The sequence below is a fragment of the Schistocerca serialis genome, chromosome 2 (genome assembly GCF_023864345.2).
Source record: "Schistocerca serialis cubense isolate TAMUIC-IGC-003099 chromosome 2, iqSchSeri2.2, whole genome shotgun sequence".
In the NCBI taxonomy this organism is placed as follows: domain Eukaryota; kingdom Metazoa; phylum Arthropoda; class Insecta; order Orthoptera; family Acrididae; genus Schistocerca; species Schistocerca serialis.
In genome coordinates this window covers 790,950,896-791,072,791 of record NC_064639.1, presented here as the reverse complement: position 1 = coordinate 791,072,791, position 121,896 = coordinate 790,950,896, and the positions used below count along the sequence as shown (strand labels likewise).

General features: G+C 40.7%; 2 protein-coding genes across 6 annotated transcripts; both read right to left on the bottom strand.

Annotated features, from left to right (window-relative positions):
* Window positions 1-589: 589 nt before the first annotated feature.
* Window positions 590-98,611, bottom strand: LOC126458029 (lysophosphatidylserine lipase ABHD12). Of its 5 annotated transcripts, none has more exons than XM_050094814.1 (11): window positions 98,385-98,610; window positions 82,702-82,778; window positions 77,811-77,968; window positions 60,603-60,721; window positions 49,481-49,586; window positions 34,588-34,784; window positions 28,444-28,576; window positions 28,190-28,307; window positions 27,937-28,098; window positions 24,686-24,813; window positions 590-779 (listed from the first exon to the last, which is right to left on the bottom strand). In XM_050094814.1, the coding sequence occupies exons 3-11, from the start codon at window positions 77,873-77,875 to the stop codon at window positions 749-751; spliced, it is 1,059 nt and encodes a 352-aa protein (XP_049950771.1). In that variant the 5' UTR covers window positions 77,876-77,968; window positions 82,702-82,778; window positions 98,385-98,610; the 3' UTR covers window positions 590-748. The 5 variants fall into 5 exon arrangements, with proteins under 5 accessions (XP_049950771.1, XP_049950772.1, XP_049950774.1 ...); XM_050094815.1 differs by having other exon boundaries at window positions 98,454-98,529; XM_050094816.1 differs by lacking the exon at window positions 590-779 and adding an exon at window positions 18,501-18,534 and having other exon boundaries at window positions 98,385-98,611.
* Window positions 98,612-113,551: 14,940 nt separating this feature from the next.
* Window positions 113,552-116,462, bottom strand: LOC126456422 (cuticle protein 18.6-like). The gene is made up of 2 exons (XM_050092174.1): window positions 116,451-116,462; window positions 113,552-114,208 (listed from the first exon to the last, which is right to left on the bottom strand). The coding sequence occupies exons 1-2, from the start codon at window positions 116,460-116,462 to the stop codon at window positions 113,642-113,644; spliced, it is 579 nt and encodes a 192-aa protein (XP_049948131.1). The 3' UTR covers window positions 113,552-113,641.
* Between the last annotated feature and the right edge of the window lie 5,434 nt (window positions 116,463-121,896).

The following is a 121,896-nucleotide window of genomic DNA, read 5'->3' as shown; positions in this document are numbered from 1 at the left end:
GTGAGCTTGGTCCGCTACGCCTATAATAGGCCATTTGTTCCTTTCAAAAAATAGTTTCATTAATTATACAAAACACATAATGCTTTGGGTTGACATTTTCCCATTCACCACAGTCTGCATACTTTCATCATGATACCTACTCAATTACTCCGCAGATATACATAAATGTTTTAAGCTGTCCTCCTTTACAACTAAGGCCAATAAATTATCTAATCACTAGATAAATATTTGAATAATCACCCACATAATTTAACACCACATTCATTTGACACACACACCAATGTTTAAATGGTAGTTAATTATCGCAACTAACCACTGGTCCAAAATCAGCAAATGAGCAACATCTATTTCATTTTCTCTCTGTGATACAGTCTTACAAGAGCATTAATACTCTTACCACAAACTAAATAGATCATGTAAGCAGAGCCTTACACAGACTACATTCTTCAATGTTTCTGATAACTTTATACTTGTTCAATTAATAGGCCTGAAATATTAGTAGTAGTTAATAACTTCCACTACTAACCACTGAATTTAAAATATCTCAACCTTTTGTAAAGTTCTGATAAAATATACTCAAGTGAAAGAATTTTATAGAAACTTGTTGATTTTATTTACAAAAAAACTGACAGCACAAAAAGGTAGGTAGTAACAACAAATGACACTAAAATACTGCCCCTCACATGTAAACTCCAGAGAATACAAGAATGCAGTACTTACAAGGCACCTCTGTGTTTGAAAGATTACTTTAACTTTTCAAGATACTGCCAAGAAATTTTCTGAAAACAAAATATTATTAATAAGCACAATATAAACAAAATAAAAGACATAATAATCAAAGAACACATAATGTATTTGTAGATAAACTGGGATTTGATGAACACTAGGGGACAAAAATGCACTCTTATTAATAACGAAACTTAATACCCCCATTAAGAAATGGCAGAACAGAGGAACAATAGGTAGATTGGAAAACAGCTCACAAAAACTACTGGGCTATGAGCAGTAAGGTAATAAAGAAGAAGTTACATTAAATCCTTTTAAATGAAGACTAAACAAGAGGAACCCTACATTATACAATGTCAATCTTTAGTCATCTACTCCTCCTCCCCACTCCTGCTCCCTGGATGTAGGGTGTGTCTTCGGTCTAGTTTGATGCGGCTCATCATGATGTCCTCTCTGACAGTCTCTTCATCTCACAATAGCACTTGCACCAAATATCTTCAATTATTTGTCTTCTCATACACCGTTTGCTCTGTGGTACTACAAAAGTTTTTCTCTGATGTTTCAAAATCTGTACTATTATTCTGTCCCTTCTTCTAATTAAACATTCCACACATTCCCTCCTCACTGATTCTGTATAGAACCTCCTTATTTCTTATCTCACTTTCTTACCATGCCACACAATTTTCAACATCCTGCTTTAACTCATCTCAAACACTTTGATTCGCTTCTTTTCCAATTTTCCCACTGTCCACAATTCACTTTCATACAATACTTATTTTGTTTAAGATGGTGCATATGAAATTCTTCTGAATAACTCGTGATATGTCACCAGTGTCATAGATTCTACACAATAAACTAAATAACTGTTTGGTTGCTACTTCTCCCAGATATTTTAGTAATCACATAGGAATGTTACATATTCTTCCTGCCTTGGATTGTAAGTCTTTCAGACCACTTCCAGACTCCAACTGCAATAATGTATCCCATATGTCCTGGGAATCAAAACCTATTACACCTGCATGCACTCCCTTACGGTATGCTTTATACTCATCCATTTGATAGGTGTCATATTTATCTATGGGACTGTGTGGGCAATGTTGTTCCAAAAGTTGTATACACATATGGGGGAGGGGGGGTGGGGCTATCTTCCAGGAAAAGGAGAACTGACAATAATGTGACACCATAAAAGAAGCTGTTGATGGCAAACGAACTGGTTCGACATTCTCTAATCACTGGATTATCATAGTTTGTCACACAATTACTTTTTTATGGCAATGATAATCCAGTCTAGAAAGAAGTAGAAAATTGTCACTTTATCACTAATAGCAAAATGTACACTGCCAACTGAGCACACAATGGAAAAAAAGTCTTTGTCCTGTGTGAATTGCACAGTGCTGTGATAGTAAATATACAATAAGGAATATTTACCTCCTGTCACAAGAGAATATTCTGATAAGATGTAATAGTATTAGTAAACCTTTAGAAGACATTAATAACATGAAATAATCACAAACCATGTAAATAATTTAGTTCTGTTTTCTGCTCACATCAGTAGGACCATTGTGTTAGCTTCTTGGCTGTTGGTGCTAATTACAAATCTAATTTTTACAATAATTCTATGTCAACTCCATATAACCCTAACTTTTAAACCAAGACCCCAAGAAAGAAATGAAAAAGAAAAATCATGGAAAACTAAATAATGTACTAACAGCCAAACCTACAGATGTCAGACACTCAAATAGGTACCAATCGTATGCCAGTAGAGTATCAACCAAACTCCTATTCACTTAGTCCTACATTCTGTCATCCAGCAGGAAGGGCAAAGGGTGTAAATTTTAATTAAAAGTAATACCAGAACTATGGAGCATATCAAAAGCATTACTGTGGGTAACTAACAACTGCTGCTTCTGTGGGGAAGTTGGTAAAGCGTTAGACCCTCATACCAAGAGTCCCGCATTCGAACTCCGACGACACCAATTTTTTTTTTTAGTGTATTGTTTGTGAAATTGTTACATGGGACAATGTGTTAACGATGCGTAAAAGGGCTGTTTGGAGATTACAGCAATATTGCCTTGGCAATCTGCTTTTGCTTTGTTTCTTTGAAAATAGTAAACCTATTGAGTACATTCGTAGTTTCACAGAATATACAATCAGAACACAAAAGTAAAGAAACAATTGCACCACACGTGCAGTAGCAATAGTAATATTAATAATTAACAATAAACAAAATGATAAGATCAATAATAATGTTCAACTAATGAAGCGAAAGCAGACTGCCAAAACAACATTGTTACAAACTCTGAAAAGTCCTTTCACATGTCAGGTAAATGTTCTCCCATGCAATATAATAGTTTCATGCGTAAACAGTTTAAACAACTGTCGTCAGCGGGTTTTGAACACTCTACCTTCTCACTCACACGAGATCTACAATACAAACACTCACATATACACTTTTCCTGTGCTCCATAGTTCTGGTGACACTTTTAATTACCATTTATGCATGTTCTACTGGATGACAGCACACAGCACGAACTAAATCGGTGGTTTAGTACATTCTCTATCGAGATACAATGTTTGGTACCGATCTGAGAGTCTCACATCTGGAGGTTTGAGTGTAAGCAACACCTCAAACAAAATAGTAACTGGGCTTTGAAAGACACTAAAATACACTCTGTATTACTGAACAGCTATCCTGGCCGTACTTCATAAACCAAGTTGAAGGTTGCTTAACTAACAGCTTACAGGGGCAACAAAAATTTGATTTTCCGTATTTTGCATAATTATTGACTGGGTTTAAAAATTTAAAATTCTGTCACACATGAAGAGTTTTAATTTATGTTAAATATTTAACAAAATAAGTCAAGCATTGCAGTTAGAATTTGTGTGTATGTTTTGACAAAGCATAACTCATCACGCACAAATACCTAGACTATAATCATCCAGTATTTGCAAATTTGAGCACATAGTGGCTTGCAACGAACTTTACGCACAATTTCATACCTCAATCAGGATGTTTCTTGTGAACACTCAATCTCCCTCCTCCCCCTGACAAAATGAAGTTTATGGTTTACTACATTTTTGCTAGTCATGCAGTAAAACTGCCCGCATCAGGCATGACATTTCGAATTACTTCTTTACTACTAATTCTATTCACAAAACATTTTTGCAGACATCATCCACATATACCACTGACTCTACCTCCAAAATTATATAACTACAGGATACACAGTTCAGAAGATATAACATATTAAACATTTATATGTGTGAAAAACGAGCTTTTGCTTAAAACAGGGCACAAATTACCCAGACCACACTCATCCAGTATTTGATCATGAGAGCACTTAGTGACATCCAACAAACTTTAAACAAAATTTCTAAGCTTTTCTAAACTTTTTCTCATTTACATGCTTAATGTTAAATAACTCACTGGTAAAGTAATGAGGAGTTAAAACAGTTATAGGCATTGGAGTTGATTGGGGATTAACTCTTTTCGAAAACTGACTTGGTCAAAGCCTACCTTAAGGTTACACTGGATGAGGCTTTGAAAGAGTTGCCTTGTGGGTAACACACTGTTTGGCCTCTATCGGTATCAATGACTAATGTTTAGGGTTACTAATGCACCTGCCATATTTCAACTTTCTGCTTAACCGGTCTGACAGTTGTGCCTCACTGCACTATCTATCTTAAGAACATCGTTATGACAGGTGCTACCATGGAGGATCACCTATGTAACGTCCATTCTTTGTTTACTGTTCTATACTCCGTAGGTCTCAAATGTAATTTCTAGACTTCCTTTGTTTATTTGGGTCATGAAAATTCCTAGCATGGAGTAGACCCCATGGAAAAACCTGTCACTGACATTACAGCATTTCCCTCTCCATCTAATCCACAAGAACTTCGGGCATTCCTTTACAAAGTGGAGCATTATCACAAGCTCATTCCCAGGATGGCTACTACTATCTACTACTTGTATCTGTAGCTTCAGAAAAGTGCTCCTGTTTTCGGCCTGCAGCCTCTGAGCATGCTTTTGTGCAGCTTTAAGGATAGTCTTTGCTCTGTGCCGCATCTTGCAAACATTTCAATCTGGCAAACACCTGGTCCTGGCTACGGACATGCCCAAGTACAAGGTGGGAGAAGTTCTGGTCCACTACCATTCAGATGTCAGAGAACAACCTACTGTCTTTGTATCAGAAACAATTCTCTTGGCTCAGCAACTGTATTCTCAGATGGAAAAAGAAGCTGTTGTCTATCCCTTAAAAATTTTCATGTGCCCCTGTATGGTGCAAAATTTTATTTAATTACCGACCATAAGCCCTGGGTTTCCCTGTTTAGCCCTTCAGCGTCCTTATCGGACAAAGTCACTCATTTTATTCAGCGTTGGGCTATGTTCTTGTCCGATACAATTACGAGAAACATTTTCGTCCTATGTTTCAACAGGCACATGCAGATGCTCTTAGCACAGCTCCCCATTGGCCATAACCTCTTGTTCAACCAGGAGGAACTGCTTTGTTTTCAACTGGATACAGAGGTGAGCACATGGTGGATGGCTTCCCCATCACCAGTTCCCATATTGTCTCCGCTGTGGTGGCAGATTCAGTGCTCTGGCAGCTTGTACATATGATAGAACACAGGTGGCCTGATGGCCCAGCACACTGAGCATCAAACCCCCTGTAGAATTTTTATGCATTGTGCCGTTACCTCTCATTTTGGATGGCATTGTTCTCTTGTCAATGAAAGAGTTTACTACCTGTGTTATGGTTCCAGTGGCTCTGTGGCATGAGGTACTCTGCTTATAATCTTAGGAACTCTGGGGGCTCTCACACACAAAACTGTTGGTGCACCGCCAAGATTTTTGGCCAGGCATCGATCTTGATGTGGAACACATTGCCATGGCTTGCAATAAGCATTTGTGTCAGCAGGCAACATCGCCCACTGTTTCTCGCAAAGAGTCCACGCTGCATTCACTGGTCCCTTTTTTCTTTTTCCTTGACACTTCCTGGTTATTTGAAATTGATGCTTTTTTCTGTTTTTCTTATTTCAGTCATGTCCATCTATGACAGCAGGTGTGACTGTTAGGACCCTGTCGAAGATATTCTCCATAAAAGGCTTGCCCAGCATCCTGGTTTTGGACAATGGCCCTCAGTTCATGGCACAGTCTCTCCAGAACTTCTCTACACACAATGGAATTTGCCATGTCACAGCGTTTCCCTTCTATCCAGTCAAACAGCAAGGCAGAACAACTTCGAACAATTAAGACACAAATGTGCACGATGTAGAAGATTTCATGGCTGAGGAGCCTCTCACATTTCTTTGAAGCAAGCACTTACAGAACAACTCTTAACTGGGGCCAAGAGTCCCACTGAGCTCCTGCACGGCCATCAGGCATGGACACTGCTCAACATCTTGCTGCTGGGCAGGTGTCTCCAGCTGCTCTGGTTTTATCAATGTTCACGCCCTGTACACCTGTCTGGCCCAGGATGTTTGGATGGTGTCCTCAATGGATTCTGGCAGTTGTCCACAGACAGTGCAGTTACCATGCCTTCATGGTCCACACTGAAGATCAACTTGCTGAATACCACCAGAACCAGTCACTTCCCAGGATGGGTAGACGACCCCTTCCTGTGGCCGTGGGCCTGACATCTCACTCTTTGTCGGCACTGGCCACTCTAGGGGTCGAGCAGGCCATGTCATGGCCGACTACCCAAGTGGTTTGGACTTAATCAGCACCAATGGCAGATTTGCTTCCTGTGGCCAGTGCTAGTGTCTCTCATTGTGCTGAGTAGGTGCCACAGTCAGTTGGGATGGAAGACAGCTCTCCATCACCAGAGCCTCTGCCCTCCAGTTCACCATAATTGCTGCCAGTGCTGGTGCCCCTTGGTGTGCACTCTGACGTCCAAGTGGGTCCTGCCCTCCTATCATTGGTCCTGTCCACCATTCGCCCCCGAGTCTATGAGTGGTGGAGGTGCCCTTGTCTCACTCACCTCTGTCTATTATGTATCGGTCTGGGCAGACTGGGTTCTTGGGCCGCTGGCTGCTGCTGCCACCCCCCCCCCCCCCCCCCCCCCCCCCCCCACACACACACACACACACACACACACACAGCCATGGATGTGTCTTCAATCGCAGCACTGTGGATGGTGGCATCTGGTCTCCCCCCCCCCCCCCCCCCACACACACACACACACACACACAGCCATGGATGTGTCTTCAATCGCAGCACTGTGGATGGTGGCATCTGGTCTCTCCCCCTCACTGTTAGGAATAAACAGTGTAGCGGCCAGTGGCCTACCGATTGTCATGCCTATCACCCACAGCAAATGCAGGTCAGGCCACCAGGGCAAGCACAGGGTGCACAGAAATTCGAACAGCACACCCACATTTACCCTTGGCAGTTGCCAAGGACAGCCCAGACTCCGACCACCATCATGCACAGCACTACATCAGCAACATCTGACACGGATAGCGTCTTTACAAGACATTGCACGGGCCTCCAGGCCATCAGTTATTAAATGTATTCGAGACATGTAAACTAGTTTCATTGTACTCTTGTGGATGCCACCATGTGACCCACTAAATTGTATCTTTTTTATGGTCATGTGTTTCCTCGTGTTCCTACTTTTAATCATCATATTAATTCTGTAATTTACTTTAATTTTTCGTCCATTTAATTTTTTTAGTTTTTAATTATTTTCAGGTATTGATTTCATACATTTTGTTTTTGTCCATGTTATTGCAGTTATCCAAGACTCTTCTATTACCAATTTTCACTTGATTTATAAAACCTTTCATCATTTAAATTTCCTCTGCATTATTTTGTCCATGGTGTGAGAAAAAAACTATGTTTTAAGTCTCTGAATGGAAATTAGCACCCAAACAATGTCCATCTTGTAATGAAGGAAAAAATGTCAGCATGGCCCAAGCAATATATAGATCATTTCATCTCTTGTCTTTTAACCAACAGGTTGGTATTATCAATCTTTTATATATTATTATACATAAATAAATATTATTAAAGTCATATAGAGAAAGATTCCAAATGAAAAAGGAATAAATTGAAGAAAAAAAATGAGAGAAAAAAATGTTTAAAATGGTATGGTGAAGGGTTAGGGAAACAAATGTTTGAAATAATTAATTGAATAAAAATGATGATTGCAGCCATTTCAACAAAGGCATAAAAAAAAAGGAGGAGGAAGAAAAAGATCGCAGTTGACAGGATTCAAAACCACAACTGCCAGCACACCAGTAAAGTAATTTAACCAATAGTCTATGGGGATGATTTGAATAAGTGTTGCATTCAAGGCTCTAATGCGGAGGTTTTCAAACTGTGTGTCATGGCTCTCAGGGATGTCACGACCTTACAGTAGGAGTTTCATAAAAATGATAATCTGATATTATTTGCTTTCTGAGTGAATGAACAGTGTGTAAATTAATAATGATATGTAGTGGGCTGACAAACAGTGTAGTTACTATGGCAGTTTGGTAGATGTCAGTTTAATCATATTATGAGATTCATCTGTTTTTATTACGTAACAATTGATTTTAAGGCTAGTTTTGTTGAATGTTTATCATTTTTAACGATCATTTGTCTTCTGTCAGCATGGACAAATTTTTAAATGTTAGTACAAAACATGATACTTAAGTATAACATAAAATTATAAAGACATGAATAGTCAAACACGCAGGAAGCATGACAGCAGTTACTTTAATTTCAGTTTTACAAGTGCTACTGTTGGAAATAATGTATCACAATAGTGTGTCATTTGTTTCAAAGTCCTACTTACTCAAAACATGCTGCCTAATAAAGTGAAACAACATTTGGAGTAAAACCACACAGTTTGGTAAACAAAACAAAAGAATATTTTTCCCACAAACTAAAAAAACACTTTCCACTAAGAGAGCTACAATTCCTTCAAGTGCTCTTCTTCCATCTTAAAGTTGCCTACCATGTAGCAAAGACCAAGAAACCTTACACCACAATGACAGACCATATTTTACCAGCTGCTCTGTACATCGTATCTATTATGACAGGTGAGTCGGCTGTCAAGCAATGGGGACATGTGCCCTTGTTGGACAATGGGATTAGTCTTCAAATACTCTATATGGCTGATGACAATAATGACCAGTTGACTGGAAAAAAAATCAAAGGTAATAGTGACTTTGCTTTTCAATTGGATGAGGCAACAGAAAATCACAAAGATGCACATCTAATTTGTTACATGGGGTTTATACATGGCAACAGATTTAATAAAGATCTTGTTTTGTGCAACAAAATAACTCTTGAAACCAAAACAATAAATTTCTTTGAGATACTATATTATTTCATGGAAGAAAACAAAATTAAGTGGAAAAATTTTGTAGGTATGTGTGCTGATGGAGGTCATAGTATGGGAGGTCATTAAACCAGATTGTAAGCTCTGATTAGTAAAGAAACTCCTTGTGCTATATGGAAACACTGTTTTATTCACAGAGAAGTACTGGTATCAAAAAGCATGCACCTTGTCCTTCATAAGGTTCTTCAATCAGTGATCAAAATAGTAACTTCATTAAAGGTTGGCCACTTAATTTGAGATGTTTTCAACAAAAATGCCTTGATATGGGGACTTAGCATATGTTCCCAATTTATTACAGTAACTTTCTCTGGCTTTCAAATGAGAATGTCTTGAAAAGGATGTATGCAACTCAGGAATGGACTTTCATCTTGACTTGTTGAAGAGAAACATTTGAGTTCTGCAAAATTCATACACAGTGACTGTTCTGAAGCTGGGGTATCTTTGTGACATCTTTGAAAAACTCAGTTCACTGGATGTATCCCTTGAACGTAACAACACTGACACCTTTCAGACAGAAATTATTATTTTGGAAGAAAAATTCTGATGATAAAGATACACTTCACATTTTTCCTGCTCTTAACATGGTTTTAAAAGAAACTGACTTTCAGCTGAGCGAGTAACTATGGTCTACATTTGTGGATCATTTAAATGAGCTCAACAGTTTCAAAATTAATTTCCACAAGTAGTTCACCAACACAACTGGATCAAAGATACTTTTCAGCCCAGAACTTCCATCAAAACTTATAACTGAAGAGCAAGAGCAATTTAACTGGTATTTCTTCATGCTCTAGATTGAAATTGAAGTTCATATTCTTATCACAGCTTGAGTTTCAGAGATTGTTGAAGCTGGAGTATCCACACGTCAATAATATGGCTCTGAGTTTTTACACCTTTAGCAACATCCTACTTCTGCGAGGTAGGTTTTTCAGCATTGGAGGCATCAATATACGGTGTCCCACTCAGACTTCCCTGCTTTCAAAGATTCAGGGGAAAAATATAAAATTGCACCACACAGTGGAGCATCTCAAAGAATTTATTTATTTACCATCAATACACCTCTACATGTGAACCATTTGTAGCACGAAGAGTACTGAGACTAATTCAATTTCTTGCCAAGTTCTTTGTAATATTTCCTCTGTTATTGTTGCAATCACATTAGTTTTAGGATGTTGCAATGTAGGAACATTGTCTACTTTGATCGCATACACATAGTCCTTCATGAATCCCTAAATGAAGAAATCAAGCCGCATAATGTCAGATGAATGTGGTGGCCAGGCAATGGGTTGTCCGCATCCAAACCAATGATTGGGAAATTTCCTATCCAGGAACTTGCAAACAGCCATTGACCAATACAGCAGAGCTCCATCTTGTTGAAAAATGATGTTGGGTTGCGAGTCTTGTATCAGAGGGTACACAAACTGATCCAACATGTCTAGATATACTGACCCATTTAATGTTTGTGCCGCAAAGAAGAACGGTCCAACAATCCTGTTGTGCATTAGCCCACACCAGACGTTTAGTTTAGGGCTATCAGGAACATGTTCAATGACAATGTGCGGATTTTGCGAACCCCAAATCTAAACATTACACCTATTAAACCTTCCTGATACATGAAAGGTTGCCTCATCTGAGAATAAACATCTTTCCAGGAAGCTGGCATGCATATCAATACGCTGCAGCATATCCACAGCAAATTGTTGTTGGTGTTGTTTGTCGTTTGGCGTCAGATGTTGCAGAATTTGCACTTTGTAAGCACACACATGACGACGCTGGTGAACTACACGATGCAATGTTGATCAAGGTACATCAAGTTGCCTAGATGCTTGATGAATTGACTTACGTGGGCTTCTGAGAAACGTTTGTGTGGCGTCCACCACTGTCTCTTCTGTAACTCCGTAACATGCACCGCCAGAATGTTTTAGAACACTTCCTATTGCCAGAAACTTCCTATACCATTCCTTAATTGTTTTCACATCAGGTGGATCACATTCATACATACAACGATAATTTCTTTGCACAGTAATCAGCGATTTTGTTTCTGCAAACAACACTACTGCTTGCCAAGTGCTGCTGTGGAGTCACCATTTTCACTTCATGTGACCATGCTGCACTCTGGTGACGATACTTGGCACTTCTGATGTGGGAATATAAATTCTTTGAGATGCTCTACAATGTGGTGCATTTTTCATTGTTGTATCTACTGTGGTTTTTCTCTCCCGGGTCCTTGAAATGAGGAAGGTTTGAGTGGGACACCCTGTATAAAATACAGATTGCAAATGAATAGAGAGACAGAGATGAGAGTCACAATTTCCAATCATGTGCTAAGGTTTGAAGAACTGATGATGATTAAGCAAGTTCATCCTTCCCAATGATTTTGTTGTAAGTATAAGATGTAATCACATTAAAAATTGATTAAAGCATGTTATAATAATAGCTAATACAGGAATAACCACTCTTTTTTTTCATTCAGATCAAGGCAACTGTGAACATACAAAGTTCAAAAAACATTGCTTTAGTGGGTCACTTATTTGTTTTCTCTGCGAAGATGAGTAACCATGCCACATTTACAATTTTCTCTCTCTCCAGTTTAATTTTATAGCTCTGTTAGTCCCATTTGGTACAGCTGCCATGACCCACAACTGGTCACACAAGTGATCTGTAAACTATCTGCTTTGTAGACTGACTGCACTTTCCCAGCATTCTACATGACAGCCTATATGATTATTCCATTTCGTATCCCTATGAAGTGTTACACCCAGGTAATTGTATCTGTTGGCTGATTGAAACGGTGCCTCATTGATATTTTAGTCATAGGATTCCACATTTTTTTTCCATTTTGTGAAGCGCACAATTTTATGTTTTTGAATATTTAAAGCAAGCTGCCAATCATTGCACCACTTTGAAATCTTCTCAAGATCTGACTGAGTATCTATCCAGCTTCTTTCAAAAGTCTGATGTTAATATTGTCTGCAAGGTCATTGATATAAAACATGAACGGCAAGTGGCCCAACACTTCCCAGGGGCACACCTGAAGTTACTTCTACATCTGACGATGACTCTCCATCCTATATAACATCCTGTGTCTTCCTTACCAAAAAGTCCTCAATCCAGTCACAAATGTCACTTGATATGCCATTTGACTGTACTTTTGACAGTAAGCACAGGTGTAGAAATAAGTCCAATGCTCTTCAGAAATCAAGAAATACTGCACCTACCTGTCTGCCTTGATCCAAAGCCTTCAGTATGTCAAGTGAAGAAAGTGTGAGTTGGGTTTCATGTGATCAATGTTTTCAGAATATATACTGGTTGCAATCCCATTATGTTTGAGCTCACAATATGTTCTAAATTTTTACAATAAATCAATTTCAATGATATTGGATGGTAGTTTTGTGCATCACTTCTACTACCCTTCTAGTAGACGGGAGTGACCTGTGCTTTTTTTCCACGAACTGTGCATCGCTCAGAGGATCTATGATAGATTAAAGTTAGAAGAGGGGCTAACTTGGCCACAAATTCAGTACTGAGCTTGACTGGGAGTCCACTGAGTCCTGGAGCTTTGTTCAGTTTCAATGATTTCAGCTTTTTCTCAACACCACTTACACTAACACTAATTTCATTCATCTTTTCAGTGGCATGAGAATTACATTGAGGCAACTCTCCTACATTTTCCTTTGTAGAGGAACATTTGAAAATAGGGTTAAGGATTTCATCTATTGCTTTGCTACGCTCAATTTCAGTTCCTGTCTCATTCGCCAGGGACTGGACATTAACTTTCGTGCCACTAACAGCTTTTACTTACAATAAGATCTTTTTGGGTTTTGTGGAAGATCATTTGACAGTATTCTGCTGTGGTAGTCATTGAAGGCTTCAAGCATTGCTGTCTTTACAGCAGAACACGTTTCATTCACCATCTCTCTATCTACAGCCCTATGCTTTGTTTTACACCTATTATGCAGTAGTCTGTCTCTCAAGTAGTTTCTTTACAGTGACTGCGTACCATGGAGAGCCGCTCCCATTACGAACTGTTCTGCTGGATACATATGTTTCCACCCACATGGTACATTATTCTTTTAAACATGGGTCATAGTTCTTCAACATGCTCCTGCCCTGTGCTGGAATTTCCAAGTTTCTTAATGAGATATGACACTACTGATTTTTGTATTTAGTTTAGTGAACATATATATCTTTCCTCTTGCTTCTTGTACTTTGGTGATCATTGTTGCTGCAACTGTATCATGTTCACTGAAATCGGTTTCAATGTGGGCGTCATCTAAGAGTTCAGATCTATTTGTTGCCATTAGATCCTGTGTACTTCTATGAGTGGGGTCCCAACCTATCTGTTCTAGGTAGCTTTCAGAGAAAGCCTTTAGTAATGTTTCACAGGATGTCTTATCACACCCTCCACTAATAAAACTATAATTTTCCCAACTGATTGTTGGATGACTAAAATCTTCACCGAGGACTACAGTAGGCATGGGGAACATGCATACAAGTGAACTGAGTGCCCCCTTAAAGTTTTTGGTTACATCAGGAGACAAGCCTAGTGGGTGACAGAAGGATCTAATTATCATTTTATGCACATCCCTGATACCGAGTCTTGCCCCAGTCTCACATGTTTCAATTTCTATCTCGATGGATTTGGGTTTCTTGTCTACTATGACAAACACGCCACCTCCATTTTCCATTCGCCTATCCTTTCGATATAAACTTAAATTTTCCCCATAAATCTCACTGCTATGAATTTCAGGTTTTACTGAACAACCTGTATGAAATTTACTATTTAAATCGAAGGTGGAGAGGGGAAAAAGGAAAGGAAAAGGGAAAGGAAAATCAAAAGCAAAAGGAAATGAAAGGAACTACAGATGTCAGCTGCATGACTTGATGCGAAATGAGCAGTAACGAGTGAAAATGTATGCTGAACCAGGATTTGTACCCAGGGCCTCCTGCTTACTAGGTATTTCTGTTAACCAGTGCACCACCCAGCACCATGTTTATCATAAGTGTGCACACTACCTCTGCAATCCTGGGTTTGAATCAATGTCTGATAAACATTTTCTTCACTCATCGCTGATGATTACAAATCAACTCCTAATGCAGCTGACATCAGAAGTCCCGTCCCGTCCCTTCTTCCCTTAGCTTCCCTTCACCTTCTATTTACATAACATGTATGACAGCTGCAGAATCCACACCATGTCTGATCTTCTGGACTTGTTCAGAAGGATGGACACCAGGCATTCATGTAATGTATGAAATTTGATGGCTGTATAAGGATTGTAAGCAGAAGTATCTAATCCAGAATGAGATTTTCACTCTGCAGCGGAGTGTGCGCTGATATGAAACTTCCTGGCAGATTAAAACTGTGTGCCGGACCGAGACTCGAACTCGGGACATTTGCCTTTCACGGGCAAGTGCTCTACCATCTGAGCTACCAAAGCACGACTCATGCCCCATCCTCACAGCTTTACTTCTGCCAGTACCTCGTCTCCTACCTTCCAAACTTTACTGAAGCTCTCCTGCGAACCTCGCAGAACTAGCACTCCTAAAAGAAAGGATGGTAGAGCACTTGCCCGCGAAAGGCAAAGGTCCCGAGTTCGAGTCTCGGTCCACCACACAGTTTTAATCTGCCAGGAAGTTTCAAAAGTATCTAATATCTTTAAGTAAGCTCACCAAAGCAACAAAAAATGTGTATTTACATTTTGGTGTTTCATTTTGTAAAAAAAAGGAACACTGCTTGTTATTACATAGAATATGACATGGGAAACGGATAATCCACAAAATATTTTTTTCCAAAGTAATCCTCAAAGCAAAGGATATCACATGAAGAAATTAAATTTGCGGGATTATCATTCCTGCACGGAATTTTTCTTGCTGTAGCGGAAATTTTATGTCAGTTTTCTTTCAGTCATCTTACAAAATCAGTTAGTGCTCGAACATCAGTAAAAATAACTTCTCAGTTTTTAATGTCTTCAGCATTATTATTCTTTTAACAAAATAATGATTTGTTTATAAACCAAGGGAAAAATGGTCACAGCCATGGTTCATTACTAAGCAAGTGGCAACAACAAATGTCATAGGTTGCGGGATATTTGCTTATGCTAAACTAAAATTTTAAGTAATTGAACTTATAAAATAAATTGTCTCAACCAAAAGCAGTTCAAAATACACAGTTAAAATGATAACAAAACTTCTGATTTTTAAATTTTTAGAAAACAATCTACAGTTAAATTAATTTAAAACAACAATGTCTTTTCCTAAAAAGGTACACATGGAGGCATTGGAATCGCTGTGGGCGTTGGAAGAAGCCTTGTACACACTTCTCTTCACTGATGACAAGGATACCAAGTACATGCTTCCAAAGCTCAAAGACTAGTATGAAAGATTGGGCTTCAGAGCAAGAACGAGGAAAACTGAATACACGAAGATTGGCAACAATACCCTAGAGGATTTGGACGTGGGAGCCATTACAATCAGGGGAAAGTCTTTTAAGTATCCGGGGAATATAATGGTTCCAAACAGAAGTGAAGATGATATAAATAATAAAGTAGGGCAGAGCAAAAGTCGCACAACTGAAATCAGTCCTCTGGAATAACAAAATAATGAAGGAGGGAACAGGCGCTATATTGTTTCATAAAATTTAGCAGAACTGGCAGATGTCTGCAACTTGCTGCTACAATATTTCAGTGCAGCGTCTTCTGGTTGGTTGGTTTGGTTGGTCTGGGGGAGGAGGTCCAAACAGCGAGGTCATCGGTCCCATCAGTTTAAGATAGGATGGCAAAGGAAGTCTGCTATGTCCTTTCAAAGGAACCATCCTGGAATTTGCCTGAACCAATTTAGGGAAATCACTTAAAACCTAAATCATGACAGCTGGACATGGGTTTGAAGCGTTGTCCTCCAGAATGCGAGTCCAGTGTGCTAACCACTGCGCCACCTTGCTTGGTGAGTCTTCTGGCCACCGGCAAGTGAATACTATGGAAATGCACTGAGCTCATGTATTTACGACCAGCGGCACATGCATGGTGTATATGCTGCTTGAGCACATGCAGTTGTGCTGCAAGTCTGTGCACTGCACTGCGTGCCCTTCACAGTGAAAGTTCACCTCATCAACATCAAATGAATTGCCTTTGTACCGTAAAATCACAAAATTATGCCAGCTATGCATAGCATGAAATTTCTCTGTGAAAAGATTCCACGTAGAATTTAACTGGAGTGCCAAAAGTTTGACATAGAGGCCACAATTTTTGTTTCACTGCATTTCATCAAATGACCTGTGGAAATACAGCGTTCAGTGAAAGCAGACTTACTGGTTTGAGGAAGGCAAGTATGCTGCTGATTTTCTATAATGTGATCCTGCACTGCGTGCATTGTTTGCCCAATGTAAGGTTTGCCACATTCACATGGAATCCAGTAAACACTTGCCTTGCGCAACTCTTAAGTCACCTTTAACAGATCCCAACAGTGTTGAAATTTTCCAAGGATGAAAGTTTGCTTTAACTTTATGTCTTTTTAATATTCTGCCTATTTTTTGCTGAAATATTTCCAATATATGGCAGATAAACAGTCTGTCGTTTTTATGTCTTTAGTGCTCTCCATACTTGCTGAGATGAGTATCTATTGCTCAGGAACACAGTTTATAGGTAGTCCAGTTCTGTTTGCATATTATTGACATCCGAGATGGTATGGGTTCAGTGGATTAAGGTCTTTACAACACCCACTGTTTGTGCTGAATGGTGCTAATTAGCAGCTAGCAAATACAGTCTGTGTGAGTGGATTTTCGGAATACCAAATGTCCCATTACTCTTATATCGCACCAACATACTTAAAAATGGCAGCAAACAACTGTCTTTTTTTCCATCTTCATAATAAATATTATTTTTTCATGTATGGAGTACAGATGTTGGAGGAACCCTTGGAGACAGAGTAAAACCATGAGACTGAACTGTAGAAGTGTCACCAACTTATCACCAAAATAATGTTGGTTATAAAATAGGTGAGGGAAGCACTCACTCCTTAGACTCTTCCATACGATTAGCCACCACAGGAGATGAAAGCATTCTCATTCTGACACCATCCCATTGTTAAAAAAAAGTCCTTGTTAAACAACAACTATGTCAAGAAGAGAATATGCTCCAACAAAGCTGTAATGTCAGCCTCAAACCTACTGCCAATGAGATATGTCAAGTCCACCAGAAGTGCATTTGTAAGAAGTGAAACGACCTCAAAACTGACCAATAAGTCACTGCTTTCCAGTTTAAGTGACTTGAGTCTGATGAAATCACTATAATTTCTGATATGATATGGGCATTTGGCTACCAAAGGATTTGAGTACAGATGCCAGGTGTCTGGCCATACCATACGTTGCTGCTCCAATATTGCTTACTATAGGACATAAAAGCACACTTTCTTTGTAGGCCTTGGGCAGTCCACACAGCATAGCTGGAAATGAACTATTTGGTCTCAGACTCTTGAAGGCTTCCATTGGCAGAGAGCTGTTAAGACAGAAGTTCTGCTGTTTTTCCCATCACTCTATTACTAGGACCCTTATCCGTTTTGCGATACATTTAGTCACACAATAAAACATTGACCTTATTAATATAGTCCTCCTGTGGCATGAGCACATTAGCATTACCTTGACATGGGGAAATTAAAATGTGTTTCTTTCAGTGGCTTGTTCTTTGTTTCTCTTCCGCGTGTTCCTACAAATATTTCCATAAAGTTCCATTTGGCCTACAATTGCTCTACTTTCATGAGGGGCCTCTCAAGTGGTGGAAGTTTAATTATAATTACTCTTATAATGACAACTTTTTATTATTTTCCTAGACATCTACAGCTATACTCTGCAACCCATCTCACTGTGAGCAGTGGACAGTACTTTTAAGTACTACTACATATTTCCACCTGTCCCTGTTCCATCTGTGAATGCTGCGAGGGAGAACAACTGCACCTGTTCAAATTTCTCTGGTTTTCCCTTCATATTCATTTTTCTTAATGTATAAGTATAAGTGACAAAAAGAATATTATAAAAAAGATACATTGCTGCTCATAATAAAGGTGACACTATGAGTTGCACACAAGCATGATGAAAAGTCGTAATGCCTGCTACATTTGGCTGCTCTGACCAAACTGATGAAGCCGCCAAAAATAGCTGTTATGTGTGTGTCTGATGTGCTTGCTTGCGTGAATGTGTGTGCATTCTCCTTTCTGAAGGAGGCTTTGGTTGAAAGCTCAAACGTGTAACAGCTTTTTGTCGCTTCTGTCTGCAACTCAATGTGTCGTCTTTATGGAGAGTAGCAATCTATTATATTCATAATACTGCTGATATCCCAACCTGGACTTTCCATTGTTTGGGAGAAGTGATGTGTTGTTTGAATCTTCCATGATGCGTAATACTGCTCTTGTTGAGTCACTCCCTGGTGTTTGATCAACACCTCCATGGTATTCTCATGATGGGGTCATTCCATGTCAACTCACACACATTTCCCTAATGAACATTGGTAAAGGTTAACATTCCTCAAAGCAATACTGGCCTACATATACGGTAGTCATTTGTTTGACTATGCACGACTTTGTGCAGAGTGAGTGTAAACTTCTGGCAACTTTGAACTGTTGTATGTCAGGCAATGTTTGTTGAAGGGAATGAAATTTGTACAGCTTTACTTGTTTTGTTACGAATAATAATAGGAAGAATTTTACAAGTGATATTCAGCCAGAAAATTTTAGGCAAAATCGTCCAAAAAATTTGTTCCCAAAAACAAGTGTCAAAGTTTGGTTTCTTATATCATGAGGACTAAAGGTGAACGTGAAATTTGGCATGTAGTACCCTACCAACACAAGTTCTCAATCATAAAGTTTCATTTATGTACCACTTTCCAATTCTGAATAAATTACATGCAAAGTCGAAGACTTTGCAAAAAGGTAAAAAATATGGTATTTTAGATCTGATTTTGCAAAAAAACTGTGTTCTATAAAACTCTCCAAACTGGGCTCATGGTTTGAATTGCAAAACAAAGTGTACTTGATTACCCAACATGAGTTTACAATGCTAGATAATTTGAACCAAATTTGGGCACATAAAATCGTGGTATGAATAAAAGATAAACTTTGGATTCTTATATCCTGTGGAGGCAACACATGCTGAACATGAAACTTAATAAACATTAGCTCGATAGCACAAGGATGTGGAATACAAAATTTCATTCACATACTATTTTCCAGTAATTCAATTTTGTCATATATAGACATGGTTGGAGACCGTGGCTATTACATAAAATAAATTGTTGATAGCGTACAGCAACCAGCCTTAAATTGGTTATGGGTTACGTTATTCCAAACGTATCATTACCGGCTTCGGGTTTTTTCGTTCACGACATACAGTATATTACAAGTCTACAGACGATACCATGCTAACGTTTGGTTTACAGTAACTATTGTTACATGCCTGAAAAAACTGTTCAATGATGAATTGTACATAAATAAATTCGAAACCAGTAACAGTACTTTTTGAATAAAGTAACCCAAAACCAATTTGTGGCTGTTTGCAATACACCATCAACAATTTATCTACAAATTTGTCAAAAAGGCAAATAAGGTATATTTGACACTTCTTTTACAAATAGTTTTCTATTCAGCTTCAAAACCAGTCTCATTTGAAATAATGTGTTTTAATCCTGACCCCCCCCCCTCCCCCCACTAACAGTGGATTTAATTTCCAACATGAGCTAACAATACTACATAAATTGAGGCAAAGTAACCAGAAAAATTGTGCTGAAAATAAAGTTGTAACTTTGGCTTCTTATATCTCATTGACTAAAGACATGATAAACATGGAACTTCGGATACAGCAACTTAGCAATATAAGGTTTTCCAATATAAAATATTATTCATGTACTGCTTCCCAAATTTCTAGAAAATCAGTTCATACACAATTTCTGTAAAAACTACAAAATCAGCCCATACTCGATAATCAAACACACCTCGTTTTGCGGTTCAAACCATGGTCTTCCTAATGAGCCCAGTTTATAGCGTTTTTACAGGACAGAGTTTGTTGCAAACTCAAGTAAAAAATAATGCATTTTTGACGTTTTTACAAAATCTTCAATTTTCAACTTAATTTATTCAGAATTGGAGAGTAGTAGATAAATGAAACTTTACATTTGAGAACTTATGTTGTTTACATACCAAGTTCTCATACCATTAGTCTCCATGATATACGAAGCCAAAATGACATATTTTAGGTGCCAGTTTTTTCGGGCGATTTTGCCTAAAATTTTCTGGCTGGATACCACTAGTAAAATCCTTTTCATCATCATCATCATCATCATCATCATCATTATGAGAATGCATAAAGTTGTACAAGATCACAAAATTTCATTTCTTTCGACTGTTGCCAGAGATATACAACTCAAAGTTGCCAGAAACTGACACTCGCTCTGTGCAAAGTCACACATAGAATCAAACAAATGACTATATCTTTGCCAGCCATGTAGGGAAAGAGGTGCTACTGATTTAACAGGTATTTTATTCTTGTCATCACCAGATGAGGTAGTCAGCTCTATATCATTTATTGACTTATACATCATATGTCTTGAATGAGAATGATGTCTTTTCCTTGGAGGCATGTTGGCATTCAATGGAGTTGCCTGTGCAGCACCCAGATCCAGACCACTCCAAAGACACGATTGCACTCACCTTATATAGCCACTCTGGGCTCAGAAAAATTCACGACAGGGTGCAGCGCCTACCCTGTATGCGGATGGTAGGATCTCTAGTAGCCCACGTATGGGTGAGGGCTGCAATCAGTTAAGGTCGCACACAAAAAATTGATATATGACTCATGCCTCTTTATCCAGTGGAGCGTACAACACAGAGCATCCCAGAGTGCCCCAGAGAGCTTGGTTCAAGATGCTGGAACTGGCGGTCATTTGTGCGTGAGGTGTGCTTGTGTGTGTGAATGATGTGTGCCTCTCTTTTACTGATGAAGGCTGTGGCCGAAAGCTTTATGTTAAGTGTCTTTAAATTGTGCCTGTCTGCAACTTGACATGTCTTCTTACGGTAAGTAGTAATCTGTCTTTCCCTACACTGCTGATATTCCTACCTGGAGTTTCCATTGTTTGATATATCTTGGCTAGTAATGCTTTGATGAATGATAAATTTGAAAATGTTCATTGGGGACCTGTGTGCATGTTTACATAAAATTTCAATGAAATTTGTAATGGTCAAGCAGGAAAATTTTCCAAAATTAGTTGATTTGACATGGAATGACCCGATTACTAAATGAAGCTGCGATAGAAATTCTTAGTCCCTCTACAATAATAACTGTTTCCTCCATTAATCTTAACTTCTTAGAGAGCCCCACTGAGGAGGAATACTTAAGAATCAGTTGAATAAGGAGTTGTTAAGTTCAAATGACTTCTACCACCCCTCTAATATGCCTAAACTAAGAACACATAACTTCTCTGCTTGGTAATGCTGCAGTGAATCACACTGTTAGAATATCTAGCATCCCTGTAGAAAGATGTATCTGTTCACCATGTTGCCAAAAATAACGAACGTCACCAACTTGGACCCAAAATTTGGGAAGCCAAGCTCTGCCTGTTACAAGCCAGGACAAAGTGAGGAGTGAGAGAGAAGTAACACCTCTTTAAAAAAACCTTGGTCCAACTGGCCCACCTGGTAGTACCATGTGATGGCCCCTACCAGGAGCGACAGGTGAAGATGGTCAGTGGTTCTTAAGGCACAGGAGGACAAAGTCCCAGCTGTGGACAAGGCGGAGAAACTATCTTCATCCAGCAGCATCTGTACCTCAGTGAGGCAGCTGCAAAAAGGCAACTGTTCTCCAGAGGAGCTGCTTGTCCCTGCTACTTGGCAGCAAGTATAAAATGCCTCTAGCATAACATCAAATGAGCATGTCTGCTCGAATATTGGGTATGAATGCTACGGCATACCCTACAAGCGACTCACATTCCCATCAGCTGGGAAACATGAGAAATGGATAAGAGCTGGATGATCTGGGCTAAAGAAGTTAGTTCATCTATGAATTGCTACTGTCAACATTGGCACCATGTCTGGAAGGAGCCAGGCATTAGCTGAAACCTTGAAAAACCGGCACATTAATACTGCATGTATGCACGAAAAGAAATGGAAATAGGCGAAGGTCCAGGAGATCGGCGATGGATTCAAACTGTACCATAACAGCACAAACAGCATTCGTAATGGCGTAGGCATTGTGACTAGCAATAAGTATCAGGACAGAGTCACAAAAGTATACAGAATCTCCGACTGACTCAGGAGTGTAAAATTCGCATCTGGCACATCTACAGTTCGAACCGAGTTCGAACTGTGTCCTGCTAGGTGCCTCAAGCCGGATGCTCTTATGAAGAGAAGGATGAATTTTTGACAGCATTAGATACACATCTACAAACTATTGACCCCGAACAATATCTGATAATAGTTGATCGTGCAGAATCAGCAAAAAATGGATATGACCAATGTCATGGTGGAAATGGATATGGCACTGTCAGTGAGGCTGGGATACTGATTCTGGATTTTGTCCGAGCACATGAGCTTGTGGTGTCCAACACATTCTTCAAGAAGGGACATGCACATCTGATAACCTACACAAGTGGTGTGCACGACATTCAAATTGATTATCTACTTACAAGAAGGACACAACCTGAAGCTGGTAACTGACATAAAAGTCATCTCCTCAGAATAAATTGCTTCCAGCATTGGTCTCTCTTGATGGACCTCAAGTTGAATATCCACAACCGAAATCATCCCCAAATCATTAGAGTGCAGGGAGTCAAATGGTGGCGTATGTCAGAATGCGTAGCTCAGCTCACCACTGCTCTTAAGGCCATTGATATGGATACAGACCAGGCAGTATTAAGCATATGGGACAGCATTACTAGCCAAGCCCACTGTGCAGTGAACAACATTCTTGGCAGGATGAAAACAGGCAAACAAGCAATCAATAACGAAGTCTGGTGGTGAAATGAAAACGTTCAAACAGCTGTGAGGAAGAAGAAGAAGGTGTTCTAAGTATGGTTCCAGTCCCACACAAATGAAAATCTGCAACATTCCAAGACACAAAAATTGACTGCCGAGAGAGCAATTGCGGCAGCCACATTATTTTACTATCATGTGTATGATGAACTGGATGCACCAGAGGAAGTAAATAAATTTATCAACTCACCAAAGCACACCATCGAGCCACCCAGGACATTGGTCATGTCAAACATAAAGAACGAAGACCATCAACTCCTTCGAGACCCTCTCAGCATTCTCCACAGATAAAGTGACTACTTGTCCAAAAATTTTTGCTATCCTCCAATACTAAGTGCTGATATGGATGCTGGACCTGTGCTACCAATTAGGATGTCAAGCAAGCAGTCAAAAAGATGAAGAATGGGAAGGCTACTGGCCCTGATGAATCGCAGCTAATGTATGGAAGATCCTTGGCCACAAAGGTGCCACAATTCTTACTACCCTCTTCAACAGAATCACTGGTGAGGATATAGTCCCAGGACAACTAGTGTCACACCGACAATCTGGTAGCAAAAAGGTGATGTGACAGAATGCTCACAGTATTGACTAATTCAACTGCTTTGTCACATGATGAAGATCTTTGAGTGTGTTATAGATTCTAGGCTCAGTGCAACTGTTTCTATCACCCCAAATCAATGGAGGTTTATCAAAGGAAGTGGAACCACATATGCCATCCATACCGCTTTGTTACTTATTGAGACACAACTTGAGAAGACCAAGGATACTCACATGTAATTCCTAGGTCTGGAAAGGTCTTCAACCATGTCCCACATCAGCTTATTTGGCATGCATTACAATCTCTCAATGTCCCTGAAGCCTATGTCCAATGGGTCCAACTGCTTTATCAAAATGTCTCCAGCAATGTCCGATATATGCAGTGGGAACATCACCCCCTTTCACTATCCATGTCAGAGTACATCAAGGTTCAGCACTGTCACCTCTAGTTTTTACCCTCTGTACATACATTGTGACACACGACCTACAGTACCCCACCCTTGGTCACTTCTACATGTTGACGATGTTTTACTGGCAAGCGAACACCATTAAGATCTCCAGGAACAGACGCAGCAATGGAATCAATGACTAGGCAAATTTGGCCTCCGTCTGAATATGCAGAAGACAGAATGCATGGAGTGTGGTATTCAGACTGACGAGATCATCAAAGTCAGTGGAGAGGACCTGAAGAAAGTGGAGCAATTGATTTGACAATGCAACAAACGTCAACGTTCGACAGCGACTTTGAGTTGCACTCATCTCAGACGAACTATGGAAAAGCAGGTTAAGATGGTACATGGACGCTTCGTGCGCAGTGAAGCAGACTTGGTGGCAAGAGCAACTACACACCTGGACACAAATGGCAGACAGCCTAGTGGTACACCCGAGACACGGATGGGCCGTATCAAGAGGAATATGGAGTTCTTCAGTGCCAACTATGAAGATGCCGTTGACAGACCCAAATGGAGACAGAGGTGTCAGCAAGTGGACCTTGCTAGTGCAGGTTAACACTATGAAGAAGAATTACCAAAAATATATCCCCCCCCCCCCCCCCAGGATTCACACATTACAAAGTATTTTTAAATACTTACTGAATAATGTCAGGCAATTCAGGAGCTCTACAAATATACTTGTGTCCATATCGGTACTTATCTTCAAATATCACAAATTCAACAGAAGCAGCATCTTTGGGCCGTGTTTGTTCAAGACTTTTGTAGAGCTGAAATAAATTTAAAACGAAGTTTTATTATTGCTATCTGCTTCCTGCAATGTATTTTTTTTTCAGAAGTGATTCATTCTAGTTTAGATTGGTCCAGCAGTTATTGAGAAATGACCACAGTATTTCACAGTAATAGCATAATTCATTAGTCACAATTCTTCACAAACTATTTTAATTATGAAAGTGTAAACAAGATGCAATAGGTGAAAAATAAACCTACAACTAAATAGCAAATGAAACCATATGGTTCCAGAAATCTTTTCAAGTCTCAAACATCTATGATGTATACGTGTAAATCGGGGAATACCAAGTGGCAAGAGGCATGAACAGGAATCTGCATTTGCATTTGCATTTGCATTTGCATTTGTGCAAAGCCACTGTGCCAGAGTGGTGTAGTGCTTAGCGCATTTGCTAGTGAGCAGGAGACATGGGTTCGAATCCTGGACTTGGTGCAAATTTTCATTTGTCACTTCAGTCTGCAAATATAGTACAACTAAACACATCTTTCCCATCAAGGATAAAATGAACTTACAGTTATAAAAAGAGGTTACCTTCAGTCTCACTGCATTATCTGTATTACTAAACTAGCTATATAACCAAGGAATATTCACTTGCCTTAGAAATTCGTTACTTATGAAATTATATAATTTAGCAATTTATATAGATTTTTGTGAAGAATGTTAAATATACCATTCACAACAAAGTAATCGGTGATGGACCACAACTCTGCAGGACAATGGTGGTTATGTCCTTATTGAAGGAATCCCTCTAGTGTTGCCTTACGAGATTTATTGTAAAACCATATAAATGCTAAACCAAGAAAAGCCAGAATGGGAGTTTATATGTACAACTTCCAATAACTAACTTAGTTTTATGCCGTTCCTGGATTGGGCGATGAAGAGCATAGTCATTTTATGTTTCACATCTTCATGAAATTGTATTGGATTTGATGCAAGCTTCTTTTAAAAGTTTTCAATAAGCATTTACTGCTAACTTAGTAATTCTGGTTTGGCTGGATCCTTTACCATAGAATAACAGTTATACATAAGATTTCTACCAAGCAACACAAAAATATGTACAGTCATGAAGTACACACAGGAACCAATTCCACTTAACATGATGATGAAATAATTTAAGTAGGATAGAATACCGGAAGTGCAGAGAAAGTCGAGGAAAAGAAGCCATCGATGATTCAAGAAATATTTGAGCTTTAGTTAGGAATTAAAATAAGGTGAAGTTCCAACAGGCTGAATCAGAATGGATGAAAAAGAAGATATTGAGAAAGGTATGATTATATGAAATATCCACACAACATATAGGGGTATTAAACATAAATTCAGAAAAGTAAAAATAACAAGCAGACTGACGTAAGCAAATAAAGCTCTCTACATTAATATAATTATACTGGTTTCAGATATTCATACATAAATGAGGAATAAGTTTCTAAAATTGTGCATCTGGAGCATAGCATAATATGGAAGTGAAATGTGGACCATTGGAAATCAGGAGAACAATAAACTGTAGTCATTTGAAATGTGTTGGTACAGAAATAATGTAAAAAATTAAGTGGACAAATATAGATAAGTACAAAATGAAAAATTACTAGTAAAAATATCCTAGGAAATAAAGCTATGAAAAACTGTTAGTAGAAGAATGGACAGGTTAATGGGATGTATGCTATAGCATACAATAATAGTTTGGTGCTGGGAGGAGTAAAAGTGGAAAATATAATGTGTAGACAAGGATTAGAAATGGAATAAAAAATGGAGGATGTTGATTTTATTGTTTCGCCTTTTCTGAGCTGGGTTAATTGCTGCTACTTATTTATTATTTAATTTTCTAAAACTTCTGCTTCTGTTAAGGCAAGAGCTATGTCTGTAAGTTTCCGCCAGTACAGGCAACTTAAAATGAAATGAGAATTTTGATGCAATCGTCTGATGCTTCCAACATATGGCTACTTATGCATTTTTATTAGTTTATGCAGTGTGAAATAACTTACACTACCATTGCACCAATACTGGAAAATCCAGGATGGAAAATTGGCAATATTATGAAAAGGACAGTTGCTACTCACCGTATAGCAGAGATGCTGGGTCGCAGATAGGCACAACAAAAACACTGTCAGACGAAGCTTTCAGGCAAACAGACCTTCATCAGAAGTGTGTACACACACACGCACGCGCGCACACACACGCACACACACACACACACACACACACACACACACACACACACACACACACACACACAATCTGACCTTGACAGCGACAGACAGTGATCACTGTGTGTGTGTGTGTGTGTGTGTGTGTGTGTGTGTGTGTGTGTGTGTGTGTAATTCATATGAGGGCCTGTTTGGCTGAAAGCTTTGTTTGACAGTCTTTTTGTTGTGCTTGTATGTGACTTGGCATCTCCACTGAACGGTAAGTAGCAACTATCCATTCCATGATATTGTAATTGCAACAATAAAACTGTCACCATGTGATGCAACTTTTCTGATACAACAATGTTTTAAATGTACACTGTCTGGAAAAAGAAGAAGAAGAAGAATCGCCCAGAAGGGGAGGAGGAAACTAAATGCACCAGCTGGACAGGTAGTCTGAACTAGTTGTACTTGAAAGGAAGTAATCTCAACACAGACGAGGTAGAAGAAATCAAGAAGTATTAATGCATTCCTGAAATATTTCATTATTAGACCTACAATTACACCAAAACTTTTACATTGCAACGTGGTTTTGATGCACTATTCATGTTTTCTCCAAGAAAACCAATCTCCATATGGTACAAAAAAGGAAAAAAAACTGAGATTGAGTAGTGACGAGCAGCCTGTGACATTTAAGTGTGTGTCACATTCTATTAATATGAGATGTTATGGAAAACCAATCCCATGGAAAATCTAAAGAAAGGTTTAACATCAACAAATGCTTCACTTTACTTTTAATAATAAATGTTTGAATGACTGAGTGACAAGTAACACATTCCATTCGAAAAATTTTATCAGAACATGTAACTACTGCTATTGGCTAGAAACATGGTAAATCACAAATGAGACAATATTATGATTAAGGCACATTTTCTGATTCCTAGTATACATTATTGTAATTAAGATATGACATACGTACTAACCCTTTGGCCCAGAATGAAGGGAACAACGACATCATCCTGGGCATGCAGAATGAGAATAGGGCAATGAACATTCACCAAGTGCTTATCCGAAGCAAACAACAGATCGTTTTGCTCTATTGGATCAATGAAAAAGAAATCAAACCATGGTAACTGGTTGAAAAGCTGAAACAGAGATTCTTATTTAAGCAAAATATATGGAAGGGCTTCAAATATGAAACTGTAATCAATAATTGATGTAAATCTGTAATTTTACCCTTGCAAATGGATGTTCCTTTATTTCATCTCTCAAATTATTGAAAGGAGATTCCAGGATAAGTCCAGATGGACTCTTTCCTTCTTGTGCCAACAGATCTAACACATGTGATGACACTCTAAAACAAAAATGGGAGACATTTCTTACAAATAAGCACTGGCATCTTACCATTACGTCCTATGATTAAGGCATAATAGCATTTCTTTTTAAATCTATAGTTTCATAATAAAAATAACATATTATGAAGTAGTTACCCTGTTCCTAAAGAATGACCCCACACAAACAATGGAGATCCTTTGGCATGCTCCTCCACCCATCTGTACATAAATTTTCCATCGGACACAACACCTGTCTCCGATGGTGACACAGGACTTGAATCAGCATAACCTGTGTATCACAATAAGCGTGACGGTAAACAACATCTGAATGACACAGAATGTGACACAAAAATATGTTGTGATGAAATAGGAAGGATCTTTCCAAATAATTCACATCAAGGCTACCATTCTTTTTTCATTTAGAGAGAACTTTATGTCACTGACAGAGTGCTGCGTATTACAATATAACACTCCAGCTGAGATAATGTTAACTCACTTTGTAGAAAATAGCGCAATGTAGTCCCATAAATTCAAGTGATGTTTGCTGTTGTAAAAGAATTCATCTGATAACACACTTGCTGGCTTCAAAGATACGGAGAGTCTGAAGGGGAATAACAACGCATAGGTAAGGTCATGAATTTTATGTGCTCAATTTACAACTATTTTCAGTTGAAGCGTAAAAGCAAATTGTAAGTGTCGTGAAAACAATGCCTTGGACATTTAACCATCATATGGCTGAGAATTAGAGAGAGAGAGAGAGAGAGAGAGAGAGAGAATGCGCACACGGGACAAGAGGAGGAACTGTGGCGGAAGGAGGCAGTACGTGATCTGTTGTGTTGATGGTGTGGTCCTAGTCCTAAATCTGGTTTGATATAGCTTTCAATGCACTTCTATCATAGCCCTACTACAAACAGCAAATACGCATTATTGTGGCCAAGAGAGACACGAAGCCCACACCTACCACAGTAGTACAAGTTTATATGCCAACTAGCTATGCAGATGACGAAGAGATTCATGAAATGTATGATGAGATACAAGAAAAAAAAAGAAAAAATATATTGCGATAGTGAAGGGATACGAAAATTTAATAGTCACTGGTGAGTGGAATTCGATAGTAGGAAAAGGAAGAGAAGGAAACGTAGTAGGTGAATATGGAATGGGTGTAAGAAATGAAAGAGGAAGCTGCATGGTAGAATTTTGCACAGAGCACAACTTAATCATAGCTAACACTTGGTTCAAGAATCATAAAAAAAGGTTGTATACATGGAAGAATCCTGGAGATACTAGAAAGTATCAGACAGATTAAATAATGGGAAGACAGAGATTTGGGAACTAGGTTTTAAACTGTATGACATTTCCAGTGGCAGATGTGGACTCTGACCACAAGCTATTGGTTATGAACTGTAGATTAAAACTGAAGAAACTGCAAAGAAGTGGGAATTTAAGGAGATGGGACCTGGATAAACTGACTAAACCAGAGGTTGTACAGAGTTTCAGGGAGAGTATTAGCAAACGATTGACAAGAATGGGGGAAAGAAATACAGTAGAAGAATAATGTGTAGCTATGAAAGATGAAATAGTTAAGGCAGCAGAGGATCAAGTAGGTAAAAAGATGGGGGCTAGTAGGAATCCTTGGGTAACAGAAGATATATTGAATTTAATTGATGAAAGGAGAAGATATAAAAATGCAGTAAATGAAGCAGGCAAAAAGGAATACAAACGTCTCAAAAATGAGATCAACAGGAAGTGCAAAATGGCTAAGCAGTGACGGATAGAGGACAAAGTAAGGATGCAGAGGTGTATATCACTACGGGTAAGATAGATACTGCCTACAGGAAAATTAAAGGGGCATTTGGAGAAGAGAGAACCACTTGTATGAACATCAAGAGCTCAGATGGAAACCCAGTTCTAAGCAAAGAAGGGAAAGCAGAAAGGTGGGAGGAGTATATAGAGGGTCTATACAAGGGTGATGTACTTGAGGACAATATTATGGAAATGGAAGAGGATGTAGATGAAGAGGAAATGGGAGATATCATACTGGGTGAAGAGTTTGACAGAGCACTAAAAGACCTAAGTCAAAACTAGGCCCTGGCAGTAGACAACATTCCATTAGAACTACTGATAGCCTTGAGAGAGTCAGCCCTGACAAAACTCTACCATCTGGTGAGCAAGATGTATGAGACAGGTGAAACACACTCAGACTTCAAGAAGAATATAATAATTCCAATACCAAAGAAAGCAGGTGTTGATATATGTGAAAATTACCAAACTATCAGTTTAATAAGCCAGGGCTGCAAAATACTAACATGAATTCTTTACAGACAAATGGAAGAACTGGTAGAGCCCAACTTTGGAGAAAATCAGTTTGGATTCCGTAGAAATGTTGGAACACGTGAGGCAAAACTGATCCTACGACTTGTCTTAGAAGATAGATTAAGGAAAGTAAACCTATGTTTGTAACAGTTGTACACTCAGAGAAAGCTTTTGATAATGTTGACTAGAAGGGAGATGGAGAGCAAAAAAAGAGAGGACCAGAGAATGTGGAACGACTTGTGGGTGCGCAACAGACAGCAACATACCACGAGGGTGAGGGGAGGCAATTTGCGAGGATGTAATAGGAACTGGGGAGTGCAAATAGTTGGGTGGAAGGTGTGGTGGTAGTATATTACTGTATTTTGAGGCCAGGATGGCTTTGGGAGTGCAGAATGTGTTTTAAGGATAGCTCCCATCTGCACAGTTCAGGAAAGCTGGTGGTGGAGGGGAGGATCCAGATAGTGCATGTTGTGAAGCAGCCATTGAAATCAAGCTTGTTCTGTTCAATTGCATGTTGTGTCACAAGGTGGTCCACTTCACTTTTGGCCAGTCTGGCAATGGCCATTCTTCCTGGTGGATAGATGGTTGGTATCATGCCAATATAAGAAGCTGAGCACTGACTGGAGAGAGTTGGTATATAACATGGTTGCTTTCACAGGTGGCCTGGCCTCTGACGGGGTAGGATAAGCCTATGACAGGACTGGATTAGAAAGTGCTGGTTGGGTGGATTGGGCAGGCCTCGCACCTGGCTGTTCCACAGGGATACGATCCCTGTGGCAAGGGGTTGGGATTGAGAGTGGCACTGGGATGGACTAGGATGTTGCGGAGGTTGTGTGGGAACAAAACACCACTCTAGGAAGGGAGGGAAGTATCTTGGGTAGGAAGCCTTAATTTCAAGGCACAATCGTAGATAATCAAAGCCCTGATAAAGGATGAGGTTCAGTAGTCCCAGACCAAAGTGATATTGGGTGATGAAGGGAATGCTGCTTTGTAGCTGGTTCTTAGGGGTGGTGGGAGTACTGGAGGGGTCTATGGGGATATGGCAAGAAAACCTTTTTGCGGACTAGGTCTGAGGGACAGTGCCTGCCCGTGAAGGTCTTTGGAAGGCTTCAGCATACTGGGCAAAGGAGCTCCTGTCACTGCAGATATGTTACCCCTGGGTGGTCAGTACGTACGGAATGCATTTTTTTGGTGTGGAAGGGATGGCACATGTCGAAATGCAGGTACTGTTGGCGGATTTAACATGGACAGAGGTGTGTATGGAGCCATCAGAAGCATGTGGATGTCCAGGAAGGTGGCAATGGGCGACGAGGTCCAAGTAAAGTGGATGGAAGAGGTGGTGTTAAGCTTGTGTGGGAATGAGGATCGGGCACCTTGGCCCTGAGTCAAGATAATGATGAGATCATCAAGAAATTTGAAACAGAGCAGGAATTTGGGAGGCTAAGAAGGTCTCCTCTATGCATCCTGTAAACAGGTTGGCTCAGAAGGGTGCCATGTGGGTGCCTATAGCCCTGCTGCAGATTTGTTTGTGTACCTCCCCTTCAAATGGAGTGTAAGTTGTGTGTTAGCATATAGTTGGCATAAGAGGAATGAGATAATGGATCTGGAGTCTGAATTACATTGGGAGACATAGTGTTCAATAATGGCAAGACCTTGTTCATGAAAAATGTGTGTCTAGGAAAACGGTGACGACAATTACGATTACAGATCCAGGAGGCAAATGTGTGGCGATTGTGGTGAGTCGGTGAAGGTAGTGGTTGGTATCTTTGATGTGAGAGGCTAGATTTTGGGCAAGAAGTTGGAAGTGTTGGTCGATGAGGGCTGAAATTCTTTCAGGGGGTGATCCTTGTCACCCTCCAGGAATGCTTTACCTTCAGCTTGATCTCACCATCCTTCCCCAGGTCCCTTCCTAAGAACATCAGCCTTTCAGAAAAAGACAGGACAACCATACACAACCTCAAAACAGATCCTGACCTAATCAACTTATCTGCAAAATAAGGTTCCACCACTGTCGTCATAAATTGTGGTGACTACCTGGCGGAAGGCCTCCGCCAACTGTGACTTCACCATTTAGAACCTCTGCCATTGTGATCCCATCCTAGAAGCCCAATATAACCTCTAATCCCTACTTAAAACCTTAGGCCCTTCCCAGAACCTCTCCCCTGAATCCATTTTCCTCTCCTCACCCCTATGACACACCGCACACCCACCATCTACATGCTCTCTAAAAACCACAAACCCACCAGTTCTGGATGCCCCATTGCAGCTGGTTATTGTGCTCCTAATGACTACCAACCAGCTGCCCACCAGGATGGATGGCCACCACTAAACTATGACCAACAGCAAAGTGGATCACCCAGTGGCACAACATTTAGCTGAGTGTAACATGCTTGATTCCAATAGCTGCTTCACAACCCAGCTGTATCCTCTACTCCATCACCAGTTTTTTTGAACTGTGCACATGGAAGTTATCCTTACAAGACATTCTCCACTCCCAAAATCATCCCAGCCTCCCCCTACAGTAACCTACTGTCCCCACACCCTTGACCCAACTGTTTCCACCTCCTCTATCCTGCCACCACCTCATAATTTGCCTTACATCACCCTCATTGTGTGCTGCTCTCTGCTTGTGCACTCAGCAGACTTTTTCCCTTCACTGCTCCTTTCTTTTCCACTCTTCATTTTGACCCTTCTCCCTCATCCACAGCCTCCTGACACTGCTCTTGGCAGCCCTGTCTTGTCACCTCTCATCCCTGCAAACTCTGCCAGGGAGGGCTGATTCCTCTTCCCCTGCCTATACCCTGCTATCCCCTCCATTTTCCCTCCCTACCCCACTCGAAAGTGTTGCACTTATTCATGTAAGTTTCATACAAAATTTGTGTTCAGCATTGTTCCTATACTGTTCAGCAATGCTTATATTACAGCAAGTTAATGACTGTCCCCCGAAGCAGGTGTGGTGTGCAACAGACACAACATTTCTCTCTACCCATCTCTCTCTCTCAAGTTTCTGAAATGAATTTCCACCCTGCAGTGGAACGTGCATTGATTTGAACTTCCCAGAAGATTAAAATTGTATGCTGGACCAAGACTCAAATCCAAGTCCTTTGCCTTTTGTGGGCAATTGCATCACCATCTGAGTTATCCAAGCAGGATTCACAACTCGCCCTCACATCTTTATTTCACCAGTATCTCTTGTCCTACCATCCAAATTTCAGCCTGGAAGCAATCCCCTATGCAAGGCTGTTCCATCAAGAGTGCCTGCCAGCAGGCAACTGGGCACCCACAGGCGCAAGAGGGCAGGGGCAGGCAAACGGCTAACACACAGGAAGTCATGCAGCCAGGATGCAGCTGCCCATGGGCAGGTGAGGGATGTCTGTGAGTGCCTGCACTGTATGGGGCAACACTGGAACACATCCTAGGCTATGATTAAGCCATTCCTCTGCATTATCATTTCTTCTAAGAGTTGTAGTCCCATAAGGTGTGCAGCAGAACTTCTGCTAAGGTTGGAGAGGCTGGTGGAAGCAAAGCTATGAGGGTGAGTCATGCTCGGCAAGCTCAGTCGGCAGAGTACTATCCAGCAAAAAGCAAAGTTCCGATTTGTATCCCAGTCCAGCACACAGTCTTCATCTGGTAGGAAGTTTAAGCTTTTATATTGTTTTAGAATGAACTACTTAATCCATCTCATTGTGCAAACAAACAATTGAAACATGGAATCTGGACCACAGCTGAACTTTGCATTATTTCACACACACTGTTTCAGAATAGAGAAAACACAAACTGCGTCAGGAAACAAATCCTAAAACAGTACTTCAGATAATGGCCAAACTATAAAAAAAGTTCATTTCCAGTGATTCTAATAAGCCACTGCAAGGGAAGAATTAATTGTATAAACTATTTAAATAAATAAGTGGTATAATTGTAAAATCTTTTGTTGCATTAACTTAAGTCATTAAGATCTGTAAATAAAATCTACTTAACAATACTTACTTCTGTAGTCAAAACTAATAACATGATAATTAAGGTTCCTCAGCATCTTGTACAGCTCAACACGATGTGGACTTGCTCTAGATCCAGAATTTCCATGCATGTACAGTATGATTGGCTCACCACGTGTCAGTGACTTCTCAAAAAACTCGTCATCAGCAGTTTTTGATTCATTGATGAGAGATTTGGGTAATGTATGCCTGAAAAAGAGACCAAACGTTCTATAAACTGCTGGCAGTGACTTATTATTACTGCTAAGGAAATTGAATTTTGTCTGTTGATACTTCTTGTTACTAACATCACTATGTATGTAACTTGCCCTTCTTCCTCCACAAAAGTAAGTTCATTTCAAGATGGTATGGAAAGAAATGGAGCATTAGTGATGATCAGTCTTTGCATGACTGTGTATGGTACCAATACATTCCAAAAAGTCATGCGGAAAAAAAAAAAAAAAAAAGTTTTTAAGTGGGTCTTATCTCAGGTTCCATTGATCACAGAGATAAGAGGACAAGTGTTTTGTATAGCCCTTGGCCTAGCGACCATTTCTATTCCTATCAGAAGAAAGAAATGTAGCTATATTACAACATAGAGTCAAAATTTAAACATTACACACTTTTTCCAGTCCAAGCAAATTGGTTGATTCCTTTGCATTAGTTGTGGTCTAGGGTGGGCCTTAGGTGGCTTCTGAAAGCACCATTTGCTTATGGCCTGTTCCTGAAAACACACTGAGAAATCATGATTTTTGGACACCGAAAGTACAGACTGTGGGGATGACCACTTATATAATTTTTATTCATGGCGTACTGTTGAAATTTCTTTAGATGATGTTCTCATGGAACCTTGAAACATTTTTTGGTATGATCATCTGGTGTTGAGATCCACAAGTTAAAAGATAAGAGTACAGCATGCACGTAAAATATGAATGTAATATCTGGTCTGAGTTTAAATGTAGTTTCAACTGACATAGTGAATACACTGCAAGCGTTTAGGGGCCACTGGAAGGGTTCTGAGGTCACCACACTATGTTTTTAATCGCTATTTTTTCCATCAATAAAACTTTGTCTCTGTATAATGGACAATTCACGTCTATACAGGCTGTCTCGAACTGGAAATTATTCAATGATGTCACCTGGTGGTGTAAGCACTGTACAAAAAATTATTTTGTCATACAACATTCTTTGTACTTCAACATTAAACATGGTGTTTTTGGTAAGCTGTAGGATAGCCTAAAAATGCTATGCATTTTTATGTACAGTAGTGTAAGAAGGACTTGTAATGGGTGGGAGACGATTCTGTGTTAATCTTATATCATGCATACTTATCTGTTGTTTGTATGTGTCAAAAGTATGTAAATGAATGTAAGTATATAAATAAACTGTCAAAACTTTATGGCCTAGACAATTCATTTAACAAGTATAAACAACTAACCCTCCTGCAAGATGATGATTATGATGTTTTGGTTTGTGGGGCACTCAACTGCACAGTCATCATTCCCCTTACACATTCCCAATCTATACACAGGCCAATTTTGCCATATTCATGAATGAAAACTGAATGATGATGACAACACAAACGATCCGTACCCGGGCAGTAAAAATCCCCAACCTGGCTGGGAATCAAACACGGGACCTCTTGATCCAAAGGTAGCATAGGGAAAAGAAGCAAACCAGCTGAAAAAGGCTCCTGCTGGAGCACAAAAAAGGCAAATATGCTTTTCTTTGGAAAAAAAAAAAACCTGACAAAAGTGAGAGAGACTGATGATGGAAGAGAGAGGAAGTGGTGTGACGTGGTGTGTGTGTGTGTGTGTGTGTGTGTGTGTGTGTGTGTGTGTGTGAGAGAGAGAGAGAGAGAGAGAGAGAGAGAGAGAGAGAGAGAGAGAGAGAGAGGGGGGGGGGGGGGGGGAGGATGATGGTGGGACAGACGAAGTCTTGGCTATGATAATGCATTCACTTTGCTGCTCATATTAGCTGACCCGCATTCCTATTTTCTTATTCATTGACCCTATTTCATTTTGTAATTATAACTCTGTACTCACCAAACCAGTAGTCCTGTTCATCCTGCCACCAAATTCACTAATTCTCACTATATCTAACTTCAACCTACACATTTCCCTTCCAAAGTTTTCTAATCTTCCTGCCCGATTAAGGGATCTAACATTCCATATCCAACCCCTACAGTGCCAGCTTTGTTTTTCCTGATGATGAAAGCCTCCTGAATAGGCCCCACCCAGAGATCCAAATGGGGAGCTATTTTACCTCCTGACTATTTTACCCAAGAGCTTGCCATGATCATTTAACAGTGCAGAAAAGCTATATGTACACAGGAAAAATAACAGCTGTACTTTCCCCTTGCTTTCAACTACTTGCAATACCAACACGGCAAGGCCATAATGTTTTATGTTCCAAGGTCAGATCAGTCCAATCACCCAGGCTTTTGTCCCAGCAATTACTGAAAAGGCTGCTCCCCTCTACAGGAAACACCCATTTGTCTGGCCTCTGCTATCATTGTACCTATGGTACAATAATCTGTATCGCTGAGGCATGCAAGCCACCCCATCACGGCAAGGTCCATGGTTCACGAGGGAATAAAAAATATTTAACACTAATTTTAAATAAGTGTGATGTAAGCTAAAGTCCAAGAAATTCAATTAAAAAAACCTATTTACCAAAAACCTCAATGCTACAGAAATTTCCATCTCGTCCAAAGGTCTCACTTTCAGTCCTACATCCGAGTTTTAGCATGCTGGACTCATCACAGACCTACTCTGCTTCTCCTGATCCCTACAGTGGAAACACTTCTTTGCTACCAATCCCTCCAACAAAAACCAAACTAATCCAACATTGAACCTTGCTTCTCCCAGTCTATACCACCATCCATCCATCCAGAAGCCTCCCCCTCTCCTTCTAACCACCCCAATTAGGTTCCAAGAATTCCTTACTTCCACAAGTCACTTCTCAAGAACACAAACCTCACAACAAAAGAACAGCCTGATTTAATGAGCCTCGCTGCAGACAATGGCTCCACCAGTGCCTTGACGAATCGTGCCGACATCTCAGAAGTCCTATACGACCTCCAACTCTTATTTAAACACTTAGGCCTGCCCCAAATCCCCCCTCCCCCTAATCCAAATCTGTCCCCCCCCCCCCCCCTGTTACTGTGTTTTCATTGAAAGAATTTATGTTACTATCTAACATCTCCAAAAAAATTGCTTGTAGCCTAGCCTCTCATATTGTGGTATGAACCACTTTCCCTCACTGACTCTCGACCATCACCACTCAATTACCATGTAGATCCCTGATCCCTGCTTGTTATTGTTGACGCCACTGCCCTATACACCAACATCCCTTATGCCCGTGGTCTTGCTGCTACTGACCACCACCTCTCCCAAAGTCCACCAGATTCCGAACCCACAACTTCATTCCTTATACATCCACACACACTACTATTTCTCTTTCAGGAGAAGATATATAAACAACTCATTGGCATGGTCATGGGTGCCGCATGGCACCACCTTATGCTAATCTGTTTACGGGCCATCTAAAGGGAGTCATCCTAGCCTCCCAAAACCCCAAACACCTTCAGGTTCATTGTGACATTTTCATGATCTGGATCCAGGGCAAAGGCCCCCTATCCTCATTCCTCCAGTGTTAAACACCTTCTGTCCCATTCACTTCACCTGGTCCTCCTAAGCCCAATGTGCAACTTTCCTCAATGATGACCTTCACCTTCTGATGATTCCATCCATACCTCTGTTCACATCAAGCCCTCTAACTATCAACAATACCTGCAATTTCAGAGCTATCATCCCTTGCATACCAAAAAGTCACTCCCATATAGTCTGAGGCCTTCAGAAAAGCACTATATACCAAACATAGTCTGCAAACAGTTTTTCAGTACCATATTCTCACACAACCCTAATCCTCCCACCAACCCTTAGAACCTAGCTGCAAAGGAGCACCCCCCTCATCACTGAATATCATCCTGGATTGGAGTAACTTAATAACAACCTTTTCCAGGGCTTTGAATTTCTATTGTAATACCCGGAAATGAGAGACAGCCTACCTAGAATACTTGCCAGCTCTCCTGAAGTGGTATTCTGCCATCCACCAACCTACACAATATCCTTCTCTATCCCTATGCTGCTCTCATCTCCTTGACATAGGGATCATATCCCTGTTGAAGATTTAGATGCAAGACCTGGCCAATCCACACACCCAGCAGTCTCCTCTAGTCCTGTCACAGGCTTATCCTATCCCATTACATGGAGTGCCACTTGTGATAGCAGCCACACTATACACTAGCTCTGCTGCAATATATGTGATGTGTTACGACAGAAAAAGGAACCTGTGACCACTGGAGGAAGTGCCACAAGTTCATACAAAATCGTAACACAACACACACACACATATGTAATACCAACTAATGTAAATCCACCCGATGATGGAGGTTTAAACCTTCGAAACGCGTCGTGGAAAAAATAAAACGGTGACTGGTAACAGTAAACTTGTTGTTTCATTTAATGTCAGTAACAGTCACGGTAAAGCCTAACCTAAAAATGTTCGCATTTAAACATGAACAATAAATGTTCAAAAATGTCTCTGCCAAGTTCAATGCATTTAGCTGCATGTGTATGAACACATTTTGTTGCTCGTTTCAATTTCACATGGTTGTTCTTAATTTTGTTTACTGCATTCATAATGTGAGCAGGTAATTCCTCAAATGTATTGAATTTGTCCTCATTAACTACGTCTTTCATCCATCCCCATACACAAAAATCCATGGGTGTTAAATCAGGTGATCTGGGTGGCCACAGATGTGTAGCACCACAATCAATCCATTTCTAGGAAAAACGTTTATTTAAATGTGTAGCAACCGCATTGGTGAAATGTGGAGGCACATCACCATGTTGAAAATAGATTTGCAATTGTGTAGCAAGTGAAACATCTTCGAGCAAGTGTGCTTGAAGAAACTGTAAGTACTTCTCACCAGTTAGACGTCCTGGGAAAATGAATGGTCCAATGAAACGTGCGCTGATTATACCACACCACAAATTTATGCTACATCACTGCTGGAAATTGCGTTGCACTGTTGCATGTGGGTTTTTTTCAAGACCATTTGCACTCGTTATGTAAATTGTTATACCACCTCGAGTAAACTGTGCCTCATCAGCAAATAAAATGTATTTGCGTAACTGCTGACTATTATTTAACCAGGTGCACAACTCTAAGCGAAGGGCAGGACCTCCCGGATGTAAATGATGCACTTTTTGTTTATGGTAAGGATACATATTATTGTACTTCAGTGTACCCCATACCTTAGATTGTGAAATGCCTAATCGTTGAGAGATACGTCATGTATTGGTACCCGTACTACATTGAACAGCATCCATAATATCCTCATCATTGTTCTCATCATGAATCAAGTGCTCCTACTGATTATAAATGCTATGTAGAAAACCTGACTCCCGTACCATTCAAAATACTCCACTAATGGTTCGTGCATGCGGAACCCTCCGAGTTGGATAACGTATGCGATATTTGTTAACTGCGGCCATAGCATTACCACCACATTTGCCATAAATAAACACCATATCGACATATTCCCCTGTCGTAAATTTGAAAGGCATCCCTATTTCATAAATAATCTACAAACTACAACAGTTACTATATGGTTTCACTTAAATACACTGTTGTTGTCATATTCTTTCACTGAACAATACAGAAAACTAACTTGTTTCAAGGTTATGAAATGACTGAAACAACTCACTAACTGTTGTCAATAATGACGTAAATGTTTCTACATTTTTAATGGAAAGCAAACAAATTTACTTGTATAATAATCCTTGCTTCTCTGGATGTTCTGGAAAACCACTGCAGAAACACACTCTCTCTCTCTCTCTCTCTCTCTCTCTCTCTCTCTCTCTTTTTTTAAATTTTATTGTGGTGTGGCATTTTTCAGCCAGCACAATTCTTTTTAGTTTGGTAGAATCATGGCGCCAGTGCTGTTTTCCTTTTGCTATTTCTTCGCATTCACAAGTCCAGCGTGTGCCTGCACAAAAAGAGGCTGTCTGATGATCTATTGCCACAAGGCTTTAAGAATGAAATGGGAATGACATTCGACATTGCAAGGTGAGAAACAACTTATTTTTAATTTGATGGGGATTGAATTAAAAAGAACACACACATTCAGAAAAACACTCCAGTTCCCCAAACTCGCTTACATTAAAGAAAATGCAAGGTTTGAAGAATTCATTGTGGCAGTGAAGGAATTACAAGGATAGTGTCATAAATGTTTTGAGGACATTGGCAGTGTTAAATCTGTTTTGTAGCTATTTTTGAGATCTTTCGCTGTTTCCCTTAAATGTGCCCCGTGCATGTGTGAAACACTTTGTTGCGTGATTATGAAACTAAATGTCATGATTACGTGGCAGCTTGAGTGCAAAAATCTGTGAAATTGCCTTTGTCTGTCCGTATGCCAACAGTTTGTGCTGGATAAGAATTATGTCTTCATTGCACCAAAAATAATTAAATAATACTAAAAATTTGTTTTGTTTGTTGTCTGTATTGCTGAGAAATTTGAATTATAAAGCCAAGTCGTATTATCCAGTGTAACAAAACTGTCATTTACAAGGACCATTCAATAAGTAAAGCAACACTCTTTTTTTCTGTGCCAGTTTTGATTGAAAAATGCAGAATTTGTTGTGGAATATTCCTGTTTCAGTCCCTGTAGTTCTGTGAAGTTCCAATTGGTGGCATATGTAACAGTGATTTTATAGAAGTACAGAACTGTCATTGAGTTTCTTTTGGCAGAAAACTGGAGCATCACAGATATACATAGGTGATTGTAGAATGTGTATGGAGACCTGGCTGTGAACAGAAGCATGGTGAATCATTGGGCAAGGCATTTGTCATCATCGCAACAAGGTCACGTGAACTTGTCTGATCTCTGTGTGCTGGCTGGCCATGCACAGCTGTGACTCCTGCAATTTTGGAATATGTGGACACTATCATTTGGGTGACCGGTGGATCACAAACAAACACCTCGTTACTCAGCTGGATGTCTGTTGGTAGTGCTCACATACTCTTCCACCAGTTGGGCTACTCAAGTATGTGCACCTGCTGCGTTCTTTGCCGCCTAACGGAAGATCGTAAATAGTATTCTGGAACCACAAAGAGCAGTCGAAGGACCCTCTGTACAGAATTGCCTGTGCATTATGAGGCTGATTGTGACAATTTTTTGTTGAACATCATTGCAGGTGATGAAATGTGGGTTCATCACTTCAAACAGGAAACAAAATGGCAATCCATGGTGTGGTGTCACACCACAAAAAAAAATATCATGGTGAATCTTACACCTTCCGACTTCCATCCTTTTGTAGCCAAAAGAGTGGGGACTAATATGGTATATTGGAATCCTGAATAAAACCAATGTGTATTCAGAAAAAAAGTGTTGCATTACTTATTCGACACCCCTCACAAGGGCAAAGCAATTGTAGCTTCCCCTCGTTCCATAGAACAAGCGAGAAGACCATTTTGAAAAAGAGTAACAAGAAAGGACTGCAAGGATTCACTTTCTCATTTCTGGTCATGTTTCTCTGACATTTTCAATGATTAGACTGTGCGTTTTATAAAATCGCAGTTATATTTTTCCTATAAATACATACTTCCTCTTATAAACTTTTAAGAAGACAAAAGTTTTTATCACCTACCAAGTACCATCACATCTGCATACAGTATCTGCTGGAAGGGTGTACTTCAGTTCTTGCTCATGCCAGCAGGCAGTAGAAGTTGTTACCGTGGTCATATGAATAATGTTGTGTATAAGGTCCAGGGAAGTACTTTTTTATTATGGGACCAGAGGATAGGAAATGGTTGAGGGATTTATACTGTATTTCTTGCCATGAGAGCCATGTGTTTGCCCAATTGAAAACTAAAACTTACTTTCTACATAAATAATATTGTACAAAGAAATGTCTACAGTGATAGGAAATACTGAATACTAGGTACTCATTATTGTCTTTACATATATCTTGGCTTATAACAAGTAATGTTTTTACTATTCAGTGTTCTTTATTATATTTGACAAATTGGATGTATTTATCCAGAATGAGATTAACACTCTGGAGCGGAGTGTGCACTGATATGAAACTTCCTGGCAGATTAAAACTGTGTGCCAGACTGAGACTCGAACTCAGGACCATTGCCTTTCGCAGGTAAGCGCTCACCATCTGAGCTATCCAAGCACGACTCTTGCCCCGCCCTCACAGTATTATGAGACAAGGTACTGGCGGAAGTAAAGCTGTGAGGATGGGGCGTGTGTCGTGCTTGGATAGCTCAGATGGTAAGCACTTGACCGCGAAAGGCAAAGGTCCCGAGTTCGAGTCTTGGTCCTGCACACTGTTTTAATCTGCCTGGATGTATTTATGTTTCGGTCACTTCATGTCACTTAAAACGGTTCAGTTAAGATACTTTGAGCTGCATTGTTCTCACGGTCAGTCTTCATGTTGCGCTGTGCCAGAATTGCCACGTAAGAGTGTCCATCTCTCTAGCCCTGATAAAATATTCAGGTGTGACCCCAACCCAGTACAAGAGGAAATATAGGGAAAAAATGCAATAAATTGCTAATAATTCATGGAGAGGTGCAATAGGTCTAACCTCTCAGAAGATAAGATTCTTTGAAACACTGTGTGAGCATTTCTGGAAATGATCAGCACTCGTGTATCTGATCGCATTGTTAAAACAGCTTTCCAACACTGTAATATTATAATGATCCCATGGACCTTCTTGAGTTAAGCTCATAAATAATTATAGAGATCAACAACACACCACAAATGAGTATATTGTACATATTACCATGAATGAAAATTATACTTGACAGTCATACTCTACTATGCAATAATGACCCCTCTTAACTAGTTTCTCAGGTAATAACAACATTGCACTTGGCATTAAACTATTTCTGTTAATTAATCCCAGGTCTTAATTACAGCACTTACACATTCCAAAATGTATAAAAGTTCTGTAATTAACTATTTTTATAAAACAGACGACATCTCAGGCCAAAGATGTATTGATACTGTGGAAATATGCACATTGGTTTATAAGTCTCAACAAAAATATTTTTTAACTGTAACTCCGATGTTACCTTTCAAGAAAAATGAGTTTTGTGATGACTTCATGCTATCAAAGTTGCTAAATTTCAGGCAAAATCTTTTACTAGCCGTAACTTCATAACTGAACATTTGCGGACCTATGTTTCTTTCGTTTTACTTGTAGAATAACATATTAAAATATTTGCAGATATCCGTGAATAACCCTGTATATGTTCTAGAAAAACCTGTACTGTAATCAGCTGTACAAGTCTTCACACAGTCAGCTACGGTCTTGTGGAAAGAAGCAGTTAGCCACTATTGAGGAGCTGAAGAATACGTGAGTTTGAGTCGTAGATGATTGTTGTGTTACTGCACGTAGGTCGAGACACGTTTACATGTGTCGCAATTGATACTTTGTTAGAAGAATTTGGTACTGATTATCAAAGACAGTTGAAGGTTTTTCATGAATTTTGTTCAAAACGTTTCAGAAGCTCATATTGATTGGATTTAGATTTTTAAATGCAAGTTAGATAATGCAAAACAATATTACAGCACAGTTAGCAGAACAATTTGGCTTGTTTTATTTGGAAGGAGTTCTTTGTAATTTTATTTTGTACTTTAACTGTGGTCAAGCGATCTTCGAGTGACAGGCTTAGTGTAGCATTGTCGGCATGCTGTGTTAGTTCGAAGATTAGTATTTGTGCATTGTAGGTACAACCATAGAGATTTTAATGTCCATAATTCTGTCTGATGGGGACCGGTTTTGTTGCCTGTGACAGTCCATTGTACATGCCAAAAGACTGGGGTATTGCGTATAGTTTGGAAATTTAGGGATAAGCACATGCAAAGGTAGTTGAGCATTAGCTATTTGTGTAGATTTGTGGAGGATAGTGTTACTGCGAGGTTGTAACTTGCGGCACACTGTTGAGTATTTAGTAACTGAGTGTCATTCAAGTTTTTCTTGGTTACAGGATCAAGCACAAGAAAAAACGGACTGAAAGTGAACTGTGATTACCAGTGTATTTAGCCCATTCTCACTGTTAGTACGACAATTATAGAGATTCCTTGCCCTAGATGAACCATTTGGAGATGGAAAATCCAACTGATACCATTATTCTAGTAATAAGTTATGAGTCACATTCAGTAAGATTTGTAGTGGGTATGTGTATCTGAAGTGGTTGAGTTTTTTAATCAGCTGGAAAGTGGTAGCCACGTCACGAGGTTTTATTGTGTGTGTGTGTGTGTGTGTGTGTGTGTGTGTGTGTGTGTGTGTTGTTCATTATGGGGATTAGATTTGTGGTCACTCGCTCACATCAATATTTGACCATGTAAAGATCTGAATCATTTTAAAGAGCTAAAATAAACTGGTTTGTTAAAATTAAAACAAAGTCCCTGTATTCTCATTTTATCCATTATTCCACATAAAGTGAAGGAGAATAATCCAATTTTGAACTTCAAAAAGTGGAAAAAGTGTTGAAAGTTTAGAGATATGACTTACAACAAGTAGAGCAAGCATGTTGAAGTCAGTGATATAATATAAATAAATGTTGAGTCTTTAAAAAGAAAGCAAGAAGTATTTTTATAGGTGAGGGTAGTTCTGTCATGTCAACAATTCTGTTGTGAGAATGATTGTTAAGTTTGCTGTTGGTATGATGAACAGCTTTGGCAATGCCCAGGTGTCACTCAATAAATAACTACTTCAGCAATAGTGAAACATTTCTAACCAATCAACTTATCCAATGTTACTGGTTCATGCATGGGCATACTGGCTGTATCTAGATAAGCTTCCAACTGCAATATAAAACTACTGGTTTATGCTGAAATGTGTACCGTTGTCCTTCGAAGAGCAGTTTGACTTGATCACTCTATGTTGTAATTACGACAACAGATGGCACTCCTGTAGAAACTACTGATAACTCAATGCCCAAACTATAATCAACTGCTATCCGACACAGCATATTAATGATTTTGTAATGAACAAATATAGAAGGTTGGTTGGTGATTAAGGGGCTAAGCAGTGAGGTCGTTCGTCCCTTGCTCAAGGGGGAATTTGTCTGGAGTTAGTGACGTCAACAGAAATTTAAAGGAATCGTAAAAGTATGCAGGACTGGTAAAATTGAGGCATTGAAAGCATTACTGATGCCAGAGCTGATGTACATCGATCAGAACAGACAAAGCACCTCTCAGGGCTCATCTGTGGTGAGAAAAACCAGATCTGCATCGGACCCCCTTCCCCCACCCACCAACCCTACTATGGGCAAAGACAGTCACAGAGTAAAGAATTCCTTTTAGCTGGGAGAAGGTTAAAAACGTAATGGGTACTAGTTTGAACTGACAATAATGAGACGAAGTGAGCTAATGTAACTTCTACTGTTTGAAAGACAACTGAATCACATTTTGCATACTGTCATTATGTTATTTGCTATAATCTGTATACTTTTCCATTTCTTTTGTCAAATAATTTAAACAGTACCTCATTGCATATTTTTAGTATTACAACACATACTTTACTTGCCACTTTCAAAATGTCTTACATTATTCTTAGTAATTACGTACACAAATCTGTACACCACTTTTTTAATATCAGTCTTAGAATTCTCACAATTTTTTAAATTTATGCTTATGATACACAGCAATTTTTATTTCGCAAAAATGTACATAAATTGACAGTAATTCACTTTGAAAAACTTTGTACCACAGGAAGTTGTTACAGTATGTACAAAATATGCAGTGAATTTCACCTTTTTGTCTGCAATGCTTCAGCAGAAAGTGTTCATTGAACAATGAAAAATGAAAGTTGCAAGCAATGCAGAAAAAAATTATTAACATTTATGCCAGAACCAAGCACCTTAGTGCTGGCCATATCTGTACATTTGGTCTTTGTGGTCTTCATGCAGCTCTTTTCTTCTAATCTGATCTTCTGGTTTGCCTTTTTGCCAATATCTTCCACTGACATTTCAGAACAACCAATATGCACATCATCAATCCTCTTCAGCAGGTTTCCTGTACAGCAACCTGCATCAAAGCCTCATCTCATAAGGATCCTGATTCTTCCAGTTATCATCATTGAACACCAGGCAAGCATCATACGAGGAAGTTTTAACAACAGAGCATCAGAAAAATGTTGTCTTTATGCATCTTAATTTGATTTCATTTGATAATCCGGTGTAATCATCAGACTACCAACCTTACAAGCAGTTTGCAGAGCACATTGATGATCCTAAGTGTTTATTAGCTGTCAATGGATGTTGGGTTTTTGTCTGGCTTAATGATTGAGTAGATGGTACTATCTCTCCACAGCGAAAGAGAAACACCTTCAAGTCAAATATAGTCAAAGACATTGAGTAGATGGAGTCTCAGTAACACTCCTATCTTGTACCATCTGATTACGAATTTAACCAGGTCATGGGGCTATATTGTGACAAGACAAGAGCCTGAAGCAGTCCTCAGTCAGTGAAATGTTCATTATATAATTCAGGGTGGGGTGAAAGATAGAGAGACGTCTTCAACTTACGCATTTGAATGGTAGCTGGATAAGAATAGGATTCTGACACTATTGCAAAGTGGGCTGCATCAGTACGAATGCCACACTGAAGGAAGAGACTCAGAACAGCTATGATATTTGGTGGCCGAAAGGATTATGGAGCTTGGCCCACACTTGGGATGAAGAAACATAGGCTCCTTAGGAAGAGACACCATGCTCCCAGCATTCCTTCTTACTGCATTTAATTAGACAGTGAGAATTAGTGCAAAGCCTCACTTCCGGCACTTACACATTAAGCAAAGGGGTGTGCAGGGATGCCAACTGCATTTCGCTCCAACACACCATTGGTGCGAAATTACCAATGTTCCGGAATTATTTGAACAGACCTCCTATATGGAAACCAAGGAGTCTCAATGATAGTCTCAACAGCGTTTTCAAAGCAATCTGCAAGTTTAAACAATCTAAAAGGGTACACGAGTTGTGGCAGGTCTTGAGCATGACAAATATCCACAGCAGATTTTGCATACAGTAATATGGTTTTGGCCACATCATTCAAATAGTTGCTAAAAATTTAAGCCTGCAGAGTAAGACTAAAGTAAATGCTTTTGAACAGATTATAAGTCACTATTGCAGAAGGCACACCACTGGCATGGTCTCATCTTCAGCCATCTGTCACTCTCTTCAGCCATCTGTCACTCTCACGATGAACACATTTGTAACTGTTACAGCAGCTGTGTTAAACAATTTGTCAACTAACAAAACCAACTTCTGGTAATTTTCAGTCGAAAGTGATCATTCTGGCAAATGAACTGATGCGGACACAAGTATGAGGTATATGTAGCCATGCCTCCAAGAAAAACTTTTGTACATTCTCAAAAGTGAGACATTTTTGAATCACTTATCACTCACTTTTGGTCTTCGTGAGAGACTGGACGAAGCAATGGTATGTCAGCGGGACAGTTAAACTGTATTGTGCAGTTCACAACAGACGTCAAGTATGTATAATGTGCTAGCAGACAGAAACTACTGTACCAATGTTATCACAAAGTAACTTGATATTGAAGCTTTCACTCTTGCATAGTGTTGAGACAATGAACTGAATGTGTTCCTTAAGGAAACATGAGGCTCACTGCACAGGCATCTCCTGATGCCACATTTCAATATTACGTTTTACTGGAGTGTTTCAGTTGTGCAAGCATCCCCTTTTGTGACAGCAGTTTCTCACTGGTGTGTTATCTCATTGCTCCACACTTAGTTACATCAAGACGTAAGTCACTAAGCTGGCAGTCTGCACCCAGAATACAAAAAATACTGCAACAACTTTGTACATAAGTGTGGTGCATGCCAACACAACAAGATGAACAGTCTGTTGCAATCCCATTTGGTACTTTCACTTCTCTGCATCAAAAAGTGATTTAAGCATGTCCATATTGACATAAGGAGCTCAATACTATCATGAAGACGGCTGATACTGAAGGTAAAATCTTCTAGAAGAGTAGGCCCCACTCATCATATTCCCCCACAAACTTCAGAATTCAATGTTTTGCCAAAATATACAATACTGAAGTTTGAGCAGGAAAATGATTTGGCCTAATCTCCCAAAAGATTTTACCCTCAATGACAATGACCACAAAAGATTTCAGATTGAGATATACGAGTATATACTGCATCAGAGGTTTGCACGTTGGGCCAAAGTGTTCCCCAAATAAGATGTAACAGCTGTCACTGTTAAAAAAAATTTCTTTCACATGTGGCTGGATCATTCCAGCATTTCAATTTGCATTAAAATCAACCAGAGCAAGGAACTAAAATTATATCTACTTAAAGCATTTGCAATTCTACTTAGTATAAATCATACACAGACACCTTGTTACCACTGAGCAGCATAAAGATTATTATAGTAGAGCGGTTGTTTCATAGATCAAATGGTTCAAATGGCTCTGAGCACTATGGGACTTAACAGCTGTGGTCATCAGTCCCCTAGAACTTAGAACTACTTAAACCTAACTAACCTAAGGACATCACACACATCCATGCCCGAGGCAGGATTCGAACCTGCGACCGTAGCAGTCGCACGGTTCCGGACTGCGCGCCTAGAACCGCGAGACCACCGCGGCCGGCGTTTCATAGATCATTCACCTAATAATTTGATAGTAAGTTGCAATTTAACAGCCACTATGCAGCATTCCAAAAAATTCACACTAACAAAATCAGTGTGTCAATGAAGGCTGCAGCCCATTGTTCATACATAAAATTAATGTTAGTTACAAACTAATTACTAAATTACTTACTTAGATATAAAAATAATAAGGATTACTTACCATACTCCAAGCTGAACATCCTCTGTTGTCTTAACATAAAAATTTCTGGTTCCATCAAGACCATACTTCTTTGGCACATTGAAGTCAGGATTCCTTGGCCACCTCACTGAAAATAAAAATAAGCCTACAGCATTTTCATAACATGTATTAACAAATTTTTTGTGGAGGATAAATATGGTAAGGGAAGAAACCAACTGCTTACCACACAAAGGAAGAGTTGAACACCAGACAGACACACACACTTAGAAAATGATTATTACTGTAGCTGCACAACCTCCCCCTCCCCCCCCCCCTCCCCCCCCCTCTCTCTCTCTCTGTCTCTCTCTCTCTCTCTAACCAATTAACTAACGAAATAAGTAACTCAATCACACACTTACACCTACACTGTGGCCTGACCGGACAACTTTACATGTGCACTGAAGTATTCTGCAGCATATAAGGTTTCTTACCATTCCCTACCAAATGGAAGAAACTATCTGTTACTACTATTTTTGCTTTTTCTTTTTTATTGTCACTGATTAGAATCCTCTGACCAATAACACAATTTAATGTTCCAGTGACACCGAGATGAAACACCAACTCAGTTGAAGGTGGTTTCGTCTCACTGAGATGGAACACCACCTCACCCACCTCAATATGTGAAGTAATGAGCTGTTGTCTGTTGAATGAATAGTTCATCTAAAGAGAATCATAAAATATCTAAATTAGGGGGACCAGAGACAGATTTGAGCCCTATGCATCTCTGATTTACAACCACTGCCATAACGATATGTTACATCCATTGGTCTCTGCAGCTTTCACTTTTCCCTAGCATTAGAAGTTTAACAATTACAAAGATGTTACTCAAATATTTAAAATTTTCTGTTATATACACAAACAAGCAAAATATGAAATATGCCTTCTATGTCTTTAAAAAAAAACGGACATTTCCAAAACAATTTACTCACTTAATGTGAAGGACATATTCGACTTTAATCTATGGGACCTCCGCAACATATCCAAATAATGCTCCCGAAATAGTGGGCACACCTTGTTTCATTGAGTAACTTTATTCCCAGAGTGTCTTCAGTGAATTGTGATATAGTTACTACTATCTTCTACACAACTGATTGTTGGAACATTAACACCGCGCGACTGCAACGTGTACCTATGAAGTATGAATCCATACAGTAGATGGAATTGTAGGTAAACTCTCTCCGCAACTTACTGTCACAACCTATATAAAACATTTCCTCTCAACAGAAAATACTAGACATCCCTTGAATTTAAAGGAGTAACAATGTTTAACGAATAGAAAACCACCCACTTCTTCCTGCACATAATTGGTACACACATTTAATTAACATCCCCACACTTTGACCACAAATAGAATAGGAGAAATTTGATACTGAGATATGATGATAAATAGCCTCGTCCATTCTCTCAGAATTAATTTAAATTTTTCATGTATTTGTACTACGGCAGAAAATTAAAAAAATCCTCTTGTATACAAAGAGACATGATTTTTCATATAAATAGTCACACAGTGCGGAAAAACGAAACTGGCATTCTACAGGTTCGATTGTGAAATGTTACATACCTTAATCACAATGGTAGGTTAGAAAATTTAAAAAGGGAAATGAATAGATTGAAATTAGGTAGAGTGGGAGATAGTGAAGCTCAGTGGCAGGAGGAACAGGATTTCCAGTCAGATGCGCACAGCAATATAAATAAAAAAATCAAATAGTCATAATTAATCAGTCTAATAATGTATAAGAAAATAGGAATGGAGGTAAGCTACTACAAACAGCATAGTGAATGCATTATCATAGTCAAGATGCACACAAAGCCTACATGCACAACAGTAGTAGAAGTTTGTATGCCAACTAAACCACAGAAATTATGGAGGTACTTCAGGGAGAGGAAAATTTGTGGTGGGTGACTGAAATTCGCTAGTACGAAGAGGAAGAGAAGGAAAAATATAGTAGGAGAATATGAACTGGGGGACTGGAATAAAAGCGGAAGCTGTCTGCTACAATTCTGTGCAAAACATAATTTAATCATCACTAGCACTTGGCATAGGAATCATGAAAGAAGGCTAGGTACCTGGAGTTACCTGAAAGATCACATTTTATTTGTTTTGAACACTAGATTAAAATTGAATAATTGCAAAAAGGTAGGACATTAAGGAGGTAGAATCTGATTAACTTGAAAGAACCAGATAGGAATATCAACAATTTAAGAAAAGACAGATTGCTACTTACCATAAAGAAGACACATTAAGTTACAGGCAGTCATGGAAGTGTGTCAATGGTGCACGTGTGCTACTTAATGTGTCTTCTTTATGGTAAGTAGCATTCTGTCTTTTCCTACATTATTGGAAGACTAGAGGTTGTTGAGAGTTTCAGAGGGAGCAGGAATACAGTACAAGTCAAATAGGTAGCTTTGAGAGAGAAAATAGTGATGAGAGCAGAGGGTCAAATACGTGAAAAGTTAAGGTTTAACAGAAATCCTTGAATGTCACAGGAGCTACTGAATTTAACTGATAAAGGAGAATTTTTAAAAATGCAACAAATGAAACAGGCAAAAGGGAATACAAACATGTAAAAACTGACAGGAAGTGCAGACTGTGGAGAGGACAAGTGCACAGATTTAGAAGCATATTTCACTACTGCAGGAAAATTAAAGAGGCCTTTGGAGAAAAGAGAAGGAGGCTTATGAATATCAAGAGCTCAGACAGAAAGCAGTGAGGGGAAACCAGGAAGGTGTAAGGAATATATAGAGAGACTATAAAAGGAAAATGAACTTCCTTGAAATATTACAGAAAGGCAAGAGGACATAGATGAAGATGAGATGGGAGATACAATACTGTGAAAAGAATTTGTTGGAGCACTGAAAGACTGAAGATGAAACAAAGCCCCTGCAGCAGACAACATTCCCTTAAACTACTGATATCCTTGGGAGAGCCAGCCATGAACAAACTATTCCATCCGGTGTGCAAGATGTATGAGACAGGGGAAATACTGTCAGAATTCATGAAGAATTTAAAAAAAAGGTGTTGACAGATGTGAATATTACCAAACTACCAATTTAATAAGTCATGGTTGTAAAATACTGACAAATTATTTGTAAAAGAACGGTGAAACTGGTAGAAGCCTACCTCTGAGTAGATCAATTTGGGCTCCAGAAAAATGTAGGAGTACATGAGGCAATACTGACCCTACGACTTATCTTAGAAGATAGGTTAAGAAAAGGTAAACTTACGTTTACAGCATTTGTAGACTTACATAAGGCTTTCAACAGTGTTGACTGGAATATTCTCTTTGAAATTCTTAAAATAGCAGGAATAAATTACAGAGAGCAAAATATTATTTACAACAAACCAGACAGTATCTATAAGAGTTGAAGGGCATGAAAGGGAAGCAATGGTTGAGAAGGGAGTGCGACAGGTTTGTAGCCTATCCCCGATGTTATTCAATCTGGAGAGTAAGCAGTAAAGAAAACCAAAGAAAAATTTGGAAAAATTTAAGTTCGGGGAGAAGGAATAAAAACTGATGTTTGCTGATGATGTAATTCTATCATCACTATAAAGGACACGTAAGAGCAGTTGACCGGAATGGACAATATCATGAAAGGAGGCTAAAAAACTAATAAGTACAGAAGTAAAACACGAGTAGTGGAATGAAGTCAAATTAAATCAAGTGATGCTGAAGCAATCAGATTCAGAAATGCGACACTAGAAGTAGTAAATGAGTTTTGCCACTTGGGCATTAAAATAATGGACAATGGCTGAAATACTGAAGATATAAAATTTAAAACAGTAATAGAAGTGTTTCTGAAGATGAAAAATTTGTTAATATCAGATATAAATTTAAGTGTTAAAAAGCCCTTTCTGAAGCTATCTGTCTGATGTGTAGCCTGGTATGGAACTGAAACAGTGGCAATAAGCTGTTTATACAAAACGAGAGTATTAGCTTTTGAAATATGGTGCTACAGAGGAATTCTGAAGGTTAAATGGGTACTCTGTGGAACTAATGAGAAGGTGCTGAGCAGAATTGGTGAAGAAGAAATTTGTGGCACAATTTGACTAAAAAAGTATGGGATCAGTTTGTACGAAAAAGAGTGAGACACCAAAGAATCATCATGTTCGGGGACCGCAAAGGAATACCAAGAGATTAATACAGTAAGCAAGTTTAATTGGATGTAGGTTGCAGTAGTTATTATGAGATGAGGAGGGTTGCACAGGATAGATTAGGAAGGAAGCTGAATGCAACGTCTTCAGACTGAAAACCATAATGCCAAGGTAACATATCTTCAGTGGTAAATAATATGAGGGGGAAAAAAAAAAAAAAAAAAAAAATCACAAATTTTGAATACAGCAGTTAATATTTGATTACTGTACTCTTTTGAATGACAGTTTCTGCAGCGTCAATGAGAACTATGAGCTAATAAGTAATATACATAGGTAAACAGGTTAGCACACACAGAAGATAATAAGCAAAACATGCAAAAGACTACAAGCAGATCATCAACAAACATACCTAAAAGTCACAAGATACCTTTTACAGACTTAACTCAGATGTATCTCCAATTCTTTTATGTGACTGTTTGACTGCCTCTATTCCTCCTATTTCTTTAAAGATGCATGGGCTATCTACAATAATATTATGAAAAATGTCAGACTGCTTCTCACCAAAAGGTGGTGATGTTGAGTCACCAACAGACTATGAAAAGACTGCTAAACATTTAAGCTTTCAGATGAAACAGACCTCCTTCAGAAATAGAGAACACCCCCCACCCCCCACCCCCCCAACACACACACACACACACACACACACACACACACACACACACACACCCACCATTGTGGCCCGACTGATTTAAGATGAACATATTTAAAATAAATCCGTAACTTTTTCTAACAACTACAATTGTTCATTTTGTGGTAAGAGAGAAAATTCTGCTGCCATCTGCAGTGCACCCCAGTGCTGCCAATTTCACCTAGTACATAATGTTTACAACCCATACCAAAAAATGAAATGTCAACTTCCATAGGGAATATGGTATAAAAACTGCTTCATCCTTACCTCTAACCATATCACAATTTATCACAAGCTAGGTCACAACAGCAGGCTTTATTTATGGAAAACATTTATATGGGAATGTATGAAGATGATACTATTAAAATATGTTTAGTTTTTAAAATCACCATTTGGCATCAATTTCTTACAACCATTAGGCAGTATGTTGTTATATGGTTTATTCTTGTTTAAACAATGAACTGGAGTGGCTGCTCCTACCTGTTAATGTATACCTTGACTGGTTCCACACCCCTTACAGCCCCCCTCCATGTCGGGATGCTAACAATATAATGCAACAGTGAGGACTTTAAGTCTACTGGGAAACATGTAAAAGCAATGATAATGGTATGAGGAATGGGGGAAGAAAGCTGGAAATCAAAGTTGCACTGCAGACTACTCTGGCATCAAATTTTGAGATATTTTTTACGTATAGATATACAGGGTGAGTCACATAAGACTTAACACCATTTTTATTCCATGTGCAATTCCAGATATTGAAATGAGGCTTTTAGCAAATGATAGTACAATGAGGGGCACACACTTCTATTATGTGACAACGAGTCTTAACTCTTGTATCGATCGAGATATTGAAGAAGTATGAAAGATTCATACGTATTTGTAATGGTCTCTGAAAGCACTTGAAAAGAAGAGTACAGTGATGTAATACTTGTAATTATGAGGATGAAACTTTTTGCAACAGAATCCCAGAAATGTTCAAAAATTGAAAGGAAATTTGACTGAAATTGACTCTTGTGTTGTAATTACACTCACGTCAAGTTACACTGTTGTATATGGAGCCATTTGACTGTATTTTCCTCCACTGCTTCAACTTTCCTTGCATGCAGTCATGTAAAACAATGAGCGGGGGTTAGACACACTACTTTTATATAACAAATGTCAAAGAAATGCTGCTGAAGTGATATAGCATTGTAGGGATGTCTTTCCTTATTGTCACTGTCCATTGCACCAGTAGGTTCTGTCAAATCTTTTGATCTCGTTTTTCAAAACATGATGGAGTCATGAGGTTGTGTTCTGATAGCAATTCCCAATTATACTCATGAGATATAGCAATTACATTGTTTTGCTTTGTAAACAGCTACTTGAATTTTGTGATATTTTGATGTTTCATGTAAAATTCACAGCAAACTCTCTTCTTTCAAGAAGTGCCTTCTTATTATTTCCATTTGTACTTTTGCTGCAAGGATAAGAATACACTATAAAAATTTTAAACATTTTTCTGACATTTGTAAATGCTTTTAAACTAGCGATACTCATTTACAGCAGAGTGTCTTTTTATTAATACATTACAAATTGTGACTTCCCTTGTCTGTCTTTTGCCAGCCTCAGATAGTTTCTTCCGCATGCAAAATATGAAAATTCATAACCATGGCTAGTGAAAGGAAGACAAGACTGGCAACTTCCACTTATACAAATAACTTCACTGGAACTGATCGATAAATGCTGCCTTCTGAAATCCCATCTCTACATTATGTACTATTCTATGATACGGGCTTCTTTTCAGAGAACAGAGTGGAGGGAATGTCAGAAATTAACCAGCAGCCACTCTTACAAAGGATATTGATCCAAAAGTGCTAAAAAAGTGGGGACTACCGAAGAGTTGTTTTGTGCTGCCAATATTAAATTCCAGGGTTACAGTCCTCACGGACTGAAAACTGGGAAAAGACCAAAAACATATCACTTGGCAGAGGAAAGTTGGAAGTGACGGAGGCTTTCATAGCAACATTGGACAAACTCTTTGACGTCCTCAATTTCGAGTGTGAGATTAAGCTATGTTCAGAATATGAGGGTCCATGTCCAGATGGTGCTGGCTGTAACCAAGAGGTATACATCTGCTTCTGTTCTATGGATATGAAGATCCCTGTCCAAGAAGTAGTATTTATTGAAGGTCAAAGAGAGAAGGTTAGATCTGCTGGATAGCATGGAATTTATTATCAGATCTACCTGAGCACAAGAGACAAATTAAAAAGCAGCTATCTGAACACAGAAGGCAAATTAAAAAGCAGAAGAGGCAAGAAGAGGAATTAAGATAAAATTCTGAATACAAGCAGATAATACAAGGAAGAGTTAATATTACAACCAAATTAAATTCTTTTCTCAGGAGAAGATGAGGAGACAACTGATGTTAAGGGTGAGGATTCTGAAGATCTTTTGCAGATACTAAGTGGCATTTCTGATGTACCTTCTCCTTCAAGTACAAGCTATTATATTATACTACATTATATTGTATTATATTATATTACAATTGTGGAGTGCTACGTTGCAAAGTATTGGTTATGGTGTCTGTCTAGGTGCTACAGCTGCAATCACAACAGCTTCATCTTTGGTTGCTGGACTAATTACTGAAGGAGACTTGTTATTGATCACAATAAATTGAAAAAGGGCTGAGGAAAATGTCGTGAAATTGCTCCAGGAAGAATTTCATGCTCGATGCAGGACAGGCAAGACTGAATGTATCTTCTTTCATGTATGCCGAGATCCCACTAAAGTTCTGTTACAAAAAGATAACTCATGTCATCATCAGTTTCCAAGTATTGTGAAAGATGAGCATTACACTATTTGCAGTGAACCAGGGAATTATAACACTGGCAGGAAAGAAGGAATAGTGTACTGGGTTGAGACAAAGCTGACTCGTAAACTCATCTGGTTGGTTTGGGCTCTTCATACTAATGTGCTACCTTTGCACACATTTAATAAACAGTTGGATGGGAAAACGTAGTGCAACAAGTGGAGTGATAAGACTGGCGACATCCTTGACAGTGCAGCAAAACTTGAAAACAATGCTTCATTTGTCAGGATATCCTTTCTAGAGCCTTTCGTTCAGTGAGTGACATTGTTGTATTAGATCTCTCTACAGATCTGACTCATAGTTACTAGATAACTCAGACTCTAAAGACTGGTGCACTTCCAACTGATCTGGCATTATTAGAAATTTTTCTGATAAGCCACTGTCGGTGGTTAAAAACTGTGTAAACAATTTGTCGCATGGCCTTAAAGGCAGCAATTTGAAGATGTCACAACTGCTTGTGGAATACATTGTTGGCATTTACGATTCATGGTGGTTTACAAACAAATCTAAATTCTCTTGGGTGGAAGGACCACGTCATATTCTTTATCAACTGAAGCTACTAAAATCCCAGAAGAAAATGGTAGCAGATTTTTTTTTTTTTTTTTTTTTTTTTTGCCAACAACCCAATGTTCATCATGCTTCACAATTACTTAAATGGTGCTTTCGGCTCAAATTTGGCAGGTCGCTTGTGTACAACCTAAAATGAAGGAATCTAAGATATTTTGGGTCAACACCCCCTCGTTTTTGAGAAAATCACCCCTAAAGGTTATGACAAGCAAACAACTCAAAATTGGCGGGATCGATAGATAATTGTAAGTAGAGCATTTTTCATCATCAGGTATGGGGTCTGAAATGGGGGTAAGAAACTTTTACAACTACCGCTTCTGTACCGACAAGCAAAACGCTTTCCACCGGCAGCGCCGATAGCGCAATGGCAAAGGTAACTGGCTCGGAATGGGAGAACCCGGGTTCAAATCTTGAAGAAATCTAGTGGATGTTATTCTTTCCATTTTTATTTTTCCATATCTCAATTGATAGGGATAGGAGGATTAATAAGGTAAGTAAATCAATAAGGAATGATAATAATAATAATAATAATAATGTAGGCAAACTAATTTCCCAAACGTCGTGAGTTAGTAAAGTACTAAACTGTTAAGCCTTGTCGCATGAAAACAACTCCGAGAAAGAGTGCTGCGAATTCCTCATGAGGGATCACAGATAGCCAACTGCACGACGCTTGTTTACAGCAAGGTACGGGACAGAATGCACGCGCGGAGAGTTACGTTGTCCCGGTTGCCTCTTCATCATATCATAGTTGTGAATCTGGAAGAGTGAAGGTGTCCAGCACGAGCTTTAAAGAAGTCAATTGGAAAGAGTGTTTTCCGTCATTAGGCTGCCATGAACCTCGCAGATACATGTAGTGATTTTTCCATTGTTAATGCGCCGAATGAAATATGTTTTGTGAATGAATATAGTGTCCTTCCGTAAGTAACATATGACAAGTACTGTCTATAGTTTGTGGTAATTAGCTAGTCTGTTTATGCTGTAGTAACTAGTTATTGTTTGTTGTGTCATATCTTTCGAGATTCGAACCCAGGTTCTTCGAGTCCCAGCCAGTTACCTGGGCCGGTGCATTATCAGCGCTGTCGCCAAATAGCATTTATCATGTGGGTACAGAAGCGGCAGTTATAAAAGTTTCTTTCCTCGATTTCTGGAAAATTTTGCGTTTGCGGACCCCATACCCGATGATGAAAAATGCTCTGTTTACAATTATCTATCGATCCCTCCAATTTTCAGTCGATTGCTCTTCACAACCTTTAGGGGCGATTTTCTCAAAAACATGGCGGTGTTGACCCAAAATAACTTAGATTCCTTCGTTTTAGGTTGTACACAAGCGACCTGCCAAATTTGAGCCGAATCCATTGGCTGTGTCTGAGGCCTTCCCCTTGTAAGAGACGCATCTGTTCAGCCTAGGAAAATACCTGCAGTAAATCCAAATACAACTTCACTTTATGAAGTGATAGACTGGTCAGAAAAAGTACATGAACTTCCACTTGTAAACGTAAACTATCATAAATAAGAAAGTTTGTTCAAGAGCCAATTCAATTCCGAAGCGGCCACGTCACGGACAGTCGATAGATAGGTGTGTGAAACAAGTAACAGAGGCTCCTGGCAAAGCGTATACTCATGAGAAGCGAGGATACATTACCAGTCAGGAAGCAAGCTGAAGAATGATGTCTAGGAATTAATCAAAGCAAGATTTGATGATTGACTGAAGCTTTTTACATTTTTTACAAAGTGTTTTCAGTGTTTGATGACAAAGACAGAACACAAAGAAAATTATTTGAGTTCATTAAACCACTTTTTGAGCAAATTTTTGGAGAGTTTACATAAATTTACACCCTTTTGCTGGAAATTTAAATATAAATTATAATCACGTGCAAATTTACCAAGCTAACTATTTATTAATAAAGAAAAATCTTTAAGATTAGGATATTATGCATCAAAAGGCACATTTTTGGACCCGCTCATTCACAAAAATCACAGAATTTTATTTTGCCATCTAGAATGACATGCCCTGTCACACCAGTCACTTGCACAGATTAGTAGATCACTAGTGCGAACAGGTAACTTGAACATCAACGGGCCAGTGTCTTTATTACTTTTTTCAAATCTAAGAAAGTTAATACAGTAGTTTTTTTTCTGTTAATAGGGCTGTTTACCATTATGAAGAATGAATGACCGACATTTGTTTGGGTTTTGACAGGTAAGCAGCATATAAAAACGCATGGAAAACTGCCTGATCTAACTATATTTATTATCACAGGAATCAGGAAACGTATACACATTTGACCCAGCTGTCCCAGGCTTCATCTGATGCACCAGAAGATAACATATGCCATAGATCCATACACAAAAAAATCATAGGTGACCCTGTATCTATGTTGTATAGAAAACAATGTTTTATCTTAGAAGCATAGGCCGGTCTTGTCACATATGACGGAGCCTGGCATGAGAACTCTGCCTGGAGGTATTTACACCACAATAGCTAACTCTGGGCACATTACTTTCGAATTTTAATACATTTCTCAGATTTGCAAAAGGTTTCAATGTCAGCAATGTCAGTATTAACAGGCACTACATCACTGTAACAGTCTCTCCAAAAGCTACTGAAAAGAGTTATGAAAAGTATACGGTTTCACTTTGGGAGGGGGGAGGGGGGGGGAGAAGGGAGGGGGGGGGGCAAATACTTGTTTCAATGACTAAATTGATACCACAGTTCAGAGCATTGTCACTCAGGATACTATCAATAGCAGAAAAAGAAAACCTTGTTTCGATATCTGGAATTGTTTACGAAATAACAGGGGTGTCATGTCTTAGACGACTCACCATGTATGTTCAAATGGCATGAAAATTTGAAGTATAAAACCATAAGCTGTATATAGGATACGCCATATAAAAAAAATATACATACCAAAATTAAGGAATATCATTGTCCTCTGTAAAGCATACGTGTATCTGAAGACGAATGGTACAACAATGTATATAAAAAGCAATACTGCTAGAAATATCTTCAGTGTCGTCAAGACAATTCTGAAAAAAAAGAGAAAAACAAATATAACAGACAAAATTTAACTTTAAAAAAATATTCAGACAAAGAAAGTTCTGATGATACTACTATTACATTTTCTTTCTTTTGGTTTTTCTTTTTTTCCCCCGTTCTTATCTTCTGCCTACAATGTAATAACAAAATCCAGTAGCAGTGAAACAACTAAAGTATGCATTTATTATGCCACACTGTCCTCACTTGACTTTATGCTACATATCCAATATAACAGTATCTTTTAATGTAATTTTATCCATGCTGGATCTTGTGAACTCTGCAGCCTTTCACAAAGTATTTGCCTCATATGAAAGTCAGTGTACAGCTTTAGTTACCGTGCTGCAAAGCTTGATTAATGAGTAGATCTTAATTGTACAGGCAACCGTAAACACAAAAGGAGTTGCATGAGTATTCTAACTAGTAAAAATGCTCTGCTAGTTTGTAGCTTTACAGATGGCAGGGTAGACAATCAAACAAACACAATGGTGCTTATGTCATTACCAACTCTCAACGAATGCCCCAGGTACGTTTTTGGTGCAACAGTGGCCCGTAAACTGTTTATCACAGCAAACAAGATGACAGCATTTCACTTCAGGTCTGTTGTTGATTATTACATGGTGTCCAGTGAAGCAGTCCCTGATTTCAAAATTAAATATTTCGAATACTAAGATCAAAAGACAAGAACAACGAATGGTATGTTCACTGTGAATGCTATAAGAATTTTATATGTACTTTTTGAAATAGTTCCAAAAGCTGTAACGCATTGGGCTGCACAGTGTGCAGCTCATACAGTATTAGTGGGCATAAATGAATTCATCCTCTGCAAGCAGCCTTCACAGCCACTTCAAATTTTTTCAAAACGTCCATCACTCATAGTATAGAGGTGCAACAAATGAGCAAGAAATTTGCCATCAAGTCCTGTAGTGTCTCACAAGGGGAAGGCCTCAGACACGGCCAACCGATTCGGGTCAAATTTGGCAGGTGTACAACCAAACACAAAGGACTAAGATATTTTGGGTCAACACCCCCGCAATTTTGAGAAAATCACCCCTAAAGGTTATGACAAGCAACTATCTCAAAATTTAAGGGATCGATAGATAATTGTAAATAGAGCATTTTTCATCATCAGGTATGGGGTCCATAAACACAAATTTTTCCAGAAATCGAGGAAAGAAACTTTTACAACTGCCGCTTCTGTACCCACATGGTATACACTTTTCGCCGAAAGCGCAGCGGCCAAGGTAACTGGCTGGGAATCGGAAAACCTGGGTTCGAATGTCTAAGAAACCTAGCTGATGTTATTCTTTTCATTTGTATTTTTCCATATTTCAATTGATAGGGATAGGTGGTTTAATATGGTAAGTAAATCAATAAGGAATGATAATAATAAGGTAGGCAAACTAATTTCCCAAATGCCGTGAGTTAGTAAAGTATTAAACTTTTAAGCCTTGTCACATGAAAACAACTCTGAGTAAGAGTGCTGCAAATTCCTCATGAGGGATCACAGATAGCCAACCACGCGACGCATGGGAAAGAATGCACACTGGGAGAGTTATGTTGTCCTGGTTGCCTCTTCGTCATATCATAGTTGTGAACCTGGAAGAGTGAAGGTGTCCAGCACGAGCCTTATAGAAGTCAATCGGAAAGACTTGTTTTCCGTCATTAGGCTGCTGCGAACCTCGCAGATACACGTAGTGATTTTTCCATCGCTAATGCGCCAAATGAAATACGTATTGTGAATTAATACAGTGTTCTTCCGTAAGTAACATATGACGAGTACTGTATGTAGTTTGTAGTAATTAGCTCATCTGTTTATGCCGTAGTAACTAGTTATTGTTCGTTGTGTCATATCCTTCAGGTGCATAATCTGAATAATGGAGAATGTACACCCTACGACTAGCGCTGTAATATATAGTTGGGTGCCTGTCACAGATGATGGCAAGTGCGAAGTTACCGATGCTGTGTTTTGGTTTGTAAAAGTGTTGCAAGACAGATGCAATTATCAATGCACTACCGGAAGCAGGGAGTTCTATTTCTCAGCATTCCAGATTGATAGGAGCAGCTATCGTTGAACAATTTTTGGAGCTGACGTACGAAATGAGTTTTGCTGATACTGAAGTTCTATACCATGAAAATGGAACAGGAAGTGATTCAGTGGAAGATATCCCAACTAGTTAATTGCAAAATGGTCATAACACTTTGGAAATCTCCACGTCACTGGGAATATGTGCTTCATCTGTTCCCGATGAGTATTACAAACCAGTTACTAAACAATTGAACTACGGCACTATATCCCTTGAAGTAAAAGTAAAGGTGGTAACACTAGCCAGGAATCATCCAAATTGGAATACAAAAACTGCAAAAGAATGGAGCAACAACAGCCCTGAAAAGGAAGGACTTGAAATTGTGGGAAAGTGATATGGTTAAAGGACGGACAAGATACGACAAATACCAGGTGATAAATAAATGGACATACGACCGATTTGTCGAATCTCGTTGTCGTAACGAGAATGTAACAGCGAGAATACTTCAGGAGTGGGCTGCAGGTACAGCACTTCAATATACGGCCAACAAGGATTTTGCATTTGCTGCATCATTATCTTGGGTAAGAAATTTTAAATCGGAGTATAAAATTCGTCAACAGCATGTCACTAAATATGTCTCTCATAAGGAGGTACAAATATAGAAGATATACAGAAAGTGGCAGCTCTTTTCAGCACGCAAACAGCGTCACTTATGACCGGTTTTAATCATGGTTACGTGATCAACACCAATCAAACAGGATGCGAGTATTGGGTGAACATTCAGCGCACATTATCGCATAAGGGGCAAAAATGAACCCTTTTCACAGTTGGTAGTAAAAACAAACTAACACATTCGTACATGGTGCAACATCCCATCACAGCCTCTGGAAAAGTGTTGCCTAAGGTTTTCCTGTGTTTATAAGAAATGAATGTTACATCTGGTACTCGGGTTATAGAAGAGGTCAATCGTTTAACTGACTCATTGAAAAAAGTTTACATTACCTGCTTCAAATCCGAGAAGCTGAGAATGTGATTTACAAAACATTTCTTGAGAATGTTTTAAAACCATACGTTTCTGATAAGTTTTGTCTAATATTGGATTCCTGGAGCGGACAAATTAATACAACAATATATGACATAATGTTTATAGATGGGGAGGGTCAGCCGACGTGCACAGTGAAAGTAATACCACCAAACTGCACACCTGTGTGCCAGCCGTGTGATGTTTATTTCTATTGCCATGTTAAAAACTTTATTTCCAGGCTTCAGAATTGCAGTGCGCTTCTGGAAATCCAGCGGGAATTGCACAACCACACGGATGCAATAACTATTCACAGCATAATTCATAACCAACTTTCAGCAGATCAGTTGGAAGTGCACCAGTCTTTAGAGTCTGAGTTATCTAGTGGTACGCATCAAAATTAATTCCCAAAAAAGACATATTTTTAAATGTAAAACAAGTTTGTTTTCCGCCGACTCTTCGGAAGGAACAGTGTAGCTGTCGATAGATTGCATTCATTAGATGTTATTGGTGCCGTGAGTATATTTATTTCAAATATTTATATGACAAGTACCATCCATCTAGTTGTTCAAAGAAAAGTGAGAACACGTAACAGTGACTGGAAGAGCCATTGTAAAGTGAGCTGGAGTAACATTTTAGTTGTTTACTATCGCAAGAGGTTTGAGAAATTTATTTGCCTACCTTATTATTATCATCATTCCTTATTGAATTACTTACCTTATTAACCATCCTATCCGTATCAATTGAGATATGGAAAAACACAAATAAAAAGAACATCATCCGCTAGGTTTCTTCAAGATTTGACCCGAGTTCTCTGATTATAAGCCAGTTACCTTGGCCATCGTGCTGAAGGTGCCGTCGGCGAAAAGCATTCACCATGCGGGTACAGAAGTGACAGTTGTAAAAGTTTCTTTCCTCGATTTCTGGGAAAGAATGCATTTTCGGACCCCTTGCCCGATGATGAAAAATGCTCTATTTACAACTATGTATCAATCCCACCAATTTTGAGTCAATTGCTCATCATAAACTTTAGGGGTGATTTTCTCAATCGTGGGAGTGTTGACCCAAAATATCTTAGATTCCTTCATTTTAGGTTGTACACGAGTGACCAGCCAAATCTGAGTCAAATCGGTTGGTCATGTCTGAGGCCTTCCCCTTGTCAGTGAAAATGGACTCAGATGCCACACAAATCGCCAATTCAAGCTCGTCCAATGTAGGTGAATGGTTCCAGTAGACTGTTGTCTTTCAATGTGCTCCACAAAAAGTATTCACATGGGGGTCAGATCGGGTGAATATGGAGGTCAGCCCATCCTTGTACCAGTAAATTTCCAATAATCGAATGCAATGACTATTCCCAAAGTATTCATCAAGGAAGCAAAATACCTGTTCGGTGCAATCTGGTCTGACCTAATCTTGCATAAACCAATCAATGCCCAGTTGGTCCTTCAACACTAGCTATGTGGTGACAAACTGTACCAAAACTGAAATGTAATACACATTAGTGATCATTTCTCACATGAAAAAAAGGGGCCAATAATGCCTCTGCAGCATACCACAGTCATAACAGTGACTTGGGGAGAACACAGTGGTTTCGTTTCACCCAAATGGGGATTTCTTTTTTTTTTTGGTAGGGTTTAAGGGCGCTCAACTGCTGAGGTCATTAGCGCCCAGTCACTGGTGTTAGAGCACAAGGAACCTGCTAAAACTCAAGGGGATGGGGGGACATCAAAAGGACCTGACAAAGATGCAGATGAAATAAGTAAAAAGGTTAAATGTCTTTGGTCAAGCCAGTTAAAGTTATAAAACGCAGAAGACGAGCAGCTGCTCGAGCGTCGTCAGCTAAAACATCCGGTAAGGTAGATGGCAGGGACAGGACAACACGAAATTGACTAAAACGGGGACACGACAATAAAACATGGCGCACCGTTAATGCCTGACCACAAGGGCACTGCGGGGCTGGGTCACCAGAGAGCAGGTAGCGGTGGCTAAACCGGCAATGCCCAATCCGCAACCTGGTCAGAAGGACCTCCTCGCGCCGAGATGGTCGGGAGGAAGTTGTCCAAGCAGTTGGGAGCGGTTTTACTGCCTGGAGCTTGTTTCCTTGGAGGGATGACCAAGCATCCCACCACAAGGACACAAGACTCTTACATACATCCCCACAAACGTCAGATGACGGGACACAATGGGAGGCTGGCCGAGGCTGGAGGACTGCAGCCTTGGCTGCAGCATCCGCAGCCTCATTCCCAGGCACTCCTACATGTCCGGGGACCCACAGAAAGCTGACAGAACCGCCATTATCAGCGAAACAATGGAGGGACTGCTGTATTCGTTGAATCAAGGGATGGACCGGATAGGGAGCCCCAAGGGTCTGAAGAGCACTGAGTGAGTCAGTGCAGAGGACATACGATGAATGGCGGTGGCGGCGGGCATACTGAATGGCCTGATGGAGAGCAAAAAGCTCGGCCGTAAAGCTGGAACATTGGTCAAGGAGCCGGTATTTAAAGGTGGCGGTCCCGACGACAAAGGCACAGCCGACACCATCGTCAGTTTTGGAGCCATCGGTGTAAATAAAGGTGTGACCAGCAAGTCGAGCACGAAGTTCGACAAACCGTGAGCAATACACTGCAGCCGGAGTACCCTCCTTCGGGAGTGAGCTGAGGTCGAGATAAATACGAACCGGAGCCTGGAGCCAAGGTGGTGTCGGGCTCTCACCCTCTCTGAAGGTGGTAGGGAGGGCAAAATCCAATTGTCGAAGCAGGCGACGGAAGCGGACTCCGGGGGGCAGCAGGGCAGACACATATAACCCGTACTGACGGTCGAGAGAATCGGCGAAGAAGGACTTGTAAGAGGGGTGTTCGGGCATAGACAACAGCCGGCAGGCATACCGACACAGCAGTATGTCGCGCCGGTAGGTCAACGGTAACTCGGCAGCTTCAGCGTAAAGACTCTCGACAGGACTAGTGTAGAAGGCTCCGGTCGCAAGACGTATCCCCCGATGGTGGATGGAGTTGAGCCGGGGTAAGAGGGATGGCCGAGCGGACGAGTAGACGAAGCTCCCATAATCCAGCTTCGATCGGACTATGGACCGATACAAGCGAAGCAGGACAGTGCGATCCGCTCCCCAAGATGAACCGCTAAGAACTCTGAGGACATTAAGGGAACGTGTACAACGGGCCGCCAAATAAGAGACATGTGGAGACCAACACAGTTTCCGGTCCAACGTGAGCCCTAGAATCTTAGTTGTGTCCACGAATGGGAGAACAACGGGACCGAGATGTAAGGATGGCGGAAGGAACGCTTTATATCGCCAAAAGTTGATACAAACCGTCTTCTCTTCAGAGAACCGGAAGCCATTTGCCACGCTCCATGAGTAGAGGCTGTCTAGACAACGCTGGAGGCAGCGCTCCAGGAGGCATGTTCTCTGGGCACTGCAGTAGATCGCGAAGTCATCGACAAAGAGAGAGCCTGAGACATTAGGTGGAATGCAATCCATAATTGGATTGATCGCGATGGCAAAAAGGGCTACGCTCAAGACGGAGCCCTGAGGCACTCCGTTCTCCTGGAGGAAGACGTCGGACAATACGGAACCCACACGTACCCTAAACTTTCGATCCGTTAAAAAGGAATCAATAAAAAGGGGCAGACGACCACGTAGGCCCCACTTGTGCATAGTGCGGAGGATACCTCCTCTCCAACAGGTATCATAAGCCTTCTCCAAGTCGAAGAACACGGCTACCGTTTGGCGCCTTCGCAAAAAGTTGTTCATGATGAATGTCGACAAGGTCACAAGGTGGTCAACAGCGGAGCGGCGGCGACGAAAGCCGCATTGGACATTAGTAAGTAGTCGTCGAGATTCAAGAATCCAAACTAACCGAGCATTAACCATGCGCTCCATCACCTTACAGACACAGCTTGTAAGAGAAATGGGGCGGTAACTAGAAGGAAGGTGTCTATCCTTCCCGGGTTTGGGTATAGGAACAACAACGGCGTCACGCCAACGCATGGGGACCTGACCTTCGATCCAGACGCGATTGTAGGTACGAAGAAGGAAGCTTTTGCCCGCCGGAGAAAGGTGTGCCAGCATCTGAACGTGAATGGCATCTGGCCCCGGAGCAGAGGACCGGGACAGTGCAAGCGCACGTTCGAGTTCCCGCATAGTAAAGGGGGCATTGTAAGTCTCCAGATTCAGCGAGTGGAAGGAAGGTCGCCGAGCCTCGTCTGCCTCTTTCCTGGGAAGGAAGGCAGGATGGTAATGGGCGGAGCTTGAAACCTCCGCGAAAAAGCGGCCAAAGGCGTTGGAGACAGCCACAGGATCAACAAGGACCTCATTACCTGAGGTCAGGCCAGGTACTGAGGAGTGGGCCTTAATGCCCGACAGCCGGCGCAGGCTACCCCAAACAACGGAAGAGGGAGTAAAACTGGTAAAGGAGCTCGTGAAAGAGGCCCAGCAAGCTTTTTTGCTGTCTTTGATGACTCTACGGCATTGCGCTCGGACTCGTTTGTATTCAATACAATTCGCCAACGTAGGATGGCGGCGAAAGGTGTGTAAAGCACGTCGTCGAGCACGGATAGCGTCCCTACAAGCCTCGTTCCACCAGGGGACGGAAACGCGACGTGAAGAAGAAGTAGTACGAGGTATGGAACGTTCGGCAGCATTGATAATGACAGCCGTGAGGTATTCGACCTGACTGTCACAACTGGAAAAATCGCGGTCCGGAAAGGTCGCCAGGGAGGAGTAAAGTCCCCAGTCAGCTTTCAGTATGTTCCAGCGCGAAGGACATGGGGATGGGGTGTGGTGCAGGAGACGAACGACACAGGGGAAGTGGTCGCTCGAATAGGTGTCAGAAAGGACATACCACTCGAACCGACGGGCAAGAGTGGTAGAACAGATCGAGAGGTCCAAGTGGGAGTAGGTATGAGTAGAGTCCGAGAGGAAAGTCGGGGCGCCGGTATTGAGGCAGACAAGATTGAGATGGTTGAAGACATCCGCCAAGAGTGAGCCTCTTTGACAGGATGCAGGAGAGCCCCAAAGGGGATGATGGGCATTGAAGTCGCCAAACAATAAGAACGGCGGGGGAAGCTGATCGATCAGGTGCATCATGTCAGCCCGACTAACAGCAGATGACGGTGGAGTGTAGACGGTACAAACTGAAAAAGTAAAAGCAGAAAGAGTAATGCGGATAGCTATTGCTTGGAGTGGGGTGGTCAATGGGATGGGATAGTAATAGACATCGTCCCGAACGAGCAACATGACCCCACCATGAGCTGGGATACCGTCCACAGGGCGAGGTCATACCGCTCCGAGGTATAGTGGGAAAAGGCAATACGGTCAGTCGGGCGCAACTTGGTTTCCTGGAGACCAAGGACGAGCGGACAGTGCAGGCGGAGGAGCAGTTGTAATTCCTCCCGATTAGATCGAATACCTCTTATGTTCCAATGAAACAACGCCATCGCTAGTCAAAAAGTTGGTGGAACGAGACGGGGGATGAGCTGGTCACCTCGATGGCCGCGCAGGGCCAGGTTGCGAGGCAACAACGCTACAACTGACGGCAGGCGGATCCGGTTCCATCGACTCGTCGCCAGCTGCGGCCACTGTCCCTGATTGTGTAGGAGGGGCCGCATCATTTGCCGACAAAAGGCCGGCGGAACGCCTGGCAGCAGAGCGTCCCGGCGAAACTGAGGACGGCCGGGAGCAGCGACTCACGGATGAAGCGTCAGATGAAACGCGCCGGGGTGGAGAGGGGGATAGAGATTTCTTCTTGGAGGCCTTCTTGGAAGGCCGAGGAGGCACAGGGATGGTGGGCTGGACCCGAAGAAGGTCCTCACGCACGGGGTCCGTTTTGGAACACCGGACCTCGGAAGCTGGGGTCCGGAACGTTTCCCCGATGGACGCCTGAGAAGAGGATCGCTTCTCAGGTGGCGTGGGGGGAGGAGGAGGAGGAAGGGTGGCCCCTGGGGCAGGGGGGGTGGGGGCCGCGGGGGAGGAGGAGTTGGAAGGGAGGGATTTGGGAGGCGGAGGCAGAGCCCCCTGACGGGCAGAGGAGGCGGAGGGGGGACAGGATAGAGGTGAGGATACAGCGGAAGGAGTGGACACAACTGAGGCAAACGAAGTGGCCAGTGACACGGGATGAAGGCGGTCATACTTCTTCCTGGCCTCAGAATAAGAGAGCCGATCCAAAGTTTTGATTTCTTGTATCTTTTTCTCCTTTTGATAGGCGGGGCAGTCTGGGGACCTAGACGAGTGGACGCCAGGACAATTAGGGCACCGAGGTGGTGGGGTGCAAGTATGTTCCTCACGAAGAGGACGTCCACAGTCGCCACAAAGGGGCTCAGCCTCACACCGGGACGACATGTGCCCAAAGTGCAAACACCGAAAGCAGCGCATAGGAGGTGGGACGTAGGGTCGCACGTCGCACCGGTAGCACATCACCTTTACCTTCTCCGGGAGAACGTCCCCCTCGAAGGCGAGGATAAAGGCCCCGGTGTCGATGCGACGGTCTTTGGGGCCGCGCTGGACTCGCCGGACGAAATGCACGCCGCGGCGCTCCAGGTTGGCCCTGAGCTCCTCATCAGATTGTAGCAGGAGGTCACGATGAAAAATAACCCCCTGCGTCCTATTGAGTGCCAGATGTGGGACAATGGAGACTGGGATGTCCCCTAGGCGGTCGCACGCCTGGAGTGCCGCCGATTGTGTGGCAGAGGTGGTCTTGATAAGAACGGACCCTGATCGCATCTTGCTGAGAGCCTCGATTTCCCCGAAGACGTCCTCAATGTGTTGAACAAAGAACATGGGCTTGGAGGTGGCGAACGTCCCCCCATCTGTTCGAGAACAGACCAAATAGCGGGGGAAGTACTTCGCCCCAAGCCGGCGGGCCTGTCCCTCCTCCCATGGAGTGGCCAAGGGGGAAAGGGCAGGAGAACCAGAACTAGAAACGGTACCTTTTCTTTTGGAAGACTCGGCCGCAGAGCGACCTGATACGTGTTGACGTTTCATGTGCGAAACGTCCGCCCCGATACCACCCACTCCGACCAGGGGCTCTCCCCACGGGCGCCACCCAGCCGCAGCAAGGGCCACCTGGCAGGATGACCATTGCCGGGAGTCCTGATGCCCCAAGGAGACGGGCATCTACTCCTTGGCCAACGTGGGGAGGGTGCAGCTCAGGTATCGGCAGTACGATCCCTGTGTTGTCAGGGGGCTACAACCTAGAGGGTACATGACGACCCCACCACAACGGGCTGGCTACCGTGCTGGATTTCTGGTGCCATGGAAAGTCCATCATGATCGCTGGTGCAGATGGAGATGCACTATGGGCGTAACTTGGACAACCCATCAGGCGTTTAGGCCCAATTTGAGGAATAATGGGTATGGTGACAATGCCGGTGCAATGCTGAGTGCCAAGGTCTTAGTGCACTTAGGACCAGTGGTACACCATGTAAGGTGTCCTTCCCCAAAAGGCTCGTACTTCTGTAGAATTTTGAAAAATGGAGGTCAAACCCCAAGGGGGACCATCACATTAAGGCCAAAACATTTGAGACTCCTTTTAGTCGCCTCTTACGACAGGCAGGAATACCGCGGGCCTATTCTTACCCCCGAACCCGCAGGGGGGAAATGGGGATTTCTGAAACCCCAAAATCACCAGTTTTGTTTACTTGCAACTCCATTCAGGTACATCAAAGCCTTCATTATCAATCATTGTAAGAATATCGTTTGCAAAGCCAGCCCTCTATAACACAGCTTATACAGACTGGACCTGGTAGCTTTGGATTTTGAACAGAAACATGAGCCAGCTCCATCCCAGTATTTTCTGTGTGGTGGAATGCTTCAAATAGTCTCTGCTGCAATTCTTCAGATGGATTTCCCTGAATTTTGTTGAATATTGAAATTCCAGAAACTGTAGCAGTGTTTTCTGGAGTAACTACAGTTTTGTCTGGGGCCAACATTCTCAGCCAGATTATTAGCAACACCATCTGTTGGTTGAAATTTGACAAAGAGCTGACGAATGATTTTCACCCTGGGTGACTTTTGTAACATTACATGGTGTCTGAATACTGCACCTTGTTGCTGTAGGACTTTGTTCTAACTTGTGGTATTCCAGCACCAAAAACACATTGTTCAATGGAACACATGATTTCAACCTCTTCCTGCAGTACACTAACCTCCTTTCATGTTTTAATGGTGGAACTGACTGCTCCCAGCTGTGGTACACTTATTTATAGGCACTATACATTGTGATTACAGTGCCAGTGCTTTTCAAACTATTTCAAAACTTCTGTATAAAATTCTTACAGCTTTCACAATAAATAGTACATTCATTGCACTTGTCTGTCTGTCTATCTCAGTTATTGAGACATTTAATTTTGAAATCAAAGACTCCTTCACTCGACACCTTATATGTCAACAGATGTTGAAATAATGATGATCACACCAGATGACAAGGTAAGACCATCAGAGGCCTTAGACAGCAATCATTAGGATGTTAGTAATGAACATAAGAGAAGTGAAGGAGAGAAAATGAGCAGTAAACCAAGATTGGTAAATAAGAGTATGGCCACTAAAAGAAGCAGAAACGAAGAAACACTATCAGAGGAAAATATAATTAAAATCCCACTGGGTGAGCTGCAAAATGCCAAAAAAGAATGGAGAAGATTTCAGAACACACTGGTAGAAGTGACAGACAAGGTGTGGGGAAGATCCAGTCATAGAAGGAGATACAATGAGCACTTTGGCAGAATTATGAAGTTAAAGGATTAGGTTTGAGGAATAGGAAGAAGGCAATTGGAGTATAGTTTCCCACAAAGGACATCAGAAGCAAGCAGAGAATATTAAGTAGAAAAGAGGGAGGTACAAAAAGTTGTCGTACAGGAAAAGAGAAAGTGGATGAAAAAATATACATGTGGAACATGATAGTAAAGGTAATAAGCAATTACTGTATGTTACAATAAAGGAATTGGAGAAGAGGGATGGCAGAGTATGTTAAAATGGTTGAGGAAGATGGGAATGAGGGAGGAAAGGAGGACGACCTAAAAGAACTGTGGAGATCATATTTTGATGATTTGCTGAAACCAAACGGAATAGAGGAGGCAAACTGTACAGCATTATGGCAGCTGTTTGGAAGGAAACAAAAACTCCTGAAAACTTGAAGAAGGGAACAATTATATGAATAACTGTATCCGTTTTGAAGAAAGTAAGTTGGAAGGACAGAAAAACCTGAAGGGGCATTACCCTGATGCGCCAATGTGCAAAATTTATGAGAATATTCTGGAAAGATCAAGCCAAAAAATAGTGTAACAGCAGCTGAGATGAGAGAAGTATAGCTTCTGTGATGATGATCCACAACAGGTCTCATATTTGCAGTGAGACAGCTGCACGAACACAACTATGAGTTGAGACACATCTACTAACGGCCTTCCTGGATTAAGAGAAAGCATAGAACACTGTATCCAGTAACAAAGTCTGGGAGGCACTAAGACGGAAATTTGTAGAGAAGCAGACTGTACTGAGAACAAAAGAAATGTACCATGGAAGTGTAAGTTGTTTGAGAGTGGGAGGAAGAGAACAGAAAAGTTGTCTGAAACAAAAAAAGTGCACTATACTTTCCATAGTGGTGAGGGATAACATAATGACAAGCGGCAAGAGAATGCAGGACAGGTGATGGTGTGGGGGATGATTTGATGGTGTGGGGGAACAGTGATCAAAAGGTACAGAAGAAATTAGGTCACCAACACACAGCCATCACTGACACAGAGGCAGAGCTTTCATCAGAAAGCACAGCACACCTCCATCCTGCTCTCCAAGAGTTCTCATTTGATAACACTGAATTTGCAAATGGGGGTTGTTTGGGGTCAGTAGAATGCATGGTACAGGGCATCTGGCTCAGAGCTGTCCATGAAGCAACTGATTTATGGCAGTTCATTGTGTCCCTGTAGTGCCAAATGCTACTCAAATAGCTGATGCAGATGTAATACGATGCACCAGAGCCATACGTCGAACATGATGGTCTTTCCTCTCAGTAGTGTTATGTGCCTTCCACAACTCTGTCTTCTTGCAACCCTACATTCTCGTGACCACCGCTGCCAGCAATTGAGTACAGTGGCTACATTCCTGCTAAGTCTTTCTGCAATATCACTGAAGGAACATCCAGCTTCTCATAGCCCTATTACATGATCTCGTACAAATTCAGTGAGGTTCTGATAATGACATCTTTGTTGCCTTAAAGGTATTCTTGACTAACCAACTCACTACGTCCAATTTCATTGGTAACTAACGCTCACAGCACTACAAGTGTGCGACCGGTGTGTAATTTGAATGCCAAGAGATCATCTTTCAGATGTAGAAACACACCTACCAACTTTCAATTATGTTGCACAGCTCCTCCTTGGTGTTGTAATCCTCCTCCCCCCCCCCCCCCCCCCCACCGATTACTGTAATTGCTGGTGTAGTACATTCAAACAAGAACAGTGTTCCATATTTGTCAACCATTTCAATAAAACTACAAGTATAATGGCATACATCAATAAATGTAAAGCTTATGATATACTGCACAGAACTCTGCCCTCCTCAGATTTATTTGACACTGTCAAGCTCACGTTTGCCAATGTACAGTGAGTTTAATTTTTACGTATGTATGCCATTAGTGTTGTTTAAATGGCTGACAAGTACGCACAGTTCTTCACATTCGAGTTTACTATGCCAGAAATCATATAAGAATGAGACAGATGTATAATGTATACACCCACATAGGATGATTAGTAAAATACAAGGATATGGTAACACACAATGCAAATCACATGAGTAATCACCTGAAAATGGCAAATCACCAAAATCAGCTGGCAGTGTGAAAAGAAATTACTGATATCATATTATAGCCAAGGTGTACAATGAAAAGAAGTGGAAAGTATAAGGGAGATAACACATGAGGAACTGATACCAGTGAAGATTGAGAAAAGAAAGCAATGGAACTGTATGGGCACATGAAAGAGAAAGGGCGAGAAGCCGATATTAAGGAAGATCCACAAGATGATGATGGAAGGCAAGAAACAATAAGAACAGGCAAAAGGATACACTATAACAAAGAATTAATTTTAGACAGATTACAAATATTCATCTTGTGTCCAAACTCCTAATTAATTTTATCATGTAAATGGTAAATTATGGAGGAAACACTAACAATGACAATCAAAGCACAGCTTTTTGTATGATGATCATTTTGTCCCCAACAGAAAAATCAGATGTTTTTTAAAGATCACAAATTATTACAAAGGAACACAATACAGCAACTACACAACACGAAAAGATGAGAAATATGTGCATGTAATGTTTTTATACAAAATTACACAAAAATTTAACTAGCATTTTTGCTTGATTCATTCACTAGACAGAGAGGAGAGAGAGAGAGAGAGAGAGAGAGAGAGAGAGAGAGAAAGGTGAAACCCTTGCCTTTCACAGTAAATTGCTCTACTAACTGAGTTATCCCTGGATGACTCATAATTCGTCCTGATTGATGGTGGGTATAAAAAGGAGCAAATCAGGGTTAGAACAGTAGTTCTGTAGAAAGTCATCAACTACATAATAAACTTCATGTGTGTGTTGAATGACAGTAGAAATGACATCTAATGATATTATCCAAAGAAGATTACAAAAGCAGAGTACAGAACTCTTGCTACCATTTAAGGATGGTGTCACAGAAAAACGGTTGAACAACAGCTCAACTACCTAGCTGTGAGATGCACGCTACTATAAAATTGACTGTAAATGAGCAGCAAATTCTGATTCATGAATCACTGCTTTAGCATGTTAAAACTGTAACATTGTGCCAGTCACAAGCATACACCCATCTTATTACAGGCGTATCACATACTGGCTCAGCTGTAAGTTGAGCACAGTTTTTATGTAGCCATGGCTACCAACCAGTTGTCCAACACAACGTGGCCAAAACCACAGCTGACAACCAAAGAACAGAACACATCCTTAGCACAACATGGGCAATTCCAGCAGCTTCTCCACAACCAGTGTTGTCCGATTCCTTCCTCTTCAATGCCAGTCTCCCAAAATTACATACACAGGAATTGCCGCTGCAACACACACTATGACCCTCTAATCCTCCCTCTGTTCCTTAACTTTACTCATCCTACACTCACACCTTCCACTTCACAGCCTTCTTCATCCAATGCACTCCTCCATGTCAGTGTGCCCTGCACACACAACTCCCCAGCTCGTCACCAGAATGACCTTACTAGTGCCACATTCCTGTTCTATGCAGTTGCTGCCTAATCAACATATTCTACCTAAAAGAAAATTTTAAACCTTCCAGAGACAGACATCATAGAGGTAAGTTCAAAAATCTTGCTCCCTCCACTTATTCCCAGCTGCAAAATTTTGTCTCTTATCTCTCCAACTATCAACTGAAGCAAATACCAAACAACGGAAAGTCCAGGATGGAATAACAATAATATTATGAAAAAGCAAGATTGTTACCCACCACACAGAGGAGGTGTCTAGTCTCAGACAGCCACAATGAGAAGACTGGGATTTTGGACAAAAAATTATCCTTTGGATAACTGAGGGGCCACAAGACAATCTCAGTCGGAACACAAATTTTCCTGTCTTTGTTTTAACCTAACCTTCACATATCAACTATGTGAGGATTTGTAAGAAACTATACACGATTCAGATTACACATTTGACTGGTAAATAGAGTTTACAAAAAAAAAAGTTTCTGACGTGTGTAAAAAGAAAAATTTCCAATCTGTCTGTCCTACCAGTTTCAACTTACAGCTGTGAAACAAGAACTTCCAAATAAGGAAACCCTTCAAGAAGTGAGTGTTGCTCAGGAAGTAGTAATAAGATACATATGGAAGTTACTAGGAAAGACCAGAAAACTAATAAATGAACCACAGAACAAGCTACAGTGAAAGACGTAATTATGACAGTAATGAAAACAGACAGGATGTGTAGACTGGTGAATGGCTCAGAGATTGACTAAGAATTCTTTGTTGGTATCCACAAGATAAAAAAGAGTAGAAGATTAATGGAAGGTGGGTAGGTGACTTTAGAAACCATAATGAGCAACACATAGCTAAAGACCATAATTCATAGAAAATGTTAGGTAAGGAAATAATCTGGAAGTGGAGGGTAAATTGCTATTAACTGTGGCATGAACAGTCTTGGGGATACAAAATCTCCTTACCTGACTACTCTTTCAATTCTGAATTTGTCAGTAATCTGATGATGCCTAATGGTAGTATCTATTCTTCCGTTTAACAAAACTTTCAAAGCCTTTTTTTAAGGGCTATCAGATAGCTTTCTCTAATCCACAAATCTACGAGAAAGTGCCAATTCATGCATATTATTCAATTTTGTTCATGACATGCAAAAGGTCTAGTGTGCAAAAATCGTTTTTCCCAGCTTATTTCTTTACCTCATTACTTTCTTTTTAATGTGGCAGGTATTGATTCTAGACTGACAGGTCTGTAATTTATATGTTGTCTGTTGTCTGTCTTATTTTTTGTAAAGGAGAATAACTACAGCATGGTTGTAATTTAAGGAAATATATTGCACACATACTGTAAATAATTCTCCAAGTTCCTTTTGGATGTTTTTTGCTGACTTTAATCATTTCTCCTCAAACAGTGTCATTCTTAGTTTTTTCTTTCTTCCCACCTTGACTGGAATTAAGATCTAATCTAAAAAGCTATTATTTTCATGATGAACTATCTGTATTTCTGATTCGTATCTTGAATTATACAAATATTTAAAGAAGTCTTCAAATGTGCAACTTACTAAATGCCTTATTTGGACACCCACTACAGTATGTTACTGTACAGAACAATATTACTATTCTTCTGTATACCAGATGTTATAACATAATTCAGTGACACACAGTTAGAAACTGACACTATACCTTTTAAATGATTTTACTGCATAGGATTTCATAATGGTTACTACAAAGGTGACTAATACAAGAAAAATAATGTAAAGGACAATATATGTTTTTATAACATCAGAACTAAAATCTGTCAAGTAACTATACTCACATTCCCTGTAACCAAAGACCTACAGGAAGTAGGAACAGGGATATGGTAACTGTAATCCCCACCATGGTCTTCAATGTAATATATGATATCCTTACTAAGTATGAAATAAACTTAGATTGTGTTGTTAATTTGCTGACTGGTTACATTAAATGCAATACCTGAAACAATAAAAACAAATTTAATAAAACACACACACACACACACACACACACACACACACACACACAAAATGTACAGAATGCCAGGAAGTACACCTGAAAAGAAAATTATTCGAGATACAATTGGACTGGCACAATGTTATGTAAAATTAGTGTTCTTTATCATTATTTTTCATTTACACTCATAGAAAACTTTAGACATGAGCACAAGCATACTTATGGTGCCCATACATTATGCAATGCAGGAAACAATTGTTTTAAATGGAATCCTTTGAGAGCAAGGCTGCAAAAGGCCAATGACGTTTACGGCATTGGACAGCCCACATATTGTTTACCACGCAACAAAAATATTGGCTGCTAATGCCAACAGGGGGCATGTCTGGAGGTACCCAATGCTGACAACAGCATGAGGCTATGAAGCGTAGTTGAACTGCTTAGTCGACTAGTAACTCACAACAGTGCTACAGTACAAATGCGGCAATGATACACAGAGCAAATATTGCGTTATACCTACAACAACAGTTGCTGAAGTTGATATTCCATCAGGAAGGAATTTCGCAGAATGAGAAAGAAGCAGCAAGCGAAATATTAGTATTTTTACAAAGCTAGTCCGTGGAAAGTATGGTGTTGTATACACTTAACTGTGCAGACAATGTCCATGAGGAGTATAATGCTGCTGATACATGTGTAACAAGTCAAAGTGGTATTGAAACAGGTGTCGAGCCATGTAGTTCATCATTCTTGTCAGACTGGGAGCCATAAATCCTGTCTCCAGTGAAATATTGTAAGGGGCAATCATTGCCCAAGGAGCAGGTACTAAACATAACTATGTACCTGGAATATCATGAAGAGCATAGTAAAAAAATTAAAAAAATTGTATTTGAAATAAACAAATGTATCCCATCATTCATTAAGGAATTAGTCTTCAGCTCTGACCAATCAGGATTTGAAGAGAAAATGCATATGAAAGAAACCCTTGAAATTAGAGGTACTAAGAGAGTTGTATCAAGATCAACTAACATCAATGTCTTAACCCATTCACATACAATTATGCTGACTGTTAATCTGCATGGTAAATTGGCTGTAACGTTATTTATTGTGCTGAGTGAAGTTGGAGGCACTCTGCTCCCCTACAATTCTTCAATTCCTTCCCTGTGTGTGTGTGTGTGTGTGTGTGTGTGTGTGTGTGTGTGTGTGTGTGTGTGTGTGTGTCCCAGAGATCTTGCAAGGGCAGTAGGGAATATTTATGACACAGCAAGCAAAAGTGGGAGAATGGGCATTAAAGAACTATACAACTATGGTATGAGCGCTGCCTCTGGTCAACAGCTGGTCAAAAGAACTTGCTTTTGCTTGAATCCTGGTCTGTGTACAAAAATCATACTCCTTTAGAGTAAACGATCCCTCTCAAAAAATGAGGGACATTGCAATCGCACCTGTAGTCACTGGACAAATTCAGCCTCTGGATTTTTTTCCCCAATGCCTTTAAAACATTTTCATACTATCTGCAGATACGCCTTAAAGGATAACCAATTTCACGATAAGCTCCTGCATGTCATCACATTCCATCATCTCTCATCACCCCGTTACACCAAAACGATTCTACATGCATTCTTTAAGAGTGGATACCTAGCTGAACGTCCTGCACAATTTGTAACTCTAAAGGAGTTCGCCTTCAATTTCGATGTTGTGAACCTCTGCGATCACTGTGAAATGCGATTTTCCATTTGGTGTTCATGGTGCAAGTTAATGGTTTATTTTGAACATTTCTTGAATGTTGAAGATGTACATTTTGTGAAGTGTAGTACATACAGCCCATATAAGGTTGATCTCTGCACCTCCTGCACGCTCATTTTCTGTTGCCCTCCTGAGGCACTTGGTGAGTCATTAGCAGCTAATATTTCTCCTGTTATAATTAACCCAACACTTTCAACTGTGTCTTACTAATGACTGAACTTGCGATCTTGCACTCAGGGATTCCTTGTCAGTGGAAAAACTGGGACATGTAACTGCAGTCACACTCAAATATAATATTTAATTTCTGATAAACAATGTTCAAGAAACAACTTTTCCAGTGGAGGAAGCATATTACACACTCTAAGATACCAACTGCTAACTATAATCATTTTGCAGGTGGTAACTGATATTAATGACATTTCATGCTTCAGATATTAGTTACACTCTTATTAACCCTTTAACTGCTCTGGACGTGTTAACGTGCGTGCCTTTGTACCTGTCCCTGTGTGCTCTGAACATGTTTACACGTGCCACCAGTCCTTCTACCTGGTACTCTAAATGAGTCTAGGCGTAGAGAAGTTCAGAGTACCAGGTAGATGGACTGGTGGTGCGCATAAACACGTTCAGAGCACACAGGGACAGGTACAAAGGCGCACGCGTTAACACGTCCAGAGCAGTTAAAGCGTTAACAATTTGAGAGTTATGTTTTAAGCAAAAAACTACATTACCTGTATCTCACATTAATGCAAAGGACCCCTCCATGTACACATAAAAGAATGCCAAGAAGAGAAAGTTTTGTAAATAGTGTAACCTCTGACAAAATGTTTTTCAGGTAACAACAAACACAGCAGAACACGTACAGAAGGAGGTCAGTTTTATCATGTAGAATGCAATGTACACGATCTTATAACTGATATAAAATAAACATTCATACAGGAATTTTACTCACATGGTAAGATGGGAAACTTCAACAGTTGCGAGTCTACAAGCATAACATGTAATACCAAATGTGATGGCAGTCTACACTAGCTTCAGAGGTTAGTGGCTATGGAACTAACACATTAAAAAATACAGCTCCAGAGTAAAATAAATTTAACAACTGTCACAAACAGAGCAGCATACACAAAACATTCTGAGGACAAAGGAAGTTTCTGATTAAGCACTTTTTCAGAAAATAGATTTTTCTTTCCTCAAACTGTTTTACTGATCTCATATTTAAATATTTAGATTTCAGATGAGCAGCAGAAAATTGTAGGATATTAAAGAATGAAAAATTTAAGCACAAATCTACAAGATTATGAAAGAAAGACAACCACGGGTTAATAGACAATGAGAAGAGTATGATTGTAGGACATTCTTCACCAGCCACAAATTAAGCAATAACCCATGTACCTTTCCTCCGAAAATTAAAAATACCAGTGCTGTTTTCCAATGTAATAGTAAATTAACGGAACAGCTTTCCTCTACATTTAAAGACAATCACATCATCTGAAAATAGAACTCAACAGCTTTTAGAGGTCAGCATTAGGATTTAGTTGTATAATAGTTCAAAAGTTTTGCCCATAGTGATGGGTAATAACTAAGGGAACCAAAACTAGATGATAATTTATTACAGATTTAAACTACATGTTATAGGATATGCACCACTTCGCATTTTACTGTCTTGTTAATTTGGTAAAGTAACTGGAATTGTAAGGCATAAAGGTAATAAGTCTTCATGTTCTGTACAAACATAATTTTACTGTCATGATCTACCGCTAATGTAGGATGGATTATTAGTCTTTCAACATAAGACTTTGAACAAAATTCAACACAAGATTTTAAGTGAAAGTGTGACTTGGGAATTTTTCGCATTAACAAGCAATTGCCAGAGGTAAAAGGAACAATGAGTGAGTGGAAAAAAATAAAAATAAAAATAAATGCGAAGATGAAACCAATGCAGTGCAGCAAGCCCCACTGACAAAGGTTGTGTTCATACTACTTGAAAACTGAGATTTCTGCTAAGAAAAAAATGTGGCTATGGCATGAAATCACTGTATAATTCTATTTGTTGTCTGAAAAAGTCAAAGCAGTACAACATAATTTCCAGATTTCATAACTATAAAGAGAATACTGAAAGTTTTGCAAACTATGCTGACAGCAATTACAAACAGTTTCAGTTAGACTGAGATTTAATGATAAAGCTGTCTACTGTGCAAAATGTGAAAAAAAGAGAATCAATCTAGTTTGGCAAAGTGAAAGTGAACCTTGCATACTATGATAAGTGTATGATAAACAAGTGGTATCAACTGTAGACACAGTAAATGATATATGAACTGAAATTCGTTAAAATGGTAGAAGACATTGTAGAGGCATCATAATCTGTATTCATAAATGAGTGTAGACGAAATCCAATATTTCTAAGGTTACTTGTAGTTGGAGATCAAGGCAGTCCTCTTGTCAAAGAAGTAGGCTCTAATAAAAAAAAAAAAAAAAAAAAAAACAGCAGCAAAGATGTAGATGGGATGGGATCCAGTCTTCCAACACGCAGCCAAAGAAGAAATACATACAAAAACTAGTCACCAGCTGATAATTCATGGAACTTCCTGACAGATTAAAATTGTGTACTGGAGTGGGTCTTGAACTGGCGACCTTAATCTGTAACAGTTTGATCAATATTCAATCAATCTCCTGCTATCCACATGGGAAAAAAAAGCAATCAATTTGCATCTTCTGCCAAAACAAGTCAACAAATACTCTCTATTTGCAAGTGGAAGAGGAAAGGAAACGGTTAGTAGTGGTACAGGGTACCCTGCACCATACGCAATACAACGGCTTGCAGAAAGGTATAAGGTAGATGTAAAGAAAGAGTATTCTAAGTATTACAGACTTGCATACGTTGGTTGCATTTCTTCTGAAGTCGATAATTCATACACACCAATTAAAACAATACTAAGAGCTTAGCCTTCAACTAAGGATGTTTTGCCTTTTATTAAAACAGGTACAGTAATCAATATCACCTTTTGACGTATCTTCTTCTGAAGAGGTACCTCATACTGCCAAGATGCAAATTTCTGTACCACGGTTAAAAGATCACCTGGAAAAAGAAAGACACCACTTGTTCTGAAAATTAAACATAATTACCTTCAACAAATGCAACATGAACCTACAGCAGTAAATGAGACAGTTATTCAAGCAGATCTTCCCACATGCGCTGCACAATTGCCTCACTTGCTTCCGTGTAAAATCACTTATTTCATGTAGGCCTACATACAGTTAACCTGTGATTTACATACATCCTATTCATCATTAACATCTCATCTCCTATTCACTATACAGAGCAACTCAAAAAAATGTTAAATGGCACCTCAGCATACAACAAGGATCAGCAATACATAGGGACCAAGGGTCGCAAATGCCACAAGAGGGCACTATGGTCATCAGAGGGCGCTCTTATACCAACACGGGTGGACTGCACAGCAGGGAGTTTACGGGCAGTCATGCCATGCAAGCACTGGGAATAAAGTGGCTAGCTGCACATACCACAAAATGGCTGAGATGTATTTGATTTACGGTGCGGCCAGTTGCAATGGATGAGAAGCTGTGCGATTGAATTGTGCAAAATATCCCAATAGAAAGATGCCATCCCACACATTTTTCCACCACCCTGCATTGCCAATTGTGCCATACCAGCTCATTTCATATGCACAAGCCTGACGCTGGTCACCAACAAACAACACGGACAGCTGCGATGGAAGAAAGCGTAGTGTACTTCATCAACCAGCACATACGGTGTGTCCCACTCCAATGATATGCACTGGTGCACTGTACATAATGAAGAACTGTATCCGCTTAATTTCCAACATGTTCAGGCATTGCAACCAGAGGACTACAACAAGCACATGGGAATTGCGCACTGGTTTCCGCAGGAATCCATTGTAGACCTAAGCTTCACAGTACATCTACATCTACATCCATACTCCGCAAGCCACCTGACGGTGTGTGGCGGAGGGTACCCTGAGTACCTCTATCGGTTCTTCCTTCTATTCCAGTCTCTTATTGTTCGTGGAAAGAAAGATTGTCGGTATGCTTCTGTGTGGGCTCTAATCTCTCTGATTTTATCCTCATGGTCTCTTCGCAAGATATACGTAGGAGGGATCAATATACTGCTCGACTCTTCGGTGAAGGTGTGTTCTCGAAACTTCAACAAAAGCCCGTACAAAGCTACTGAGCGTTCTCCTGCAGTCTTCCACTGCAGTTTATCTATCATCTCCGTAACGCTTTCGCATTTACTAAATGATCCTGTAATGAAGCGCGCTGCTCTCCGTTGGATCTTCTCTATCTCTTCTATCAACCCTATCTGGTATGGATCCCACATTGCTGAGCAGTATTCAGGCAGTGGGCGAACAAGTGTACTGTAACCTACTTCCTTTGTTTTCGGATTGCATTTCCTTAGGGTTCTTCCAATGAATCTCAGTCTGGCATCTGCTTTACCGACGATCAACTTTATATGATCATTCCATTTTAAATCACTCTTAATGCATACTCCCAGATAATTTATGGAATTAACTGCTTCCAGTTGCTGACCTGCTATTTTGTAGCTAAATGATAAGGGATCTATCTTTCTATGTATTCGCAGCACATTACACTTGTCTACATTGAGATTCAATTGCCATTCCCTGCACCATACGTCATTTCGCTGAAGATTCTCCTGCATTTCAGTGCAAGTTTCCATTGTTACAACCTCTTGATACACCACAGCATCATCTGCAAAAAAGCCTCAGTGAACTTCCAATGTCATCCACAAGGTCATTTATGTATAATGTGAATAGCAACGGTCCTATGACAGTCCCCTGTGGCACACCTGAAATCACTCTTACTTCGGAAGACTTCTCTCCATTGAGAATAACATGCTGCGTTCTGTTATCTAGGAACTCTTCAATCCAATCACACAATTGGTCTGATAGTCAAATGCTCTTACTTTGTTCATTAAACGACTGTGGGGAACTGTATCGAACGCCTTGCAGAAGTCAAGAAACATGGCATCTACCTGGGAACCCGTGTCTATAGCCCTCCGAGTCTCGTGGACGAATAGTGCGAGCTGGGTTTCACACGACCGTCTTTTTCGAAACCCATGCTGATTCCTACAGAGTAGATTTCTAGTCTCCAGAAAAGTCATTATACTCGAACATAATACGTGTTCCAAAATTCTACAACTGACCGACGTTAGAGATATAGGTCTATAGTTCTGCACATCTGTTCGACATTCCTTCTTGAAAACGGGGATGACCTGTGCCGTCCTCTTCACCAATTAGGCTGCGTTCTCACACAAGGGTGTGATGAATATCCACAACCGGCATAAATGGACAGATATGGACCCACATGCTACATGTACACATGCCTCACAACACAAATTTACCCTCAACATGTGGGCTGGCATCATTAGAGACTGTTTAATTGGGCCATACAGTCTCCCAGACTGACTTGATGGTTGCACATATCTCGTATTCCTGCAAGAGGTTCTGTTGGACATGCTGGGTGATGTTCCCATGCCCATTCATCACAAAATTCGATTTCAGCACGAGAGAGCTGCTGCACATTACAGCATACAAATGAGGGCACATTTGCAGGCAGCCATTCCTGGCCACTGGATTGGTCACAGTGTGCCAGTTGCATGGCCACAACAATCACTTGATCTGTCCCCAATTGATTTTTTCCTGTGGGTGTATCGGAAGGGCCTTGTGTATGAAACACCTGTTACATCACTGGAGGACCTAGTGGGTTGGATTGTTGAGGCAGCACAATGTCTTTGAGATACCTCAGAGGGTGCGCCATTTAATGCAGCATTGAAGTAAGGCGCGTCTTGACGCACCTGGAAAAAACTTTGCGCGTCTCCTGTAGTGGGTGTCCATTTGTTGCAGGTGACTAAATAATGCAATGCCATTTAGCAGCCCCAGCTGGCCTATGCGCCCCTGGTTCCTATGTAATTACTGATCCTTGTTCCATGCAGGGTATGCCATGTCAGCTCGTAAACTTTTTTTGAATCACCCTGCATATGATATAATCTTAAATATGTATGTAAAGTACTCTAAAATAAATGACTTTTCAAACATGCTAGTTCACCAACATGGCAACTACTTTATTTTTTTGTGAAGCTGGGTATAAAATTGGATAAAAGCACAAGAGAGTTATGATTCTTGATGTGATATCAGACTTCCGAGGATGAAAGACTTCCTTCAGGAAATGTCTTAGCAGGAATCCTAAAATGATGTAAACGTTTTAAAGCAGTTTCATTTCACCACAACATACAGCAAATGAAAATCTATGTTAACACGTGAACAGTTGAGACCCACTGAAAAAAGAAAAGAAAAAAAGAAAAAAAAAAATGCGGGATGTCATGTAGCAACTCACTCATAAAATGTGACCAGCTAATTTAAGTGTCCAGTTTCAATCTCAGAATTTAAACACAAATTTAATTGCAAAAATACCTATCTAGACATACAGATGAATGAATCCCCACAATATTAATGCCCTTAGGATGCTAGACCGTAATTACTGAAGGAAAATACTTCAGGGAGTTCAAGTGGGAATATTTAGGAATTTATGGCTCTGCTCTGAGGCGTAACATACCGTGAAGGTTCAGAGTAAAAAACTGGCATCAGGTGTTTATCAGCATACACCACATCCACTCTATTACCAGCATACATCATAATGCTGCCTTAATGTGAGTTCAAACTGAGCACACAGACAAGGCTACCACAAATTCAGTGCATCCGACTGCGGAATTAATAAATAGATAAATATACCCAGATATGAAACTTGCCTATAGAACGGAAGTCTACATCTGAGTGCTCACACTAAGTAACAGAATTGTACTAAGCAACAGAATAGGTGACAAGCAAAATAGAGACTTGCTTTACTAGGCATGATGCTTTTGCTTTCCTCTGGCCTATGAAAAACTATTTACCCAGTTACAGGAAAATCCATTGTGTAACAGAGACATCGAACAAATGTTAAAAATGAAAAACATCAAAAACACAACACATTACAGTGTCTAATATGATGTAGGAAAGCCAATGGCATTCAAAACTGCTTCCATTCATCTCTGAATCGATAAATACAGGTCATATATCGTTTTCAAGTGTACCTTATATCACTCTTTTTGCAAAATAGTGGTGGATTCAGGTAACAATGATAGAGATAGATAGTGATCACATATACTTCTCTACCTTCCCCATGAACCACAGACCTTGCCGTTGGTGGGGATTCTTGCATGCCTCAGCGGTACAGGTAGCCGTACCGTAGGTGCAACCACAACGAAAGGGTATCTGTTAAAGAGGCCAGACGAACGTGTGGCTCCTAAAGAGGGGCAGCAGTCTTTTCAATAGTTGCAGGGGCAACAGTCTGGATGATTTACTGATCTGGCCTTGTAACACTAACCAAAACGGCCATGCTGTGCTGGTACTGCAAACGGCTGAAAGCAAGGGGAAACTACAGCCGTAATTTTTCCCGAGGGCATGCAGCTTTACTGTATGGTTAAATGATGATGGCGTCCTCTTGGGTAAAACATTCCAGAGGTAAAATAGTCCCCCATTCGGATCTCCGGGCGGGAACTACTCAAGAGGACGGCCGTTATCAGGAGAAAGAAAACTGGCGTTCTACGGATCGGAGCGTGGAATGGCAGATCCCTTAATCGGGCAGGTAGGTTAGAAAATTTAAAAAGGGAAATGGATAGGTTAAAGTTAGATATAGTGGGAATTAGTGAAATTCGGTGGCAGGAGGAACAAGACTTTTGGTCAGGTGAATACAGGGTTATAAATACAAAATCAAATAGGGGTAATGCAGGAGTAGGTTTAATAATGATTAAAAAAATAGGAGTGCGGGTAAGCTACTACCAACAGCATAGTGAATGCATTATTGTGGCGAAGACAGACACGAAGCCCATGCCTACTACAGTAGTACAAGTTTAAATGCCAACTAGCTCTGCAGATGACAAAGATATTGAAGAAATGTATGATGAGATAAAAGAAATTATTCAGGTAGTGAAGGGAGACCAAAATTTAATAGTCATGGGTGACTGGAACTCGATAGTAGGAAAAAGAAGAGAAGGAAACATAGTAGGTGAATATAGATTGGGGGTAAGGAATGAAAGAGGAAGCCGCCTGGTAGAATTTTGCACAGAGCACAACTTAATCATAGCTAACACTTGGTTCAAGAATCATAAAAGATGGCTGTATACATGGAAGAAGCCTGGAGATACTGACAGGTTTTAGTTAGATTATATGATGGTAAGACAGAAATTTAGGAACCAGGTTTTAAATTGTAAGACATTTCCAGGGGCAGATGCGGACTCTGACCACAAAATATTGGTTATGATCTGTGGAGTAAAACTGAAGAAACTGCAAAAAGGTGGGAATTTAAGGAGATGGGACCTGGATAAACTGACTAAACCAGAGGTAGTACAGAGTTTCAGGAAGAGCATAAGGAAACAATTGACAAGAATGGGGGAAAGAAATACAGTAGAAGAAGAATGGGTAGTTTGAGAGATGAAGTCATAAAGGCAGCAGAGGATCAAGTAGGTAAAAAGACGAGGGCTAGTAGAAATCCTTGGGTGACAGAAGAAATATTGTATTTAATTGATGAAAGGAGAAAATATAAAAATGCAGTAAATGAAGCAGGCAAAAAGGAATACAAACTTCTCAAAAATGAGACCGACAGGAAGTGCAAAATGGCTAAGCAGGCATGCCTAGAGGACAAATGTAAGGATGTAGAGGCTTATCTCACTAGGGGTAAGATAGATACCGCCTACAGGAAAATTAAAGAGACCTTTGGAGAAAAGAGAGCCACTTGTATGAATATCAAGAGCCAAGATGGAAAGCCACTTCTAAGCAAAGAAGGGAAAGCAGAAAAGTGGAAGGAGTATATACAGGGTCTATACAAAGGCAAGGTACTTGAGGGCAATATTATGGAAATGGAAGAGGATGTAGATGAAATGGGAGATAGGATACTGCGTGAAGAGTTTGACAGAGCACTGAAATACCTAAGTCGAAACAAGGCCCTGGGAGTAGACAACATTCCATTAGAATTACTGACAGCCTTGGGAGAGCCAGTCCTGACAAAACTCTACCATCTGGTAAGCAAAATGTATGAGACAGGCGAAATACCCTCAGACTTCAAGAGGAATATAATAATTCCAATCCCAAAGAAAGCAGGTGTTAACAGATGTGAAAATTACCGAACTACCAGATTAATAAGTCACGGCTACAAAATACTAATGCGAATTCTTTAGAGACGAATGAAAAAACTGGTAGAAGCCGACTTCGGGGAAGATCAGTTTGGATTCCATGGAAATATTGGAACACCTAAGGCAATACTGACCCTACGACTTATATTAGAAGCTAGATTAAGAAAAGGCAAACCTATGTTTCTAGCATTTGTAGACTTAGAGAAAGCTTTTGACAATGTTGACTGGAATACTCTCTTTCAAATTCTGAAGGTGGCAGGGGTAAAATACAGGGAGCGAAAGGCTATTTACAATTTGTACAGACACCAGATGGCAGTTATAAGAGTCGAGGGGCATGAAAGGGAAGCAGTGATTGGGAAGGGAGTGAGACAGGGTTGTAGTCTCTCCCTGATGTTACTCAATCTGTATATTGAGCAAGCAATAAAGGAAACAAAAGAAAAATTTGGAGCAGGTATTAAAATCCATGGAGAAGAAATGAAAACTGAGGTTCGCCAATGACGTTGTAATTCTGTCGGAGACAGCAAAGGACTTGGAAGAGCAGTTGAACGGAATGGACAGTGTCTTGAAAGGAGGATATAAGATGAACGTCAACAAAAGCAAAACGAGGATAATGGAATGTAATCAAGTTAACTCGGGTGATGTTGAGGGAATTAGATTAGGGAATGAGACATTGAAAGCAGTAAAGGAGTTTTGCTATTTGGGGAGCAAAATAACTGATGATGGTCAAAGTAGAGAGGATATAAAATGTAGACTGGGAAGTTTTTCTAAAAAGAGAAATTTGTTAACATCGAGTATAGATTTAAGTGTCAAAAAGTCGCTTCTGAGAGTATTTGTATGGAGTGTAGCCATGTAAGGGAGTGAAACATGGACGATAAATAGTTTGGACAAGAAGAGAATAGCAGCTTTCGAAATGTGGTGCTACAGAAGAATGCTGAATATTAGATGGGTAGATCACATAACTAGTGAGGAGACCAAGAGATGAATACACTAAGCAGATTCAGAAGGATGTAGTCTGCAGTACGTACTGGGAGATGAAGCAGCTTGCACAGGATAGAGTAGCATGGAGAGCTGAATCAAACCAGTCTCAGGACTGAAGACCACAACAACAACAACAACAACAACAACAACAACAACATACTTCTCTACAAGATGGGCCACACAGGCTCAATAACACAGATCTAGTGACTGGTGGATAGGGGAGGTGTGATAATTCAGCCTTGTGCTCACACAAGTCCTTAACAATGCAAACTACGTGAACAGGAGCCCTGTCACCTTGGAACACACCATTACTATTGGGGAACAAACATTGTATCATGGGATGGACCTATTCATTCAAAACAGTCACATAATCCTTGGCAGTAATGCAACCTTGCAGAATGACCATGGGAACTATGGAATACTACTATATGGCTCCCCAAATCATCACCGAACCCGTGCTATGTTTCACTTTTGGGGCATAAACTTTTCCAGTGTGTAATATAACCCACAGTTCACTCATCAAATTTTACAAGCATTAAATAAATAAAACAACACCAGATGGAATTTTCTGTGATCTACCTAAGACAGATGACTGCGCAAATCACAATACTCTCCTAGATAAACTGTGGTTTTAACGAATTGATTGATTTGCCAACCAATGGATAATGTCATGTGTAACCAAAAGAATGCAGAATGTTGTACTTAGTAACTCTCCAATGGAAGCATGTTATATTATTTTGCCTGGGAACAATTCAAATAAGGGGTTTGCCAAGGCTCAAACTTAAGTCCACCATTGTTCCTCACATAAATAAACCAGCTGCCATCTAATATACAAGCAGCATCAGTTCTTTTTGTAGATACACTACTACTGTAACCACTCCAAGCATACAACCAGCTACAGAAGAAATGGTAATCAATGTTCTTAAAAGTATCATTGGTTTTCTGCAAGTGGTCTCACACTCAATTTTAAAAAGATACCATATATTTAGTGCATATGTCTAGAGGTATTAAAGCAATGATAAGAGTTACACGTGGTGAGGAAATAATGAACGGGGTGCATATGTTTCGAAATTTGTGTGTCCCTACTGATGAGAATTTAAACTAGAAAAACGCATTATACAACTCCTGAAACAACTCAGTTCAGCCACTTAGAATCATTGCAAATCTTGGGGAGAGCCAAATCAGTAAGCTGACACATTTTGCATAATTTCATTCAACAATGTCATTTGGAATAATTTTCTGGGGTAACTCATGTTTAAGAAAGAAAGTGTTCATTGCTCATAGATGTCCTGTAAGAATATGTGGTGTTCACTCGTATCTGTTACAGTAGTGGGGGCATTTAGACTACTGGTTCACAGTATATTAATTCCCTCATTAAGTCTGCTGTAAATAATACACTGCAGTTCAAAGGAAACATTGATATACTTAATTACAATACCAGGAGAAAAAATTACATTTAGTACTCCACATTTAAGGTTGTCTATAGCACAAAAAGAGGTGCATAACACTGCAACTAAATTTTTTTATCATTTGCCCAGCGATGTAAAATGTCTGACAGACAGCAAAGTAAAATTTGAAAAGAAACTGAAAGAAGTTTCTTCTTAACAACTCCTGTTCCACACAAGTATTTCTTACTGTATGTGTAACATGCGTGTATTAGAAAATTGGTCAGCATATAGCCAAATTTACAAACTAATTTGTTATGTGAATGTAAAATGACTCAGACTGTGTCATTACACTTCATTGATCAAATGATCAACGGAATGTGAAGCCAATTAAGACTCGTCTGACCAAACTAATTTCTTCTGTTGCTCCACACACACCAGGTTTTATGGCTCTGGCACTGTATTTTCCTGTTATGGGCATTTACATCACTGATGTGTGGGTTTGGAATTCCAGCTTGCCATACATTTCCTGGGTTATGGAGCTCCCTTCATGTTGTTTTGATGCTGACAGAGTTAACGAATGTAACTTTCAGTTCTGCAGTGACTTTTACAGCTGTCATCTTATTTTTTGTCACAATCCTCTTCAATAACTGTGTCACGATAACTCAACACAAACCTTTGTCTGCACTGGGACTTAGCAGATGATGATTTCCTCCCCTCCCCTCTCCCTGTACACAATATACATTTTCAATATGGAGTCTCCTGAAACACCACACACTTCAACTACCTGGTTTATGGAAGCACTAGACATATGAGCACCAGCAATTTACCCATGTTCAGAGTCACTTAGCTCCTACATAATGCACTCGCAATTACCCAGGACACAATTCTGACCACAACTAACATTTGAAGCATACTAAGGATACGTTCAGGTGCTATTCATGGTCAAATGCAACAGCACAACCTGCAGGCTTAGCTAGCATCTGCATAAATTTTTAAGCATGCATTTCTAATGGTGTTTCCATATTTTGTCCAGCCTCAGCACATACAGTGGCTACCACTAAATTTTAATTATATAAATGATAAACAGCCTATTTTCTTTTAGGTACATTAACTTTACGATTTATAAAAAAGGCCGCTGAAGTGGGGAAGTAAAAACAACTGGGAGTACACTGTACCAGAATGAGTAAGTACTGAACTTTGATGAATGAGGACAGATTTTCTACATAAAAAAACATTTTTAAATTAAATGAAAATAGAATTTTCTGAGTTAGTACAGTAAGGGATGGAAACAACACAGTGTAAACTAACAGTGTGGGCATTAGGGTGCCAAGAATTCTTGTTTTCTCATTGACTACAATACTGCTCATCACCAAAAGAATTATTTTCCCCACGACTAACATTTTTGAGAAAGTCATTGATGTATATCATGGGTTCTCTCTCTTGTTTGTACCCTGTCTGTTTGGTAGCTATGGATGGAACCAGTCATTAACTACATCTTTATTTGTAATGATTCTAGATTATTTAGAATGATATTATGAAAAGGAAAGTTGTTACTCATAATATTGTTACATTCCATCCTGGATTTTGCAACATTTGATTATTCAGCATAATGTTAACCTGTTTTATATATTTTTTTATAATTACTGTCATGTTTAAGTATATTCTTTTGGATGTTTTGAATACTACAGTGTGACATAAAATTCTGACCTGTGCATTATCATAATGCATTTGCTAGCATATACAAAAATGATTAAAAAGGACCAGTAAAGAATTCAATACAATGCAATGTGTAATCACTCTCATCATATTGGATACCATATAAGGCAACAGACAGGAATGTGTGTGTGTGCACGGGAGGGGGGGGAGATAAAAAATTTGGTACACAGATCACGTACAGTTCCCTGTCACATCCTGCTGATCAAAATCAGTAGTGCTATGTGTAGTCTAACAGTATGATGTAAACCATTTGTCAGGAGCTGTTCAACACTCAAACTGTGAATTACAGGCAAAAAGTTCCAGTGCCTGACAATTATAACCAGATGAACTGTGGAATGGACACACAACAATCTTCAGCATTAACACTGTAAAGCAAAAGGATCAAAATACAGCATGTTCTAATGTTCTCGGTTCATGCATAAAGGATCCAAAACGGCATGTTGATCACGTGTATCAAGAAAAGTCAACTTGTAGCATCCATAACAAAAGATTCATATTTAATTTGCTGTGTAATAAACAGATGAACTACAATAACAGCCTGCCCTGCAATAATAATTTTTGCCCCTGGTAAAAATGGACAATAAGGAATAGTATAAGGGTCATTCCATGTCAAGTCACCCAGGCCTTGACACCAACCATGTCAGATTTTGATGAAACTTTGTACAATTACTTCTTTTATCATCCTGAAAGAACTTGTAAAATTTTTTTGCTCTATCTCTTATAGTTTTTTTTTTTATAAATATTTAAAGTTTTTAGATTTGGCGTTGTTTCAGCAGTCTGAAATCGTAACTTAAATATGTCCTCACAACTAAAAAAATTTGTATGTTAAAGAGTACTCAAGATATCAGTATGAAATTTCGGAATAAGTTTGTGTATTATATCTAAATGTTAAAAAAATTACCATAAAGATATATTAAAATCTTCCAAATGAAAAAAAAATTACATGTAGTTTTCTTTTTTGTTTAGTTTTACAAAAAACTGCAATATCTAGAGTCTCAGACCCGATAGAAAACTCAAATTTGTTTTAAAATACTCTTAAATGTATAGGCTATTAGATAAAAAAAATAATGTTGGCTCTTTAACCTGTTCAATAGTTATCTAATTTTTTAAGTAATATTAATTATATTTTAAAAATAAAAAGTACCAAGTGACTTAGACACCAAAAATAAGTTTTTGTCTTCTTGGAGTAACAATGTATGCTTGGATTTTGTTTTGTTATTCCTGTGTTTTGGAGTAAAAAATTATTACAGTGTTAAATAGTGCTTGGATAGTATTTTATTAAGTTTATTCGAACTTTCAGTAAGTACTGTTACTTAGTTTACAGAGATTCTTTTCCAATATCCTATAAAAGTAACCAGAACAGTAATCAGACCAAAAGTGAAATCAGTATGTCAGATATTGAAACCTGTAGCATAGGGTTATTTAAAAAATCTGACTGTTTCCAAACAACCTACACACCTTCAAAAAAGTTACAACCGGTACCTGAATTGAGGGAGGAAGAAAAAAACTTGATCCACTTACGATCTGGAATTAATCTGTGTGAATTTAAGAATATATGTTCACACCACAGCTACTACTTTTTAAATGTTTTTGAAAAGTATCAAACAACATGTGTAGACCCACTAAAAAAAACACAAAAAGCCCATCAAAAGTCGTTGAGAAGTGTAGGCTTGGATCTTTTTAAACAATTACTGACAAAAAATAGTAGCATAAAACCTGGACAAAAGCTTTGCTCAACATGCCGTAACTTTTGTGAGGAAAAATTAAGAGTTGAAGTCAATGAAAGTGAAACAGATGATGAAGTCATGGTTGAATTAGAATCATTGGAATCCAGAAATGAATCCCTCGTACAAACAAACATTGCTCTTGATAATTTAGGTTTACCACCGATAAAGCTTCATGACTTGTCAGAACAAAGTAAAGGGTCTTATTTTAAAAGGAAGGTTAGTAGTATTGAAAAGACTGCAAAAAAGGCGGTTTCGAAAGCATTAAAATATGATGCACCAAGTTCTGATGATGACGAAGAAGATATAAGTGTGGTTGAGAAAGCAAAGGATATTGATGTAATGATTTCTCTTATGAAAGAGAAGATGTCATCTGTTGGAGGTCTAGAAAAATCCAGATTCTGACCTTGGCTCCAGATTCTTGGAGTCGAAATAAAGTGATGAAAGAATTTAATGTAAGTGAGTACATGGTGCGACAAGCTAGAAAGCTAAAATCTGAAAAGGGTATTTTGGAAACTCCTGGTCCAAAAAAAGGTAAAACTCTTTCTGAAAATACAGTAAGACTTGTAACAGATTTTTATGAAAAGGATGAAAGTTCCAGAGTGCTACCTGGAACAACAGACAAAGTAAGTGATCAAAAAAATGTGTACATGCAAAAAAAAGACTCATTTTGTGTAACTTGAGAGAACTCTATTATTCTGTCAAATGGGATAATCCTGAGGTAGAAGTAGGATTTTCAAAATTTTGTTTCTTGAGACCTAAATGGCGTATCCTTGATGGTGCTGCAGGCACACACACTGTATGTGTATGCAGTATCCACCAGAATGTTAAACTATTATTGGATGCTGTGAAAATTGAAGAATCTTATAAAGAGCTAATTAAGATGCTTGTGTGCAACACGGAAAACCAAAACTGCATGTTACATCATTGCGACAGCTGTCCTGCAAATGCTGCACTAACTGAGTACTTAACTGAAAAACTAAGTGAAGATTATGATTTAGAAGAAGATATTGTAATCAGTCAGTGGGTTAACACAGACAGGGCAGAAATGATCAAACAGTCTATCAGTGTTGAAGACTACATTTCTTTATTGGTTAGGTCACTGGAAAAGCTCACCCCGCACTGGTTTATAGCAAAATCCCAATCAGCAGCCTTTAAAAGATTGAAAGAAGACCCACCACCCAAAACAGCAATTATTGTGATGGATTTCAGTGAAAATTATTCCTTTGTTATACAAAATGAGATCCAAAGTTACCACTGGAATAGAGGTGGTTGTACTCTACACCCAGTTGGAGTTTTCCTAGGAAATGAGGAAAACAATGTTTTTGTTTCCAACCACTGTTTTATTAGCGATGACCAAGAACATGACACTGGTTTTGTTAACTTTGTACAAAAAGAAATTACAAAGTGGCCGTCATTACATCATACTGACATTGACTCAGTTCACTACTTTACAGATGGTTGTGCTGGGCAGTACAAAAATAGAAACAGTTTTAAAAATTTGACTGAACACTTGAGAGACTTTAATTTGAAGGCCCAACACACTTTTTTTGCAACAAGTCATGGGAAGTCAATTTTTGATGGCCTAGGAGGAACTATTAAAAGAATTTTAAGGAAAGCTAGTCTACAGCTTTCAGATGAAGAACAAATAATGACAGCAATCAATGTGTACAAGTTTTGTGAAAAAAATATTGAAAACATTCATTTTCACTTTATTGACAAAAAAGAAGCTGATTTGCTACGGTTAAAACTAGAAAAACGTTTTTTCAGCAACCCGAACCATTCCTGGAACAAGAAGTTTTCATAACTTCAAACCACTTCCAACAACCAACCTTGAAATTAGAAGGACTACAGATAATGTAAAACCCTCCTTAGTCTTTTCTTTCCATTCTTCTTCTGATTGGGTTCGTGTTGAACCATGCAAATCATGATGGTAACTGGTACTTTGGACAGGTAAAAACAATATTCAATGATGAAGAAGATGCAGAAATTCTATTTCTACATCCTTCAGGACCAGCTGCATCATTTCATTGGCCTGAAAGAGAAGATTCTTGCATAGTGCCTTTGGAGCACATAGTCTGTGTAGTAGACGCACCTCAATCAAGCAGCACTGGAAGAATGTATTACTTCAAAAAAGACTGTATCAAAAGAACTGAAAACTCTTGGATGACGTGGAAAAACAGTTTGAATCAGCATTAATGTTTATTAAACAGACAAAATTACTCAAAAAATTCAATGTTTCAAGCAATCAGTTGGGTTATACATAAGTGTTGTAAGAACACTATCTTTGTACATAATTCTAATGTAATCTACTATAATTAATAAACATGTTAAAAAGCCATCATTATTTTTGTTTTATCGAGTAGCCTATATATTTAAGAGTAAATTAAAACAAATTTGAGCATTCTATCAGGTCTGAGACTCTAGATATTGCAATTCTTATAAAACAAAACATCCGTTAAAAAAAGAAAAAAAAATACATATAGGCTACATATTTTTTTCATAGAAAATATTAATATATTTTAATAGTATCATTTTTATCTTCAAATATGTATAATAAATAAACTTGCTGCAAAAATTCATGATGTTATCTAAAAGAGTTTTTAAGATAAGAAATTTTAAAGTTTTGAATACAAATTAAATTTACCATTTCTGAAGGTTCGGAAAATGCAAAACATAAAAACTTTAAAAATTTATTAAAAAAAACTATAAGAGACACAGCAAAAAAAAAAAAAAATTGCAGGTGTTGTCAGGGTGGTATTAGAACCATTTGAGCCAAATTCCATGAAAATCTAAGGAGGTGGGTGTAAAATTTATTTTTTATTGGGTGATTGGGTGTAAAAAGTTGTAGCGTATGGTGGTAGCAAATATGTATTATATTTAATAGAATGCAGAAAAAGATAAATGCGTGACACAGAAGACACAAATATTGGAACCACAGTCTGTGTAATTCAAATCAGGCCTACATGCAACCATTAGAATTATCAGTAATTGCTTTAAAATTGCTACAGTGCATTCCCAATCAACCACTGACTGATTTTATGATATTACTTTCTGCAGAAGAAGACTTACGTTTCTAGGTAAAGAATATTCAAGATGGTACTGCACATCATCACAATACAAAAAATGACAGATTCCTTTCAGAATGTCAAGTGCAGGGGTGAAGCATTCGTTTATATTCAGCAACGAAATTACCAAAATAACAGTCAAACAACTTAACCAAAATATTAAATAACCTAATACGGGATAAATCTCCCCAATGACGAAATAAATTGGAAGATACCGCACATTATCGGCAACAACTAAGATTAAATTGGAACATAATTAATCTAGGGCAACTGGAAATGTCGAGAGGAAAATTTGAATATCAGTAACAAGCATCTCCTTAACACACTTACTTCAATTTTTGCTGTATTACCTAAAAACTAGGGCGTACAAGATGTTTGGAGATCAGTGCGCTCATAATTTGTGCTCGGCTACATATACACAGGTATCATCGTCGCTTTTCTTGCACCGCATTTGATCAAACGATCAAGGCAACTCCTACTAAATGCTATATGAGTGATCTGTTTCTAAGACGATACTACTGGCACACATACTTCGCTCAGAAACTGACAAATCACGAAGACGCCAAGACCTATGTCAATACTTACCACGTTACTCTACTGACGCTATAACACAAACTTACAAACAACCGTACGGCAACGTATTTCAACACGTACTTTTGTGTTTCTTATTGAGGAACTGTGTGCCTTTATCTATTCCAGCTTCTTTTAGGCCACTTCATTGCTTAAACTAAACACAAAACCAACACAAAGTCACACCCACGCTCCTTTGTTATCCTATTATCCTTCAACATCTCTGATTCAGTGTCTCAAGTCCAAACTTCATGGCAGCCAACACAACAGACCATATGTAAAGGTAAGCCATAGGGCACAAGAAAATCTCCGAAACAACGGTTAACGTACAGCACAAACAGAACTATTAATCGACGTCAGTTACTTGGAGTATTCATATTATGTAAAGTGGTCAAAAATCTTACTTACTCTATACAGAACAAAAGTCTCGGAATTAATCGTAAACGAAAATGGAAAAATCACGATAAACTGCCTACTGTTAGCCCTCATATAATAAGATCCAGATGTCTTTGGCGAACTGATTATAGAAATATTACCGGTATGTGTAAGACAATATCATCAACAATAGTCTGTAAGTTACGAACGTTCTGTTCGTACCTACTGCCAGTTTAGTACATTTTGTAAATATGAACGAAGCAGTTGGTAGTTCATGACAGGCATCGCGAAATTTATTAACAAAGGAAAGAAGAAAACAATTAAATACACATTTTACAATATATTTGTAACAGAATAAATATTTCTTGATATAGGTACTTTCCTGTGCATCTGTAATTACATTCCTCTGATCGGCAGAAACGGTGTGGTAAAAAGCGTTTCTCATTTTGTCTGTAGTATTTTAATATTCCTTCTTGTCCCAGCCGTACGTGGTCTGAGCAAGGAAGGCTGATTCAGTCTACGCGTTACGCGTACAGTACGTATCTTCTTATTCCACTGCACTACAAGAGTGTGTTTTTACCCGTTAGCATGCCCATCACTTTTTTGCCTTCCCAGCCTGGTACTTCTAGGATGAGTATGCCGCTGGCGGGCGAGTTGCCGACTGCCAAGACGTCTTCTTTCAGTAGCAAAACATTACTCGCAAGAATTACGCAGAAAAATACGGAAACTGATTCCAACGGATCTACGTTGTAAATGTAGATATCAATGCCACAAGTTCTGCACAGCAATGTAAGATGTTGGGCAAACTCTATTTTTTAACTTAACATTGACTTTCTATAAACAATGATTACACAAAACACTTCAAGTTAAGCTACTGACAACCCAAAAAAAGTACAGTCATAAACAATACGTTGAACAGGAGCTGAACTGCACAGTGAACACATACTGTTGCAGACTGACTGTAACTTAAACAGATCGAGAATCTTGACAAACTGATTAAAACCACTCAGTTCAATTAACCAAAACTAAAAGTACACATCTGCATATTTTATGAAGTAAGCAAGTAATGTCCTACACACTTAATCTTTGTCTAAGGGTGTATATTAGGTATGTAAGCTATTTCCTTTTAAATTAAGCTTTATTCAGACTGAATCAAACGAACGTCCAGTTAAATTGGCCGTAACTGAAAATTGGTGAGTGCCACATAAAAACGAACAGAGCTACGTAAACGAGCAGGAAAAAACGCCATAATGTGGTGCACGACACTTGTGTACATGAAAAATTTACTTGTGTAACAATTTTTTAAAAGTTGTGTATGATTGCGCCATATCACTTTCTTAAATATTTATCGCAACGTGTATATGATAATTATTTGTAATGTCGGAAAATGGCCAGTGTGGGGAGGCGTTCATCTGGAATAAAATACAATTAAATGATGTCAATTTGACGTAAATTCGTGAGAATTTGTGAAGATGACTAATGTCATATGGGCTCTCGAGCTTTTAAGTAGTCGGCACATATGTGCTTCGTGGTCGTTTCGGTGGTCTTTCGGCAGTGTACCGGTGGTTGAGTCAGTGTCAGATAAAGATCTGGAGGGATTGATAGCTTTTGGCAGGAGTTGAACATAGTCTTCGGGCGGCAAGTCAGCCGCAACATTTCAATACGGTATGTAAAAACTTATGGGTCATCGAAGTCTGAGCAATGTTTTCAGGTGTGGTCAATCTTCGAGTCTCAAACGCTAATTTAACTTAGCGTTAGTGATAGTTATACGCCGAAGAGCCAAAGCAACTGGTACACCTGCTTAATATGGTGTAGGGCCCCCGCGAACACACAGAAGTGCCACAACACAACGTGGCATGGACTCGAATAATGTCTGTAGTAGTGCTGGACGGAACTGACGCCATGAATCCTGCAGGGCTGTCCAGAAATCCGCAAGAGTACGACGGGGTGGAGATCTCTTCTGAACAACACGTTGCAAGGCATCCCAGATATGCTCAATAATTTTCATATCTGGTGAGTTTGGTGGCCAGCGGAAGTGTTTAAACTCAGAAGAGTGTTCCCAGTGTCACTCTGTAGCAATCCTGGACGTGTGGGGCGTCGCATTGTCCTGCTGGAATTGCCCAAGTCCGTCGGAATACACAATGGACATGAATGGATGCAGGTGATCATACAGGATGCTTACGTATGTGTCTCCTGTCAGGGTCGTATCTAGACGTATCTGGGGTTCCGTACCACTCCAACTGCGCACGCCCCACACCATTACAGAGTCTCCACCAGCTTCAGCAGTCCCCTGCTGATACGCACGGTCCACGTATTCATGAGGTTGTATCCATACCCGTACACGTCCATCCGCTCGATACAATTTGAAACTGGCTCGTCCAACCAGGCAACATGTTTCCAGTCATCAACAGTCCAATGTCGGTGTTGACGGGCCCAGGCGAGGCATAAAGCTTTGCAGTCATCAAGGATACGTGAGTGGGCCTTCGACTCTGAAAGCCCATATCCGTGACGTTTAGTTGAATGGTTCACACACTGACACTTGTTGATGGCCCAGCTTGGAAATCTGCAGCAATCTGCGGAAGGGTTGCACCTCTGTCACGTTGAACGATTCTCCTCAGTCGTCGTTGGTCCCTTTCTTGCAGGATCTTTTACCGGCCGCAGCGATGTCGGAGATTTATGTTTTACGAGATTCCTGATATTCATAGTACACTCGTGAAATGGTCGAGCGGGAAAATTCCCACTTCATCGCTACATCGGAGACGCTGTGTCCCATCACTCTTGCGCTGACTAGAACACCACATTCGAACTCAGTTAAATCTTGACAACCTGCAGTTGTATCAGTAGTAACCGACCTAACAACTGCGCCAGACACTTGTTATGTGATATAGGCGTTGCTGACCGCAGCGCCATATTCTGTCCGTTTACATATCTCTGTATTTGAATACGTATGCCTATACCAGTATCTTTGGCGCTTCAGTGTCTTTTGTAATAAACTTTTCTGAATGGCGCTGCAGCATCATCGATGAACTTAAACGTTAACGCTTACGTGAGACTTGGATTGTGCTTCTGCTTTCATGTTAGCTTATGTTGTGGCGGACTCGAGAATTAATATTTGTAAATTATATCTCTGAACTTTGTTTACATTCTTATCACTTAGGGACTGTTATCATCTCTGATCTTGTTCACATACAGTGTGTTCATGCAATCTTAACTGCACTTAGTTTCAGCTTTAATTTGGAAACTAATGTGCTTATAATTACTTGATATAAGGTCATCAATCTTTGTGTTTCAAACTTAACAGTGTATAGATTCTAAATTATCTCCTCCATTGTGTTGACTTCATTAATTTGTTCCTACCTAGTTACCATTTATTTAATTTAATTTATTTATTTCTTTGTTTTTAAATACACTGACGGAAAACAAAATCGCAACACAAGGTGAGGCTATACGACATTAACGAAAGTTGGCAGGCCAGCTTCTACAGTTGCTAGAAGCGCCACTATCAGGGTACAAATCAGATTTGCTTTAAATACACGCTGTGACTCGTGAGCGTTAGTTACCTTGGAGATTGGACGTGCTGAGTTCATGCTAGTCAAGAACGTCTTTAAGGCGATAAGACGTCATTATCAACACTTCACCGAGTTTGAACGAGGTTGTGTAACAGGGCTGCGAGAAGCTGGATGTTCCTTCTGTGATAATGCAGAAAGACTTGGCAGGAGTGTAGCCACTGTATATGACTGCTGGCAGCGGTGGCCACGAGAATGTATGCTAGAAAGAAGACCAGGCTCCGGAAGGTTACGTGGCACTACCGAGAGGGGGAGACATTGTGTTTAACGTATGGCTCTTGCGCACCGTACTGCATCTATAGCAGCAGTTCGAGCAGCAGTTGAGGCCTCAGTGACACAACTAACTGTTACAAATCGGTTACTTCATGGACAGCTCCGAGACAGGCGCTCTGTAGCGTGTCTTCCACTGACCCCAAACCAACGCTCATTTTAGGGCAGGGTGGAGGTCTGTTGTGTTTTCTAATGAAATCTGGTTCAACATCCGTGCCAGTGATGGCTGTGTGACGGTTAGAAGGAGGTCTGTTGAGGGCCTGCAACCAACCTGTCTGCATGCCAGACACTGTATCTACACCTGAAGTTATGGTCTGGGGTGTGCTTTCGTATAACAGCAGGAGCACTCTCGTGGTTGTCCCACTCACCTGGACTGCAAATCCATAGGTCAGTCTGTTAATTCGACCTGTAGTGCTGCTATTCATTAACAGCACTGCAGGCGGCGTTTTCTAACAAGATAACGCTCGCCCACATATCGCTGTTGTAATCCAACATGCCCTGCAGGGTGTCAACATGTTGCGTTGGCCTGCTCGGTTACCAGCTTAGTCACCAATCGAGCACATATGGGACGTCATAGGACGACAACTCCATCGTCCAGCACAGAGAGCATTAACCGATCCTGTATTGACCGACCAAGTGCAAAAATCATGCAACTCCATCCCACTATCCAGTACCTGTACAGCACAATACATGCACGTTTGCATGCTTTCATTCAACATTCTGGCGGTTACTCCGATCTTATATTAATCTGTGAACTAGCACTGTTAATCACTTAAAATATTGGCTAGGCAAATGTATTCCCGAAATTTCATTACTTAACATTAATTATTTTTTGGTGTTGCGATTTTTTTCCGTCAGTATACAAGCATAACTTTCTCTGTAATCGGTGCAGGCTCGGTAAAACCGAATTTAGATAGCTAGTGTTGTTATTAGGGCGTATACGCAGCAGTGTACAACACATCTCTAAACCCGTAGAACCATACTTTGTCTTCAGAGTATTTCACTTGCCGGAACCCCAAATAAAGCTCTATATTCATTTTGAGAACATTGACACCACATATATTGATATATCTCAAAGGAGGTAAGCCTAGAACACTTGTTTGTTCTTTCCGTTGACCTCCGAGTCTGCATGTGTACTCTACACCTTCAGTCGGTTCTTTGCATTCCGCCTGGGCGCATACCACAACTGTGTGATTTCTCTCCTCCCCTGCCTCCTCTCCCGTCTGTTAAGATCTAACACATCTTGCCACTGAATGTGTTGCAGTGCATAATGTTGCTCTATACTGCTTTAGCTATGTTCACCGATGTTCTGCAAAATTATGAAAGGATATTGTGACGTAATATTGCAGTCTCTCAACTCACCAATCCGCAGTTGCAATTATGATGCATTCTTAATTTTCGAAAGCGATTGTCGCGTGCAGCGAGCAGCACCCCATGTTTTACTTCTTCATTATTGTTTTGACGATTGCCTCATGAAGGCATGGTGTAATGTGTAACTGATTGGTCTTGTGTGCCACTGAGTTTCACGACGCTCCTTTCTCCTGTTGGTATAGTGAGAATACTAATTCACATCGCACTTTAAGTTTGGTAGTATAATGTAGAATTACAAAACAGACCTCGAAGTCGTGGCGAAAAAACAGTGTGTATGGCAGTGTACAAAGCATGTTAGAGCAGAAAGAAACAATGTTTCAAACAACGATACAGGGTCACAGGGAGCGTCTCTTGCGACTTACAGTATAGTCTGTGGAATACGGTCATCCTCCTGCAGTACAGGTGATGACACTTTAAACTGGTCTGTGCAGTTGATCAATACCTGTATATTTAATAGGATTGTCACGTGTGCTCGATGCCGCCATGCAGATAGTATTTGTTTTCTGTGTATGGGAGGAGATATATGCAGTAAAAATCTTATCGAGTTCTATATCGGATGAAGTTAGTAGAGCTTTTATGTTTCGTAATTTTTCTCTGTTGGATGGTACAGAATAACGACGATAGCATGTTGCGCTGATAGACGTGAATGGGAGCTGAGGGACGTGGATCTGCTTTGGACTGCAGTATCTGTATGTAGTTTGGGGATGCAACACAATAAGCCCATTTCCACCAAATGGTCAAAACACACTCCTGCCGCACTGACTCAGGTCGCTCTGTTTCTACACAGGTTGCAGAAGGTGGTGGATATGGTTCAAAAATGGCTCTGAGCACTATGGGACTTAACATCTGAGGTCATCAGTCCCCTTACTTAGAACTACTTAAACCTAACTAACCTAAGGACATCACACACATCCATGCCTGAGGCAGGATTCGAACCTGCGACCGTAGCGGTCGCACGGTTCCAGACTGAAGCGCCTAGAACCGCATGGCCGCACCGGCCGGCATGGTGGGTATGGCTTTCTATGACTTCCATCCAGTTCCAACTTAAATTGGAACGATCTCATGTGCAAAGCTGCGGAAATGACAGCAGTCGCAAGATGCGTAGGGACTGATAAAACCACGCTGGAATTTTGCTATAGCAGACAGGTTCGAGAAAGCTGACTCGTTTCGAGAGTGCCAGAAATATGATTCACTTGTGGCTGTAATCATTAGAGGACTTCTCCGTAGGATCCAACGCAGGTACGTGGTTGAATGCAGAGACTTGATTCCAAATCATAGACATTATTTTTAGCAGATAGCAAAACATCAGAGATCTGAAAAGCTAGTGTACATTTCTTACAAACTCAATCAGCACACCATCTACTACTGCATGTGATTTTTCTCAGTCATCGCCTATAGCTCAGTGGATATATCGCAGAACCTTTCAAATGATATCAAGACAGAATGTGTTACAAATACTGGAGAAATATCTAGTGGTGGCGGCGTGAGGGGGTTGCAAATTGCGGTTTCATACCATGTTCCTTAGCCGAACCACTTTCAAAATTTAGAGATTTTTTTGATGAGGTTGCATCGTGGGGTACGTGTAACCGGACTGCTGGTCTGATAATATACACTCCTCTGAACACCATCTCGGTATTAGTCTGGAAAAACCACGTGATTCGTAGGTAATGCCATATGTGGATTTATAAAGTTGGTATAGCTTTTAACATGGACAGTTGTGTGCACATGTAGATCCAAGACCGCTTGTGACAGTAACATACAGTAGTTGTTGGGATTGGTTTTTTTTTTTTTTTTTTTTTTTAACATCTTGCGGTTTGTAAGACGATTAAACCTCTCTTTCTAAGACACGGTGGAAGCACTTGCAAGAATAACTTACGAGACATGTCCACCCATCATTGATTTTCGGTCAGTATTATTTCGTATCGCCAGCGATCAGTTATTGATGAAGTATTATACTTAGTAGCAGGGGGTGCGTGATAGGTTTGCCATGAGCGTCCGGCGTATAAAGTATGTGTTTGTGTTCCAACATGTGCAAAGGAAATCACTATGTCGATTCGCAATAAAGGTATGGATTTGAAGTCGAGTACTGTGATAGCAAAGGGAAGAGTATGTCAAGTCATAAGAATGGTACTGATATTTCTATTTCCAGAGCCACAGCCGTCAACAGGGTGTATTTCTGATACTTCACTCATTGTCGAATGTCTTTGAACTGAAACCACAATTGTAACATTTAGTTGTAAGTACAGGGATAAAATATATATGTGACCGATTGCTTGCCGGCCGCGGTGGTCTCGCGGTTAAGTCGCTCAGTCCGGAACCGCGCGACTGCTACGGTCGCAGGTTCGAATCCTGCCTCGGGCATGGATGTGTGTGATGTTCTTAGGTTAGTTAGGTTTAAGTAGTTCTAAGTTCTAGGGGACTGATGACCACAGATGTTAAGTCCCATAGTGCTCAGAGCCATTTGAACCATTTGACCGATTTCTTAGGGTGATGATTCTACCTGTGCGTGTTTGGCATGCAGCGCTGGTGATCTGTACGGGGATGATTCATGTTTCCTGTTGACAGTAGGAGCTGTCCGAATGGAGAGGCCTGTTGGAGTGTAGGAATGTATATGACTTAACCATGTTGTCCTGATGCGTAGATGATGGAATAGCAAACTAATACTTAGTATGTGTCGGATAGCTTTCGTGATCGCGTGGAAATTTGAGAAGATTGAATATGGTGGTGTGTTTGCACTGGACTGTTATTCTCTCCCATGTAAATTGTTCAGTTGACTGCTTCTGCACATTTATTTAGTTGAGGGAAGATCGATTGTGGTGTGTGCATCTAGCGTGTGGAAGGCATGTTTGCCAGTTCTCTAGACATGAGAAACACCTTAGTTGACCTTGTAAATTATAGGGATGATTTGGAATTTGCTGCATTATCGACATTGGTATTTGCGAGTGGAAATATCAGTTTTCTCTATTTTCTTAGAGTTTCTGTGTAAATGTATTCACAGACATGACAAGTTTCTAGTTAGTCAATGATTTACAGCTGATTTTGTAGGCGCAGGATATGAATTGTATGTTTACATTGACATGGTACGCAGTGATATATTGGTGGGTTGGAGATCTGTTCCACACTCTAATATTCAAGCTCCTGTCCTCAGTGGGAGAGCAGTGTAACTGAGTGAGAGTCTTTCCCTTTTTGACGATCTGTAGGCCACTTTGCAGGGTTTAATTGTAGGAGCAATATGGAAATCTGTACAAAATACAATCATAATGCTCTATCCATTCACAAGACATCCGGAATGTAGGAGTATCTACAAACTGATTCGAACAAGATGGAGGCAAGGTACGTACAGAATGTTCTGAGAAAGCAAGTGTTCAAAGACAAGTTGAAACAGACCCTCCATCTCTGGCGGCGATGCTGTCACTCATCCACCAATGTGGCATTAGGACATCTCCAGACCTGTAGCTGTAGGATACTGAAAAATCTGGCCATTTTTTTCTCTTCTGTAAGACAGTGCTTCGAATTCTGTTTGTGTAATTGTTCTGATTTCCCCACGTGTGTGCTTAGAGAATGCTCTCTTTACAAACAATAAGAATGCTTTTATGATTAACAGTGTTTTTCTGAGCTTGCACAGGCTTTTAGTGGTGAGAATGTTTGACGTTTCTGAGATGTATATTGATAGCAAGACGAACATTTCACACAACTTGTCAGCCATGCTGGGTATGCATGCATGACTAGACGCAGCTCGCATATCCCGTTAAGATCACTAGGAACAATGCACCCTGTGCTATTTTGGGACAGATTTCTGCAACGTTTGTGAGGGTGAGTCGCTTGGCAATTAGGTCTTCACTGGACCACAGGTGGAGAGAGGGATCACCGCAGCAAAAGTAAACACACGAGCTGCCCAGAAGCATCTCACATATGGAACCAGCATGAGCGTGCCTTGGAGTTCTGTGAGGTCAGTATAACACTCGAAGAACCCTAACTGTATACCCGAAAATACACGCAACTTTCACTTGCTTGTTGTAGGCAGCAGCAGCATGAGAGCAATGGCTCGTGTTCGGTGATGGCTCACGGTGGCGTCGACATGCGCACACCCTTTGAGTGTCTGTGCTCTGCAAATAGGTCTTTACTCCAGTCCAGTCGTGTCAGCAACAGTGCCTAGGTGATCACGTATTTCAAGAGGAATTTCTCAGGTGTCAAGTATGAAAGGGATGCCGCCACCTCATGCTTGAGGGACTGGTACGGGCACCTGTGCATGGCTTGGCAGCTGATGGCCACATCACTTCGCAGGGGGCTGCTGGTGCATCCAACTTCTGGGAGCGTGTGTGGTAGCCTCCTGCGTGATCCACTGGACAGGGGGCAGCAGGCGGTGCCTGTGCATGTTGTTTGCATGTCTGTTGCATTATTTTTCAAGTAGGTTTGTAGGCTGTGCTATACATTATTTGGATAGTTAATGAGTTGATTTTGTGTCAGCACATGAGTGTACTGGATCATTTGGGAGAAGGTTGCATGTGTGTATGCTGTCTACTGAAATTATTTCGGTAATTTAGGGGTTGTTTGGGAGTCTGCAGAGCATTATTTCGGTAATTAACGAGAGTTTACAGGTCTGTAGGCTGTATGACATGACCCCAAGCGTGTCAGTGTGTGTTTTGTATCAGTGTGATAAATATACTATCTAAAATCCATCCCTAAATAAACTGTTCCAAAATAAATAAAGTACACTCCTTCCTCTCTCAAGGAGCCATGCACGGGCTGAGTCATTTTCCCCTCCAGACAGCCATCTTGGGTTATGTCATGTATGGACAACAGTGCCCTCTGGTGGTGGTACAGTGTACTAGGTCAATTGGACTCCAAACCCCATGGCGACCACACTGTTTCCCATCATTTTCCCCTGACATCTTGGATTATGTCATGGAATGGACGACAGCACCTCTGTTGGCAGTATTGTGTACTAGGTCAGTTGGACTCTGGACTCCATGGCGACCACACTGTTTTCCGCCATTTCTCCCCACCCCAGACCGCCGTCTTAGATTACATCACGGAAATTAATGACAGCGCCCTCTGGTGGTGGTATTGTGTACTGGGTCAGTTGGAGTCTGGACCTTGTGGTGAACACACTGGATGGCTGTAGTGCACCAAATTGTTTAAATAAAGACTGCATGTAAAATAAAGACTTATGTCCAGCGCAGGTCAAGTACTTTTCCTGCCAGTCCGTAGGAAGAGGTGGCGGTCAGATGACTTAGGTTAGTGTAGGTAATCCAAGTGCCCTTTTTTTCCCGCCATTTTCTTAGGTTAGTAGAGATAGCCCAAAATTAATATTTCTTGCCAATTCCTAGAAGGAGGTGGCAGATGGATAACTTAGGTTAGTGGAGGTAGCCCAAGTGACCTATTTTTCCGCCATTTTCTTAGGGTAGTAGAGGTAGCTGTGGTGCGTTGCATTGTACTGATGGAATTTGAATTTCCCGCCATTTTCTGGGGGAGGGGAGGAGGAGTTAAGTTAGTGGAGGTAGTCCAATTGACCTATCTTCCCGCCAAAATCCACCACCTTGGATGATGTCATGGCCGCCATCTTGGATGATTTCATGCGCTGTTTCAAGTCTACAAGCCGCCATCTTGGATGACGTCATCGCCGCCAACTTGGATACATCTGGCAGCAATGGAGAGTGGGGTGGTGCAAGTGACATGCAAGTAGAATGCATCAGTAAATCTCGAGCTGACATTATATAGTGATCACTTGCTTGAACGGCTCCTGTATGTATACAAGTTGTTGAGCTTTATAAGAGACTTCTACATATCAGACTCACACAATCATGACTGTCTCAGTACGAATGAATGTCCAGCTCAAAAGACGACTGGACAGGGTATTGTTCTGAAAATGGTTTTTACCTTGTTGTAAGACTGTGAAGTCAAGCTGTTTGTAGTGCATCCTACAACTGCTATACTGCACATGAATGGATGCAAAATGTACAAAGACTGTCACCTTCCTTACTACTGTACAAGACTGACTGATACGAAATTAGTGAACCTCTGCAACAAGTGTAGTATGTTCATTTCAGTGAGTCCTGTCTCATTGTTTTGGTATAAAATCAAAACGCTTTAATGAAGATAATCTAAATGTGTCCTCTACATATATGCAAACAGATGTGCACAATCAAATCACCGTCAAAGTCTCAGCAGATGTCACATAAACAATTTCCGAACCATATTGCCCCACACAACTACCTTCACAACTTCGATTAAATGGCATTCGATATGCACCGTTTCTCGCCTCATATAATAACGCCAATGAATTTGTGAAGTATAAACGAACAAATTAAGCAAGTCAGTTAATGTCTATTCTGATACTTCGAGATAAGTTGAAACCATTCTTTTAAGAACGGATGGCAGTATGAACAAAACAACAATCTGTCTACTTATGACCCCTGGTAAAATGTCTGCCAGCTACTGTGCTAATTTTCATGGAAACATGCATATCATTTGAAGGAGTTACACATGGCAACATATCAGGGCGACACAGAATTAGCTGTCAACTTGAGTGGTTCCACAAATAGAGATTCATGATCTGGAATTTCTTTTTGGAACATGGATAAACGGTATTGTTCTCTCTCGATGGCTCGGTTCAACTGGTTGTATCACTTTGCACGCCACATTGCTGCTCCTGCTTTCCTCCAATCAGCCTTAAGAATTTTATCTTTCAGTTATCACTTCTTACCTCACTATCAAAGCCTGTTAATATAAAAAAACGCAGTGCTGCACCTTATCGTGGCTCAGAGACCACGTTATACTGTAGGTTTCCCTTTAACGGACTGAAAGCTCAGATGAAGACAAGGGCATACCACCTCCAATAAAACCAAGTCTAATAAAGCACAAAGGTGTTCAAAACATCCCTCAGTTTGATGACAGATTTACCTTTTTTTTAAATAAATAGTCAAACTGGTGGAGATGGTTTATGGCGTAGACTTTCTACACTCAGTCGAATATGTTTGCTATATGCCACAGAACATCGGTTACATATGCAGTGTGGCTATAAAATAACGAGGCTAACGCTGTCACAGAGTAAGAACGCATGTGCCAATGGTGAACGCTAGCTGTGAAGCGTGAAGCCTTCTCAGTCAAATGCGGCATCTCTGGTGTCTGTAGATAAATCTGTCTGGCCGTGGCATACCTTTGCGTAAGAGCTATTACTTTATTTTGCAGGAAAAATGATAAGTGTAATCACAGTGCAATGAATTGTCGTGGATTTTCACTGAAAAATATATTTTACTAAAAATAGTGTACGGCGAAGACCGTTTATCACGCACGCGAGTTGTTGAGTGGTCCAAGCATTTCCGAGATGGTCGAGAAGACGTTGAAGATGACTCGCACCTGGAACGCCCTTCAACATCAAAAACTGATGACAATATAGAAAAGGTGGGTAATCTGATTCGATCTGACCGTAGGTTGAGTGTTCGATCGATTGCTGAAACTGTAGGAATTGTCACGGAGTGCGAAAGGCAAATTTTACATTACCAGTTTAATATGAGAAAGAGTGTACGAAACTGGTGTTGAAAATTCTTGCGATCGAACAGGAAGAAGCTTGTGTGAAATGTTTGTTAATTCCTTGGAAAGACTGATAACATGTGAAGAATCTTGGTTTTTCACTTATGATCCAGAAACCAAGCACTAACTCATGCACTGGAAGGGCCAAACTTCATCGAGAGCGAAAAAAGTTCGAATGAGCAAATCAAGATTCAAAGCGATGACGATTGTTTATTTCGATGTTCATGGAACTATGCATTTCCACTAGGTTCCTTAAGGTCAGACCACTAATCAGCATTACTACCTTTAGGTTATTTCTCAGCTCCATGAGAAAATAAGAAAAAAGACCCGAATTGTGGAAGAACAAGTCATGGGTTCTGTATCAAGACAACGCACCAGCCCATACCAAATTGTCTGTACAGAGGTTTCTAGCGAAGTACAGCATCGCAGTGCTAAATCACCCATCTCATTCGCCCGACCTAGCGCCCTGTGTCTTTTATCTATTCTCCAACGTCAAGTCTGAATTAAAAGCAACAAGATTTCAGTCCGCTGAAACAGTGAAAGGAAAAGTGGCATGGTTATCAGGGAGCTCACAGAGGAAGCTTCCCAGGACTGTTTCCATCCATGGAGACTTGATATGTAACATTGTAGAAATAGAGGAGAGGGCCATATTGAGGGTGACAGTAACTAAATATGTATGTTTTTGAAATAAAATGTTTTGCAGCAGTGGTCCTGTTATTTTATAGCCACACCCCCTACAATGGCTTTCAAATACTGGAAATAGACTGACTCAGGAAATGTCATGGATAACGGGGCAGGTGTGTTGTATGCACACCACACGCCCCCTGTGTCAGCTACAATTGTGTAGGAGACCTTCTGAGAAGCGTTTGTGCAAGTTATTTGTGTAACATGCAACGTCCTCGTGAGACGACGCCATTAGAATAGGGTATGGTGGTCAGTGCGCGATAGATGGGAGTTTCAATTTCGACAGTGGTGCAGGAATTCGTCCTCGCACGTTCAACTGTGTGCAGTGTGTGTCGTGAATGGTTGAATGAGGGTGTCACAGTCCACGACGGATGAACTAGAGGCCGTCCAGCCACCCTTGATGATCGTGGCCAGCGACATCTGAGACTGATCGTTAATAGTTACTAAGGCAGCAGAGCAACAAATCACGGCTCAATTCAGCACAGGACTTGGTACACACGGTTTCCAGTGGACAGTCCGTGGCATCATAGGTTCCATGGGATATGGTAGCCGGCGCCGCACATGGTTGCCACTGTTAACCCAATGTTACTGGGCACAACGGCTTGCTTTTGTTACCAGTCACCAGGGATGGGCACTGGAACAATGGCGTAACGTGATGTGGTCGGACGAATCACGATTTCAACTGCATTATGCTGACAGAGGGCACCATATGTGCTACAGACCACGTGAATCGATGGATGTCGCCTGCCAAGAAGTTGCGGTCCAAGGTGGTTGTGTCTGTGTTATGGTCTGGGGTTCATTTTTCTGGTACAGAATGGTCACCCTGGTTATTCTTGAAAGGTCTTTGGACAGTCCGCCATATGCTGGGCTGCTCCAGGACCATCTCTACTCATTTTTGGCCTTCAAACACCCTTACAGTTCTGCTGTGTTTCGAGATGATAATGCGCCGCCACATCGCTCCTATGTCACCTGGTAATGGTTCCAGGAACATGCAGGGGAGGTCCGAGACCGAGATGGCCACTCTGGAGCCCAGATTTGAACCCCATCGAGCATATCTGGGATGTAATTTAACGCAGGTTCTGTACCATGGATCCTGTACCAACAAACAGACCAGAGTTGACTGCCAGTCTGCAAACGATTTGGTGTTAGCTGTTTTCTAGGAATACCAGAAACTTGTAGACTCACTTCCAAGGCGTCCCACAGCAATCCTCAGGACCAGAGGAGGCCCCATGCGATGTTAGGTGCCTGTCACGTAACATTTGCTAAGTCGGTGCGGTTATAACATTGTAACTCAGATAGGTACATTTGGGTGACCTGTCATAATTTAACAAACGTTTAAAGTATTGGACTGGGAATGAAAATATTTAATAATGTAACAATAAATTGTTTAGATGAATATTATTTTGATGTTCATTAGTGGATACAAAATTTGTACAAAATGAGAATGAGAGGTTGGTTGGTCCATGTCAGTCGTTAACCATGGTAAGCACCGCCATAGGCCAGGGCGGGGGCATAGGCGGCCCTAGCGAGGGGGGCGGCGTAGGCAGCCCTGGCGATGGGAGCGGCGTAAGCCCTGGCGGGAGCGGCGACGGCCACGGGGGCGTGGGCGACGGCCACGGGGGCGGCTACGGCGGGGTGGGCGCCGGCCTCCTTGTGCACGACGGCGTTGAAGCCGTTGACGGGGTCGGCCGTGTAGTCGACGGTGCGGATGGAGCCATCGGGTTCGGCCAGGCTGTAGCTGCCCTGGACGACGTCTCCGCTGCGACTCTCGTGCTGGGCTTTCGAGTCTCCAGTGTGGGCGTCCTGCACGTTGTACGCGAAGCTGTACTGTGGGTGCGGGTCGTACTCGACGGCGGCGGGGGCAGCAGCGACAGCTGGGGCGTAGGCCCTGGCGACGGGGGCGGCATAGCGGGCGATGGGGGCGGCGTAGGCGGGGGCGGCGTATCCTCGGGCAGCCAGAGGTGCCCCGGGGGCGTAGACGGCGGGGGCGCCCAAGTAGCCGGCGCTTGCGATGGCCACCACCGCGGACAGAATGATGAACTGCCAGAGAAAGAGAACACTGTTATCATTCCTCCCGTCATCAGAATCCTAATTAAACAATGCTACCTCTTTTATGCATGAGATATTCCACCCCATTGGTGTGGCCCAGCAGTGGTTATATACGATATTCCTGTGTGGAAATCTGAAGTCAAGAAAAATTTGGCAAATATCAAACGGGGACTTTCACGTGTATGAAGAGCACCATTCGAAGCAAAAAAAGTAACACAGGGACATGATCCTTTGATAAGCGCCAATGAGTAGTAGAAAATGTAACTTTAAGAAAATGTACGAAAGAGTCTTCTTTCAAAAGATATTATTCAATCTACATTGGTTGGGCTAATATACAACAACATACTACAATCTTTTATTAGTGCAATAGTGAAGAACGTTCAGATAGTCGAACACTTACTTGTGAAAATACACACATCCACATTGAACTCGCAGTGCTACACATTATATTAATCTATCCTAAATGTTTCTATATTGTCTCTACAGTAATGTAGTAAATATCGTGGCTTCTGAATCGTAGGAAAATCCATTGTTTCTTTGACAATAATCCTGACTCATGTACCCTGAAAATTTTTCGCTAGATGATCTAATTATTGTGTTAAGATAATAACAAAAGTATGTCGTATGACACATTTCTGTGGTCCACTACCGTCCACTGTGCTCAATTCATCTGCATTACACTGAGATGGCAGAAGTCGTGGGATATCTCCTAATAGCGTGTCGGACCTCCTTTGGCCCGCCGGAGTCGCAGTGCAGCAACTCGGCGGGAATTCAACAAGTCGTTGGAAGTCCCCTGGAGAAATATTGAGCCATGCTGCCTCTATAGCCGTCCATAATTGCGAGAATGTTGCCGATGCAGGATTTTGTGAACGAACTGACCTCTCGATTACGTGCCATAAATGTTCGATGGGAATTATGTCGGGCGATCTGGGTGGGTAAATTATTCACTCGAAATATCCATAATGTTCTTCAGACCAACCGCAAACAGTTGTGGCCCGGTGGCATGGCGCACTGTCGTTCATAAAAAATCCAAAGTTGTTTGGGAACAGGAAGTTCATGTATGGCTGGGAATGGTCTCCAAGCAGCCGAACATAACCATTTCCAGTCACTGTTCCATGTCAACACATCTCACACCATTATGGAGCCACCACCAGCTTGCACAGCGCCTTGTTGACAAATTTGGTCCGTGACTTCGTGTGGTCTGCGCCACACTCGAACCCTACCATCAGCTCTTGACAACTGAAGTCGGAACTCATCTGACCAGGCCAAGATTTCCCAGTCGTCTACGATCCAACTGATGCGGTCACGAGCCCAGGAGAGGTGCTGCTGGCGATGTCGTACTGTTAGCAAAGCCACTGGCGTCGGCCGTCTGCGGCCATAGCCCATTAACGTCAAGTTTAGCTGCACTGTCCTAACGGATACGCTCGTCGTACGCCCCACATTGATTTCTGTTGTTTGTCTGTTAGCAATGACAACTCTAAGCAAACGCCGTCGCCCTCGGTCATTAAGTGAAGGCCGTCGGCCACTGCGTTGTCCGTGGTGAGAGGTAATGCGTGAAATTTGGTATTCTCGCCACACTCCTGGCAGTGTGGATCTCGGAATACTGAATTCTCAAACAATTTCCGAAATGAAATGTTGCATGCGTCTAGCCCCAACTATCAATCCGCGGTCGAAGTCTGTTAATTTCTTGTCGTGCGGCCATAATCACGTGGGTAGGCCTTTGATATGAATCACCTGAGTACAGTGCGCGGCTCGTGGTCTTGCGGTAGCGTTCTCGCTTCCCGCGCACGGGGTCCCGGGGTTCGATTCACGACGGGGTCAAGGATTTTCTCTGCCTCGAGATGACTGGCTCTTGTGTGTCTTTCATCATCATTTCATCCTCATTCACTCGCAAGTCGCCGTAGTGGCGTTAAAGAACTTGTGGAGTGGCGGCCGAAACGCCCCGCGAGGGGTCTCCCGGCCACCAATACCATACGCTCATTATGACCTGAGTACAAATGACAGTTCCGCCAATGCACTGCCCTTTTGTACCTTGTGTACGTGATACTATCGCCATCAGTACTCATATCACTGTCTCATGACTTTTGTCAGCTCTCTGTGTATGTGCTGGTTAGATTCCTTTGTCCTTGTTATGAGATACGAGAGGTGAAAGTAAGCTCTACACATAGCTCCGCTAAAGACGTCGGTACGATGACAAGCGGACGCGGGAGTGCGCTGCTGCCGGTTGCCTCACCTTGCACGCCATGCTGCTGCTGCTGCTGCTGCTGTTTGCTGCTACGTTCCGCTGCTGTGTGCCTGTTTGGGCGGCGGTCACAGCTTATATAGCCACAGCCGGCGCCGCCTGGTCCCCCCCGCGGCGCAAAATTTTTGCCATTCACCGCACTAAACCTGACCCCTGTCGCGCTTGTCGCGCGCATACTTTCTACTTTACAAATCGTTAATGGCGAATATGAGGTTGAATAAAGTGCAGATTAGCTATAGTGCTCACTTTTCACTTTTGAATTATACAACGAAATGTTCTTTACTTATTACTCAAAATGTGCGAGAACAAAATAAAAAAAAGTACGCTGATTTGCAAAACTTAAGAACGAAAGTACGAGTGGCGTTTGAAAAGTCCGTGCAAAAATAAAAACTACTTACGTGTTTGGGGTAAACCTTTTTTATTTTTCGGCATAGTCTCCTTTTAGACTTATACACTTCGTCCAACGCTGTTCTAATTTGTTGATCTCTTCCAAATAATAGGAATTGTCCAAGTCTGCAAAACAGCTACTAGTTGCTGCACCTCCTCATTTGAATAAAATCTTTGTCCCACCAGCCATTTCTTCAAGTTGGGGAACAAACAGTAGTATGAGGGAGCCAAGTCGGGAGTATGGGGGGGGGGGGGGGATGTGAAACGACTTGAAATCCTATTTCCATTAATTTTGCGACCACAACTGCTGAGGTGTGCGCTGGTGCGTTGTCATGATGGAAAAGAACTGGTTGGTTGGTTGGTTTGGGGAAGGAGACCAGACAGCGTGGTCATCGGTCTCATCGGATTAGGGAAGGATGGGGAAGGAAGGCGGCCGTGCCCTTTCAGAAGAACCATCCCGGCATTTGCCTGGAGTGATTTAGGGAAATCACGGAAAACCTAAATCAGGATGGCCGGACGCGGGATTGAACCGTCGTCCTCCCGAATGCGAGTCCAGTGTCTAACCACTGCGCCACCCCGCTCGGTCTGGAAAAGAACTTTTTGCGGTCCAATCGCCGGCGCTTTTCTTGTAGCTCGGTTTTCAAACGCGCCCAGTAACGATGAATAATATGCACCTGAAATAGTTTTACCCTTTTCCAGATAGTCGATGAGGATTATCCCTTGCGAATCCCAAAAGACAGTCGCCATAACCTTTCCGGTCGAAGCAATGGTCTACGCCCTTTTTTGGTGCAGATTCTCCCTTGGTAACCCATTGTTTAGATTGTTCTTTGGCCTCATAATACTATATCCGTGTTTCATCCACAGTGACGAAACGACGCTTAAAGTCCTGCGAATTCTTCGTGAACAGCTGCAAACCATCCTTGCAACACTTCACACGATTCCGTTTTTGGTCAAGCGTGAGCAGTCGGCAAAATATTATGTACCCGTTCATTCGAGATGCCCACAGCACCTTAACTCTTCTATCATCCATCACCATATCATAGATTTTACCAATGATTTCTAGAGTTGTAACCTCCACAGGGCGTCCAGAGCGTTCAGCACCACTTGCACCCATATGGCCACTCAGAAAATTTTGAAACCACTTATAAACTGTTGTAATCGAAGGTGCAGGGTACCCGTAATGTTTATCAAGCTTCTCTTTAGTCTCCTGAGGCGTTTTGCCTTTCATGAAGTAATGTTTAATCACCATACGAAATTTTTTTTCGTCCATTTTTGACAACCACTTGACTTCCTTGATTCACACGAATGCCAAACGCAAAGAAATAGACCAATATGGCTGAAACTTAGTGTGCGTTCTTTCCAAAGATGCTACTAACTAAAAATGACCTCGATACGCGCCGGTAGTGCCATCTGTCGGACTTTGCACTGACTTTTCAAACGCCCCTCGTAACTTTGGCATTTTGTGTCATAGCCTAGCAACATAGCGCCATAAATCTTGGATCACAGATTGAAGGGACTGTTGCAGTATGGTATCGGAGGTAAGTGAAAGAAATACCCAGTGAGACAAACAGAAACACTACTTTTATTCAAAGAAAACAATTGCAAAGAAGTCGCCGCGATTTATGATGGATTTCTGGACATTACAAAAGGCGAGACAGAGTTCTTAATACTGTGTGTGATCACCATGAACTTCAGCGCATGCTCTACACCGTGCTCCCGTACTGTCCACAAGGTTGGTAAGGGGTTCTTGTCGTGCTGAACATACACTAATACGGCGACATGTTGGAACACATTATGTACCCAGGACTATTGCGGAACATGATCGCTTTGGTGGTCCAGGCATATGGGACTTAACATCTGAGGTCATCAGTCTCCTAGACTTGTTGTTGTTGTGGTCTTCAGTCCTGAGACTGTTTTGATACAGCTCTCCATGCTACTCTATACTGTGCAAGCTTCTTCATCTCCCAATACGTACTGCATCCTACATCCTTCTGAATCTGCTTAGTGTATTCATCTCTTGGTCTCCCTCTACGATTTTTACCCTCCACGCTGCCCTCCAATACTAAATTGGTGATCCCCTGATGCCTCAGAACATGTCCTACCAACCGATCCCTTCTTCTTGTCAAGTTGTGCCACAAACTCCTCTTCTCCCCAATCCTATTCAATACTTCCTCATTAGTTACGTGATCTACCCATCTAATCTTCAGCATTCTTCTGTAGCACCACATTTCAAAGGCTTCTATTCTCTTCTTGTCCAAACTATTTATCGTCCATGTTTCACTTCCATACATGGCTACACTCCATACAAATACTTTCAGAAAAGACTTCCTGACACTTAAATCTATACTCGATGTTAACAAATTTCTCTTCTACAGAAACGGTTTCCTTGCTATAGCCAGTCTACATGTTATATCCTCTATACTTCGACCATCATTAGTTATTTTGCTCCCCAAATAGCAAAACTCCTTTACTACTTTAAGTGTCTCATTTCCTAATCTAATTCCCTCAGCATCGCCCGACTTAATTCGACTACAGTCCATTATCCTCGTTTTGCTTTTGTTGATGTTCATCTTATATCCTCCCTTCAAGACACTGTCCATTCCGTTCAACTGCTCTTCCAAGTCCTTTTGCTGTCTCTGACAGAATTACAATGTCATCGGCGAACCTCAAAGTTTTTATTTCTTCTCCATGGATTTTAATACTTACTCCGAATTTTTCTTTTGTTTCCTTTATTGCTTGCTCAATATACAGATTGAATAACATCGGGGAGAGGCTACAACCCTGTCTTACTCCCTTCCCAACCACTGCTTCTCTTTCATGTCCCTCGTCTCTTATAACTGCCATCTGGTTTCTGCACAAATTGTAAATAGCATTTCGCTCCCTGTATTTTACTCCTGCCACCTTCAGAATTCGAAAGAGAATATTCCAGTCAACATTGTCTAAAGCTTTCTCTTAGTCTACAAATGCTAGAAACGTAGGTTTGCCTTTCCTTCATCTAGCTTCTAAGATAAGTCGTAGGGTCAGTATTGCCTCACGTGTTCCCATATTTCTACGGAATCCTAACTGATCTTCCCCGAGGTCGGCTTCTACCAGACTTAGAACTACTTAAACTTTACTAACCTAAGGGCATCACACACATCCATGCCCGAGGCAGGATTCGACCCTGTGACGGTAGCAGCAGCGCGGTTGCGGACTGAAGAGCCTAGAACCGCTCGGCCACAGCGGCCGGCTGTTGTGGTGTGAGGAAGCGTAATGTTAGAAGGGCGTACTGATCCCCAAATCTTTGAACACCGTAAACGTTAGTATGACACTGTACATCCTCCCCATGTGGGCCTTTTCAGGAATGCGTTCGGCCCGGATTTCGTTTCTATGGATGAAAACGCGCGAGCGTCTCGAAGGAGCTCGAGAAGACATTGGACGAGTGGGCTGACCTATCCGTCCGGCGACTTCAGTCGCATCGAGAGCGTGTGGGATGCATTGGGAAGACACAGTGCAGCACGTCCACACGCACCAGTGACCATCCAGCAGGTGTGGATGGTCCGACCCCGGAACGCCGTACCTACTACCATAGGAACTTCCTACCAACAGCGTGTCAGGCGTATGAGTACGCAGCAGAGCATGAACTGAAGTCTATAGTGATCGCACACCTTATTAATAACCGTGTTCCGCCTTTTTTTATGTCCAGGGGCATATCATAAATCGCGTTGGCAGTATAATTATTGCCTTTGAATAAAAGTATGATTTATCGTCGTCTCATTGCGTATTCCTTTCTGTCATCTTCTGTACTATACTGTAGCAGTTTTTCCTATGTGTGGTCCATATTTCATGGAACTATGTGATACATCATGCGGAAGTTACTTTCGTCCTTGTTTTGCACACCAATGTAATTGTACGCTTCACATCTTTTTTCCGTTATTTGATCAAGTTCTGAAACATGACTGTAACCAAACAAAATTTATTACGTATGAGTGTATCTAAGCTTATATATCTGCGACACTGTAAGAATTTCCTGCCGTTCCACACAAACAAGTGCAAAATGTGTGCCCTATCTGCCAGCATCTAGTGTCATCCCACTTGAAAGTGTGAGATGTTTGAACTGTTTGCAAATCGTACACTATAATTGACGCGGGACGGGGGTACCAGTCGGGTATTCACACTGTTGGATGTGGGAAACCGCCTAAAACCCACCTCCAGGCTGGTCGACACACCGACCCTCGTCGTTAGTCTGTCGATCAGATTCGATCCGGGGCCTGAATGCCTTTCTCAGTCACGGGAGGGGCGTTCCGTTCAACCAAGCGCGGCTATCCGAACAAGTCCGTTTTGAAACTTCGACATAATAACAAATTTCTGTTTCCAAAACACTGTGTCACGTTGACCTTATTTCTAGTACCCTAAGTGGAATATGTAGCCCTGTTACGAGGGGTAGTCATATAGCTTTGCCAATGGCCTTGCCGCAGTGGTAACATCGGTTCCCGTCAGATCACCGAAGTTAAGGAGACTGTCGGGCTGGGCTAGCACTTAGGTGGGTGACCATCCAGTCTGCTCGGCGCTGTTGGCAAGCGTGGTGCACTCAGCCCTTGTGAGGCAAACTGAGGAGCTACTTGACTCAGAAGTAGCGGCTCCGGTCTCGTAAACTGACATGCGACCGGGAGAGCGGTGTGCTGGCGACATGCCCCTCCATATCTGCATCCAGTGGCACCTCAGGGCGACACGGCGGCCGGTCGGACCGTTGGGCCTTCAGAGCTTGTTCGGGCGCAGTGTATTCTCTAGTCATATAGTTTTAATTATAACCTCGAAAAAATCAATTGTAAGTATGAAACATGGTTTTAGCCCTTCTCTACATATTCACCTGTCGAAGTAACACATTCTCCCCAACTATGAATAGCTTTGAGGAGTCTTTGATTATAGAAGGGTGCGTATTGGCTGTTTAGGAAACGACACACCTCGTATGATATTTCAGTGCCATTGCAGTGTTCAGAATTACGGTGCAATGTTCTTTCGGACATACATGTTCAAAGGAACACGCACAGCGGCGACTACAGCCGTTATG

Bases quoted from the DNA above. Each gene is read 5' to 3' on its own strand.
- LOC126458029 (XM_050094814.1), bottom strand. From the start codon at position 77,875: ATGGTGGGGATTACAGTTACCATATCCCTGTTCCTACTTCCTGTAGGT. The intron at 24,814-27,936 runs GTTAGTACGTAT...AATTTATTTCAG, and splicing joins CCTTCATTCTGGGCCAAAGG to CTCTACAAAAGTCTTGAACA. The intron at 780-24,685 runs GTAAGTATTTAA...TTTTGTTTTCAG, and splicing joins GAATTGCCTGACATTATTCA to AAAATTTCTTGGCAGTATCT.